Here is a 102,680-nt window from a genome sequence, read left to right as displayed (position 1 = left end):
TATGTGCCCAATCGGACACCTCTTACGAGTGCCCTAGCCGCCGCCATTTTGGTTCAGTGACGCGTCCAATCGCCGCGGTGATGATGGGTAATGAAGTTCTAAACAGACTGGACTTGTAGTTCAACTTCAACAGATATCTTCATGTGGATCATGTATGCGCAGCATTAACGCAATTTTAGGTACAATTTAGAAAGTTATTAAATTTAAGTTGCAATCAGTTTTAATAGTTATTAAGGATCTCTTTTTATACCCTGCATTCTGAGTTGGGGTTTAAATAAAAGCAGACTAAATCCCAACCCAGTTATGATTCTCCAGACCGCATGCGATCTGCCAGGGCGCTGTTTTATCACGAGTGCTTGTGTTTCCTCGCTCGCGAAGTGAAACATCATGCCACCCAAGAAAACAACACGAAGCAGCGCCAAATCTATTAAACACAGTAAGTAATCTGCTTAATGTAACGTTAAGGGTTGCATCGTTTTATAGTTTTATGCGAGACAAGTCATCACTTTAAATAATTAATTGCTTCTTGTTTTAGCTGATGCAGACGCCCAACACAATAAGGAGTCTGATGATGTTGCACAACTCAAAACTGGCAAAAGAAAAAGGTCAGCAGCAGTAAAAAATGATGTGGTGAAAAATAAAAATGATGACGCATGCAAAACATCTTACAACCACTGGCTGATGAAGTCTGAACCTGAGAGTCGAATTGAAAATGGAGTGGACGTGAAGGTAAATCTCTCATTATTATTAAGTTAACTCCAACAATAACAATACAACATTACAGAGAACTACAAAAATCTTCATTTTCCTTTGGTAAATCATAATTATGACATTAAAAAGGTCATAATTTGTGATAAAATCTTGACTTTTAACTATGCCCATCTCATAATTTCAACTTTCTATCAAAATTATGATTTAATATCTCATATTTTGTCGTTTGATACCATAATTAGGGCATATGACTTATCTCATTATGACTTAGTATCTCATTTCTACTTTTTATGTCGGTTTTAAACTTGATACTGATCTCATAATACAGCACTCTTTACAATGCCATACATATTGTTGCATTTTTGCATTGTGACCATGATTGTGACATATGATATTGTGAAAAATCATAATTTTTTTCTTATGTGGTGAAAGTGTACAATAATTTAGAAAAAATCAGTAATGAGGGATATTTTAAGTCTTTTTTTGATTGGAAGAGACTTTTTTAAGTGATGTTAATTGGTCAATGTAAACCTAATTAACTCAGATGTGAAGTGGTGCTAGCCTATAACATAACATAAACATAACATAACATCTTGTCAACAACTACAGTTTGGAATTGAGGACCTAAAAGCCCTTCCCAATCAAACGGGATGCTGGGATGGAGTGAGGAATTATCAGGTAGACTGATTTAATATTATGTTTATCAAGAAGCACATGCAAAACAATCACTTAAGCTGAAGACGTTTCCCCTCAGGCACGTAATTTCATGAGAGATATGAAGGTGGGCCAGCAGGCTTTCTTTTACCACAGTAACTGCAAAGAGCCAGGTATCGCTGGCCTCATGAAGGTGAGTCACCACTCCAATGGAAGCTTAACATTTTTACCACATACACAATAACAGTGAGTGAGAACCATTTTATGAATTATTTCTTACAGATCGTAAAGGAGGCTTATGTAGACCATACGCAGTTTGACAAGAAAGATGTTCATTACGACCCCTCCAGCAAAGCAGACAACCCGAAATGGAGTATGGTGTGTCTTTACACAAACCACAAAAAGACATAATATTTCTATTTTTGCCATCAAAACTGACCACTGATTAACTCTGTATAGGTGGATGTTCAGTTTGAAAGGATGGCCAAGCGTTTCATCTCTCTGGCTGAGCTGAAGAAATATCACTTGCAACATAAAGCTAAGGGTGGCCCTCTGAAAGATATGGCCCTCTTCACCAGGGCCAGACTCTCAGTTCAGCCCCTCACTGCAGGTTACTTATATTATATTTAATACACACCAAACCAGCTCATTTATTGTTATGCATAAGTAAAACACTACATATTCTCATTTTCATATAGTGTAGCATTGTTTAAAATGTGATTATAAATGTAAAAATTAACAATATAATAATCTTTTAGCTAAATATAAATTAAATCCACATTATAAAAATATGTATTTCCAGCTGTTCAAATATATGTATTTGTAATAAGTAGCTTTAAAAGAATTGTTAGCTTATAATTAATGTAATTTTGTTTTATTTTCAGAGGAATTTGATTTTGTCCTGAGTTTGGAGGATGAAGATCCAATATGAATATCGTCATGAAAGTGTTTCCTCCCATCTTATGATTTTTTATAGTCAGTTATTCTTTATGTAACCTATTTTGATGTGATCAAATGAGTAAATAAAACATTCCAAGTATTTTGTTATTAAAATATTTGTGCTTTTGCCTCCTTCAGACCACTTCATAATACAGATTTCACTTCAGTTTTGAGTTATCACAGTTTATTTTAATTTTGAAGAAAAAAAAGGGAAATCATCTTGAATGCAGAGGTTAGTAAATTTTATTACAATAGGGTTGATCAAATGAGCCTTTTGCAGAAGTTTTTTTTTTTCACGGTTAATAGTCATACCTTATTACCTGAACAGCTAATATGCCATTAAACACATATTTAGTAATAGAATAACATACACATGTAAGAATAGAAAAGTCACTTTAAAAATGCGTAGCAAACAATCACATAAAGAATTTTCTCTATTCCAGCATTTAAATGCACTGTTGAGAATACTGAAACTGTGCTGCCGTGAAGATAATTGATTCATTTTAATAGGAAATAAACACTTAAGATGACAGATCAAAAGATATTTCGACAATAAAAATATATTTATGAAAAAGACAAAAGGCATTGCCTTGCATAAGTTAGTTGACAAGATGTTCCCTTGTTACACATTTTCTATGGAGGTCTTAATTCATAAAACCCTAAATGACAGAATAATACTGAGCAGAACTCTATGAAAAGTACATGAAGCGCTAGATTTAACACAAAAGATCACAGTAAATCTCATTTTGGGCTCAATTAACAGCACAAAGTATAGAAGCTAGATTTGGACTTTTCAGTGCACTAGACTTGAGAAAAATTTGAGCATAACAAGAGGAATGTATTGAGGCTCACAAATAGAATGAAAACAGTGGCCGACACGTGAAAAGATCGTTTCTGGCATTTCAAAGCGGTTGGTCACTCACTACTGTGTAAAGAAAATGTACGCAGTATTGGAAAGAGAAATAAAAAAATAATTTTGTAATCTATACACATTTAAGTAGTTAGACTGCTTTTTACAAGCTTGATTCTCATTTTTGTTCTCAGCAAACGTCACCTGTCACATTAATTCCTTCAAGACTTATAAAACATTATTTGGACGTAACGAGGTTGAGGGAACGTACATCGTCTTGTTTAGTTATTCTCCTCTTTGGCTAGTGCTGATGCAGTTTCAGTGTATGATCCTTCGAACCTCTGGGCGGCAATGGTGGCCTGTTGGGACATACTTCTCCTCACGATATCTCCTTTCCGCCAGAGTGTGATCTCCTATTGGGAATGAAATCATATTTTACTCATACTTCAAGACGGATGGAAGAAATATGTAATATGTTCCATTATGTAAATCCCAGACCTGTTGTTTGAAGTATCGTCGCTCTTCTTCGTCTATAAGCACTAGGTTCAGGTAGTAACGCACAGAGAACTTCTTGTTGACGTCCCTCATGGTGGGGGTCAACTCGTATCCAGCGAGAAATAAGCGGATGGGGATCGACTCGCCTGGAAAGAATAACGGAGCAAAGCCATAACCTTGTTAAGTGTGTATGAAAATAATACATTTGATAATAGAAGCCACAAAAGATGACTATATATTATCATAATGTAATACAGATCAAGACTTTGGCTTTACCTCTCACCGGTGCCCCGTCCATGATCTCATATTTGGCGATGGTGTCATTTTCGTGGTACACACTGGGTCCTGTTCCAGTGGTTTCCCGTTTTATTATATCGATTTCCATGTGCTTAATCTTTATCCTCACTAGAAGGAAGTAAATCTTTCCCACGATAACATCCCTCAGATGGTACCTAAACAGGACAGATTTGGAAAATGGAACTGGAACATTCACTTTCATATTCAGTGAAAAGATAACTCATTTCTGTACATATTCAATAAATAAAAGACAATGATATTTTGAATAAAAAATGGCCCTTTATGACAATATTTTTTTGCATTGAGACTTATTACAAGCTTTATTTTTTATCCTCTTGTGCTTTTTTTTTTTTTTTTGTGATTTTTGCCTTTTATCGTGACAGGACAGTAGAGCGTTGACAGGAAGCGAGGTGGGAAAGAGATGGGGGATGGGATCGGTAAAGGTCCACGAGCCGGGACTCGAACTCGGGCCGCCCAAGCACAACGGCGCTACATGTCGGCGCGCTGACCACAAGGCCATCGGCGCTGACTCCTCTTGTGCTTTTGACACAAAATTTTAAGCTTTTGTTTTTTTTAGAATTTTTTATTTCATCAGACTGGTACAAAACTTAGTTAAGAGTTTTGGCATGTGCTATGCAAACAAAAAAATCATGGACAAAAAGGTTAATGGTCCTGAAAAAAATTGTCACACTTGTAATGTTCGAAATAATGTATAATGTTCAAAAATGACGCATTGGAAATGAATGGGAGACGAATTGTATCAAGTGGAAACATTTGCTACTGCGCACAAACTAATTCTTACTGAAAGCTCATTTTCTGAGATATCAACCTCAAATTTGGAGCAAAACTTGTTTCGATTTATGGCTTTGGTTTTCTCACAGTTTTAGAGTAAAAAATGTTTTGCAAAATTTATATTTCAGAATTTTGTTGTGCATTTTTCATTATACCGGTAATACATTTTAACTTCTATTACTTTTTTCACTTCAGCAATAATCTGCCATGTGTCTTCTTTAAAAAGAGACCAAACTTAAGTCTGTGCTCCAAAGCATTCAAGATTTGCGACAGTTTAAGTAATTAAATGTTCAGGTCTATGCTCAAAAAGTGATTAACACTTAATAAATGGATCATAAATGTAATTTAGTACCATCAAATCCCCTAAAAATACAAAATATTAAATAATCAAATTATCTAACTAAAATTTTATTGAAATAATTGAATTTGTTTGAAAGCCACACGAGCAGCACCAGAGGGTTAATTACTTGACAAAATATAATAAAAAAAACAAAATATAATTCTATGATGAAGCTCATATATTATTATTTTACAAAATACAAAATCCTATTGTAGATTATATCCTAAAATGTGCTATATATAATATAAAGCATTGTGCAAGCTTGAATTAAATTAATTGAATTAAAATTACATTATATATATATATACACATTTTTAGGGGTTAATTATGTTAATGTTATTCAGCATGGAAACTTACTTGGATTTGTTGTATTCAAACTCAATATGGAGACAATCTTCAATTCCAACTTCCATCTTGATGGAGGAGTTGAGCTCTGGGTATGAGGACAGCGTCTGCACTACAATATCCATCTCTTTACTGATATCATTGAGTCTTCTGCTGATTGTCGCTCGCAGAAAGTATCTAAACAGAACCAAGAAATTCGAGTATATTTTGTTCCTCCAAAAAGGACACTACACACTGTACATATACAATTCATACTATTGTGTTTGTAATATTTCCTCAAATGTTCTTTTTACAGTTTCACTCTAAACACCAGTTTCACCAAAGGGTTTCTGATAGATTAGTAACTTTAGAAAAGAAGCAATTCATAGATTTACCTTAGTTTGACATTCTGGCCAGTGTAAGATTCATAGGGCTTTTCCACATGGGTGAACTCAAAGTCAAAGGTCTGAGACTGTGAAAGCTCACCAGGTCGAGCAAGATCCTTCACTAGTGACACAAACTCATGGTGGTTCCCTCTGTCATAGTACAGCTCTGTGAATCACAGGACATGTTGGCATAATGTATAACACTAGGACTGTTTCTAAACGTCCATTCACAGACCGACAAACTCACCAATCTGCCCGACAAACTCGATTTTGATCCCATAGTGCTCCAGCCTCTTTCCAGGAGTTTTGAGAGTCACGTTAACTTTCCCACTTACAGTCTCGCCGTCATAGAATAGGAAATATTTGTCCTTTTTCCCATCTTCAGTCTTGTGCTCAGCTTTCTTCCTGGTCTCGGCGTCATTCAACACGATGTCGATGTCGGCGCTCTGTCCGAAGCCGAAGAAGCTCATGTCTGATGGACGTTTGCTGTCACTGCTGTTCGATCATAGATCACCTGATTGATTGACAGCTGCGCTCAGCTACAGGTGGCTGTGCGATTCTCTATCGCTTTGATACCTTTTACCAAGTAGCCTTCAAAAACAAGTGCATGCGCTATTTAGTTGTTTAATATTCGCGATTAAATCGAAATATCAATATTTTGAGCTCGAAACCAGACGCATATTTCTGCCTGAGTCGATTATAGTAGCTAAATTCACGCAGGACAAGCAATGAGGAAGGATATTTGGCCATAAAACAACTCCCGCACTTCCCGGATCTTCCGCTAGGTGTAATTTCAAAATAAAAGTTTGGATTTATTTCAGAATAAAAGCTTTTTAATAGCGGTTCTGAGATTGGGAAACAACAAGGATGAGATTAATTAATATAATTTTTTCTTTATTATTAAATAACAATAATAAAAGAGAACTGATTACATGACCACATGAACTGTATACATACATGGTCACTTCCTTTAACTGTACCTGAGAATATTATAATCTAAGCATTATATAATGGATTAAGTATTGATAGTACAATAGTGTGTAGTGGCATAGAGAATTAAACATCTCAGTGATAATGCATCTCTAATAATGTTTTCATTTCACATCACACAAACCACACTTTACAAAATAATTGGACAACAGTTTAACATGTGACATTTTTTCTTATAATACACTGCCAAAAAAAAAAAAAAATCTTAATCAGTATTTCTCTTTTACATTAAAAAAAAATCTAAATATACTTAAAACAATATGAATTTACTGACAAGCAAAACTGTGCAAGACTTGTTTTCCTGAATTCTGTTTATTTTTATTTAGCAATTTGCAACTAATTCTTGGCTTTTTTTATGCATAAACTTGCGATTCATGTTTAAAACAAGAAAAGACATTTTGCCAATGACAAAAAAAAAAAAAAAAAAACATTTTAAAAATACTGGTTAAGAAAATTATTATTATTATTTTTGCAGTGCAACTTTAAATAGTAAGGATATACATTCAACATCTAACCATTGCTGGAATGTCAGATATTTCATTCTATGTTATTTTTTTATAGTAAATTCAAATACAGAATTATTTGGAAACATGTGGCTGAGCATCACCTGGGTTTATTATTGACAGCGTAACTACACCAAATCAGATTCTGTCTGCCCATTGACTGGCACCCAATAGTATGAATAGGTAAACAATTGTATAATACTGTGCTTTAAAAAAAACAACAACAAAAAACAGGTACATTGAAATGTTTTGCCATAAAACACTTTGAATAATTCGCTAAGAGATACTGTCTTTGTTTACATATTGGAATATACAGTATCTGGCACCAATAAGTTCTGAATTTGCATAGGCATATCCATTACATTTGCCTATTCATTAAATTAGACTCTTTTATTAAATTCAGCTGCATCACATATAAAGTACAATGACAGAACCCAGGCTCTCTTTTTCATTTGTTTTTCTATAAACGGTCTGTTTTTGACAGTGGGACATGCCATGAGGAAGACTATATATTGTCATAGTGCGTCAAATTACTTATAAAAAGTGGAAGAAAGATGAAAACAATGAGTTTATTTCTTGTTCATCAAGCTAAGTTCCACTGCTAGTATTTAAAAACAAAGTAAATTTGATGGTCCAATTGCTACATTTGAAAAATCAAAATAAAAGGATAGACAATGTTGATTGCTTCCACATAATCATTTTTATTCATGTGACACGGCCCACAGTCTATCTAACTACTACTCTGAAGAAGTGAACTACAATGTATGCAGATATTATAAATAGATTAAAACAAGAACACAAAAAAAAGTCGTCAAACCTGGACAATATGTCCAAAACGTATAAAACAATTATAAAGTATTGAAGGTCACTTAAACACAGAAATGGCACTCTGAAAAAAACACAAGTGCATAATCTGTATCTAGAGGAATATTTCAAAAATGAAACCAAGTAAATGAATCATCTTTCACAACTAAGTCTACTGACTTTACGGAGATGTTTGGTCAAATCTCAAACTAAAATGCTACAAATGTATAGTTCATGAGCTAAATAACTACTACTAAAACACTAACACATAAAATCCTCTTATCAAAAGTGACCCAGATAAAACAGTCCTGGCATGGCATTGTACACATTTACACTAACAGGGTTCTTCACATAGTCACACGCTATATTTCCAGTGGGAAATCAAATATTTACCTTGAAGACGCATAAATTCTTGCACTGGTATTTTGTGTTGACTACTCTGGGGCAAAAATACAGCAGCACCTGGATGCAATTTAGGCCTTGCTACCATAACAACAAAAAAAAATAATTAGCCTCATTTCAAGTCTGTCACTGACATTCAAAAATTCACAAGTATTTGGAAAGACTCAACGAACTCATCTTTAAGTTCAGTCCTTTTTGAGTCTCTGAAACAATGATTTTTTTACTTGACAAGATGCATGTAGAAGCTATAAATCTGAGCACTGATCAGTTGAAAATGTAATTTTTATATATAAACTGTGGAGTTTTAAGTAAAACTGTGTTCGATTCCTGTTTGTTTAAATCAAAAGGATGGGAGTAAAAATTCCCTGTTTAACACAGTAGTTTTCGTTTTTGTAATAACTTTGGCAAGCCATGAAGCTCAAGTCGCACCTCTGCATAAAATGCACAGTTTGACAGTTCAGAGGTCGGCTCACAAGGTCTTCACAGCTGAAGCGCTCGTCTCCTCATCTTTTATATGACAAAGGAGGACTTGTGGCGGAAATGTCCCTGAGAAACAACAACAGTGATAGGAAAAACAGTGAGCAAACAAAGGATTTGTAGTTAAAATGTGGCACTACATAAATCCAGTCGAATATTTTTTTCCATGTAGAGATTTTACTGAGAGATTATTTTGAGGATTGCACTAATACCACTTTGAGCTTTGCTTCCATTAATAAAAACAAAATATCTGCAGTGAGAGAAACGCTGCAGTGTAATCTGAGAAGATAAACCACCAAATCTTGGATGATATTCCATCCATCCTTGTAAGAACACTGCAAAGTGTTGATTACAGCCTCTAAACATGCACTAATGCATGAAAATGATATCTGTGGTGATTTATTACGTCACAAATCCACAAGGACTCACCTCATCTGGACTGGTGTAGTCCATCCTATTGTCATGTTGGGGTACTTTGTAACTGTGTGAAACAGAGCATTGTAATCTTAGCAAAAGTGTATGAAATGCCAGATCAAATCAGATGACGCATGATCTTTCTAGTGCATTCATTTTGTGGTTATGGGTTTTACTCACTTGGTTTCCCTGTGTTCTTTGCAGGAACATAAGCCACTTTTCTGAATTTGACAGATTCCCACAATGACAAAACAAAATGCTGCCACTCCACCTAACACCTTCAGGAAAATCCCCACAATGTCCACATCATCTAGAAAGAAATTATGTGTTTGAATAGCTCATCCAAAAAAATACTAGCACTATATAACTATTTTTTATACTTATATATTTGGTGTACACTTAATGTTTTTTGGAGCTTGATAGATATAGTCAAAATGAACTGTCAGTGTATGGAAAAGAAATGAGTAGTGAGTTGTGCTATTGTGAATAAATAATTGTACTATTAAAAGCTCAATCACTAGTGCAACTATTGACCAGCATATTTAAAGGGCCACACTTACACACTTCCATGGGCTGTGGACTGCATTTTGACCACCCTGCCTCATTTCTGGCCTGGCAATAATATTCACCCGCATCCTCTTTTTTCACCGACCGGAATTTCTGTGGATCAAACGTAAGTCATATAATTAGCAAAAGCACAGTTAATGTAAAAACAAGTAAAATACAACATAATTGTAAAAAAAATAATAATTGATGATTGGCCATAAAAAAACATCAACAGCATGTTACCCTAAGCCTCTTGTATTTATTGAAAAAATATTTTATTTTTATTATTTTATTTAAAGCCAAAGTTTTTTTCGGTATTACATTACTTTCTCCTACCCCAGTTTGGCGCTTTAAGAAAATCAGCCTGTAAATGACTAACATTCATTTTAAGTTTATTTAAAGGCTCATGCCTTGAGAAATCAAATTTGCCTTGACCTTTTGAAACATAAGAGGTCTTTGTACTGTTAAAACGCCCTGCAAGTTTCATAGCATAAAACGTCCTCCTCATTACAAACAAAGCATTTATTTAATCAAGCTCCAAAAAAGGCTCGTTTGGATATTGTGTGATCTGTAATGTCACACGGGCAAATAATTGGTAACTGGACTATCTGTTTTGAAGGGGAAGTGCTCCAGAAAATGATGCGAAATCAATCATTATATTTGCAATCCCTTTTGGTGGCACAGAGCCTCTGTTTTTGAAAAAGAAAATGATAGCAAAACACTTACCAGCGAACCAGTCTCAGCGTTCATGGTGTATGTAGAATTGTAGAACTTGCTGCTGGTTTTTGGGTCCTCTGGCAGCTCCTCGTTGTTTTTGAACCACTGGTACTGTGACTGCGGAAAGCCTTCGTTCTCAATGCAGTGCAGTTCAGTGCTTGAACCCACCGTAACTGCCTCTGGCACACTACACCTGGGCATCACCGGCTTCACTGCAACACATCCACAGCAAAGCAGCAGCTTTTTTCCATTTTTCATTACTAAAACCCTTTCCCAAAATAAGAAATGGAAGAGACAATGGCTAAAAGTGGCAATGGTAGCAGCAGCAGAACTTTCACTAGAATCACTAACTTTCTGCCATTTTTTCTTGTTTTCTGCAATAATCCAAAAGCCAATGGAAAATCCTATTGGGGTTTTCTCTGGAGGTACCAGGGTTATGCTAACTTTTCGGTTGGCCTACAAATATATCACTGCAGCACCCTATAGTGACATACATCAGTGAAATGGACTATCACAAAAAGGGCAAAAAATGAAAAATGTAGCGTGGGGACTTGAATCGGTTGTTGATTGGATTTTTTAAGATGTGGCCAATGCTATAAAAATGGAGGCAGATGAACATGAGACTGCAGATGTGGAGTTTAAGCGAACTAAATGATTGGAGAAGTCCTTCATATGGCAACTTGGATGTTTTCACCAGAAAAATCCAGTTATTTATTATCTATATTTCACCTCTTGGTCATATTTTTGCACTTATGGTAGCAACTTTAACCCCTTTCGGTTCAAAGGTTCACCTCACATTAAAACAACACACTCTTACTTGATCTGGACAAACTGAGTATCATTAGAAAGATTATAGATTCCAACTTCAATACTTGACCAAAACTAAAATATTTGATAGGGCAACTTTTTGAGCAATGTTGCTGGGCAATTTTTTTGAGGAAAGACACAGGGCCCACGACCGATCTAAATTATCCAGATAGAAATTAATTGTCAATTTTCAATGGGAAAGTGCCCAAGCAACAATCGCTCTGCAAGATTGCCCAGCAACATTGCTCAAAATGTTGCCCTGTGTATCATCACCTTAACATTCATTTCTAAATTTATGTCAGGAGTGCGAAATAATAGATCTGTAATTTTTTATAATTTTGAATAGAATATCAAAACGAATATGAATTTTCTCTCATCTGCTCCGGTTTATTTGTGTTTACATAGATTAGGGTTCTTTTGGTTCTAGGGGCTTTTAGTTATGCAGCACCAAAATGATGGAATTGTTTGATTTGTATTTTACTGATTTGTTATTACGCTGTAAGGGCGACCTTGAATACCTTGAAAGGCGCCTATAAATAAAAGGTATTATTATATTATTATTATGAGGTAAAAAAAACTAAGCATGGATGAATTGTTCACAATAAGAACTATAATATGAATTTAGAAAATAGTTAAGGAGAGTTTTCATTTCATGCCAACTTTAAAGGGGGGGTGAAATGCAATTTCATGCATACTGAGTTTTTTACACTGTTAAAGAGTTGGATTCCCATGCTAAACATGGGAATAAAAAAAAAAAAAAAAAAATTAAATTGTACGTTTGAAGGAGTATTTCTGTACCAAAAATATTCCTTCCGGTTTGTCACAAGTTTCGGAGTATGGGCCTGTGTGACGTCAGATGGGGCGGAATTTCCTTATAAGGGTCGTAAGGGCACTTCTCCCGGAAGGGCGCGCACGCACCCGTAGACCAGAGCGAGAGAGAGTGAAAGCAGTACGCCCATCAAAGCGCTGTGCTCGGCTTTAGGAAAGTCAATGTCACCAAAGAAGTGGGTTTTTGGTTGCCAGGGCAAGACAACCCTGCACAGATTCCCAAAGAACCCAGCGTTAAGGGACCAGTGGATGGAGTTTGTTTTTCCAGAGCATCAACGGAGTTGTGCAAGTGTTCTTGTTTGTTCCCTGCATTTCGACAATGATTGTTTTATAAACAAGGCCCAGTTCGACGCCGGATTTGCAGATCGTCTAATGCTTAAGGATGGAGCAGTCCCAACGATAAAGGTTCACGGTCGTGCGTTGGAACCGGGCGGTGAGTAAAACTGCTTCAAATGTCTGTGTGTTGTTAGCTATCGGCGCGTAAGCACAGCTTTAGCTCCGCCCACACGGCACGTCTCCAGCCGCTCGTTTTTTTCCGGAAAGACTCGGTACAGCCTATCTTTCTTTTATAAATATAATAAAACTAAAAACTTTTTGGAGATATGAAGGATGCAATACTTCTCTATAGGTACTCAAGATTAACATGAGATTGACTGAAACTGAGTGTTTCACCCCCCCTTTAAATAAGGTTTAAGAGAGCTGCAGAATGAAAGCAGCATTCGCATTAAACCTAGTGCTGCATGGCATTAAATTCACTCTCAGCTTTATGTTCCAAACAGCAAGACCGCAATTATAATCTGAGACATTTTTTCTGAATCCAGAGGAATCGTTTTAATCAGCTCAACGGATTCATCTTGCCTTCAAGTCCACTGAAACCTCTTTGTCCAGACAGTCCAATCATTGTTCTTATGTGGCACTTCAATGTAAAATCACTTAGAACTATATCCATGGATTAAAACTCGAATGCTAAACCTGTGAGACTCTATTCCAACAGTACCTCTAACAGCGAGACTGATAAGTATTTCATCAAAGGGCTTCTGGTCGTCGATGGCCGCCACCTCACAGCGATACTGTGCTGTATCTGATCTGCTAGTGTTCAGGATCAGAAGGTTTGCAGGCTCTCTCAGCAAAGCCCTGTGCTCCAAGTCACCTGAGAACATAACGCAGCTTAGTTCAGTTTAACTTAGTTTACAGTAGGGTTAAATACTGTCAACAACTAAATGATGTCATTTTCTGAGAGAAGGAACGTTACCTGAAATTTTATTTTGGAAATACACATAGCTGGGTACACCGTTTTTAATTTTCTTCCATTCAATTCTGGGATTGTTCGTAGAAATGGACTCTATCAAGCAGGTCAATTCAATCGCTTTAAAGAAACAAGATAAATATGATCAATTTATGCACACATTAATGATGTAATCTGATTAAACAGCATCATATGAGACTTACAATCAAATTCATTTGCCCACACAGATTGTTCAGTTGTTCGGAGTATTACAGCAAAAGCTGTACTGTTACCTGCAACAAAAAAAAAAGTCTGTCAATAACTGTCTAAAAAAAAAAAACAGCTGCTAAAAATGTATAATAATCTTACTTATTATGTATTTCAAAGATTGTTGATGTCATAGAAGAAAAAAATCTTCTGAATTTCAACAAAGGGTGACTGACTTTCTGTGGATCATCTTTTCAACTTTTTGTAATGTTTATGGAAATCATAATGGAAGAATAAACTTTGTAAGTGTCTTGGGGAAAATGTACCCAGAGCTGAACAAATTTCTGTTAAAAATACATGGACAGATTTAGAAGAGCCTGTGTGTTTTTTCAGTGTCAATCTGTCCGCACCAACGCAAAAAAAAAGTCAGACAATGTGACATAATGAAAAGGCAAATATGAAACTATTTGGCAAAGCCTGACAGTCCCGATAGACTTTACTCATGAGAAAACAATTTGGGGTTTGGGGCATTTGCTATTTCTAGATGCATTTTCCACTTTCGTATAATCTCATGAAATCCACAGAGTGTATTTACAGTGATCCATATGTGATAATCTGAGGCTTTAGCACCAGATTAAAATCTTGCCATATGGACTTCTACAAAGCATGAGATAGTTACAAAAGCCAAACATCTGTGTTGTTTTATCATCACCTAGACTGTCAGCTCCAGGAATGTACATGCACAAGGGACAGTTCTGAATTCTGCCGCATTTAAAGAGGCACTTTATGGGAGACGAGAGCAAAGAATCATATTGCCACAGCTGGAGGACTTCAAGGTTTCCGGTGACGTCTCCAAGTCTGACTTTCCCATCGCACGATGCATCATGGTCTATTTTTACATCTGCTGTTGACATTTCCCGATCAGACAAGCAACATTATCCACCACTGAGAAGCATGCGTGTTAGCAAGGTCCCTATTTACATCCAACAAAAGAATGTTTATGCATAAATATAAGATTCTTTTTTTCTCAGCCAACAACTTTTAAGACTTGGAAAATCGAATGTCATGTTGGAAGAGTAAGTGTAGGCTATAAAACAAATCTACGCATTTTAAGATTCATTTAGTTTTGTTTTGATTGAATATACAGTATAATGCATATGTTGTGATGTTTGTTTTGTTATCATAATGGGTTAATAAATCAAAATAAATCTATGCAAAATAGTCATAATACATTTCTGCATTTCCATTCTAAACAACATAACAAATGCCCCCTTTATAGTATTTGTGTTAATTATGACGGTTGTTTTAATGGCATATTTTGTGGTTAATTACTCCAGCAAGACAATAGCTGATTGTTGTAGCATTTCATACAGCATAGGCTAACTAACTGACACAAAAGCGACCTAAAAAGAGAAGGGAAAATAAGTGGGAGAGAAGGGGGTGGCGGTGTGATCTTTGACTTAAGACATTCTTTAACACATGACTGTTTACAAAAACTCTTCTCCACAGTTCTGACAGCACTTATTAATCTACAAAGATCCCGTCACTGGACAAAGTGAAATTAGGCTGAAGTTGAGCCTTTTTTTTTTAAAGTAGTTTGGTATTCAGGGCACTTTGGCCAACAGTTGCAGCTTTGAGAATTCAAAGAGAAGATGAATGTAGCTACACCTCTTCACACATCACACATCTTACACAAAGGCACATTGTGCTGAGATGAAAATGAAAAGATCTGTTTGAGTCCCATCTAAAATGTGACCTGGAATACCTCAACAACATGCAAGCTACAGCAAAATAATTCAACAATAAATAATACAACAAAAGAAGTGTGCACTTGCAGTGCACTTCAAATCTCGGTTACAAGTGTCCCTGTAACAGTGTAATATTATACAGGCTAAGTACTACTGAGTAATATTAATTAACTACATATACCTACTATAGAGTTAGGGTTTGGTTTAGGGTTAGTTGCATGCAATTATGCCTAATTTGTAGTTATTACTATAGTAAATACATGTAACGTGTAACAAGGACTATTAAAATAAAGTGTTACCCAAATCTCAAAAGTATATATTTAAAAAACAACTTGCAGATAATATAAATGAAATAAAAGGCCACTTGCTTATAGAGAGGACTGTTTCTTAACACACCTTAGTAAATTTTAAATCATTGTTTTAATAATCTTTTGTCGTGATGTACACTTCGATGACATACTAACATATGTCTAACATACTAAAGCTCATGTAAAGTACTTGTAGTGTTTATTCATTATTATATTTATAATAAATATAATTTAAATGTACTAAAATGCAACTTCACAATTACAAATGTGTAATTAATTACAAATACATTTAAATACATGACATACTATAGGCCTACATGCTTCAATAGAAATTTTAGTTCACCATAAATACTTGTCATTCGGCAGTGCACATAAACCATTTTTCAAAGACAATAAGCAAAATTACATATAAAGATAAAGTCTTAAGTATGTAAAAAAGCACTCTTACATTCAACTAATTGCATATAATATACATTTAAACTATAATACATTTTATTTTAATTGTAAGAACATGCTGTTAAGTATATGAAAACATTTCATTCAGTAAGCACTTCATTGTTTTAAAGTAAGTAATTTCCATAAGAAGTACTCTTTATAAAAGTATACTAAAGTGTACTTCTTTCCCCCTCTAAATTAGGCTATAAACACAAGATAATCACACATGAGAAGCATGCTGAGGAATACAAACTAGAGCTGTCTCAACACCTAGTGCGCTAAAACAGCATTCTTGAACATATGATGCTCATATTTGAACGCGCCCAAAAACGCTGTCAGAGGAGGCAGCTCATTGTGTTTTGAGATATATCCGTTGCATGTAATCACTGCTGGGCGATATCAAACCAATTACTCCAATAGCGAATAAAATAGCCACCATACTAGAAGCCGCGAACTGTGTTTACACTAAAATTGAGCGTGGCGGTAAATGGCTACTAACGGTAGTAAAGCAGCAGCAGCAGCAGCGCGAGATGCCATCACACGGATATACACGAACGCCTATTCAACAACACCTACTCACTAATTTACAAGAATTAAAGAAATATTACTCACACAGACAGGAAAAGAGCACCAAGAAAGGCGTTTGACGCCAGAACGCCATTTTGAGTCGATTATTTAACGTGCAAATTTAGCTAAGCTGTCCAGTCGAAGGGGTGGACAATCTGGAGGATGCTGGCTGCCGCTGATGAGTTTCCATAGCTACAAGGACATCTGAGCGGAAGAGAGAGGAGGGGCTGAGACAGCACGCGTGGACTTCCGGTTGACGATGAACATTGATCATGAAAACATATATGGATTAAACAAGAGAGGGTATTAAACTGTACTTAAGCGTATTTACTCATGTCCCCTATGTAATTTCTTGTATATAATTAGCATTAGGAGCATTTCTCGGAAACTCGGGCTTACACATTCACATTCAATAGATGGGGATTCGGTTGCCAGAGTGAACACAAAACGAATATATTTAGATAAAAATGATCCGTTTTCTCTGAGTTAATGCGTCTAGAATAATTTTTACATTTCAACACCAGATGGCAGTGTTAGAAAGGATAAAGAGAATATAAGGCCCAGTACACGTAAATATCTTTATTTGGGAGTAATGTATTGGGCTGTTTTTACGAAACTGGTCCTTTTGTGACACATACAAACAATTTATTTATTTATTGGTAATACAAAAAAATTATGTCACACAGTACAACTTAACATTGTCTGTTCAAAATATTTAATTACTTATTTATTTATTACATGGAATAAATGCATATATTTTGCCATTTTTGTTTCATATATGGGATGGTGTATTTGAATTAGATTTTTTAACACATTTTTTATAAGAGTAAGACACTGCACCTCTCGTCCAAGTTGCTAAATCTGTTGTTTAAAACGAATGCTTTCTAAAACGAAATTACCAAGTGGTTCATATTTTGTTGTGGTGATTACTGAAGTAAGAATGTATGAGAAGTGTGTGATATTTTAAGCAGGTAAAAAAAAACAAAAAAAAACAACAACAACTTCTCACCTCAAACCTGGTTACACTTTTTCACAAATTATTATTTTTTTGTATTAAATGCTAATTAAATATTTTGGCTAATCACAAGGTAACAATATGTTAAAAATATAACCTTTCCCATTTTTTTTTATTTATACAAAAATGCTAATAGAATCTGCATATTACTGTTGAAGATAGAAATGAATACCGGTACTTATTAAAAATTATATCACCACTTTCATCAGCCTCTTTTAATTAACTGATGATATGTTATTCATGTTATTTAACACACACACACACACACACACACACACACACACACACACACACACACACACACACACACACACACACACACACACACACACACACACACACACTTAACATGGAGAGGACAGATGATATGCAGGTCAAAGGTTATCACCCATGTTGGTTTGTATGTAACATCACACCCTGAAGGGTTTAAATTATGGAGGACCAAACCTGCAGAAATTACTTATGAAAATGAATAAATGAATACATAAATAAATGCATAAATGAATAAATAAATAAATAGATAAAGAAATGTGACAGTAAGTATGGAATGCCAAACCTGACTTAATAAATAAATAAATAAATATGCAAAGAAATGTACAAATAAATGACTATTTATACTTTTATTTTCTTATTTATGTATAATTGTATAATTATAATTATGTATGTATGATTATGTATGTTTATTTTTTCATTTATTTATTTCCACATTTATTTATTTATTTATACATTGATTGCTCTGTATGCTAATGAGGGGGGCGTGTTTTACCTCAGACATAGCAATCGAGCTCAGAGTGGCAGTGCTGACGCTTTGAGGCCACAGTGACACCTTGTGGTGTGACCAAACAATAGGCAAGAGGTTTGTGGACGTGACTTTACAGGTCACACAGGGAATAAATTACTTAGAGATGGGCAATATGGCCAAAATCTTATATCACGGTTTATGCCCTTTAATATCACCCTTTACCATAAAGAGGCCTACTCTTTATTCTTTATTATGTTATAATTTGAATGCATTATCCACTTATTTTAGGCTGGGAGCACACCATGTACAAAAAGGGACTTAGTTTATGTTGTACAATAGAAGCAAACCAAGATAATCAATTATTAAATGGCTCTTTAATTAGGACAATGAACCTTATTAGTCTTTATTAGAGAAAAACATAGGATGTTCATTCATTCATGCCAAATTGCAGGCTTTATTTCATCAGCTACAGGAAGGATTTTATTCTTAAATGAACCCTTTTTGCATTTATCAACATGTTTGTGCCACTGGAGCACAGCCGAAGAGACAGCCTGCAATCACACCCCCTCTCGCCACTGTTACACTGTGTTTGCACACACTGCGACCAAACTGTCCAGCTCTATCAGCGCCTGCTGCGTTTGCTCACTACCGCTTTAGTCCTCTCTAGAGAACAACGGCACCTTTAGAGCTTCATTCATTCTTGGCTTGGTACAGTATGTATTTATTTATTTATTTATTTATGATGCATGATGTGTCTTGAATACCCATTCACATGCATGCTTGTGTGTGCAATGAAATGCCTTCCTGGATGGAATCATCCAACGGTGCACATGAATCTGAAGATCATTTCAACAGCTACTTGATCTACATCATCAGAACATATGTGACCAGGAAACCATGGCAACCATCTCAGGTGCTCTGGCAAGCTGGAAACAAGGCCAGAGGAATGTGTTTCACAAGCCTGCTTTAGTGTTAAATGGTGTTACACCTCGCATCAAAGGCAAACACGTGGAGAAGATACTATAGGGTCATTTAGATAAAGTGTTGAAGAGCTATGTGCTATTTTCTCAACCAGTTGGATAATAAGTCAAGAAAAATTAATTTGAATAGCGCTTTTCACAATACACATTGTTTCAAAGCAGCTTTACAGATACTGTTATTTATGTCTATAATGCCTTAGTGCTTTATCTCAACTGACGTGAGTGATTATCCGGATTTAGATCTAGCTATACTATAGCCTATTTATAGTATTATCTAGCACGTATACATCAATGCCGCAGTGACTTGGACACAGATATGATCATTTAAAAGTAATTAAGAGATTTAAATATTCTTCTGTGTTGTTCTATTAAGGGATTTAAATCATGGCCAATTTTGTTCTAAGAGTAAGCAATTCTCAAAAATGATTAAGGTCTGATGCTCATGACTTGCCAGTAAGGTTTAGACTTTCATTCCAAGTGAGATTAAACGATTCTCAAAAAGCTTTTTTACGACTTGTGTCTTTATGGAAGTGTTGTTGATGTGTTTGATGCTGATGTGTCTGTGTGTGTGTATATGTGTGTATGTCTGCATTTAGGTGGGTGTGGCCTATAGTCACCGGAGATTCTGATTGGTCCTGACTCCTGTTCCACCCCAAGTTCCTGTTGTAAGGACTCCACCAGAGCCCGTCTACGGAGAGCCTGCCCACTCCCTATTAAAGGGATAGTTCACTTTGAAATTAATTTTGGTATGTTTTAGCTTACCTCAAGGGCATCCAAGATGTAGGTGTCTTTGTTTCCGCAGTAGTTTCAATTTTGATATTTTTAGGTCAAACCGTTCTTGTCTGTCAGTCATATAATGCAGGTCGATGGTCACTGTATCAAAACACAAGCACAGAGTCCAAATTAAAACAATTCCCCATCGTCCAAATTAAACAATTCCCCATCGTAAGTACACATTGATGGCCTAAGACACGAAACGAGCGGTTTGTGTGAGAAAACGAACAGTATTTATATCGTTGTTATCTCTTGAAAACAGCACACGTCTAAATGATCTGACGGCGCGGGCGGGTATAGATATATACATAGATGTCGCCTTGGCTACTGCAGTTCATTGGAACGAAACCGTAGCCAAGCGACATCTAGTGTACATATCTATACCCGCCCTATAAACGATATAAATACTGTTCATTTTCTCACATAAACCGCTCGATTCTTGTCTTAGGCCATCAATGTGTACTTACGATGGGGAATTGTTTAATTTGGACGACGGGGAATTGTTTTAATTTGGACTCTGTGCTTGTGTTTTGATACAGTGACCATCGACCTGCATTATATGACTGACAGACAAGAACGGTTTGACCTAAAAATATCCAAATTGAAACTACTGCGGAAAAAAAGACACCTACATCTTGGATGCCCTTGAGGTAAGCTAAAACATACCAAAATTTATTTTCAAAGTGAACTATCCCTTTAAGTCCTATTGTACCGAATTTTGGTTGTAATTCCACCAGAGTTCCACTGGGGGCGATCGCCCATGAGTGCAAAATGAATGGGAGTCTATGGGGCTAGACGGCTAAATTTGTCTCTTTCACCCGATTGCCGTTGAGAAATCTCAGATTTGATTGTAGGTTTTGCAAGTTCAACACGGGTTATAGGTCGAAAGTTGAATGAATGGGTACTTATGTCCTTTCGATTTCTTACAGGTTGAGTTGTTGTTACCCATAACACGCTAGCATTCTGCTAATGAACGCTGATTGGTCAGTGAAGGACTGATTACGACCAGAGATACCGCTTGATGGCATCGTGGCATCCGAAGCGGGACCAGAAACAAACAAAACAAAAACTTGTCAAGCACGTGTATTTACCTGTGTCAGCTGTGTTGTCGATGCCTCGAGAGAAAAGAAAGTGCAGAGCGCGAAATCACCAAAGTGACTGAAGGATTGCCGTAAAGCAGTATCTCTGGTCGTACGATGTGTATGACGTCATTGACACTTTAAAAGACTTTTTAAAGCAAATAAGAGACTCTAAAAAATCTAACACCCAGCAATGTGTAATTTCTTTGTATCTCCTTTCGAATACAATATTCAAATTACTAGACAAAAAATTATATCCTGAGAAAAGTGGATTTTGATGGGTATACTGCCATAGACCTCCATTCATTCTGCACTCGTCCTGTGAGCGCCCTCATATGGAATCAGAGTGGAACTGCAACCATTTCAGAAGCCGGAAGTTTACTGAGAGTGAAACTTCTCGCCTTATTAGACATTTTCTGACTACACCAAACAAGACATGAATGCACATAGAGATCTGGCGAAGAAGAGGAAGGGTGGAGGGTTTTAGAAGAACTTGGAAAGCAACCTGCAAACTGCTACAGCAAACACTGACCAACTTTAAATATTGAGCAACAATCTCATTGGCTACAAATGCAACAGGAACCAATCAGCTTGTGCTGTGTAGTTAATGATGTAATTGTCAGCAGGTTGTATTATGGACCCATCAGCCTGCACCATCTAGAGTTTAATGACAGAACTTGGTATTTTGTCTATTGTGTCCTATAGGAGACTAGTGAAACGGCTTCGCGAACAAGAACAAATGTAGGAAAGGGTTTGATTTGTCCATCGGGAATTGATTGGATGGTTGTGGTTGGCTATTGCAGTGATGTCATGTGAGTGACAGGTTGTTCACGTCAGTAAACACGCCATCAGAGAAAATAAGAAACAATGCTGCAAGTGGGAGGGAAAGTTAGTCTCATTAAAGATTAAAAGGGCACATGAATTTTAAAAAATGAATGCACACATAAATCATTTATGACAAAAAGCCAACTGCAATATTCCATAAAAAAAGGAATTGTCAAATTAGATTTCATGTTGACTTTAAGCGAAAATATAGCCAGTTGTGAAAGAGTCTGATGTGAGTTTAACATCTTCCAAATTTAATTAGCAGTCATTATTGAGAAATTAAGGCTTTAGATGACTTTAGTTTCAATTAGTAATGTATGATTTCAGACAGAATATAGTGATGTCGCTTCTTACTATGGTTTAAAATTACTTACTGTACATTATGGTAAAGATTTTGGTTGAAAAATATTGATATCGTGGTAAAGACTTTGGTCATATCACCAATGCTAGAAAGTCAACACATAAAAAAAACGGTAAAACTATACTATAAGGTCTCATTTGACCACATTAGTTAATGTATTAACTACCAAACTAACAATTAGCAATACAGTCATTTATTGTTTGTTCATGCTAGTTCACAATGCATTAACTAATGATTTTAATAATGTATGAGTAAATGTTGAAATTAACATGCTAGTATTGTTCATTCATAGTTCATGCTAACTGAAGTTAACTAATAATTATTGTTCCTTATTGTATAGTGTTACCAAAAAAACTTCTATTGCAACAAGACTTTATTACTCTTTAGCTCCAGCTTAAGTTTCCAAAATCATATGCCGGATGCTTTAGAGAGGACCTCCTGAGCATGTCTGGACAGTACCACTACCGTAGCTGGCTAATTATGAGACACATCATTACAGGATAAAGTGGATTAGAGATTTAGTCATGGGTATTTTATTTTTATTTTTTAATTACACATAAATACCTCACAAATGGACATTGTGTCTGGCTTTTACATTTGTATCTAATGTATAAAAAATAAGCAATGTAAATAAGCTTCATCTAATGTCATGTCATTAGGCCTCCTCCATCACACTACAATTACGTTAGCCCGTTCACACACCTTCCTGACAGCACATTTCTTATGTTTTATGATGTGTTTGGTTGCTTGGTAACAGTGGATTTTCGCCAAGGCTCAACTTATGGCGCTCTTGATGGATACACAGCAGTTTTCACTTGAGTTCAATCTCTGACATTATTAGTACGAGGCACTCTGATAATTACGTAATAATTTGACAGCATAAAGTCTGCAACATCATAGGTCATGACATGTTATATATATTTGTTGTTGTTGTTGTTGTTGTTGTTGTTGTTGCAGCTACTATGGTGCATTTTGGGACGGTTATCTCCATATGCATTTTTCATAACATTGTTGGTTTGAATGGTTTTTAACTAGATTTCAGTACACAGATGGCTGCTCAGAGTGTTAGGGAATACAGTAAAACCAACCAACAGAATCAGTCTGGCAGTAGCACGACAATGGAGAACCGCCAAAGAGACCAAAGAGATGGTCGGTCAGCAGCTTATCATAAAACTAGGTTGATTGGATGATTTGTTCTGACTGTAAAACGCTGAATAGCAAAAATATCAAATGACTTTTATTTCTGATGTGTTGGAAATATTCTCATAGTCAGTTGCAGGTGGTATTATAGTAAGAGGGACATTCCCATCCTAGAGATCATTTGATTGGACAAATATTTAGACACACCCCTGAGTTCAAGATCAATATTTTTATCTTAATGAGATATAGCCTATCACTTTATTCTATAAAATCTATTTTTGTACATTTAAATAATACATATTATTTGATGTTTTGTTATCTTAAAGCCCCAAAATGTCAGGTGGTGAAAAAGTCTGAACAAATGAACAGACTAAGAAAACTATTTAAAATGGTGTCTTAATAATAATAATAATAATAATAATAATAATAAATATATACTATGGCATCGTTTTAGGTTTGAAACCTTGCTTTCACATTAAATACATTTTATAAATATAGTTTTAAAGCTGTTGATAACTGAAAACATTTTGTCCAGAAATGTGTATATTCTCAAATGTCAGGGTGTCACAAATGCAAACATGCATGCTCTTTTATGAATTGGCAAGGTAATAACAGTAAACTTGATAGTTCAGCATCCAGAGTAGCCCAACTGATCCTTGTGGCAGAGAGAAAAGGTTTGTAGATCTCTCTCAAATACTGGTAAAACGGGCTAATTTCAAGTATGGGTAGGTTTGTACTTTCCATGTCAGGTGTATCAGGAGTATACATACAACTATTTGGTACTGCCTGACATATAAACAGTCAAAAATGAATTTAAACACTTTGAAATGTTATTTAACAACTGAAACTTGCTTAAACACATTGTTCATGACTCAAAAATATGCAAGGCTACTCTATTCTTGCAGATCAGAAGATTACAAAAAATGTCAAGATGAAATATATATCCTTATAAGGTATCACCAAATCACTGTTTTCTGTTTCACTGTGATATCAGAAACAATCCAAAAATACACTGTTGATAGCTTCAGTGATTTCCAGCACGGCATGTGGAATAAATCAAGATGCACTAGTTTAAGACGCAGCATACCAGTGCACTTTCAGCAGCTTAAAAATTCACAGCAAAGTTAATGTAAAACCTTTTAACAGCTACATGTCTGAAATCATGCATATTTGTCTGACAAAACAGCCGTATCATTGCAATTTCATGCCTGAACTGTGAGCATGAAAACACGCTCTCTTGCCACATTAGTGGATACACCATGCACAGTTCACGCTTACTTACACCCACACTTTTAAATGGACAAATGAAGTTGAAGGAAAAATGTCTGTTCTGCTCAGAATCAGTAGCAGGGGCTGTAACAGCAGTAGTTGCCAAGAGTCTTTTCTTGGTATTACTTGGATACCTCACATTCCTATAGAAACTGAGAATGTGGCAAGGGCTCAAGCTTCAACACTAAATACACTAGGGTTAAAATACTAAACCATTTTTTGCTGACATTAAGGACAAAATGACGTTCCCATCATATCTTTTCCAAAAATGGATTGAGGGAGCTTTATGGAACTTGACATATTGACAATGAAACCATGTCATATGACAATATATTAAAGTAATAAATGATAAATGATAAATATAACAAATATATTTATTATATATTTATATTTTTTCACATTCATTAGTAACACTCTATAAATTTTTTTTTATAATAGCAGCTTTTTATGGTTCAAAATATTTACATATTAATTATTTATTTTATTTTATGGGCTATATATATATGTTTGTTTGTTTTTTTTGGGGGGGGGGGGCATTTTCCTAACAATCTGACCTTTAAGTATTATGATACACTCTTTAAAAATGCAACGATGCCAAAGAAGAAAACATGTTTGGTTCCCCAAAGAACCTTTCAGTAAACAGTTCTTAAAGAGATAGTTCACACAAAAATGAAAATTCTGTCATCATATACTCACTCTCAAGTTGTTCCAAACCTGTATGAATGTCTTTCTTCTGCTGAACACAAAAGAAGACATTTTGAAGAATATGGCAACCAAACAGTTTATGGGCACCATTGACTTCCATAGTATGTATATAAAAAAAAAAAAAGCTATGGAAGTAAATAGGGCCCATCAACTGTTTGGCTATCGACATTCTTCAGAATATCTGATTTTGTGCTAGGCAGAAGCAAGAAATTCATACAGCTTTGAAACAACTTAAAGGACAATTTTGGTGAAAAAAGAACCTAGGGGTAATTAACACATGGTTACCGAGTCAATCGTTCTCTGGGATGCGTTTTCATGATAATCGAATGTAAAGAGTTTTATCTCTTAAAACAGATTAGCTTATAACGCTAGTATATGGCCATAGAATAAGTAAAAGTAAATCACTATAGGCTACCACTAACAAGGCTCAAAATAGCCTCACACTAACACGGTAGCATAATGAGGGTCCCTGCATGCAAACCGAAGCATTGAGAACTTGTGTACAGACAGTTTAATAAGAAAATAATTTATAAAGACAGTACATTATGCGTATACAGGCAGGAGCCATCTTGGAAAACAGTCTCGACTAGTCGAGTCCTTTAAGGGTGAGTATTACAGAATTATTATATTTTTTTGGGGTTTATATTTCCCTTTTAAAATAATCAGGTTTTTTTTCTTCTTGTGAATGTTAAGAACATTTTAATAATTTGAAGAACCTTTTTCCACTGCAAAGAACCTTTTGTGTAATGAAAAGGTTCCATGAATGTTAAAGGTTCTTCATGGAACAATCAATGTGTCACGTAGGCTACTGCTCTAAGACAAGAAGGTTGAGGATCCAAATACAGTTTATTTAATAGGGACAATCCAAACACGTAATCCAAAATACAGGCAAGGTCAATCACAGGCATGCAGTCCATACAAACAAAAAGGCAGGGCAAAAGGGTAATCCAGAGACAGGGCAAGAAATCCATAACCAAGAGACATAAGACCAGAAAACCACTCAGAGATGCAGTGTAAACAACTAAACAAGACTTTGCAGGCAATGCATGTGAAAACCAGGCTATTATAGGGTGAGTTAAAGTCCAACTGAAATCAAAATTGACCCAATTTACTTTGTTAGCGCATTACTAGTCTTGTGGTGAAAAATTAATCCGTGCAAATTAATACACAGAAAAAAATAGTTTGCCGTGGTAATCTTTAATCAAAGTCTGGAAAAGTTACTTCCGGTCTGGAATGGCGTTCCTTCTCTGATGATGTAGGTTTGACCATAGATATCATATAAAGGCTAGATGTCTTAAGGCGGAGTCACTTCCGGCATCACCGGCGGCCATCTTACCACAGGGCTCTGTGAATTAGGTGAGTGAGCAGCACGCACACAAATCCTCTTATCTCGCTGAAATCTGGACGGATTTACAAACGGTTTGGTTTCTTACAAACGTTATTAACGTGGCTATAATTCTGAATGCTTAAACATTTTGAACATAATTATTCATATGTATGCAGTATAATAGCTACATCTCTGACGTTTATAACAAACCAAACCGTTTGAAAATCGGTAGAAAATTGAGCAAGTTATGGTTATTTAAAAGTACATGCACCATGTTATGAGTGAGCCAGCACCCTGTGGTAAGATGGCCGCCGTGTGCGGATGTCGAGCTCCATTGGCCAGCAGCGCGGACGAGACATCTAGCCTTTATATGATATCTATGGGTTTGACGGCTTGGGTTGGGAAACGCTTAGCCACTCCCCTCAAACCGTTAGTCTGCTATGAGTGAGAAATGGAGAGGAGGAGCGCTAGAGTAAAACCCTGCCCGTCACAACACTGGAGAAAAGTCGTTTGCAACTTCCGGTTCACGCGGACTTTAAACAAGGTAATGAGACACAGGTGAATGTGATAATGGATGATGGTCTGGGCAAAGGATAATGGCAAATAGTTTGTGGATGTGTGGTGATTTTCCGGGTTGGAGTGCCCTCTGATGGTTATCCCGGGCACTCTCACTGTTGATTGTTACACAATGTCAGTAAAGAACCTTTATTTATAAGAGTGTATGCTATCAAAAATATCAGGCATGTCCAAATCAGGGCTCATACTAATTGGTGTGTGTATCTTTAATATGATCAAGTCACTGAACATCCACTTTTAAGCGATAGAAAACTGATAAAACCTCATTGCAGCACAGTGGATTTTATCATAGGAAAAGCGTCTGCTGGGAAAGCATCACTGTAAGCATTCGGGAAAGGCTGTTTAATTCCTATTTAATTCAAGATGCCCTTGCAGGAATCACGTGAGGGAAGGATTACACACAATGCAATGGACCATTGCATTTTGGCACTTCATCTATAGCATATGAAGCCCAAAAGCAGACAGTTGGACCATGACAGTGCTGTCACTGGACAGACATTCAAACATGTTTAAAGATGTCTGTCACTTAGTTTTTAACCTAATTTGAAGAGCTGTGCAATATTTCCTGTCCTAAAGAGTGGATCGAATGAATTTGGTCACAGTAAAAATAAGGTATATCAATAATTTGTTTTCTCTCAGTGAAAATGCAATGATTAGAAGGTGATGTATCGTGCTTCTAAAGTCAAAAAGTGATTGTAAAGGAATAAGCTATAGGGCGAGAAGTGACACTTTGTTGTTTGGTGCACAAGACAACTCATGATAATGTTGATATGTTTGGTCTTGGCGTAATACATCTATCCTCTTGCTTCTGCATAACAAGAACAGGATTTGCTACTGCTAATACATACATAGAAGCAAGACAAGCTGCTGCTGTACAATATAGCATACATGAATCACCCATAGCAGATCTATACAGGTGGAGCTGGGGAAGGTGGAGGGTTTCTGAAAGCGCGCTGCAACTGCTAACAAAAAATGCTGACCAGTATTTGAAGGCTGAGCAGTGAGCTCATTGGCTACTGATACAGCAGGAACCAATCAGCTGTGGTCTAGATAATGATGTGATTGCAAGCAGATTGAGTTAAGGACCTCTTAGCCTGTGCCATCTCTTTGTATTTGCATGGTTCAAATTATGTACTACTTCTACCGCCATCAGTACTATTCATAACACCATTTCTGATTGAATACCTATATTTTTTTCAGATTGTACACTTGTTTGGACATAAACAACCGTCATCTAAATGGCAACTGACTTTGAAAACAGAGACATTTTCTATTTTAGGATTAAGAATTATCCTTATTTTTAGGTTATGAGAGTCAGGGATGATTGACTTACAAAAACACATGCTATATATATATTTTTTTAATCTAAATAGATATGTTATGATGGATTTTCTAAAAAGTGTTACTTGTTTGTGGCAAATATATATAATAAACCTCAGCAATTAGGAGTGATTAATCTGATGTGTAGTTAAGGCTCACATAGATATGTGTGGTGCCTCCAAGCAGAATGATTGTCAAACACAAGCGCAGAGAGGGCAGTTTATAGTCTGTATTTTCTGGTTCAAAGCATTCATTATACTAGATAATTGCTTTCTCATGGGACAATTTTGTTTCCTTGTGGGCTGAGCAGACTACAAAGGACAACTGTCTCTGAAAATAAAAGTTTACATTCTGTCAACATAAAGTTTTGGTTCAGCTTAAAAATGGTAAGTGGGTTGTTAACTCTCTCCCTGCAGTCAGTGTCCCCTGACAATAGAAAACTTGACATTGGCAAGGACAAGACTGAGATCAAAACTAAATTCTGGGTCCTGATGATTAATGATGTCATGATTTGATGACTGGCATGAATTAGAATTCTAGCATTGTTTGATAATGTTGTCTAAAGACCATAATCATAAAATCATTTTCTCAGCCTGACACAGGAACATCACTACAGAAACTGTTAAAGGGATAGTTCGCCCAAAAATGAAATTTCTGTCATCATTTACTCACCCTGAAGTTGATGGACCCCATTGACTTCCATAGGATGGAGAAAAATATATATATATATACTATGGAAGTCAATGGGGTCCAACTTGCCAACTTGAGGATGATATTTGTATGAACTATCCCTTTAATGTTTCTTTCCATGTCTTAAAGCATTAAAAGCACGAATCTGTCTCTCTCTGTTTTTTTTCTTTTGTGAGACCTATTAGATATGATTGATAAAATATGATCATACATAAAATTAACCTTGCAGGTTATAAAACCACACAATGTAATATTTTTTACATTTCTGTAGTATTTTTTTTTTTAAATAATGAACATTTGTTTCCCCAGCTTTAGCCTTTTTTTAGCTGCTTTTTTGACAACCAAGAAATAACATTTAAACTCTTTCTATGGGTGCATGGTGGGAAAATCAACACATTTTTGTGTTTATCTTAACATTTATTGCACAATATATGAGAAAATTGCACAATCCCTCAAACATAGTTTTGCACAAGCATCATATCAAATGAATAGTAAATAAAAAAGGTCAGATTAAAATAATAAAAAGGTCTGACCTTCTGATGTGGCCAATAAACAACAACAAAATGAAAAATAAATATATTTTTAGAGACTTTCGGGCACTTTTAGTTCACTGTTCGTGAAAGTATAGAGAGAATCTGTGTACAGAAAAATGAATGATGTAAAAATCCAAAATGAGGGTTATTGTAACACATCTAAAGGCTGATGATATTGGTTGCCACACCCTTTGCTTTAGTGTGTGTAATGTTGATGCACCCTTTCCATCAGAATCAAAATGTCACGCCTGAGAGGAAATGTGCATGCACAAGTGAAGTTTGCAGGGGCATTAGAGGCTGAATTTAAAACCACACGGGTCAAAGCTCAATAAACCCCACACGCACTATACAGACTCGTCCATATCCGCATAGACCCACAACAACATACTGTATGTGCCATTCAAAAAGACACACAATAGAGAAGATCCAAAGAGGTGCGGACTTTGGTTTCTGTTAATGCGCATGATACTGCAGCAGTTGTACTACACCAGCACACTCCAACTCACCTTGAATAAGAGCATCTGCCATGCCATTTTACTACCAGGGGGCGGATGATTAACCAATACACGCCCCAGAGCGCCCGGCACTGGCCAATCAGAGTGCAGCGGGGGCGGACCCAATGGCTACATTCCCACACTTGGTTTCACTTTGCACTTCGGAACATCTCCGTCTTCCATAAAGGCGCTGGTGCAGGTGCTCTGTCTCTTCGGGGGAGGATGCCATAGGAAGGACGGGCAGGGGAAAAAATGAAGGAAAAAGCTGAGAGAGGAGAGCACAGGATATGTTAAGCAGGGTATCCGACTGGAAACGGAGGAAATTGAATATGAAAGATTTATTGAAAGGGGCACTTTGAGCTATTATTCCTGGTCGGCAATAGTACTATGATTTGGTATGTGGCCACTTTGATAGCAAGTGTTTTCAGCACCCGAGGAACGGCAGCTCAAGGTGAGTTGAAGTGCAGTATTTTTTATTCTGCATCATTTAAGGAAATGCACATAGGCGTTTGATTTGAACAGATGCGTTAATTGCACCTTTATTTAAGCTTTTATATATCAAGCTATATATTTGATCGGAATAGACTATGTCCGTTTTCTGGGATCGAACCCGTTACTAGTGCCATGCTCTACCAGCTGAGCTACATGTATGACAATTAATAAAAAAAATTAAATCATCAAATATATCCATTCAATTGGGATAAAACTTGCTATTCAACCGCTCATGATTTCTTATAGTATTTGCATCATTTCATATTAGGGCAATGAGCGAGACAATTGAAGGCGTGTAGGTCGCTGTTTCAATCGATTGATGCTCCTATGATTACAAATGCTTTTGTGTGTGCCATAAAGAGCGTTTGTGCATTGATCATCCATGATTTATTGTGAGATTCGAGACGTTAATACACAATATCACAGATGAAATGCGGTTCAGAATTGCAGTTAGTGTTGAAAAGGGGCGTGCAGCACTGAATGGAGACATGCTGCGATTGTCTGGGATACTACAGTCTGTCGTGCCTGTTTACACAGGGATGTATATGCTCAGTTTTTTGTATTATGATAATAAAAGCTCAATCGCATAGACTCAAAACACATATCATATGCGTGTATATTTTGGAAGAAACGATGTCCATGATCTTTTCGTTAGCTTGTACCGCCTTTTTCAATGACATTATAACATTTCTCGTATATATTTCTTATATTTGAAGCCCTTATTTGTTGACGAATGGACTGGCTTAACCTTGCATTCCCATCTTTGGCCAATGGGAGGGGCTATTTCCTCCTTTAATTGAATGGGAAACTGGTGAGCTACAGTGATTGACTAATTAAACATACAGTAATTTAAATTATGAAGTTAAATTTGTAATTGACATTTGCAAAAGCAGGATTAAAATACATTTCTTTAGCCTATCACACAACAGTATTTAAAAAAGAAAAGTCTAAAATATAATGATTTAACTATGTCTTAGAGTCAAATGTATAAAGTATATAATGCATTATTATAATAAAGTATTAAGTAAAGTTATAAAAACCCTTTGGGCAAATATTTATACAGTTCAAAGTGCATTGAATAAAATCGGTTATTAGTTGTTGTGGGTTGCAACATGAAACATAACTGGGAAAACCCCCAGGCCTTGATGCATGTTTGAGAGCTTTCTGTCTGCAGTTTTTCCTGTCTCCCAAATCCAACATTCAGCCATTTTGAAGCTGTCATTTAGAGAGCGTCAAGCACACTGTAATGAGACAATGTTAGCTTACAAGTGGCATGAATTAGGGCTTGAGAAAAGCACAACTCATTGCTTTGAGTTTCTCTGATTGACAAAATTATACTGCTGCCCAAACATAGGCCTGATCTATACAAGTCTGTCGTTTGCTTCAAGACAAAACAAAAAAATCAGTTTCATATTTGAGACTGAGTCACAAAAAGTCAAAGACAAAGGTTTATTTGAGGGAGTGAGAAACTCATTCGAGACTCATGAGATGTTGGAAGAGATTATGTGCTTCAACAAAAGCTTAGGCAGTCAAGGAAGAAACGATCTAATCAGACCAATGAAGTTCTTGAGGTTCCTGTGAGGAAATGTAATGGCAAATGTTATAGTATCATCAATTTTGGTTATCTGAACAATGAAAGAAATACAGTACTGTAGTACTAAACTAGATACTAGATACTATACTGAAAGTAATATATTCAGCCTAGGGATCCTAAAATATTTCTGTGAGTAATTTAAACATCTTTAGAACCTTTAGAAGAGTGTTAAACCATAAAAAAAAGGTAATTATATTTTTAAAGTGCCCCTATTATGCTATTTTGAAGGTTCATAGTTTTGTTTTGGGGTTTTCCTACAATAGGTTTATATGCATCCAAGGTAAAAAAAAAACACTTTAATTTTCTCATAATATACATTGTACATCACCTCATTACTCAAAGAGTCTGAAAATCGGTAGTTCAAAGATTCAGCCTCTCTAAACCCCTCCTTCCCGCAATCCTACTCTGCTCTGATTGGTCATATGGCCCAGTCTGTTGTGATTGGTCTACCGCTTACGGCGTATGTCAGAAGCAAAACACCTATTACCATATCTGGATTTCAGCTCCGGAAGCTTCCACAGCACTTGATACACAGTGTGTGATACGAATAATGGCGTCGGTTTTTCTGTATCAATTCCAGCGTGAATCCTTATCCTTTTGAAATGCCCGAAAAGTGCCATGCAAAGTGGATTCTTAGTGCTGAAAACAGCATCTTCTCAACATTTTGACAACACGAACCAAACTCTTCCAGGCCTCAGCTACAAGTGTTTGAGGGCGGGTTAAATTAGACATTGTTCGCGGGCAGCCAAAGAAGACCATATACTGACATTAGGTAGACTGATCTGCCGGTGATTTGATTTCACCCTGAGCTAGGCTGGAAACCTGTACATTTATCTATCCTGCTTCCTTTACAAATTTGCGGGAAGCAATCACAAACTGGCTTATCCACCTGGCGCGCTATTGGCGGGTTTAATCCAATCCAATTCCAGAGCCGTTACAGCTCTGTCCAATTCCTTTTATTCCTTTTCAACGATGCCTAATGGCTTCTTTTTAGCAAACAAATCGCTCTAGTGGGTGTAAATACCACTAACTTTCATGTTTTTATTTTTTGCACAACCTGCAAAAATCGCTCGATTCCATTGCTGCTTCTACAAACCGCTGACCAACACGTTTGGTTACACATTTCTTGCCTGGAGTTTTCGCGTCGCTCTGCAAAGTACGTCACCCGGATCGTTGGTCTGATTGGTTGAAGGACCATCCAATTGCGTACAGAGTCATTTGAACTATGCCCGTTGATCACGCCTCTTGTGCAGTAGAAAATACATAGCAGACTCCCCAGACCAACGTTCAATCTTAAAATATTGAGCTTGGTCTGGTGATAGCCAGGCATTAGGCAAATTTGTTAGATTGTTACGTATGTAACAGAAAGTGAGACTGGAATATCTGACGACTCATTTCAGCAGTTCAGAATCGATTCCTTCTTTTAGGAGACAATAACTTTATTTGTTAAGCACTCTGATCTTTAAGCTTTAGCAGAGCTTTTACATTCACAAACAGCTATATTACACACTGCATTAAAGGTAATATTCGAAAAAGCATAATATCAGATAAATGTCCATTTATGGTCATATAATGGTAAAAAAAAAGCCAACTCATACCATTCAGCTGGATTCTCAACTCAGTTTGAACAGTTTATCAGAAAAGAGGAGAAATGGTGGTGAACAAAGAGTATGTTTTCCCCACCAAGCATCATCCTCTGCACTGAAGCCACAGAGAATTACAATAAGCAGGGCCAGCGACAGTCTCCGTCTTAATAAAGCTGTGAAGAGCAGCTCTTGGCACAGTTTGCAGATTGTCGGTAATGGACACCTCTGGCAAAGCTCCCTTCCCCCTTACCTTGCCAAGCAGTATTTGTCTGACCTGCAGCCTTCTGACCGTTGAGTGCAACCACTTGTCCCAGTTCAGGGAGAATGAAAACTGACGACTTACTGAGATCCGCCTACTGTGTATCAGTGATTCTAGGGAGCATAACATGGCCTGGAATGGCTCAAGAGGATGGATGGTGACATCTTTATTTTTATTTAGTATAATATATATAATATACTTCTTTTTTTTCAAATGAGTTACTAACTCATAAATATCATTACGTTTTTAGGGAGTCACAATACATGACATTTTACAACCTAAAACTAACCTTGCTGTATCACAAAAAAAATTCAAATTATCATATTATATTATATTATATTATATTATATTATATTATATTATATTATATTATATTATATTATATTATTATATTATATTATATTATATTATATTATATTATATTATATTATATTATATTATCCTATATTTTTAAGAGACTTATTGACCTTGACAGTCATGAGGGTCTGCAGCAGGGGTCCTCTATGACAGTGGTTCTCAATCCTGGTCCTGGGGACCCACAACTCTGCACATTTTATAAGTCTCCTTTATCTGACACACCCAGTTCAGTTCAGAGCTCTTTCCTAACGAGATGATGATCTGAATCAGGTGTGTTAAATGAGGGAGATATACAAACTGTGCAGAGCTGTGGGTCCCCAGGACCAGGATTGAGAACCACTGCTCTATGACATAATTTCCTCTTTTAAGGCCGTTCATATATATACAGTATATATATACAGTATATATATATATATATATATATATATATATATATATATATATATATATATATATATATATATATATATATATATATATGCAACCGATGACTAAACATTTTTTTTAGTTGCAGATGTTTTTTACAATGTTGAAAAAGCAGTGAGATATCTATAGGCGTCCACTCTCAGCCTGTACGGGTCAATCAGTAAAGGCACAGTGCTGCTGTCAGCCCTTGTGAGATGTAGTGGTGTTTTAGGCCGAGCTGAGACAGTAGCTCCTGCTAAAGTTGGGCACACTGCCACGGCGCTGCCTACATCCTCTCCCAGTTTCACCTTACAGTCTGTACAGTCTGTCTCCTTCCAGTCCTCCATCAGTTGGGGCTCCGTCGGTACGGCTCGTGCCCTTTCCCTCACCGCCATGAAATATTCAACAGTCCGCTCAGACATCCTGGACTTCACAATGCACTACATTAGAAGAGCCCTTTGTACTCGACTGCGCACTGCTATGGAGAATCTCCTCATTAAAATGAGCTCTCATATGCTGATGCATTAGCTAGCTATTTGTTGCACTCTGTAGCGATATGCATTGGGCTAATTTTCCACCACATATCTCTTCGAATTGTTCCTTTGAAATATTACTCTGATGGCTTTGTGTTTAGGAGATAGCAAGCACAAAAATCTCTGTTCCTCCCTCAGGGACACTTTACTATCTTCGGCTCTCCCTTTCCCTCAGGCTAGCTACTTTAGAGCGGAGAACTCCACAGTGGAGGTGCTGTATTGTGCGCCGAATCGGCCGGCTTCATTATTCATCATATTTTAGATGACGTCTTATTAAGATACCTCTCGCATTGTGCCGTGTGATGGGTGTGTCGTCATGCTTTCTGATCTTATCGTACCTCAGTGTAATGTGGAAAAAGATGCTGATGCTTTGCTTTTGTTTTCCTCAAGATTTCCTGCTGAGAATGTGCATTTCTTCCTCTGCTGTCATCAGTTTTAAGCGTAACTGTAATCAAATGCCATTTCAACATTCCAGGCATCTTCACGTCTGGTGCGGTAAACTGTAAATCCTTAAACTCTGTGTACCTTCCTCTGCCTGCGTTCCTCTTGTATTTGAGCTCTTTATTAGCTTTATTGATTTACTGAGATTGTATGTCTAAATGAAGATGGCCTGGTGGCTTCGGGTACAGTTTTAGGGAATTTAGGCCTAGTTAAAGGAACTGTTACTTGGGCAGTTATTGCGTTACATATCTTGCGTGTGCTATTTAATAATTTAATTTAATATTCATTTTAAAAAATGTTATCAGGGCAAGTGCCTGGGCCAGTAGGAAAAAATATTACTGTTGAGCGAATCCCTTTATCAAATTGTACCTACTCAAGCATTGTTATTCATGGTGATCAAAGTATTTCTAAACCAGTACCTTGTTGGAGATCTTTACAATACGTTGCCATCAACTCCATGTTAAGGCTAGAAACAGATTGGTAAGTTCAGAGACACCATCCTCCAGATGGGCCACGGCGATGAGTTTGCGATGCGCTCCGTCAGATAGACACCTACGACCCTGTTACAGTGATGGCGGCTTGTGTTTCCATTGAGCAAAGCGGCCATCTGGTGTCCCAGAGGTCTCTTATTTCATCTGCTAACTTTTTCTTTTGTGCTAGAGTCATGGAGAGGGCACTATTACTTTTATCATGCAATACTGAGTCTATTTGCTTCAGTTCAACCATAACTTTACCTCAAAATTCTCTTGACTATTTAACATTCCCCTAATGTTTAGAGTTCACCTGATTCACAAATATGAGCCGCATTGCATTGCATTAATAGAGAGTTAGGCTGAATCCCAATTCTCTGTCTTACCCCTTCCCCTTAGATTTGCACGTTCACGTGAGAGTAAGGGCTATCCCAATTCTCATTTTGATCTAGGGGTAGGGCTAAGGGGAAGGGGTAGATACCCCTTAAAACCTTAAAAAATAATTTTCGCGAGCTTACTTGAAACCAAGGGGTACCCAGAATGCACTGCGCAACCGGCAACAATGGTGGGCATATCATCAAGAGAGTCCCATAATTGTTAGTATTTTCGGCTTAAATGATTGATTGAAAAATTATGACAGTCTTGTTTTGTGCTCTACACAGTCGTGTACATATATATTTGCAACCATGTTGTTAATTGAAATGTTTTTAAACGTTTTTAAAAATCGCTAGTCTGCTACGCTAGGCTATGCTAACGATACATTGCTGGTTTGCACAATTAGTCCCACATTTCTCCGACTAGTCTTGAATGGACTCCATGCATGTCTACAGTTTTAACTAAAACTATAAGCAGTTAACTTCCTTTTTACGTATGTGCCAGCTTTGCAGGTCATGCATTCAGCTTCAAACGGATCCCGACTGATACGAAAACACAGGAATTTAAGCAACGCTAAAACGCACATAAACCGATCACTTGTTTAGCGTTCATGTACGTTAAACACTACATTCAGATTCACCGATTTGAATGAATTCAGTCCGATTGAAACAACACCTTGTGCATGTAAACATAATGAATAGCGACGGCAGAAAGCAAAAGACAGAATTGGGATTCAGCCTTAGTCTTCATTTTGCTGCTATAACAGCTTCCACACATGTGAAAAGGCTTTCCAGTAGATGCTGGAAGAACATGGATCCAAGAATTTGCTCTTTTTCAAACCCAAGAGCATCAGTGAGGTCAGTTAGAAAATATATGTCCACCACACTCACTTGCACTGACGTTTTTCACCCAGGTCACTCATCCTCACGACATGTGTTGCTTTCTTTGGCCAGCTCTGACACATTGCTCTCTGAGAAGTGACCTTCATCATGTATAGGCTGGCATTCAATTACAGATTTGTCAGTGGCCTGTGCAGCCGAGTGGGTTAGTGTCCTTGAGATCCCACCTCTGCACTGTTCTACATTCGATTGCCTATTCATGATGTGTCCCAATGTCCCTGTTGGCAGGGAGACTAACGCTGCCTCTTGGCGCACAGATTACGCTTGATCCCAGGGATGGACGGTTTTGCTGCTGATGTGCCGAGTAATTGCTATCATATAGTATTAGTTTATGCCATTAGTGAGCACGATGTAATCTGTACAACTGCATCTAATTATGATGAATATAAACAAATGTACTCATCTGCTTCCAGCATTTTGGCATTAGTTTATTCATCCTGATAATGGATAATTCCATCCAGAGCCGGATTAACGCAAAGGCAAACTAGGCACGTGCCTAGGGCCCGATTGGCGGGATGGGGCCCAGACAGAGGGACAAAAAAAAAAAATAATAATATAATGTAAAAATATCCTATCTACAATTTATTTCAATATTTATTAATTAACTAAAAATAGTGACGATGTTTATCTTCACCATAGACTGTTACATTACTGCAGTTAAACCAATTAATGTGTCCGTTACAAAGCGGGTGCCGGCTTCTGAAAGTATGTGTAACGAACGCATCCATCAGGTGCTGCGAGGCAAAAGCCTAAGCACACAAAGAAGCACAGCTCAAAATGCAGGTGTGTGAGTTGTCGTCATCTATTTTGGAGTGATTGCAATGTATTCTAAATATAAACTTGTCCTGTAGATCAGCGTCATTTCTGTAAAAATCATTCACCGCTTTATTACGAGTTTAAAAGAGCGCGAGCGTCATTAACGTGCCCAGACGCGACGCTTTGAATTTGCGCGTACAATGAATGAATAACATCGCGTCGGGAGCTGACTAGTAAAAAAGCTACAAAATTAAAAGACAAGGCGTCTGTATTCTAAGTTAAAAAGCCAACACACTACAACATTTTTAAATGTTTCAAATAAAGGATCTCATGGGTCTATCTTCTAAATTCTGCTGATGATTAGATTATACCCTGACATTACGCCAATAATATCAGTTTATACATTTTCTTCTGCTCAGTAGCGATCGTGTCTTTCTCTTCCACTTGATTTGTGTATAGCATATTTAAAGTAGCAATGCGATATAAAAGCACTTATGCTCATTTACTGAAGTGGGATTCTGGAACTGTGAATAAATTGAATAAAACAGCAAAATAACAACAACAACAATAACATCTTCATTAAACAAAAAAGAGATTACCTTAGATAAAGTTTGATTAATATGTACATACAGTAGGCTACCGGTAAAAGTCTGGACCCATTACTATTTTTAATGTTTTTTGAAAGAAGTTTATTATAATGCTCTACAAGCCTGCATTTATTTGATCAAAAATACAGAAAAAAAAACAGGAATATTCAGCAAGGATGTGTTAAATATATAAAAAATGATAGTGAAGACTTTTTTAAAACAACTTTTTAATAATCAAAAATCCTGAAAAAAAGTATCACAGATTATAAAATAAATATTAAGCACCCTTTCTAACATTTGATAATAAATCAGAATGATCACTTGACACTAAATTCAGCTTCGCATCACAGAAATATAAAGTATAGTAAAATAGAAAACCATTATTTAAAATTTTAATAATATTTCACTATATTATTTTTCTGTATTTTTGATCAAATAAATCCAGGCTTGATGAGCATAAGAGACTTCTTTCAAAAACATTAAAAATAGTAATGTGTCCAAACTTATGTACTGTGTAAGTAAAAATATACTGCTTTTAAAATTAAATGTTGTATAAATAAAAAGGTTAGGAATCATATTTGTTTCAAGTGTTTTTTTTATTGGGGGTGGGGGGCCTCCAACATGAATTTTGCCTAGGGCCTCCTAATGTCTAGAACCGGCTCTGATTCCATCTGCTGGTGAAAAGGGTTTTAAGTTCAGGATTGTCTGAGCTTTAGTTACCATTCAGCTTGCTGTTTGTGTCTTAGAAAGAGAGGGATTCACACTGCTGAGAGCTCCCCTTTGAGTCGACTCATTCATGGATTTTAGAGGTTTATATAGGTCGGTTTACAGTCTGATTCTGTAATGTTTGATATCAATGTTTTGTGTGGAACCAGCATTGAGTGAATGAGATCAGATGCTTTAATTAGCTGTGACAAATTCATAATGAATGGCATTTCTTAAAGGGTTAGTTTACCCCAAAATTTCTGGCATTAATTACTCACCCTCATGTCGTTCCTGATTTTGGCCACGATTTGGCCGTCTGAGACAAATTTTGAGAATCCTAAAAGATTCCTCAGATCCTAGGCAAAAATCCAAAGTCTTTGTTAGTTTGACATGTTCCCCGACAGCCAATTAATGACCATTGCGATCAAATTTTACCTTCAACGAAATTTTTGCTTGTAGTGTGGCTTCTCCTATGACAATCATCAAATCAAAAACCAATAGGAGTTGACGCCAACTTGAAGACCTAATTAGTGAGACAACAACAAACTACCACTTGCTCCACACACATCGTCTTTGTATTTTTCCCCCAGATTTCTTTTCAAAAGAAGCCATGATCAAAATTAACGTTAGAGATTAATTTGTTTGCTAGCCTCCATTTCTATCCCGAATGTACTGTAAATGCAGCTCGCATCACTGAACGTATCATGGATGAATGATGCGTGCATCCATTTTTAATGCGTCTTGACTGCTGTACTTGACATTAATGACAGCTGAGATCTCACAGTGTGACATGGCTTACAGCGGAGATCATGTTCATACAGCCTGACAAGCAACAATCGTAAAGGACTGTTATAAATCGTATGGTGTACACCGGGCTTAAAGGTGTGGTTAATTATGATTTAACTTTTCTAACTTTAGTTAGTGTGTAATGTTGCTGTTTGAGCATAAACAACATCTGCAAAGTTACAATGCTCAAAGTTCAAAGCCAAGGGAGATATTTGCTTTTAAAGAAATCGTTTTTTAAGGACTACAACAAACGGCTGGTAGGGACTACACGACATTCCTCCGGGTTAGTGACATCACAAACCCTAAAATATACATAAACCTCCGGGAACACACAAGCAACAAAGGGGGTTAGGCAGTGTTGAGAAGAGGAATAGTTGTTGTAGTAGAGCACATTTGGGAGTCTGCTCAAGCTGTCGCATCCGTCTTTTCATGCAATACAGTACGTAACACAAATGCAATAGCATGTCACTCAGTAGGCATCTTACAACAGTTCCCACACTAGCGATTTATAGATTATCATGACAGAATATGCTAATCAAAGACTTGAAGATAGTTAACTCCACATCAGCTACATAAATTCATCAACTAGCCTAACCATTCAAAAATATCCTGTTGCATTATACATGTTGTCACTTCTTCTTGAGTCTCTCCATCATTGTCCGACTTCGGTTTGAACATAGAAGGCAGAACAGTTTCTGACATTTTAGTGCTTGTCTGCGTGAGGTAATCAGAGCTGCTAACACACACAAGCTGTTGAAGCTCCGCCCTCTGTGCCGGGAGCAGCAGCTCATTTGCATTTAAAGGGGGACACACACAAAACGATGCATTTTTGCTCACCCTCAGAAAGGGACAATTTTAACATGCTATAAAAATGATCTATGGGGTATTTTGAGCTAAAACTTTACATACACACTCTTGGGACATCAGAGACTTATTTTACATCTTGTGATAAGGGGCATTATACCACCCATTTAAGAATTTCCCATAAGACTGACAACACGCATTCATAAGAGCACCACGATGCATGCGTGTTGTGTTGACGTGAGAGCAGATGTTGTTGCGTGAATGCGCTTTGGAGATTAATATTTTGTAAATAAAGTGGTAAATTATATCTTTTGCACAAACAAAGCACTCACGTCACTTCATAAAATTTAAGTTAAACCACTGGAGTCACATGGATTACTTAAATTATGTCTTTACTACCTTTCTAGGCTTTGAAAGTGGTAGCTGCATAGGCTGTCAATCGAGGGACAGAAAGCTCTCATATTTTATTAAAATGATCTTCATTTGTGTTTCGAAGATAAACAAATGCCTTAGGGTTTTGGAACGACATGAGGGTGAGTAATTAATGACGTAATTTTTATTTTGGGGTGACTAACCCTTTAAAGGGATAGTTCACGGGAATTTGTTTTATATCTGTCATCACTTAATCACCCTTAATCAGTTGGTCCATATCTGTTTGTCTTTTTTTTCTTTCCGAGAAACATATTTTGGAGGATATTTTGAAGAATGTTTGTAATCAAACAGTTTTGATTACCATTGACTTCCTTGGTATGACAAAAAATAAATAAATAATAATTTTAAAAAAAGATAAAGACAAAAAGATTTTTTTCTCTCAAAATGTCTTCTTTTATGAATATTTATTCAAAAACAAATCAGCGATGCTCAAGATATAAGACAGGATATGTTGCCTATAGAAACAGACATGCACTAAATGCACAAATTTCTCATTTTGAATCTTTGAAATCAGGATAATTTTTTATCCCTGTAAATATTTGATGTAATTAGACTGTATTCTGTACAAATGTTGCGTTTTCCAACAATGAATAATTTACCAGGGACTAGTAATTGCCTCATTTGAATAGGGATCCTTAGAGGGATGCTGCTGGAGTTTCGTCCTTGATTTCCTGGTAAGACTATTATAAGCATAGGCTGCTAAAGCATTTTGTTTGGTTCCATATTTAAAAATTAATTTATATATATATATATATATATATATATATATAGTTTTGTAGTAATTTATTTTATTTTCTTCTGTAAAGGTTCTCTGAAACATAACAGTTGAGTTTAGAGCTCAACCACTCATATACAATACATATATCTGCCCCATTCGGATCACCAAGGACCCATATAATGCAGTGTAAATGTGTGGTGTGAGTGATGGGTGTGTTTATATGCGCTGAAAGGGTCATGTGTCTTTGTTGTGCCTTTGGGAGTGAAAGCAGACACAAGTGGATTAAGGGGAGAGTGGTCACATGAGTTGAGCTGATATAGGGTCCAGCACCTTTAATCCTAATGTTTCCTGCTTGCCATGCAGTCATTTGCAGGCTGTTTTAAGCCCTTCTTTGAGCTACATAACTGGAGATTTCTTAACAAACCATAGCCTATAATGTGTAATTCATAGAAGTAGGGTGTAAAAATTGCTATGACATTCGACATTTATTGGGGTTAGGGATGTTTTAGTAAATCATGCAAACATAATCTTGAAACCTGCATTTTGAGTACGGTTTGATTCATTGTAATACAACTAATTATTATTTTCAAAATCTTGCTAAATTTTCCATTCATTCCATGTTCACACACACACACAAACACACACACACACACACACACACACACACACACACACACACACACACACCAACATCTCACACCGAGATGATAACCTGTGACATTCTATGTCCTTGGACTTGAAAATACTCATTTCTATGGCAACACTACAGGTATCAACACCAAAATGAATCTGCAGTGGTGGTACAGCGATCACGTGGTACAAGTCGGAGCTCTCGGAAAATGTAGTTGTTCTCGGAAAATTACCTCAGAATTAATTACGAGTTCTACGAGGACATAAACGCTTTTTACAAGTCAGAATCTCATAATTACGGTATTCCCGACATGGCGTGAAGGCACCAAAACTCTCTTTGATTAATGCAGCCATTTCAGTTGCGTAGCCTTTATTCGAAACATGAAACGACAAACGCTCCAGTCCAAATACACAACGAAACAGCGTAAACTGCGTAGCGCGGGCCAATTATTAGAATGGACTAATCAATCAAGGTCAAGCTGAGAGCTCAATGCAGGTGCGTTTACTCGCGACGCGGATGTGAATTATTTGTTAAATACTATATATTACCATTGTTATTGGTTTCTGTCCTTACATTTTTAATCTCCCCAACTGGTGCTATCAAATTATCTGTAGAATACAAATGTTAGACTGGTGCCCCGCAGTGATAAATATTTAGAACACTAAAAATAAAAGTTCTGATTCAAAGGATCCAGTGTTAATTATGTGAGATTGGAATGTGCAATATACAACTCTTGATCTTGCAACATATTACAGTATACAGTCTGACTGGGCAGAAGTGTTACACGATGACAATTAGGCCATTCTAACAAGGCTAAACATGGGACTCCCTGACCCAAATTTATGGCTTGCTGAAATGCTCTTTGTGAACCTGCTCTGGGCTGGTCATGTGCAGATTGTAGCGAGTTTATGGGTATGTATGCACCCTGTTGGTCTCTCATTAAAGCTAAGCTGCTCTCTTTGTGGTGATTTGCAGTCTTCGGCACTCACAATAGAGCGGATTCCAGGGCCCAGGTCCGTGACTGGAGGGTCCAGCTCTACTTTAGGAGTAATTTGATTAAATCTGCACTGTTTCAGTCCGAAAGCTGTGTGAGCTAAACCATACAAAGTGGATTAACTCTTCCACTGGATAAAGCTGATTTAACTGGTAAATAAAATTACTGCTGCATATGAGTTTGGTTGAAAATCGAGAATTATTATTATTTTTTTAAATACTTGAAATTAGTGATTTAACAACATTTATTTACATATACAGTTTTGGAACATCTGTATTTTTTTGCAAATGCGCTGCTATTTTTGATTGAATACTGAATCTATGCTTTTACAGAAGACTGGACAATATGAAATAATACAAAGTTAATTGGGCAGCATATCTTTATTTGCATACCCTTGCTGTTCGTATGGTATGCAGTAACCAATGTACGCACAAGTGTAGTCTGATTCATGAATGAACAACTGACAAATCAATCTCATGAGCTATTGGTTTGAATTGTTTTAATGTTTTGCTCAGTTCGATACAGTCAACAATGCATCATGCTGGAGGTGTGGTTTATTGTAGGGTATAACAGTTGGTTTTGTTAACCACACATTTTTAAGGGTGAAATGAAGAGTTATTTCTATGTCTTCAGATCTACGCTACTGTTCAAAAGTTTGGGGTGTGTTTGAAAGATGTCTCTTATGCTCAACAAGGCTGTTTGAACAAAATACAGTAAAACAGCTGTTTTGTGAAATATAAAAAAACTTCATATTTTAAATATATTTTAAAATGTAATTTATTCATGAATTTTCTGCATCATTTCTCGAGTCTTCAGTGTCACATGATCCTTCAGAAATCATTCTAATATAATGATTTGCTGCTTAATGTCTTGCAGCTCAGTGAGTAAGTGAAGAACTGATCGCACTTGCACTACCATTCAAGATTTTTGGAGTCAATAAGATTTTATTTAAAGTTAATAATACTTTTATTCAGCAAGGATGCATTACATTGATCTCAAGTGACCGTAAAGACATGTACAACATTACAAAAGATTTCTATTTCATATAAATGCTTTTGAATTTTATATAAAAGAAGTAAATGTATTACGGTTTCCACATAGATATTAAATAGCACAACTGTTTTCAACACTGATTTTAAGAAGAAATGTTTCTTAATTAAGTCAGGTTAAACTTTAAATGAAGGCGAGAAGTGTGAGAGCAAAATTGGTTGCAGACTGGTTATTCAGTATGTAGTTAAAGCATGTTCTGAAAGTCAGAGAGCTGTGTTTTTGTAAGCTACTTCTTCTTAAATTTTACTGTTACTGAATCACTTAGTTTTCCATGCAGTGTCTCCATGGTGGAGAATGCACCGTCAGCAGGTCCTTTGATCCCGGAGGTGATTTTCTCCTTCATTGAGGCGCTGAAGCCATGCTAACTCTGATAGAGGAGAGAGTGCTCAATGGCTGTGGTGGAGCTAGCTGAAGAAAATCCATTCCCCCGATATATTTTCTGCTGAGGCAGGTACAATGACCTTTACCATTCCAATAGGTCACCCATGGGCATGTGACGTGCTTGTGCATTGATTGCTAAAACTCTGGCCCCTCTATTGTAAAACCCATCCAAGTGTGAATTAGCTGAGATCAATGAGGTACGTGGATAAGCCTCTTGTCATCTCATTATGTGCTTGGCCGTTCCTTTTAACTAATAATTACCTGAGAACTTTCACCAGCATTTGGGAAGCTATCCAAGTCTTCACAATTTGTTGCTTTATAGGACAATGAGCTGTTTGACACCTCACTTTGGGTATAGTTTTTAGGGACAAATGTACTTACTGTGCTGAATAAATGTGTGTGTTTTTTGTGTCCAGGTGCCTACGGAGTGAGAGAGGAGCCCCAGTTTGTGACGGCCCGTGCAGGAGAGAGCGTTGTTTTGGGATGTGACGTGAGCCACCCCCTAAACGGCCAGCAGACTCCCTATGTGGTGGAGTGGTTCAAATTCGGTGTGCCTATTCCCTTCTTCATCAACTTCCGTTTCTATCCTCCTCATGTGGACCCTGAATACGCCGGTAAGCACCAGCATTTTTGTAAAGTCCAGTGTTTAATCCTGGTTAATTACTATGTACACAATTAATTCTGTCATCTGAGTGTAGAAAGTACATACTGTGCTTCCAATAGTAAATTATACTCTAAGTGTTGTTATTGGTAACGAAAAAATAGTTTTCGACAAGGCTGAAATAAAATAAAATAAAATGTAAATATTATTAACCTAAACTTTAAAAATGAAAATTAGGTGGCTGAATTTAAATGTAATGTAAATGTATGTAAATGGTGCCTTGGCAACTAACTGAAATAAAAAAATGTTCAAGTTCTACAATTACTAAAGGTAAAACAGAAATAAAAATAAATATTGTGTGTATATATATATATATACATATACATATATATATATATATATATATATATATATATATATATATTACGTGGTTGTATTATCCTATTTCCTGCGTTTTTCTTGCCTGTTGAATTTACTGGATTAAAGACAGTTTTTGCTGATTTCCTTCGTCTTTGTGCGCTTTGTACAGCCACCTGTGACAAATATTATATACATAAAGTTAAAGTAACACTGGTCTGAGACAACTTGTGAAAATATTTCTGTTGTGCAGTAATAATAATAAAAAAATCCAGTACAAATTATATAATCAGCATCACAATTTGAATGAAAAGATTGAAGAATTAAGATCAATTTCTGGTTATTTTCAGATTTTCCATGTGGTTTCAGACTTTTGGACATCCAATACAGCCAGTAATTTCAATTTAAAAGTACATTTAAGGTGCACCGGCATCAAAACCACCATGAACCAGTATAAACCAGCCTGAACCAGGATGCAGAAGGGATAGTATGTGAATTGTGACTCTATGTGATTATACTAGATTTACGTTTGGTTTGATTAAATATACCTGCTCGTGATGGCTTTAAAAGAAGGTGTTAACTGAAAACAAACCATTAAAAGTTCCAGTCACACCTCAAGTGAAGCCAAAATAGTTGAATCTGATCTAATGTGCTGATTTTGTGTGAGGCTGAGTAAAAGCACAGTTTTTCTATGTTTACTACTTAACGTGAAAACGAGCCTTTTGTCCGACCCAGAGAAAAAGAAAGTGTGAGCAGCACTTGACATGGATTGCGAGAAGCTTTAGTAATGGCTGCCTGCTAGCATGGCACTCATTCACTTTCAAGGTGCATTACAGAACCTTAATTACAGCAGATCTGATGCTGGCCTTCTGGGTGAAAAATCACCTTTTGTCAGCACTTCTCAAAGCACACATTCTCCATGACACTGGGCACAGAGCTGCATGAGACATTTCTGAAAAAGCTCTTTGACCAGAGCAGAAGTGTCAAATGTATTCCCTTTCATTACTCAGGTAGACGTATAGATACTAGGGTTTAAAAAGACTTCTGTAGAAGTTGAAGTATCAACTCAAGCTTTTTACTCAAGTAAAAGTGCTGGTTTCAAAACTACTTAAAGTATAAAAGTAAAAGTAATGTAAGGGAAAAAATTAAGGACAAAAGCTTAGGCGGCGCCACAGGGGCTTATAGTGCACTACCCCACCTCCTCAAAAAAACATTTTTCTAAAGGCCATAATGACTATAATGTTATATTAAAATGCTAATGTTGAAAAATTTGGGATGCACTAGCCTACCTGTTTCAGCCGCATATATGCCCATTGAAAATGAATGTATTTTAGTACAATGCAAATACATTAAAGAACCATATATGTGTACTACTGAGCATTAACGTGTTTCATGGAGCGAAAGAGTTTGATGCTTTTTGCACCATTACGCCGGTTTTACACTGCACGCGTTAGCAGAGCGGAGGCAGCGCAGAAGCAGTGCGTATGGTGAGCAGCACACGCCCGTTTTGCTTTCACACTGGCAGCGTTTGTCGCGCACAGCTGAACTGCGGCTTGTGGTCAACTAAGTTTTTTGAATAAATAAATATTGATAGGTAATTGATACCTGAATTATATTCATTATTATATATGATCTGCATATTTATTACATATTAGCACTCATCTCCATGAAAAGCGGTCTGCAAAAGAGAAAAACTTTACGAAATCATTTAGATTGTTGAAATATCTAATACAAACATTACCCATCATAAACATCTTAAAGATAATTCATAAATGTCTGTATTAACAAACAGCAAAGTTCTTAGGCTAATAGAGACGTAGCCTATTGTAAATGAGCAAATTCTCAAAAAAAAGTAAAAAATTCAACAAAATCATGCACATCATAGATGCGTATACTGTATGTATCCTTGCTGGAGTGTGACGTGATTGTGTCATGTGCAGGTGCGATGGATCGCGTACAAACCAATAGGGTGTCGGAATGGTATGTGTTTATACTTCTCATCCAACCACAATCAAATTCACACTTTTTTTTTTTTTTTTAACGATGACAAGCCAGAATGAAAACAAGCCGAAATGAAATAGGAGTTACGAGGCTATTTTTAAAATGTAAGGAGTAGAAAGTACATATAATTGCGTTCAAATGTAAGGAGTTGATGTAAAAAGTCGGCTGAAAAAGAGTTACTCCAGTATAGATCAGGCACGGTGCCAGGATTCCAGTTTTGGATGGGCCAGACCAATTGTGGGTGGGCCTTAAATTAAAAACGTTATCAAATCACTGTTTAACCTAATAAAAATGACTGACTAATATACTGTAATATTATCTGTGCTTACATAATAGAGATTTTTAATAGCTTGATGCTCTTTAAATATTTTGTTGCATTGTAAAACGTTTCGGTGCATAGGACGGACCTCTCCGCAATCGCTCTCCTTGGTTCTGACCAAAGAAGAGCGCTTTGGAATCTCCATTACACGCCAGCGCATCTTTCTATAGACCTAAGGCCTAAAGACTGTGAAAGTCTAATATTTTCCCAATACATAGTTTAGCTCTGCTCGTATAACATGAGGCCGAATATTTCACAATTCTGTTTAATTGTTTTAAGTTTTCAATAATACAGATCAACAACACTGCCCGGCAGTTTCAATCAAATCCGGTCATAAGTGGCAATAGACCTGTTGGACGATTTCATACAACATTAATTTCTTTCGATTTCATTAACAACAGACTGAGCTAGGCTTATTATACAGAGAAGATGCATTAAAATGTAGCCTATAGGCTACTACGAGATAATAACTAATACAATAGGCTACCGCCAATGCACGGTCATCCACGAAAATTAACAGCCCTTTAACGCAAATCGGATCAAGCATCACAATATCAACAAAGTTTGCTGCATTGCAAAAAAAAAAAAAAAAGAACACTACAACATTTCAGAAACCATTAATTTATCAGACTAAAAAATACCAACTGGGTAGGCTAAATGACACTCACTCACCTTTGGACCAGAGGCATATTAAAATGTGGTTAAATGACCTGATCAACTTATCACCTTCCATTGTTATTTGCACTCGTTCATGTTGCGTGTCCTCAATCTGGCAACCCACATGAGTGTCGAGTCTGTGGAGGAGGGGGCGGGGGAAACAACCCTCTCCAGTAATTTAAATTTAGACTGCAGTGCCCATTTCAACCGCTGGCTGTCAATAAGTACTTACTGCATCTTTAAAATATATAGATTTAATGTGTTTAATTATTCATTGATCTATATAATGACTGGATTGCTCATTGAGTTCTAAAGTGCCGTTGTCATGACAATTCAGGTCCTTCCGTGAAATCGGGTCTCCCCAAACTGTCAGTTAATGATTATCCTATCCAATTTGAACCAATGGGATTATAGGTTCATAGGTTGTACACTCGTAATTGCGGTGCATTGTGGGATGGAATGAGTGCACTAGTTTCGGACACCACTACAAATGGATACAAATATCACCAGTTCGTACAGCCATTAACACTTTTTCTGACAAGCGGATGAAACAAGTCCTGTTTTCCTGTTTGTTCATGTGACGTTCGGCCTATTAGCTGGTTGAAGTGTGTTTGATCAGGGTTGGAGTTGAACTTTGCAGGAAGGTAAATCTTCAGGATTGGGCAACCCTGTTTTAAACCCTCTCTATATCCCTCTCTTTGAATGAGAAGTCAAAGCTCAAAAGGATGCCCAGAAAGACCTAACTTGTAATTCAAATCTTTATATTACAATTTCTCATAAATCCTTCCCACCCATAAAATAAATAATTGATTTTTGTAAGGGAGAGGAAGGGGGAAGTGAATTAACTATCCTTCCACTATTTGGTTGTGGCCTCATTCCATTTTAAATTAGATATGAGATCTAATGTTCAGTTCCACTGTATATCATTGTCTCCTGTGGGTACTATAGAGTCGCCATGGCAGCTCATTTCGTATTGTTCCTCTACGCCACAAGGCTTTAGTCTCACAGTTTGGCTGGACCCGCACACAATTACCACTGAACTCCAAAAGGCTATTACTGTAACTCACAATGCAATTTTCTGCTGCAGAAATTCCCAAACTCTCTCCCTGCTGGCTACTGCCAGAGCTCCGGGTCTGATTCCTCAACCAATTTACCGTATTAGAGTCCTCATTGTCTTGCAGATGGACAATCTATGCAGCAATCATTGCAGCAGTTTAGATGTGATTTACACAGGCTCTCCTAAAGTGATTCTTAGCTAGAGGCAGATTGAATCCATTCAGGACGGGCCTGTTTACGGGCCCCTAAAACGCACTGCACTCATTGCTGGCAAGAGGCCTGCAGGAAGATTTTGGTAATTAAGCGCCTAACAAGTTTGCTTAATGAACACCCCTGTGCGCTCTGAGCATAGAGTGCAATTTATAAAATGGGATCTCCTGAGGTGAGCTCGTATATGTATCTCATATAGATGGTATGCATTGACATCACTTTCCCGCCAGAACGCCCCCTCAGCCTAACAAAACATCCTGCAACATGACTGGCTTTAGTAGGGGAATTTGCTTATATGGGAGTAAAACAAACAATTATCTCCTTAAATTAAAGGCAATTGGACTCGACAGTGTTCCTTACAACTCACCAAAGACTCAGTGGTTCATGGACATTGACATGTGGCCAGGAATAGGGTTTTATGTATCTGATTTTGACGCCGGGGAAAAACATAAAGCAAAGCCTGTGAACGCTTTATCTCTTAAACAACACTATAAATACAATATAGGTAGTTCTGTAACGTGTATGATCATTGTTTTATATATTGTCATATCGCCCAGACCTAAAACTTGTTAGGTATTATAGAAATAACATTATGACTTTCTGTGAAACTTCTAAATCTAAACTTGTTTTATAAGGAAAAAATAGGTTTGTCTTAACTTTTTTACAGTTACATGGAATATAGGATGGTAAATATTTAATTGATGAGTTGTCAACTGTAAACCCGAATTGGCAAAACTCAAAAAATGTAAGGCAATCAGTTGCCCTAAATTTTTTAAGTTAAGAAATTCAAAGTTTAAGTAAGCAGAACTGGCATTTATTTTGTACTTATACATTTTAATTGTTCTTAACTTGAAATGTTTGAGTACACTAATTCATACATTTAACTTAAAACTTACATGTAATCTCAATGTGAACACTTTTATTAGTATAAACTTAGCTAGCTTTAACAAGTTAGTTTTCTAACATACTAATTTGTTAACATGTTAACAATAGTATGTTATAAAATAGCATTTGCTGTATGAGTTCAGTAATATAAAGGTTTTATTTGCTGTCAAATAAACCTGCATGCACCACTTGTCACCATGATGGTAACTATCCTAAAACCAACATTAACAGACATTCTTCTAAATTAGCATAACAAAACATTAACCACTACTAAATCTCCCACTTAACATTAATCTTGCACAAAAAAACCCCATAATATTACACTTAATTTTAGCATTTACTCTCCCTTTTGAGTGCCATCGGCAAAGCATGCTGGGAAATAGACATCTCAGCCGTTTCAGTTAAACTTAAAGGTGGGATCAGTGATTTCAGGCCCAAAAATATTTTTATCACATTCATCTAATCTTTCCTAACGATCCGCTAGCTGCCCGCCCCATAAGCATGCCGTCAAAAAACCACGTCTCTGTAGGCAGCCTAGGCTCTGAGATCTGCACACAAAAACAAATGGTTTAGCCAAACACTCAAAACCAAAACAAATAGTGTTCCAACCAATCACGACTGGGGGAGGGTGTTGTGAGGTTTTGTGCTCGTGCACGGCTGCACGCAAAGTCAGAGCTGAAGAAAAAGCTGGCTCAAAACCTCACAACACCCTCCCCCTGTCTGTGATTGGTTGGAAAACTATTAGTTTTGGTTTTGAGTGTTTGGCTAAACCATTTGTTTTTGTGTGCAGATCTCAGAGCCTAGGCTGCCTACAAAGACGCGTTTTTTTGACGGCATTCACATTTCTCCGTTATTAACGGATCAAACAGCGCTGACGTGGAAACCTGGAAGAAACAGTGTCCACAGATCTGCAACATTCACCATGGATTTACTGTAGTAACACTAACTGCACCCATGGAAGTTTGACAGGAATAGGCTATAATGCCTTCAAGTTACATTACGTCGGTTTTATTTTTACATTATGAATACAGTTGCTGCCCTCAAATGTTAATCTGAAATAAAATAAACCTTTGTTTATAACTACTACAATATTACATTAAATTTTTTCCAAGGAGCTGTTTTGTTTTATATGTTGTTAATTATAGCTCTAGAATTGCTCAAAGTAAAAAAAAAAAAATCATACTTTATGATGTTAGTTTGAATAAAAAAAATGAAATCAAGGAAATTTCTCTGGCATTTCTTTCTTTTTGCTGTATCAAAAACGTACCGAAACGTACCGTGACACAAGTGTATCATATAGAACCGAACCGTGAATTTTGTGAACCGTTACACCCCTAATAAATAAATATATATATATATATATATATATATATATATATATGGGGGGGTTGGGGGGGGGTCACGGATTGTTAAATATGTACATGGGGGGGCCCCAAGGAAGAAGGTTGGGAACCACTGGTAGATGAACGTGATAAAAATATTTTTGGGCCTGAAATCGCTGATACCACCTTTAAGTTTGTCTAAATTAAAAGAAATAATTTCATAAAGCTCAAAACAATGAAACAGTTCAGTTAACTTAAAATATATCAGTTCTGTGAACTTGAAAGAAAAAGAAAGTGCTAAATACTCATAAAAGTTAATTTGACTGAACTAATTAGTTTAATTTAAGTTTGTCCTATTCAAACCAATTAATTATTTTGAGCGTTAGGGTTTACAGTGTAATATATGACCTAGGGTATGATTTTACCCCAAAATTCAACATATCTCCGACACAAAACGGTAACTCCAAATCCATGTTTCTCTGCCTGGATTCCAGTAGTTTCTTTGAATTGCAGTGATCCATTTGCTTCTCTTTCCTGTGGCTTTCAGCAGTCTGTAAAACGATTGCTCTGATTTCTTGTTGAATCTATTTGTACAGTCGATTGCACTGGTTGTTCCCATTTTAGATGTTTTTGTGTGTTTTTGCTGCATTCAAGCCTAAAATCAGCACTGCTACTAAGATTTTTTTTCAGCATCTTTAAAAGAGATTGTCTTAAATTAGGGAGATGAGAGGGTCTGTATTTCTTACCATTGGAGAAAGCGTAGCGGCTAACTTGGATCACATGAGGCACCTCAGCCTATCGTGTAACGGCAGTGACGTCAGTGCATAATATTTATAATTAAATTAATCATTTTGTGCATAATATCAGTGTCATATCACATGCATACATGCAGTTATAATAGTCATTACAATTCAAGTCTTATCATAACTGGTAAAACCTGAAAGCCAAAGAAAAAAAAAACATCTGTATTTTTTACTTTAGACAATATACAATATCACTCAATATTACTATTAAAAACTATGGTAATGCCGTAAATGAGTCCTGCCTGTTGCGACATTACCTTCTCTGCCTTCCCTTATAAAACATAGTTACATAGTAAAATCTACATATCGTTCACAACAAAAGTATTGTTTAGTTTAAAACATGTTGAAGATTAGTGAACAGGCTGTCGATTACTTAAATGATAAGGTGTTTCCTCACAAAATCAGTGTAGTGAAGCCTCCTCTCCATTGACATCCATTCATAAAAAACATCTCTAGCAAGTCTCTCATTTCCTGCGTACCAGCATTAGCATTAGCCGTTACGCTTTTTTGGCTAAAGGTTGCAGGCTTGTCATTAATCCAGTCTTCAGTGTCACATGATCCTTCAGAAATTATTATAATATGCAGATTTGCTGCTCAAGAAACATTTCTTATTATTTTCAATGTTGAAAACAGTTGGGGTGCTTAATATTTTTGTGGAAACCATGTTATATTATTGTTTATGTTTTAGTAATGCTAATACTTTTATTATTGTTAAGATAATGCTAAATTATATTTATTCAGTATAAAAAAATGTATGAAAAGAAACACATTTCTGGTTTAGTGTTAATGAAGGGGTGCATTAATATTGGCTACATGTGCTATGCTAAAAAACTAAAATATAGATAAAAACCAGAGATGGTTGAAATAGCTAAAATTGCTTTAAATGTAGTGGCAGCAGCAGTTATGTGCTCTATTTTCTATTAGGGTTCCCAAATTCCCATATGCGAACACAGATCCATTTGTGAGGATTAAAGTTGACGTATGTGGCCTGAACAACCGTCAGATGAGTCTAGTATAACTATCGAAGAGTTATCTGATCAGTAGTGAAGTGAAGTTTAAGTTGACTTGGATAGAACACTGCATTTACGCATATAGTGGGAAAGATAATGCACTTGAGCCCTTCTAGCAAAGTACACTCAAAAAAATGATTTTAGCTCTTTGTTCAATTTCATTAATTAAAATGAGCATATACAACACAACCCTTCATAGAAATGATTCCAGCTTAATTTCATTAAACGTAATCAATGTAATTTGTAAAAAATTTGGTTTACCAAATTTTTTTTAATTGAGTCAACATGAATATTTTTCGTTCGTCTTAACCGGATGTCACTCAAAAAAAGAATTTTGGCCTCTTGTTAAAATAATTAATTACAATAAGCAAAAGTAACACGATTGTTTAATATTGTCACAACTTAATTTAATTGTGTTCAATCAACCTAATTCATTTGTGTGAAAACTACATGAATCATTGTTGCTGACATCTAACTGGGCAGTGGATCTGTAGTTCCCAGCATGCTTTGCAAGGGACTGCATTAAGAGGGTCAATTTAGGGAAAAAGTGTTATTTTATGTGTTTTTCAGTAAATGGAAAGATGTTGTTAGTTAATGTTAGTGTTTAATGTTCAGTTATGTTAGAAACTTAGAGGACTTTCTGTAATGTTTTTGAATTTTGTGGTTACCATTATGCAGAAGAGTGGCGACTGTGTTTAGGCTGTGGGCTCAGTATTATGCTATATGTGCATTAAACCTCATGTTCAGGCTGTGGGCACTCAGTATACACTGTGTAAACCTCACTTACAGACCTGCACAAGTAATAATTCAATTGAATACTAGTAGTGTCTATCATTAGAAGTGACCATAGAGTCAAATTAACAAAAATTATAATGTTGGTTATTTAAGGCAGGACAAAAACTAAATGTAGTTAACCTGACAAAACTTTATCTAGCAGGAATGACTAAATTAATTTAAATTCATACAACAAGATTACAACAAATTATTTCAAACTATTTCGATTTTGTTGGAAAAGTGTAATTCAATTTCGTGGAAAACCTTTCCTTAATTTAATTAAGTTCGTTCAACAGATTATTTTTTTGAGTGTAAGGCCTTTTATTTGCTGTTACATTCAGTGTGAAGATGCTCCCTAACTTCCGATCCCATCAGTGCTTTATCACTCTACACGAAAATAGCTGTGATTTTGAAGGCCTTATTTTTTTACGGCAAGACCGCAGCCTCCTCTGCCCCGTGCCGTATTGATTTTCTGCTCTGGAAACCTGCTGTCTCCTCTCTCAGGTGCAGCTGTGATCCCAGGGCTATGATATCTACTGCTCAGTACACAGCAGTATGAAGTATGAAGGCCAGCCGGAACGTAAATATGTGAGTCTGAGACACTCAGGCAGTATCGGCCCAGTGAACAGTGCCCTGAACTTTCAAAAACATTAAATCCCAGCTAAAGTCCTCAAATAGGCAAATGAAAGATTGTATCTTCCTATTGGCTAACTCTGGAATGGCTTAGTTCAGTCAGAGAGATGCTTGACTGCCTATATTTCTCTCACTTTCCGTGGCTATTTGTATTGTCAGTGTTGCTAAGCCTCTTAGTACAGAAAGTGTAACACTCAGATGTGAGCTGTGATACTTTGTTCTTTTCTATTTAAAGTACAGTACACTTTTCATTTGATAGTGTAGGAGGGGCTGAAATCAAGCGAATATCGCTTTGCTAGTAATGTTATACATTGCTCCACATGTTGGCTTGCTGCTTATAATAATTTTGTGAATTGCAAAACAGCCATTGGTGAAATCTTGAAAATGCTACATAAGATTGCTATATAATGTGACTTTAAGCTAGCTTTATAACTTTCATAGAGTTACTATTTTTTATATTCAGCTCAATGTTTTTTCTTTTTACATGCTGGGGTGATTAACTGTAATCACAATGGCAGTACTGGGCTTTATTTCATGGAGATAACAAATAATAATCTCCACCAAACAATATTACACAGACAGCTAATTAAAACATAAATTTCCTGTTTCAGCAGTGTGCGGAGAATGCATTGACAGCAGAGTAAGAATCGTTTTAAAAAAGGCAGACCTTGAAATTCATTTAGCTTGTTTGTTAACGTCAGTGCATTTGTTAAATTGTCATTAACTGGTGCCGCTGTCTATTATGTCAGGTTTTTTCAGATGCAACATACTTCACGTTATTTCAAAGTGCGACACATTACAAAAGGCTTTTTCATGCAACGCAAGAATGAATGTCGGTGTAAAATGTTCATAAAACCATTTAACTTTGAATTGAATACAGTAGTTTATGCAAGAATGGTTTTATGAACAGTTTACCTTGCAATTCTCCTCAGGCTTTTTGTTGATGCTGCTTTGTATTTTTTAATTGAAAGTCTTTAGGACTTATTCACAACATGTCAGGGTTATTTTAGTTAAATGAGACTAGAACTAAAACCAATTTTTTTTTAATAATTAATAAAACAATTAAAATAAAAATGTTGTCAAAACTGCATTCATGACAAAGAACTGCAAAGATGCAGATATCATAACAATCTATCAATAAATGCACACACCTTGTCCTCTGTATCTAACATTTGCGCCGCGCCGCTGCGGATTGAAGAACACGCTAAAGTACGCTAAAGTAAGTATTGCACCAGTCTCACTCTGCTCTCCTCTGTTCTTGTGTGCTTTCAGGTAGAACCAGCCTGCATGGCAAAGCGTCTCTGCAGATCGACCAGGTGCGCTCAGAAGACCAGGGCTGGTATGAGTGCAGGGTCCTCATGCTGGAACAACAATATGACACCTTCCACAACGGCAGCTGGGTTCACCTCACAGTCAATGGTGAGACATCTATCTATCTATCTATCTATCTATCTATCTATCTATCTATCTATCTATCTATCTATCTATCTATCTATCTATCTATCTATCTATCTATCTATCTATCTGTCTATCTGTCTGTCTGTCTGTCTGTCTGTCTGTCTGTCTGTCTGTCTGTCTGTAAATAAATCAATAAATCAATAGATAGATAGATACAGTAGATAGATGGACAGACAGACAGACAGACAGATAGACAGATAGATAGATAGATCTCTTTCAGTATGCTCTCTTCCCCTCCTCCTCGCTTTTAATGGATGTCTGATTTTGGGGGTGGAGTAGGACTAATCATGGCTTGATTTCATATTCATCTCTAATATCAGCAGTAAATGAGATCTGTGAGGAGTGGAGGAGGATGTGACTGTCTCTTACCACTCATGACTGCCTGCATGCTGTGAGTAATACGTGTGGTAGACCCAACAAATACTGCCTTTATGCTCAAGCTGGAGAAATGAGCAATGTAATTCCTTGTGATTTCGATCTAGGTCTGTTGCCCTTGTTTCCTTTAGAAAATGTTATTGCCATCTTCCTTGTTAGAGACGACATTTTTTTCTTGTCGTACATTGGACAATAATGGGTCATGATTTGGTTTTTGGTTAGTATGTTACTGTGTCTGTCAAAGTATCACAGTATCAAAATGAGAGTTTTGTGCCATTTAATCCATGTCTGTAATCGTTAAGGTCATCCATATGCTAGTTTATTCATACAAGTTTAAAATGGTCCTTTCTTCCACGAAAATGGATGAGAAATATTGATGACTCATCATGCACTATGCAGATTTTTGTCTAATCAAATTCTCTCCAGAATACTCACAGTATGTCCTGCATCCAATCCCACTTGCAACAGTGAAGTAGCAAATTGTAGTTCATGGCTGTGACGTATCAAAAGCCTTTGGCTATTTACAAATAAAAGGGACTATCAGTCGATATGTCCCTCCAAAACTTCCCGTTTCATTAGGAACACAGGACAAAACCGAGTGTGTTTAAAATAATGTGTTTAAAATAATAAAGGGAAGCTTACACTCAATATTATGAGCCTTTGGGTACTGGCCAGCGTTCAAAAGAAACCCATCGGCCTGCTCTGAAATCTGCATGCCCTGTGTCTAATAAACAGAGCAATATTTCACCAGGCACCACCATAATTTCCATTACACTAATGGAGATGTCTTCCATGGTGCCAAACTATAGAGGAAAATTTGGGGTAGCTCAAGGCTTTAGTCATGTCATGTTCCTCTCTCTCATTCTGTTTGAACATCACATTTTGCCTGATTTATTATTTATGGGCATGGTTCAGCATCGCTGGAAATATATTATCTCCTCCACGATGAGTGTTTGCATTTTATTAGATGATGAATTTAATACGATCCATTAAAACAGTATGTAAACTATCATGATTCACAGCTCAGTAATCATTGCCTGGGGGTCAATATCCAAAAGGCCCTCGGTCGCATATTAATAGTATCACAACTCCGCTGTAGGCTTAAATCAAGTGCTGACATGGCAGATTAATTCCAATACTGGAGCCTTTTGTATTTGGCTACACTGCATACTGATTCTTACTGTACATAATTTTACATGTATGAGCTGCAGTGGCGGAAGGTGTCATTAAAGAACCACTGTCTCTTCACATGTTTGTGAGAAATCGTTAGGGTTTGCCGTGTTGGTATGTTGGTGATAAGCAACTTTGTTGGCCCTTTATAGTGTATTTATTGAATTGCATCCCCAAGTGAGATATGTGTGCGTTCAGTGGACAGCAGCAGAGAGGAAGTGATGAAAGTGTGCAGTCAATGATGTGGTCGTCTAATTGAAGTTGCACATGACGGATTGAGTAAATTCGGTGCATTTGAACTTACATTATTGTTGGCATTTTAGTTTTGATTTGTTTTGTTTGCTAAACTTTTTCATAGACTTTGCATCCCTAACATGTTTTTACTTTGCAAGGAATTTTATACCTGACCAATAAGTAATTTCCTTTAGTACTGTTTGAAGTAAACCAAACAAGTGTATGTACAATGAAAAATAATAGATATAAGAAGATAAGAAGTTACGAGTAGAGTAGTGCTAGATGTTTTCACTATTGCATAGAGTACTACACTGTAAAAAATTTAACCGTGATTTTTACGGTAAAAAAACGGCAGCTGTGGTTGCCAGAACTTTACCGTCAAAAATACAGTAGCAACCCGTTATTGGTTTTACAGACTTAACTTAAAATTTACAGTAATAAACCGTATTTTATTATCTGATATAATTTGAATTTACCGTCCTATTGAAGTATTAATATTTGTTTTGTACCATAATACACTGATAACCACCAATCACAGCAGTGATGAGAGTCACATGATCAATCATAGCTCATCACAAGCAGCTCTTCCACAAGAAAATTAATACTATAGAAGCTGCACAGTGTCATTCACACAAACATTAAACACCATCACGGTAACACACATGGAATTATAAAAATGCAATAAACATTAATTTAACAACATCAAATGTAACATAAAACCCTAATGTACATAACTGATTAGAAAAAACGAAGAAAACTATGAAGAAACATAGTTTTTTCAACAAAAATACATCAAATGTGAAGTGTCACACAGGGAATTGTGGGAATGGCAATTTACGGTTTTTCACTGTAAATTATACAATGAGTTGTTCTTTTTCACTTTCAAAAACTGTAATTTTAACGGTATTTTACAGTAAAATTACATTAAATGTACCATTAGATCTATCACAGTTATTAACCGTATATAGTACGGAAACTTTCTGTTAACCAATTAAGAGTTTTTCACTGTAGCATTTTTACAGTCTTTTACCGTTAAAATTACGATTATTTTTTACAGTGGCTATGAGTACTTCCCTAGTAAAAAATAAATGTACTAAAATGTATTTGAAATACATGTATTTTATGCTAAGTATAATGCATTTAAATATTAAATACTTAATATAAATACCCTACAATTGTACTTTTGGTATACTAAACTGATATACTTAAAGTCTGCTAAATTGGAACAACTTTTATAAATAATTAAAAGTGGAATTATGGAATAATTTTGTACTTAATGCACTATAGTTATCCGGAAGTAGTGCTGAGGTCCAACTATTTTTGTGCAAAAATGGAACTATTGCAAGTATACTTTAGGTACACTTTAAATATCTTTCATTTAAAGACTGATATACTGATCATAATGTCCTTACTAATAGTGATATTAAAACACATTTTAGACTATATATTCAGAAATGTGAATTGTGCAATAAAGAAGTAGGCCTACTCAAAATAAAGTTTAATTATAATGTATCACTAAGTCTCAAGCGATATGCCAGTAAATATGTTAATGCATTTGTAGTATACTTCGTATGAAATAAATACATTTTGGTATAGGTTTTTATCACTAGGGATGTTTGCTGCAGTGATTTGTATCTCAGTTGATTATTCGTTGTGAAATGAAGCAGCACCTGATATGTATTTGTCTGCTGTCAGACATTGAGGTGTCATCCACAGGAACAGTATAATTAGTGCTGTCAGCTCTCTGTAAGTGCAGGCTATTTGTATATTTAACATATGCTTGTGAGGTGAGACTCATGCATATTCCAAACCTCAAACAATGACACCAGCAAGGGTAACTGTCTGCTGCACCTCGCGTCCATGTTAAAAGTCCACAGCCGTTCGCTTGCAGAAATCACTGTGACTTATTTGGAAAGTGCACACAGTGGCCGTTTCTCCATTTCAGAGCTGCGGTGGGAGAGCGAGCGAGCGAGCGGCATAAGCGAAGGGTGTATTATTGCATGCGGGGTGTTTGTTTGTGTATGTGTGTGTTTTTGGCCCAGGGTGAATGAGTTCAGTGTCTGCCTCATCTTTTTTCAGCCGGAGAAATGTCACCTGTGCAGCTGTGACGGGCGGCGCTAGTGCGAACATCTGTGAGGGTTTATTTCATGGCTTCCTATTTCCTCTCTACTGCCGCATCGGCCATTCATGCCCTCCCTCGTTTGCATTCATGGTCAGTTCGCCGGTTCACTCAGTCACGTCCCCTCACACACACTCTCCTGGCTCTGCTTTCCGAAATGTCGATATCAGTGATTGCGGCGTGTAGATGGTGTGTGGTTTTTATATGTCGTCAGGGCATTTTACAATAAGGCACGTATAATAGCCTTTTGGCTAAATGTCTCATGGTTGGATTTGCAAGCAATGCAGCTTTCAATCTAAACGACATAATGCCTGCTTGAAATTCACTACATTTGCTTCGATTGCGGATGTGTGATTGACCTGTAGCCATGGCAGAGTCTTTGACTGAAATTAAAAAGATAGAGGCAGATATTGCTCCTCCCAGTAGATTTAGGCTCTTATGAGATGTAACCATTTTATGACTTTTAATAAGCATGCATTGTCATGCCTTTAAAGATGATCCTCTCAGGAGTAGTCCATTAGCTGACTTTGTTAGTTTGAGATGCAATGCTTCATGTGCATTTATTATGTGGACACTTCAAAGTTTTAAGTGGGACGTAATAAGTAAATAACTCTAAAATCAAGTTTAATAATCACAAACCTTTTGCTTGCTCTCGTGGTTTGGTATGCCTTTTCAACCAAAATGGTGCTCGCCTGATTTGTTGCTGACTGAACGATAACTATAGCTTGTTATAATTTGTTTTATTTATTTATGTTTTAGCATTAAGTGCTTGTAGTGTAAACCAGTGGTTCTCAAACTTTTTTTGGTCGCGCCCCCCTTTAAAACTTAAAGAAAATCGCATAAATCCCAACGTTCTCGTCAGGGCCGTAAAAGACAGAGAAGTGACATTGTATGGGGATGGGAGAAGCCCACCCAAATTAGCTTCGGTTAAACAGGCGTTTAATAATTTTGGTAAATGTGTAAGCTAGATTTATGCCTATTTTTTCACATCTTCATGGACACCACAATGATTTCCCTCATGTGGAATATTTTTCCTTGTAATTACGTATGGTTTGCAAAAATGTGAACTGCTGCATCTGTGTGTAGATGAGAGAAGCAAAGTGTATGCACGTTGTGCACAAGCTACATTATGGCCAAGCGTGCGCCCTTAAAATAGCATCTGAACGTGCCACTGAAAACACGCCACTGACTTTAGACTAGGTTTTTCCTGGTCAGTGGCGGAATTGTTTTCTGGAACTGCAAAATAACACCAGGGAACGTTTGCGCCGGAGCAGGCTTCCTCTTTTCGCTGAACCGCCCCCAGGAGCGCCAGTTCATTCCTTAATTTACCGGCGTGTGTCTGTCGAGGGAAAAGTCCGCTGTGCGTCGGGTGCAAAATAGGAATGATACATGCGTCGGTGTACAAAGTCAATTGTGCTGGGTGCAAGATAGGGCCCAATAATTTTTTTTTGCGCAATTGTAACCGGTCCTACTCGTCCCGCTCTGAGCGGGATTCGAACTGGGGTCTCCGGTGTGGGAGGTGGCCACGTTAACAAGGACTCTAAAGACCACAGCTGCTTGAATGCCTCTTGAGGCCAGGGGAGTGAGGTTTACACATACAGCTCTTACTGGACTTCGTCCGTTACACTCACCCCCCTAAACCTCACTCCCATCCGGGTCACGGCGCCAAATATAACTGGTCCTACTCGAGCGGGATTCGAGCCGGGGTCTCTGGAGTGGGAGGAGGGTGCGCTAACAAGGACGCTGAAGGCCGCAGCCGTTAGCGCTAATCGCTAGCGTGCCTCTTGATGCCAAGGGGGTGAAGTTTACATGCACAGCACTTAATGGCCTACGTCCGTTACACATTGTAGTTATGTTCTGAAAATATAGTTCTGTTTTGCACATAGCTTTGTTTAGCACAAAATTAGTTTTGTTTTGTGCAGCGTAGTTTTTTTCCAGTTACTGTTCATCACTTATTTGTCACATTATTTTTTGGAAAGGACAGCATATTATGATCAATACTTACCATTCAATGTGCAATTAACTAGTTGCATCACAGATATGAACACTTGTTCACACTCATCCTCTGCATAAGCTTATCTTAAAAGTTTGGTAAGAAACACTGGTGTTCATTGGTATTCCGACTGCCCATCTTGTCCAAAAGCGTCTTTGTTGGAGCAGGTGCTGTCTGGCCTCACAAGGGCAGAAAAGCCTGACAGCACTGGTTTCCTGTAGCCGGCGATATTAGCATCCACTTGTGTATGGATCCTGTGTGGACAGTGGCGGTTCTTCCTGCCAGGACGGGTGAGAGGGTGGCCGGCTGCCCGCGTGTACCCAGCAGGTGTCAGCCAGGCAGATGTACCCGCTTAGAGAACAGTAGTGGCTCTGTGGAGACGCTCAGGTCATCACACAGCCACCCTTCATCAGTGTGGCCGTCACACTTGTCTCTCTCAGAACATCCTGCCCAACCCCATAGCTTCTGATACTAAATGCCAATCTAAACCACTATGGTGATGCCTAGCGGTTAAAGATCTGAGCTGTACCCGTTAGCAAGGAAAAATTCACCCAAAATATGAAAGTTTGGTCACACTTTAGATTAGGGTTAAATTCTCACTATTAACAAACTATTAACTACGACTTTTGCCTCAATCAACTCCTAATTACTGCTTATTAATAGTTAGTAAGGTAGTTGTTAAATTTAGGTATTGGGTAGGATTATGGGATGTAGAATAAGGTCATACAGAATAAGGCATTAATATGTCCTTTATAAGTACTAATAAACAGCCAATATCCTAGAAATATGAGTGCTAATAAGCAACTAGTTAATACTGAGAATTGGACGCTAAACAATAAGTGTTACCGAAAGTTCTTTCATCATTTACTCCTTCTCTTGTTGTTTTAACCTTGATGACTTAGAACACAAAAGACTGTCTCAGTGCTTTTTGTCCATACAATGGATGTCAATGGGATCAATGGAGAACTTTGGTATGAATGCTGCAAAAAATCATCTACTTAATTAGCAATTTGTAAATATGATCAGTCTTCTTCTACTCTGTAAAAGATGATTGTGATTTTACGTACTGTAAAAATGCTACGGTAAAAACCTGTAAAAATTTTAACAGTAAGTTTCCTTATTATATACAGTGAATACCTGTAATAGATCTAACTACATTTAATGTACTGTTAAATACTGTTAAATTTGACAGTTTTTGGAAGTTAAAAAGAACAAGTCGTATAATTTACAATGAAAACAAAACGTAAATTGACATTCCCAGAATTCTCTGTGTAACACTTCACATTTGGTATATGTTTTCATTGAAATGGCTGTTTCTTAGTAGTTTTTTCGTAGAAATTTGAGTTAAATCCGTAAAACCTAGAATTTTGCCACCATATTTTTTACGGTAAAACCACAGCTGCCGTTTTTTTTTACCATTTACCATTTTTTTTTTAACAATATATATGGAGGTCAGCATCAATGTGAAACGCATTATAAAGTGAAACATTTAACCTCACTGCTGGATATATACATCAGTGTCCTCAAATAAGCTGCATTACAGGTTCATTGAAGATTTTTGGCAGGGTTTATTTACAAAAGCAAATTAGTTTAGCTTATATATTGCTAATATATCTCAGTATATAAAAACTGTCTTCTCAAATAATTTTATTTAGGTATTATTAATTAGACCGTAATCAGTATTTGAAAGCTAAGCTTGTTTGTTTGCCAGAAGTTAAAGTCCGGAGTAAGAGAAAAATAAATTTGAGGTGTTGGGAGTCTAGTCAGTGAGCTCTGTCCAAACCATCTGTTCGTGCGGAAAGACCTTCAGACAAGTGCCTTTTGAAATATGTCTTCTGTTTATCATTCGCTGTGTGAGCCCAAGATTTCCTGAAAACACACAGTGAGAGAAGTCCAGAAAGTAGGGCAGGTGTGTGATGGAGTTTGCTTGTCCCTTAAAGTACCTTCAAGTGTTTATCAAAGAGATTTCCTAAGAGAGAAACAAAGATGGAAATGGTAACAAGCGAGAAAGAATCTTTGGGTCAATATCAGGGATATGCAAAATGACCGAATTGACGTGGTGGGTTGCCTAAGTGACTAGTTTAAGAGACATTTCTTTAGGATGCATTCACATCAGACAAGTTCAAAAACATCTGGGGTATGTTGGAATGGAACAGAATGCTATTTACAACTCAAAAACACTATGCGATACAGTCAAAGAATATAGTGGAAGTGCTTTCAATTAAAACGCAACGTTTCTGAAAAGTTTTACTGTGAAAACTGCTTGCTATGCTGTCAGCACATTAATTAGCACTGCTGCTAAAAATATCAAAACTAAAATGAGACGCAAGGAAAAATCCAGATAAACTAGTCAATGTCAATAATGGACTAGTTTTGTGCTGGATTAGTCAACCATTGTGATACATCCCTAGGGAATATATATGTATATATATTTTTAGAGATTGGATGAGCAAGATGTTTTGGGCTATAAATTCTTCTCCCTTGTGTTTAGCCTGCAACAGATTGTAGCGTGGATGAAAAAGCTCATGGTAGGCACAGATGGACAGATGTTCAGAGGTATTAATTGCTTGCTTTGTTTGTTTTTCACCAGGTGTTTGCGCTGTTGAAAGCAAAACTGCTATAGACTAACAGTGACCCACATGCAGAGGAAGTTAAGGATTTCATTGCTGAAAGTGCACAACACATAGTCCTAGAGATTGTTTATACCTGTAAGATAGGTGTGATTATGCACAATTATGCTGAAATGTTTTCACTGTGATCAGATGTGTTACGATTGGTGGCAAAACAATGATACAAGCCCATAGACTTTCACTGAAAAAGGGGCCTGAATCACATAACAGAGACTTGGGGTTGGGTGAGTAAACAAACACCTAGCAATCACTAAAGGCCCTTTTACATGAAACGTTCACTTTCACTTGTAGTGGGAATATTTTGTGCAGTCGAGGCGGTGCTCGCGTCGTAACACTTTTAGCTACTACTGCAGATTGCATGAGATGTTGCATTGACGTTCGGGATGATCCTGGTAGTCTCAGCCTCAGACGCCACGCCCACGGACCGTTGGCTGAATGTCTAATGCATATGGCACACTTTTCTGGAAACACTTAAGGAGTTTCGAAGTCGCGATCTGATTGGTTGAATTCTACAGGATGTCCGCGAGACGTGTGTGTCGTGTTCTTTATCGGTCCGCATGGCAACAAATAGCCCTCGTGGAAGAAGAAAGCCGTTGTGTTTACTTACCAGGATCAACTAAACGCTGGATTTTCAAATGTACGTGAAGTACGTGAAGTACGCGGCTCCATTGTTGCAGTAAACTTGCAAAACATTCTTGAATGAATAATTTATTAGATCCATACTGGTCTGTTATTGTAGGGACATCGACATTATATTGCCACGCCCTTAAACATGACGCGGAACAAAGCGAACTGTGATTGGTTGCGTTGCATGTCAGTCAAACGTCCTCTTGGGCGGTCCTTGGCGGTCCTAGAGTCCAGACCTTCTGCCATCAGTCTGAAGGTCTGGCTACGAGAGACTATGATACTGGTACCTAGAGGTTGTTCTCTGTGGCTGAAGAGCTTAACAGAGAGCCTTACAAGTTCTCTATGGGGTCCTGAACACGTGAGAATATTGAATATATAAGAATCTGTACTGAACCTGTCCTTTGTTTCTCTTCCAGCGCCCCCTACGTTCGCGGACACGCCACCGCAGTACGTGGAGGCGAGGGAGGGCGGCAGCATTACTCTGACCTGCACTGCCTATGGAAACCCCAAGCCGGTGGTCACCTGGCTGAGAGAGGGGGATCAGCTGACCAGCAACAAGAAATACATGGTAACTGTGCTCTTGCTTTTCAGTGTTTTTGGCTTGTTTTCCAGTAAAAAATAACTAAAACTAGATTAATTTATTTGAGAAGCAAGAAAGGAATTAATACTTTTATTCAACAAGAAATTCATTAAATTTATCAAAAGTGACTGTAAAGACATTTATAATGTTACAAAAGATTTGTAATCGAAATAAATGCTATGCATTAGAGAACCCTGAAAAAAGTATCACATTTTCCACACAAATATTAAGCACTGTTTTCAACATTGATAATAAGAAATGTTTCTTGAGCACCAGTTGCATAAACTGCTCAGACTAGTCTCACAAGTTAGACATTTTTTTCTTTAAGACTGTTCATCATTTTTTCAAGTTAAATAAAGACGTAGATTGGTCTAAATTGATACCTGAAAAGTAAGACTGATTACACCTAACTAACAGCTAGTTGGTCATACTAGTTCTTAAGACACAGTCTTAACATAATGGCTATGTTTATGCAACTGGCCCCAGATCAGGATTTTTGAATGATTTCTGAAGGATCATGTGACTGAAGACTGGAGTAATGAGACTGAAAATTTTGAAATAAATTACATTTTAAAATATTTTAAAAAAATTGTAATAATATTACTGTTTTTATTGTAGTTTGATCAAATAAATGGTGGTGAGCATAAGAAACGTCTTACACAAATCATATATAACCGCACATTTGAGAATGGAATCTTGAAAATATGGTGAAGTTAATGCAGAAACCAAGAAAATTAAAAATGAGATAGATTATATTATATTATATTATATTGTTTTATAGATTAAGTAGATTTATCTTGTTTTAAATTTGTTTAGATGGTCAAAACTCATTGTGTGTGAACAATTTATCAGATGATGATGATGTAGCATTTCATTTTGGTTAGCTGCTGCCTTGATAAATTAGAACATTGACAATGTACTTTTGTCTCCAAATATAGCCAGTGTGAATTTAGTCTAGCCGTTAATTTGATCTGCAGTGAATCGTGCCGTCTCATTTTTCTTTTGGAAATGGAAGCGTGAATCATCACAAGCTATTTGTAAGAAAAGGCTCTGTCAGTCAGGGCCCGCGTCGAGGGTCTGACAGTTGAAGAGCACACGCCTGCAGTGGGAATGGAGAAAAACTGACAAGCGTGTTTCCAACTTACACTGCATGCAGGATGCAGGGGAGGAGGCGGCGCAGGATTTGACAGAACAGGCAGTCAGTCTGGCTCCAGTAGGCATTGCCTCTCAGCACATCTGAGGAGATATCCCTGAGGAAACAGACAAATAAAAGACAAGAGAGACAGTGTAGCTGCTTCTGTCTTACATCTGAATGTTCGCTTTCATCTGTTCTAGACTACAGCCACCTGCACCGCATTCGTCTTGTTCCGCATTTCCCAGCGTTTTTTTCGGTCACAGCTAGCATTTACACGAGGCGTGTTTGAATGCCATTTGCCGTATTCTGCCTGCCACTCTTACTCACCGGCGACTGATGAACAGGAAGTGATGGCTGGCTGCTGTTTTTCTTTCATGGCCGCTCTTAGCAAGGTTATTCTCCAACCCAGTGGCATCGCTTCACAGCACTGTGGAGCGTATTCCCAAAAGGTCACGTTTGTGATGTCTTATAAGCTGTTTGGCGGGTGAGGCGTGAACTCCCACATTTGGACACTTTAGCACGGCTTTGCATTATATAACAATATACCAAACACAGTGGTATTTTTTATTATAGCTGCAAACTTTAAATAAAACATGCAAAATATTTGTATCTATTTATTGAATTTAACCATTAACTAAATTACATTTTTTTATTATCAAATTACTTTTAAAGACTATCATGTCTTTAGCAGAATGAATTTATACAATTAAAATATTATTGTGTTATAAACAAAATTTGAATTTAACATTTTGTTACATAATGCTTTTTATTTATATTCAAATTATTATAAATTAGCATGTCTTTGCATGATATAATAAAATATCAAATTGAGTGGCATTTATTATAGCAGCAAACCTTTCATACAAAACATAAAAAAGATTAATGAATTATTGTTTATTAATATTAAACAAATTAATGTTATATTTAAATGACTATTAATTATGTATTTTGCATTATATATATACAGTGCTATGCATAAGTTTAGACACCCATGCTAAAGTTGACTAAAAAGAGGAATAAAAAATCATCTTTTGGAAATTGAACTTAATGCCTTAATTAAAAAAAATAGGACAAATCCAACCTTTAAGGACACCAATATTCTTTGTGAATGAATAATGTATCGTAAATAAATAAATGTTCTTCCTTAAAATACAGGGTGCATAAGTCTGGACACCCCTATGTTAAATTCCCATAGAGGCAGGCAGATTTTTGTTTTTAAAGGCCAGTTACTTCATGGATCCAGGATTCTATGCATCCTGATAAAGTTCCCTTGGCCTTTGGAATTAAAATAGCCCCACATCATCACATAGCCTTCACCATACCTAGAGATTGGCATGGAGTACTTTCCATAAGATCATCTCTCAATGCAAATCAAAGCAGCTATTAGTCTAACTGAAATAAAACCATGCCAATCTCTAGGTATGGTGAAGGCTATGTGATGATGTGGGGCTATTTTAATTCCAAAGGCCAAGGGAACTTTATCAGGATGCATAGTATCCTAGATCCATGAAGTAACTGGCCTTTAAAAATTAAAGTCTGCCTGCCTCTATGGGAATTTAACATAGGGGCGTCCAGACTTATGCACCCTGTATTTTAAGGAAGAACATTTATTTATTTATGATACATTATTCATTCACAAAGAAAATTGGTGTCCTTAAAGGTTGGATTTTTCCTAATTTTTTTAATTAAGGCATTAAGTTCAATTTCCAAAAGATGATTTTTTATTTCTCTTTTTAGTCAACTTTAGCATGGGTGTCTAAACTTATGCATAGCACTGTATATATATATATATATATATATATATATATATATATATATATATATATATATATATATATGTAAATAGCATAATAAAATTGCATGTAATTACAATTATTGTTTTAACATAAATGTATTACAGCATTAGAATGTCTTTGCATTATAAAACAAAATTTCAAAGTGGCATTTTTTTAATGTAGCACCAGCTACTTTTTTATTTCATTTTTATTTGAATGAAAAAATTATAAAAAGTACCTCTGAGAAAAGAGCCGTATGTGCTTAATCCCGAAACTCCACGTAAACAATCCCACTTGACTTTTATGTCAGTGAATGTAAATGCTGGCAGCAGCCTTAGCAATTCTCTGTCACATTTAGTAAATTGCCCCATATGCTGTGATTAATCTCGATTCGGCTGCAATTAGATTGTATCAAATCTATATTTAATTATTTCTTCTGTGAGGAGAAAGCACTCTGCTTCAGCTTCTTGGCTCTTACTTTTAAAAGCTGTTCCCACTGCTAACCAGCCACAGTCCCAGACATTTACTCAAAAGAAGTGTGTCGTGACCTCACCTTTAAGAACAGTGGTGAGGAGGCCGGTGGTCCTCCATTCTTTTCCCCGCTTCCATGGCTAGAAGTTAGAGAAATGGAGGAATGTGATGAAGGAACACACACACACACTAAAGAGCAAGAGGCACAGATGTCTTGTCTCGATGCACAGAGCTTGTTTCTCACCCTGCCCTCCTCCACAGCAGCGTGTTTAAATTAGATCTCTCTGCACACACACAGTGTTTGAGAGAGTTTATTACCTCCTCTCGTCTGGGTCATCAAGTGTGATGTGTCTGTCAGCGACAGGATTGTGATGGAACAGGCCGGGAGGATTGTGTCAACCGTCCAGCAGGACTTGACACACCTTGGGATATTGTGTGGGAGGAACAATAAGGCCAGTCTCTTCTGGCTAAAGCAATTGACGTGCAGGGAATAAGACGCGACCCACTCCTTTTCTAAAACGTCCTGTCAGGAACCCACGCAATAATTCATGTCACCCGTGTGCTGTTCGGGAAGACGCAACTGCACTCTCAGGCTCAGATGGGGAAACTGAGATATTTTAATTGGTTTGTTACAAAAAGCGCACAAGCAAAAGAATGCATAATCTCTTTTTACACTTCAACGTGGCTTGAAATATGTTTAAACTGCAACATTAATGCAACAAGGCCTTGAATTTAGTGTAAATAGTCTGATATTAACATTCATTTAAAATGTAATTAAAATATCAATTGAAGCTCTATTTTATACATGTTTATACATTTACAAGTTTTAACAATTTTATTGCTATACATTTTAGTAGAAATAAATTAATGCAGAAGTAAAAGTATAATAAATGTCATGTGGTTAGTTTTTTAAATTTTTATTTATTTTTTATTGTTAAAAAAAATGCTGTCAATTTCCTATCGGCCTTTAGAAAGCACAAAATGTTTATTGTTAAAATGCTAAATTTTGATTAAATATGTATTATCTAAAAAGTATAATATTATTATATTAATATTATATTATAATATTAGTTTTAAACTATATTATAAATGTGATTTTGACAATTTATTAACTCTTTACAGTAAGGTCTTTATAAACATTAGTTAATGTATTAACTAACATTAACATTAACAAAGATACTATAACAAATGTATTGCTCGATATTAGTTTGTTAATCAAAAATACAGTCATTTATTGTTTGTTCATATTAGTTCACAGTGCATTAACTAAGGTTAACAAATACAACTTTTGATTTTAATAATGTAGTAGTAAATGTTGAAATTAACATTATTGTAAAGAGTTATGAATACTTTTTTGTATTAAATGAAAATTGAATATGATGTGTATATTATATTATATTATATTATATTATATTGTATTTATAATTATATTATATAATATGTTATATTTGTGTTTTGAACCCATGTTTTTGCTTGTAATCTCTCTGTAGGTGACTGACGGCAGTCTGACAGTGCAGGCCATCATGCGGGAGGACCGGGGGGCCTACAGCTGCCGTGCCCACAGTGACCAGGGGGAGGCGCTACACACAACCCGCCTGCTGGTGCAAGGTGAGGTCTGCAGTATCTGTGGTGCAACACATATCCATTCACTTTCCTTCTCCAGAAATTAGATACATATACAATAAACAGGCGCATCTAATACACAAAAAGGAAATTTCCGGTACTGATAGTCGGGAGAAGCCAGAAAACGTCCTTCACGGTCAATGTTTGTCATCTTACTTGCTACTGTGGTCATCCCGTCCCGTCAATACTAGCTGCAAAGATGCGAATCCCTCTGTGCTCCCTGGTTAATTAGTCTCTTTTAGTGAATCTGCGTATGGACACATCAGTGTTGTCAAAGTCTGGCCTTTACGTCTCGTCACTCTAAGCACATCTGCCGCAGTCAATACGTTCAGCCCGCTCCATCTGCATAGATCACTTCCTGTCACTCAGCTCCTAATGGAGCCTTCCAGTAGAAGCTGTTTACAGCCCTGCTCAGAGCGATGGAGTTGATATACTGTGGGTTTACGGTTACCACTTGTGCCTTGTATACACACCTTCAGAGTGGCTTGTTTATTTATTTGCCTGTAGTTCACACAAGGATTTTATATATCTTCATCATAACTGCAGGTATTCCTTACTTCCTTTCTGATTTTCGATGCTGGTGGTCAGACTAGTTTGTGCTGGGCTTGTGCTGGTCTAGTTGGTGATCCATAAGAAAGGAAAATGGAGTGGAGATCACTTTAATATCTCGGATATTTACAGTAAGACCCTCTGTCTTCGATCAAGACCCCCAGATCAAGCGCACGTGAAAGGATCATTTTTACAGCACGAAATAAACATTAATGAACATCAGAAGGTATGTTGAAGGATACAGTACAATTTACCGAAATCCTTATCATGTCTCATGTAATTGCAGTGTTTCAACCACAGTAAGACTTCAATAAAACAGCTTGTAAAAAATGTCATGTAATGTTACATTTTCCTCAGAAAAGCCATTCAAGCTTTTCGCATTTTCGAGGAGCATTTCGCTAAATATATTATGCTCTATATTACAAATTCATTATATATTTTACTGTTCTTCAATATTTAATGTATGTTTGAATAAATTCATCACGTTTTATGACAGCCACCATTTAAATGTTTATATTTCAAACAACGAATTGGAGTAGAAACCGAACAACTTTATTATTATAAAAACTTCCTAGTGTGTAATTTAACTTTTTGTATACAAATCAGTTAATTTAAACCTTAATACAGTAATGTAGTACCAACTGACTTCCTGTAAAGTCTACAGCATTATTTGAGAGATTTTCTTTCCTTGAGAAAATTTGCCATGTACTGTACTTGATATATATACTAATGAATCAGTATCAAATCAAATTGAAAATCGAATTGAATTGAAATCGAAATCGAATCGTGAAATTTGTGTCAGTTCCGATCCCTAGTAAACTATAGTTATGACATACACCAGGCAAAAATTCACAAAAAGTGGAAATTGAGATACTAAGTAATAAATATGAGATAGAAATTATGAGATACTATGGGCCAGATTTACTAACAGCTTGCGCCAGCCCAAACCCTCTTTTGGCGTTAAAAATTATTGTCAGGATTTCAGTGGTGGAAGAAGTACTGAGTATGGCTTCGCTTCAGAAGGCCTTTATTAACCCCCCGAAGACGTGTGGAGCACTTTTATGATGGATAGATGCCTTTTTATGATGGATACAGGGGCGTAGTTTGTGGGGGGGTTGGGGGGGAGATAACCCCCCTAATATTTAAATCGATGCATTACAACCCCCCCAATATTTATACCATGATCACATGAAAAATATGCAGACCCAAACTTCAACCCCCCCAATGTTCAAACCAAATCTACGCCCTTGGATGGATAGATGCACTTTTATGGACTTCAAAACAGAAACAGCCTTTCACTGCCATTATAAAGCTTGGAAGAGTCAGGATATTTTTTAAGATAACTCTGATTGTATTCGTCTGAAAGCAGAATGTCATATACACCTAGGATGACTTGAGGGTAAATCATGGGCTAATTTTCATTTTTGGGTTAAGTCTTAATAAAATAAATAATAATGTCAAAAGTCATAATTATGGCAAAAATGTTGAAATTTTGACTTAAAACATTGAAGTTGACAAAAAGTTTTTAATTCTTTAGAAAGACTTTAAGAATAATCATCATTCACTTTGAGTCAGCACCTGGTACTGGTACCACAGTCTCCCCCATATGGCCTTAGCATTAGTACAGAATGATGAAGTGGTTCAGTTTATTATCCGTCGACCGTGTACAGTTTGACAGCAAACATGAGCAAGCTGCCTGTCATTGGCTTTGTGGCTTTCACTGCAGTCAGATTTATGGCAGTGGAGCATGGCTGTGAATACAGAGCAGCACGCTAACACATCCTTCGCTGGGAAACAGAGAATTTAGAGGACACGTGTGATCATAGAGCACCAGGACATGTACAGGATATCTGGAGCTTCTTATCCATACTCTCTACATTTCCTGCTAATGGCTAGCTGATTTATAATAAATATTATATTATATATAATAAATCTAAATCATTTTTAATGCATGGTTTTCAAACTTTTTGTTTCCAAGGAGCCCAAAATAATTTCTCAAAAATTAGTGACGTCTATGTAATTTCATGTATAAAGACACATTTATGTAGCCTGGTTAAAACCAGACAATTCTCAGTAGTAACTGAGTTATGGTCTGGCAAAGCTTCATTAATAACTCATTTCCAAAGGGGCGTCACCAACGGACGTCGCTCAAATGGCTCTGGGCGCAACTGGATAGACCTAAAACCAATCAGAGCGACCGTCATCGTGTAATCCATATGCTACGTCCCAATTCGCCTAAGTTACACTACGCCATAAAAGTATGTACTCTTTTTGTGAAGAAAAGGTATTTACTTTTGAATGTGTAGCAAAAAAGTAGGCAAGCTTTGGGACATACTACTTCGTCATCTTTATCGGACGGATCTGTCGCGTGCATCCTGTCACGTAAACTGCCCTGTCAATCATCTTGTCACAGTTAAAATCCTCTATTAAATCTAATTTAATTTCCTACCGTTTCGGAGAGAAATGTAGCAGCACGTTCATCTGCCAGTGGGTCTTTCATGGAGACTGTCCTCATGTGTTTGCAATTTGAATATAATAACGCATTTAAAAGTTGGTGCGCTTTCACCAACGGACGTTGCTCAAATGCCTCTGGGCGCAATTGGATAGACCTAAAACCAATCAGAGCGATCGTCATTGTGTAAAGCCCGCCTCAACATTTCTGATTGGTTTTCGCGATTTCGACGAATTAGAAATGGGCTTGAATGAGCTCTTTGCCAGACTACTTGCAGAGCAAATCTAAATTTGCCGGAAGTTGTCTGGGTTTTCCCAGGCTAACATTTATGCTGTGTGTGAAAAATATTAAGCTTGAAATGATAAAGAAGTTGTTTCCAAAATAATTGGCTTTGGTCACAGTATTAATGGCGAAGCTAATTATTCAAAAATGAACTATAGAATATATTCTTTGCATTACATTGACATCTTTTCTGCGTATTATTAAAGTAATGAGATCTATAAATCTTTTTTTTGTTAATATTTAAAACAAGGCTTTCAAAAGAATAAAATAATCCTGATTAATCTCATGACTTTAAACCAGCTTTTAAACGAATTTAAGAAATATCTTGTTAACTTTAATATCCCTAAAACACATCCCAGTTTGAAAATCCGTTTTAATGCATTTTTATTTGGACATTGAGTTTGTTAAAATACATTAGACTTATTTTGTGATCTTTTGCTGTGAGATTGTCAGGATACAGACCAGGAGACAGAGGTAAGTGAATCAAACACAGCTTTATTTACAGATGATCAGAGTGCGAGGTGAGTATTCACTCAATTTAAGTGCAGAAGTCGTGAAGGAAACTCGTTGTGGGGTGAAAAGCAGGTAAGCACTTTCACTTTGGATAAGTTGACGTCAAGCAATCTCAGTTCAGTAATCTTTGTCTCTTCTCTTTCAGATGCAGATCGGCAATCAAACAAACTCAGTTGAAACACTGGAAACTCAAAGGAACACAGGATCTCAGGCAGCATGGACTCAGACAGGATTTCTGAAGACAGCACAACAATGACATAAAGGTGAGTGTTTCAGGTAAGTATACATTACAGCTTGAAGTCTGGATGTGTCAGAGGAAACGGAGACAACGGATTATGGTCTGTTCCTGTTGGAGGCTTGACCCAGACTGAAATCACAGGGAATGTTTTATGCGTTGACTGATGAGGTTAATGATTGGGAACAGGTGCGGGTGATTAATGATCCTGAGAGTGAGTGCAGGTGTGCTAGAGGGAATCTTGGGTAATGTAGTGCAGAAACCAACGGTAACCGTGACAGTACCCCCCCCTCTCCGAAGGCGCGTCCTCGCGCCGTATAACATCCAAAGGGGTGGGAGGGTGGGCATCCTAGATTCCAGGACGGTCCAGGCAGAGCAGGCTGGTCAGGGGACCAGGGCGGAGCAGGCTGTGGGCGTGGCCAGGGCGGAGCTGTCGGACCCTCGGGTGTCCAGGGCGGAGCTGTCCCTTCGGGTGGCCATGGCGGTGAGGACCCTTCGGGTGGCCATGGCGGTGAGGACCCTTCGGGTGGCCATGGTGGTGAGGACCCTTCGGGTGGCCATGGTGGTGAGGACCCTTCGGGTGGCCATGGTGGTGAGGACCCTTCGGGTGGCCATGGTGGTGAGGACCCTTCGGGTGGCCATGGTGGTGATATTTTTTCAGGTTGCCATGGTGACACTGGGAACCTTGTCGTAAAGACCTCCGCGGTCCCCCTAGCAGGTATACTGCGCCCCCCCAAAATTTTAATGGAGAACTTGTCAGGTTTTGATACATGGCTAGATGAGGCAGGGGGAGAAAGCAGCTCTAGGCTGGATAGGACCAGCGACGAAGGCAGCTCGGGGCTGTGCAGGATCAGCGGCGAAGAGGGCTTTAAGCTGGGTGAGACCAGCGGCGAAGGAAGAGCTTTTGGGAAGACTGGCACTGGCTCTTGCTCGTAGGCTGGCTCTGGCTCTGGCTCTTGCTTGAAGACTGGCTCTTGCTCCGGAACTGGACTCGGAACTGGACTCGGAACTGGACTCGGAACTGGACTCGGAACTGGACTCGGAACTGGACTCGGAACTGGACTCGGAACTGGACTCGGAACTGGACTCGGAACTGGACTCGGAACTGGACTCGGAACTGGACTCGGCTCATCTGGGCCGACAACTGGCTCTGGCTCTTGCTCGAGGACTGGCTCTGGCTCTTGCTCGAGGACTGGCTCAGGCTCTTGCTCGTAGGCTGGCTCTGGCTCTTGCTTGAAGACTGGCTCTTGCTCCGGAACTGGACTCGGAACTGGACTCGGCTCATCTGGGCCGACAACTGGCTCTGGCTCTTGCTCGAGGACTGGCTCTGGCTCTTGCTCGAGGACTGGCTCTGGCTCTTGCTCGAGGACTGGCTCTGGCTCTTGCTCGAGGACTGGCTCTGGCTCTTGCTCGAGGACTGGCTCTGGCTCTGGCTCTTGCTCGAGGACTGGCTCTGGCTCTTGCTCGAGGACTGGACTCGGAACTGGACTCGGAACTTCTGGGCCGACGACTGGCTCTGGGGGCATGACGCTCTCAGTCTCGGCGGGCATGGCGCTCTCAGTCTCGGCGGGCATGACGCTCTCAGTCTCGGCGGGCATGACGCTCTCAGTCTCGGCGGGCATGACGCTCTCAGTCGCAGGCTCGGCTGGACTGGCGTGAAGTGCAGGCTCGGCTGGACTGGCGTGAAGTGCAGGCTCGGCTGGACTGGCGTGAAGTGCAGGCTCGGCTGGACTGGCGTGAAGTGCAGGCTCGGCTGGACTGGCGGGAAGTGCAGGCTCCGCTAGGCAGACGATGTGCTCAGATTTAGCTGGGCAGATAACAGGCTCTGGTTCGGCTGGGCTGATGAGAGGAGGGAGATCAGAGAAGTCATCATCCCTGGAGATAAGTTTGATTGAACTGATGAGATGAGGATAGGACTGGATGTGAAGATCTGGTTGAACACGTAGATGTTGGCTCTGGAGAAAGTGTCCGGCCCCATATCGCCCACATCCTCCTCTGTGACCTCCACGGATCCCCCTGAACACAGCTTGGCGGGTTCCCACAAAAGCCTGCTTATCCTTCTGGTTGAACATAGTGTATTTCATGGGGTTCACGGAAGCACGGTCTGCGGGCTGTGTAGGATCCATAACGGTATGAGGTCAAGCCTTCTGTCAGGATACAGACCAGGAGACAGAGGTAAGTGAATCAAACACAGCTTTATTTACAGATGATCAGAGTGCGAGGTGAGTATTCACTCAATTTAAGTGCAGAAGTCGTGAAGGAAACTCGTTGTGGGGTGAAAAGCAGGTAAGCACTTTCACTTTGGATAAGTTGACGTCAAGCAATCTCAGTTCAGTAATCTTTGTCTCTTCTCTTTCAGATGCAGATCGGCAATCAAACAAACTCAGTTGAAACACTGGAAACTCAAAGGAACACAGGATCTCAGGCAGCATGGACTCAGACAGGATTTCTGAAGACAGCACAACAATGACATAAAGGTGAGTGTTTCAGGTAAGTATACATTACAGCTTGAAGTCTGGATGTGTCAGAGGAAACGGAGACAACGGATTATGGTCTGTTCCTGTTGGAGGCTTGACCCAGACTGAAATCACAGGGAATGTTTTATGCGTTGACTGATGAGGTTAATGATTGGGAACAGGTGCGGGTGATTAATGATCCTGAGAGTGAGTGCAGGTGTGCTAGAGGGAATCTTGGGTAATGTAGTGCAGAAACCAACGGTAACCGTGACAGAGATGTTGTAATAAGAATGATCAGAAAAATAATAATTTCAGTTATTTACGTGAACGTTGTCACTGTGAGTCATTTTATTATGTGTTAAATTACACAAGGGAACTTTGGAGTTTGATTAATGAGGGAACCCGCGATGAATTAAACAAAATATAAAGCAAAATGACATGGAACACAAGAGTGAAGTAGTCATTAGATGCCATGTTCATTACAGCAGCATCTCGGGGAATAGATTCATAAGCAGAAGTTATTGTTCCTCCACATGCGCAACGACTTTAACGACAGAAATTGTTGAACCAATGTGGTTCAAACGGCCGAGGTGCAACCATGCTAGTTTCTCCAATGAGGCATCGTACTATGATTGTTAATCAGCGAGATACATTGTTGTACAGGAAACGCACCCCTGAGAAAGTACATAAACGTCGAAACGAAATATAATATTTGATCATCTGACATATTTGAGAGCTAGATCGTCTGCCCTACCTGGAATTAAGAGCTTTATCTGGAGTGATTTAGAAGGGAATCGTCTGCTCTTGTCTAAGCACCAGTGAGTCAGATGGAGACACATATGAACTGTGCCGAGCCAAAATTGCCTTGGCCATGGGCTGTTTTGTTTAGTAAACTAGCAATATTGTTTTTACAAAAAGCAATATTCTCATGAAGCCTCCGGAGAGGCACTCTAGTTAAAACCTGCTTCAATAACACGAGCATGAGCAACGGCGGGGATATTTTTAGACGCTTTCAAGTGATGCCTTTCGCGATTTCATTAATAAGCAAAGCTACGCTACTGTCAATAATCCCCTTAGATGCAGTGTCATTTACCGCACATTAAGGACACATCCAGGGAGCTGAGCGTAGTCTACACATTAAAATTAGAAGATATTTCACAGTTAGTCATAGGTTTGTTTGTGCTAAAAGCAATGTTCACGCTGTACCTTTCTGCAGAGCACTCACAAATCTCACAGCGGTCCGAGTGTCACGACAGTATTCCTGCCTACCCACACGTCTAATTAAGAGCCTATTGGCAATTTCGGTGACAGCCTCATGTGGGAAGGATAATACTCTCTGTGGGAAGGTCTGACAGTAGGATCTTTGCTGTCTTTATTAGACAGGTTTATGTACAGATAAACACGGAGGAGAATTAGGATAATTGGAAGGAATACCACATCTGTGGCATGTGGTCGATTAACACAGACAATAATTCCGGTCCCTTGGTTTATTTAAACAAACACAAAATGTGTTTGGAGTAAACACGCTAAGAAAAAGAAAGTTAGCGGGCAAAAAGCTAGCACCTCTAATTTTGTTTTGAATGTGCACTCAAATAGCATGTTAGCGGTGAGTTTACTCTTATTTAGACAACTTGTTTCTCTGGTTTGTGAATATTCTAAAGAAAAATAAAATAAGATACTAGTGTAGCAGTTTTGGGTTTTGCTTCACGGCTTTTACTTGGTTATACCTATTCATAGTTAGTCCTATTCTTCTGTTTGGTCCTGTCACTGGTTCATTGGTGTGTTAATTAGTCTTGTGTTGCATTTGGTTGTTCTCGATTAGTCTTATTATCTTTGTTTGGCAAGATTCTCATAATTGCAACTATATTTTGTAATTGCAACTTTTTGTATCTTACAAATGTGTCTGTTTCAATTGAGACTTGCGACTTTCTCATAATTTTGATTTGAACCCTGTTGGCGATTTGATTTCGCCCTGCAGCTCAGGATTGAAACCTGTACATTTATCTATCCTGCTTCCATTACAAATTTGCGGGAACCAATCACAAACTGGCTTATCCACCTGGCGCGCTATTGGCGGGTTTAATCCAATCCAATTCCTTTTAACCTCTCGACGATGCTCAATGGCTTCTTTTTAGCAAACAAATCGCTCGAGTGGGTGTAAATACCACTAACTTTCATGTTTTTTTTGCACAACTTGCAAAAATCGCTCGATTCCATTGCTGCTTCGGCAAACCGCTGATCAACACGTTTGGTTTTCGCGTCGCTCTGCAAAGTACGTCACCCGGATCGTTGGTCTGATTGGTTGAAGGACCATCCAATTGCGTACAGAGTCATTTGAACTATGCCCGTTGATCACGACTCTTGTGCAGTAGAAAATACATAGCAGACTCCCCAGACCAATGTTCAATCTTAAAAGATTGAGCTTGGTCTGGTGATAGCCAGACTAAATTTTGATTTTATATCTCACAAGTGCAATTTTGTTTCTTTTAGTTGCAACTTTATAGCTCACAATTGGTTCTTCCCTGTTTGTCTGTCTATAACCCCTGTCACTGTTTGCCTCCACCAGGTCCTCCATACATCGTGTCACCACCTGAGAACATCACTGTTAACATTTCCCAGAATGCCCAATTTACGTGCCAAGCAGAGGCGTATCCTGGCAACCTGACCTACACTTGGTTCTGGGAGGAAGACAACGTCTACTTCAAGAAGTAAAGTTATGATCGAGTTCACTTCTGTGCCAAGTCTCAGAGTCTTGAAATACAGAAACCTTTGTGTGTGTCTGCCACATTCATATGGATTTAGATTAGAGCCACATATATTTTTAGACCCAGAATCCCTGAATCTCAAGCCCTCTACAGCTGCATTAAGGCAAATTCTAGCGCAATGACACGGAGGCGCACACAGCAGGTTTTTATGCCGGGATGGGAACATCTTGTGACACTGTGCTTGTGTCATCACATGCCTAAAAAAACATGCTGATCATCTGAAGCCGAGCCAGGAGCTGTTCTGACTCCCCCAAGCGTGGCCGTATTGAACCTCTCTACGCAGGGCTGTAGTCTGTTCCTCTCTGTGGAAACAGGCCAGAATAGTGTGAGGGGCGGACGGATGTTCACGGGAACATTCAACATACTGTAGCACTCTGTGTAAAAACCATTCTATTTGCTCAGAAGCATTTTTTCTGATGGCATACACATCTATAAAGAAAGAGTCTTCAGTGGGCCCGAAGCAATACTGCAGGGGGTCTGCCAAATATTATTTGATCTCATTAAAAAAAAATTGTGCGTGGAAAAAAAGTTTGTTAAAGATAAAATGTAATGTAAAATCAACCAAAGCTAGTTAGGTTAAGAAGCTAAAATTCAGCTGAATGCCAGTTAGTTAGAATTGTTTAATGTATTAAATGCTGTTTCTGCCTTAGAGTAAAAAATAAAAAGGTTATCTTATATTTATATCTCAAAAATGTCTTTATATTTCTTAATTGTGACATATCTCACAAATGTGTCTGTCTCATAATTGCAAATTAATGTCTCACAAATATATGCAGTTCCCATAATTGCAACTACATTATGGAATTATTTCTTACAAATGTGTTTATTTCTCATAATTGCGATGTTATATCTCACAGTAGTGTCTTTCTCATAACTGTGACTTCATATCTCACAATTGCGGCTTTTTATCAAAATGTTCGTTATTTTGACTTTAACAAATTTGGCTTGTAGTTTTCACAAAAAGTAGGTATACGTTTTTTTTACTTTCTCAGAATCATCTTCTGTATTATGTGCTCTAGCCAAAAACAGGCTTCCATAATAATGAGACATCATATCAGCTTCAATTCTTCTCTGTGTACAAATGCTTTTAATGATATTTTTTCAAACAGATCATTTCTCTTCTCTTCCCTTCAGTGATCTGAAGCTCCGTGTGCGCATCTTTATTGATGGAACCCTCATTATCTACAGAGTGAAGCCGGAGGATGCTGGGAAATACACCTGCAGCCCTAGCAACAGCCTGGGTATATCCCCCTCTGCTTCAGCTTACCTGACCGTGCAATGTGAGTTTCACCTCCAACCTCTTAAACAGCCTGCAGCACCAGGCCTGCGTTTGAAATCTCAGTCAATGTCTTGTGTGCCTTTGAGGTGTTTTATGTAATTGGTGTCTGTCACGTAGAGGGACAGAGCTATTTACACCCTTTGAGATGCCGTGGTGGCTGCCAGGCATCTGAGATGTTCTAGTTGTCGCCTCTCTCTGGAGGGTTTGAGAGTTTGTTTCCATCTGCACCAGGACTCTTGAGGAAGTGGCGGATAAGCCCAGAGTCTGAGCTGCTGCTTTGTGTCTGTCTGTCTGTCTGTCTGTCTGTCTCTACAGGGTGGGCCATTTATATGGATACACAGTAATAACATGGGAATGGTTGGTGATATTAAAGTCCTGTTTGTCCGACTTCTAAATGGCCACCATGGTCACCACCCATCTTGAGGAGTTTGCCCCCTCACATATACTAATGTGCCACAAACAGGACTTTAATATCACTAACCATTCCCATGTTATTACGGTGTATCCATATAAATGGCCCACCCTGTATATTGTTCTCTCTCTTGGTTGGATAAGACAGATTGGAAGAGCCTTACTTCCTGTGGTCATCATAAAAAAAATTGGAATCATCACAGTTATACATGACAGCCAACAGTTCTCACTTCATTATTATAAAACAAATAGTTCCAACTCTGAAATCTGATTGGATGAGGCATGTTGTGACGGCACATCATGGTGCGTTCAAGCCATGTCAGAAAGATTGTATTTACGAGTTGAATGCACATGATAGCCACCACCAATTCAAACATACCACTCAGAAGTGCGGGATTTTCTTTGAGCCTCAATCTTTATGAGTTGTCAGTGAGAAAAATGGTGGAATACCACAATACTTATAGGTATTTAACAGTGACATTGTCAGGCTTTTTTTTAATTTACAATAAAATAAGCTAATTATATTTTCCTTGCGTTAGTCCCGCTAATTTGCAGGGTTCGCTTCATCGAAATTACCTGCACACACACATTGGATTTGGCACAGGTTTTTACACCGGATGCCGTTCCTGACGCAACCTAGATACTAGAGTACTGGGACACACTCACACACTCCTACTGCCAATTTGGCTAGTCTAATACACCTAACCTGCATGTCTTTGAACTGTGTGGGGGAAACCAGCGCACCCGGAGGAAGCCAACGCTGACACAAGGAGAACATGCAAACTCCATACAGAAAGGACTCCTGGCTCAGCTGGGGCTTGAAAATAAGATAATTGCCTGCACAAAATATGATAGCATTGTAATATAACAATATAATAAATAACTATAAAATTTACATTGACTTCTTAATTTAGTTAAAACATAAAAAAGCTAAACATACCTAATGCACATTCTTTGTTTCTTTTTCTAGTAGTATAGAGTTGAAAACCTTATACCTTAATATATATATGTATACCTTAAATAAGGTTATTATATTATATTATGTATTGTATTGTAATATATCATATTATCAATCAGCAACCCTTTTATGTAGATTCTGTATCTCTCCAATAAAAATATCTAAAGTCAATATTGATTGTTACAATGGGAAGAAAATGCAATGTGCAGAGAAAATGCGTATTGTCTTGAATGTGAACTTTCTGGGAGGAAAGGGTGTATAAATATGAAACATTTCTTTTTTTTCTCTCAATTTACCACCCTGTATATCACCATGACCCACTCTATTATCACAGCAGAAAAGAGGTCAGGGCAGGCGTGACAAGGGGGCCTTAATGAATTAACCGAGGGGAAATATAGCACAACAGTTCGAAGAGAGAAGAGATTAGTGGTGGAAAAGCACATTATATTGTGTCATATGCAGAGCAGTGGCTGACTGTCTCATTAGCAGCCCGCTTCTCAGTGCCGCTGGGGTTGTGCTACATCAGTCAGCGACACCCCAGGGCTGCCGCAGGTGAGAGAACTTCACAGGAAGGGCTTTAAATAACACTTACATGTTCTGATACGACACATCACTTACACTGTGAACACTGCAGTGAAGATTTGAGATTTTATATCTATAACTAGTATGAATCATATTGTGATGGCTGTTTTAACTAGATTTGTAGTAAAATTTTGGATTTATTTCAAAAAAACTTAGGACCACATTTAGCATTAAGCAAATATTCTTGGGCGAAATCCAGTCATTTCAATAAGAATCCACACTATCAAGTTGCTCAACTGGATTGACCAACAGAAAGGTGCTTGGTTTGAAAATGACTTCTGTTTGAGTGGTGCATCATTCATCGGCACACTATTGACAATAGACAGTGGACCTTTTTTGGCTGCGAAAAATTTGCAGAATTTGCTTATGTGACTGCACCTTTATATAGAGACAAGACTCACAATCCAGGGAAATCTCAGTGGATAAAAATTCCAAGTCCTTCCCTAAATTTTTTTTCTCATTACGCAAGTAAATTGATTTGCGATTGCCATTTCATGTTGGCTTTCAAATTTTCCATTTTTTTTTCAAATGTTTTTTAATCTGCTGTACCATAACTAACATTTTCACTATATCTTCCCGGCAGACCCTGCCCGTGTTGTGAACATGCCACCTGTCATATACGCCCCAAGAAAGTTGCCGGGAATCATTCGGTGCCCAGTGGATGCCAACCCTCCAGTTATTTCAGTCCGATGGGAGAAAGATGGCTACCCACTCAGAATCGAGAAGGTCTGTAATGGGTAGACTTCTGATGTCTGAAATGTCGAGACTCTTGACTGTTTGACAACACTTCAGATCACTGATTGTCCTCCTCTGCTCCTCTCACAGTATCCTGGATGGAGCCAAATGGCAGATGGAAGCATTCGGGTGGCAGAGGTCACTGAAGACTCCCTTGGCACCTACACCTGTGTGCCTTACAATGTCCTAGGTACCATGGGACAGTCCCCTCCGGCCACTCTGGTGCTAAAGGTGAGTCAGTGCATCTTAATTAAAGGGGTCATAACGGGAGGAATCACTTTTTCCTTGAAGGTTTGTGTGTTGAACATCATCATGTGACCCCAGGACCCCCCTTACTTCAACGTGAGGCCCGGGGGGGAGTACCGTCAGGAGGCGGGGAGAGAGCTGGTCATCCCCTGCGCTGCTTCTGGAGACCCTGAGATTCCAACCATCGTATGGAGAAAGGTACCATGACCCACCAGGACACTGAGTAGCCTGTAATATATATATATCCCCCTTGCCATGGATAGACACTCATAAACACTTTATTATTTCTGTGCTCTGTCAAGGTCGGGAAGCCCAGCAGAAGTAAACATAACATCTTATCAAGTGGTAGCTTGCAATTCATGTCTCTGAGCAAAGAGGATCATGGAGAGTGGGAATGTGTTGCCACCAACGTAGTAACAAGCATCACTGCCAGCACACGCCTTTTTGTAATAGGTAAATGACTCTATCTATCTATCTATGATTTTGAAGTTTTTTTAAGGACACTAAATACGTCACATATGTGATTTGTCATCATTTGCCAGACAGGAAGTGTAGGCTAGGACATTGAGATTCCCAGCCAAGCTGCACAAGTGAGTCATTACAGTAGGGGGGCAGTGTAGCTCGTGTAGGCTCTAACTCAGCTGTCACGTCTGTGAGTTCGCCCTCGGATAACAAGTGATGTGTCAGCAGGCACACAACCCCACACACACTTTATTTGTTTGGTGATGGACTGGTGTCATGACAGTCTAAAGATTATGCTTAATGAGGGAGCAATTAACAGATTCTCCGCAGCTGCTAGGTGCCGATAAGAGATGTGATGGAACTCCAGAATCCATTCTCCTCTTCAGAGTCTTCATCGTCTTCAGTGCCCGGCGCTCTGCTGCTATTATCAGCCTGGGTCAGTCTGTGCTTGGAGTTTGTTTATTGTCCGGTCAGAAAACATAAGTGAGAGTAGGCACAGGTCAGACAAATGGATCTCCTGTTTTTCAGTTCCTCAGGAATCTCTCTAGCTGTGTCTGACAAAGCTGAATCCATGTTGGAAAGTAGTTGTTTTGGGACAAACAGCCTGGCTTAGACCTTATGCTTATGCTGTTCTTTTGAACTTTCTATTCATCAAAGAATCGTGAAAAAATGTATCACGGTTTCATCAAAAATATTAAAAGTAATTCTAAAAAAATAAATTATAGACCAACAAATCAGCATATTAAAAAGATTTCTGAAGGATTATGTGACACTGAAGACTGGCCATTATGGCTGCTGAAAATCACTGGAATAATTTACATTTAAAAATAAATATGTTAAAATGTAATAAATTTAAATGCTTATTTTAAGTTGTAGTAATATTTCTCACTGATACTGGTTTTACTGTATATTTGATCAAATAAATGCATAAACTTTTTTCAGAAAACATTCAAAACTTACCGACCCCAAACATTTAAACGGTAGTGTATCATTTTATGTTTTTTTAATTATAACTGAGAGTTTCTGCCTGAAGGTTACCATAAAAGAGAGTAATATTAAAGATAAAACAAGAAGGTGCTTGCCTATACAAAACTGTTGCTGTGTGGTTGCTAAGATGTTTTGGTTGGTTACTTCTTGGCCCAAAGCAAAAGAGCCCAGTCCTAAGTACAATAATTTAGCAAGAAATAGCTCAGCTCAAAAAACTTGATCTGATGTGTCATTTATCCATAACACAAACAGTGAGGGGGAAAAGTAATGTACCAAAGTTGAATACGTTGAAGTTTCGCTATCAAAGATATCAGCTACTCTTACTCTCTACGTAACTACATTTTTAAATAGGTATATGTACTCTTTACTACAATAGATTTGTGATGAGTAATGCAATTACTTGTTACATTTTGCATGGAAGTGATATCGCCATCTACAGGGCATCGAAGGAACTATGTTTTGTGCATATATTTTATTTATCCATTATATTGAAGAGAACTTTTTGAAGGATATTGTTTTACTTATGCCCTTTTGCAATATGGAGGTGTTCAGTTTTATTTCGACACATCAACAGTTTTGAAAATACGTAATTTATTTTCACCTGGCGCGAAGAGTGCATTCAAATTGTTTAATGCACAGCTAGCCGTGGATTATCCCGCTTATACCATGGTCATTTGCCAGCATTGACTATTTAAAGCTGTTATTGATGTTTGCAGTGCAATATTTGACCTGAAGGGTAAAAATAAGTTATTTTCATCAGTTACAGCTCGTTAGATCTAGCATTCTGTCCGCTTTGAATCAGATTTAAAGCAGTCCGTAAGATTACATTTATTTGAATGAATGAATTATAGCATTTATTTTAATTCATTAGAGAGAGAGGGAGAGAGAGAGAGAGAGAGATGTGTGAATTACCAGTGTCTGTATAGCATCTCTCTTTATTAATAATGAAGCTGTGAGTTTAATTACTTCAAAACCAGCGATGTTAGCCCAGTTGCTGAGAAATATAATGTAGCGATTCAGTACCAAAGCTATTTTATTAAAAAAGTTGCGGGCAGCATTGATAACAAGTTTCTGTGCTACTGAATGTTTCTGTGTGTGCATGATCCCAGCATGATCTCTGAGTGACGTATGCGTGTGTGCGCTTCCATGAAAACAGCACATTAATATAGAACTGTGATTAAACTGACTTGGAACTACCTGTGCATTAAACTGTTTTATTGTATACCTTCCATATACCATCTGAGTCGACTATTCAGAAAGACCATAGTATAAGAGTTAAAATTCTTAATTACTGTTAAAATCGTATACTCTTGCCCTTGGTTTCACAGACAAGGCTTACAGTAAGCCTAGTGCCAGTAAGACTAAAATGCATGGTTTAGCTGTTTTAACTGAAAGCAACTTGCTCTGACATATCTCTAAATACTACTTAAATGCCCAAATTGAACTAAGGCCTTATCCTGGCTTAATCTAAGCTCTGTCTGTGAAACCAGGCCTAAGACTTTTACTCAAGTTGTAGTGGAATTGGTGACTTGTAACTTTTAATGGAGTCATTTTCGCTTTAAGGGACTTTTTACTCAAGTATGGTTTTCTGGTACTCTTTACACCTCTGAATTTAAAGGTTGAAATCACTGCTAATTAAAAATGACCCTATTTCAGGCACTAGTCCACATGCGCCAACTAATGTCCACGTGTCAGCATCCACAAGCTCCGCTAACGTTTCCTGGGAACCTGGATATGACGGAGGCTTTGAACAGACGTTCTCGGTCTGGTATGGCCCGGTGTAAGTCATGCCAGAACCCCCACTAAATATAGTTCCTTCCTCACTTTTTCTACATATACTCGTGACTTAGTCTAGTCTATTTTTTCCCATTGTGTTAAAGCACTAATTATGAATTGCAAATGCAATGAATCAGTGGGACAGTTTAAGATCAATTCATTTACATTTCACTGTATTTCAAGAAATACTGTATGTGATACGCAAGACGTTCTTGTTTTTAAACTCATATTTTTAAGGTAACTTGCATTTTTAATGCAACCCTTTGTTATAATCCAATAGGAAGGTGAAGAATGATTTAGGGCCACATGATTGGCTGTCCATACCTGTGCCCGGCTCTCAGACTTGGTTGATGGTCCAGGGGTTGGAGTTAAAGACTGCCTATCAATTCAGTGTGCTGGCCCAGAACAAGCTGGGCACCGGCCCCTTCAGTGAGGTAGTCACTGTGACTACAGGAGGTGGGCGGCACTTCATTACAAACTGTATTGTGTAATGGACCAATGAATGACCCTCCACATGAGATGTACTTACAACCTCCTTTTATCTTTCCCAGGGTATCCCATAAGTACCCCTGAACCACTGGTGCTTCTAACTCCACCACGGTGCCTCACAGCCAACCGGACACAGCAGGGTGTATTGTTGACATGGCTTTCTCCGGCCAATCACTCTTCACCAATTGACCGTTACATCATTGAGTTTCGTCTGGGAGAAAGGTGGGAGGTTCTGGATGACTTGATTCCTGCCACTGAGACTGAGATCATAGCAAGAGACCTCATTCAGGTAACACTTATTGTGTTAATGTCACTACTAATATCCACGTAAATCCCTTTCTTCAAGATTTTTTAATGCAATTAATGGTGCCACCGGGGTTTTGTAGAAAATAGAATAAAATAAATGTATATTTATAGTATGCACTGACATTCAAAAGTTTGGGATCAGTAAGATTTTGTTAATTAATATTTTTACAAAATATTCTAAAAATTACAAAATATGCTGTTTTTTTTAACTTTCTATTCATCAATCTAAAAAAAATGCATCATGGTTTCTACAAAAGTATTAAGCAACACAACTGTTTTCAACATTGATAATAAGAAATCAGCATATTAGAATGATTTCTGAAGGATCATGTGTTAAAGGAATAATGGCAGCTGAAAATTAAGCTTTGACATCACAGGAAAACATATTTCTTTATTTTTTTTAAATATAGTATCTGTGTGTGTTTGTATATACTCTTTAAGTAACCCATCAATAATAGAGGTGGAGTTAAAGTTAAGGTTATTTGCAATTTGAAACCCTACTTCTGTAATGTGAAAATTAATTTAAACATTTTTCATATATAATTTCAAGTTAAAATGAGTGATTTCCATGCGTTTGTGTCAGAGCATGGCAGCTCTGTGATTATTGAGAGAGCTGCAGTGAGGTATGAGGCGCCACGTAGGATTTAAATCAAACTTCGCTTATCAATACATACATAACACACGTGCATATACACCTATAAATTACTCGCATATACATGTATACTATTGGATGTTCAAAATACATATATGAAATACATGTGCACACTAATATGAAATCCATACCAATACATATTATGTTAGTAATGAATGCATATACACTTGTGAATAACTTGCATATACATATAAACTTGACGCACGCATACACCTATAAATACTCGCATATACATATAAACTTCCATGCATATACACCTATAAACACTCGCACATACATATAAACTTCCATGCACATACACCTATAAACACTCGCACATACATATAAACGTCCATGCATATACACCTATAAACACTCGCACATACATATAAACTTCCATGCATATACACCTATAAACACTCGCACATACATATAAACTTCCATGCATATACACCTATAAATACTCGCATATACATATAAACTTCCATGCATATAAACATATAAACACTCGCATATACATATAAACTTCCATGCATATACACCTATAAACACTCGCACATACATATAAACTTCCATGCATATACACCTATAAACACTCGCACATACATATAAACTTCCATGCATATACACCTATAAACACTCGCACATACATATAAACTTCCATGCATATACACCTATAAACACTCGCATATACATATAAACTTCCATGCACATACACCTATAAACACTCGCACATACATATAAACTTCCATGCATATACACCTATAAACACTCGCACATACATATAAACTTCCATGCATATACACCTATAAACACTCGCACATACATATAAACTTCAATGCATATACACCTATAAACACTCGCACATACATATAAACTTCCATGCACATACACCTATAAACACTCGCACATACATATAAACTTCAATGCATATACACCTATAAACACTCGCACATACATATAAACTTCAATGCATATACACCTATAAACACTCGCATATACATATAAACTTCCATGCATATACACCTATAAACACTCGCACATACATATAAACTTCCATGCATATACACCTATAAACACTCGCATATACATATAAACTCGATGCGCGCATACACATCCATAAAACACTCGCGCATACATATAAAATAAAACGTGGATGCATGCTTTGTGTAGGCTATATATGCGAGTGATTTCATATGTGGATGTGCGTGAACTTTTCAGTGTAAAAGGAAGTCATTTGTGCGTACACGGAATTAACCTGCCTTTTTGATAGTTTGTTTTCCAATTTGAAATGAAATAAGCATAAACGAGAAAACGGCCTTTATTCGATTTTTTCGTAAAAAAAAAAAAAAAAAAGCCTAAAGCCTCTTACGTTGTTGATTTATATTCCAAACAAGAATTCGACAGCTCGCAATGTTTTTCTTACAAAAACCTCATCATTTTGCAGGACAATTGTCTACTACAGTATACAACACAGATTGAAGGGTGCCAATAATTCTGTGGTGAAATACAACATGCTTTAAGAAAAGTTTATTTCCATCACACTGTAAAGTGTTTTTAGATATTATAGATTACATATACCAAAGATTTTACATATAAACTGGGTCAGCATACTGTTAATTACAGTTAGAGTACCATGGGAAGTAGGGGTGCTGATGTGACCCCTGGAGTGGAGCCCATATAAAGAAATATGGTTGGGGATAAAAGTTCACACAAACAAAACCAAAAAACTGTGGTGTTTAGCCTATAGGCATACATATTACGTGTGTTTGTTTTTATTTATGCAGTATTATAAAATACCCATATTATAACAAATAAATATATTTTGGAAATTGCCCTTTAAAACGAAAGCTCAGTTTGTGGTTCACAATTACTTGATTAAAAACAACAAAAACAATAAAACAAAGACAAAGTCACTTAGATTAAACACTTTTTTATTGATTTTTTTGTTAACAGAAGTTATATCTAGCACCTTTAATTGCCTTCGCCGTCCTGTCAATCATCTGTCTCATTCTCGCGGGTCGCGGATATGATTACAGTTTCAGTAAAACTGTATTTCACCATCATCGGTACCCACCCTCAGCAATCGCATTACAGTATTTGCAATCACCATCCCGTTTCAAAACGGAGCGTCTAAAAGAAAAGTTCTGACTGCTGCCTGAACATTGGTCAGTGAGCCTCTCCCGCTCGGCGCTGTCAAGCGCAGCTTCACCACACAGATTTAACTCCGCACAGCTAAATAAAACAGGCTGGTGGCAGACTAATAATTAATATCTCTGATGTAAAGATTTCTGTGAAACGCGTAAAGTTGCACAGAAGAAAGCCCAATAGGACCTGCCCTGTACAGTTTAAGAATCTGTAGCCATAGTAGAGGACTCTTATTTTGTAGAACAGACCCGAGCAACAACTGATGACGTCACATGCTCAGACTTGCTTGACCAATCGGCAGAAGGGGGCGTGTCAGGCCGCCCACATGTGGAAAACTAATTTTGAAGTAATTTGTTCGTTTTTTGCCTGAGAACTAAAAAAATGAAAAATCAAGCCGAAATCTCATTTTTTTCGTTTTTTTTTTTTTTAACGAAAAAACGAATAAAGGGGCCGTTTTCTCGTTTATGCTTATTTCATTTCAAATTGGAAAACAAACTATCAAAATGACACAAATGACTTTTACACTGAAATGCCTTCCGGTTACACTGAAATGCCTTCCTTTTACACTGAAATGCCTTCCTTTTACACTGAAATGCCTTCCGGTTACACTGAAATGCCTTCCGTTTGCACTGAAAAGTTCACGCACATACACATATGAAATCACTCGCATATACATATATACACAAAGCACACATCCACGTTATGTATGCGCGAGTGTTTTATGGATGTGTATGCGCGCATCGAGTTTATATGTATGTGCAAGTGTTTATAGGTGTATATGCATGGAAGTTTATATGTATATGCGAGTGTTTATAGGTGTATATGCATGGAAGTTTATATGTATGTGCGAGTGTTTATAGGTGTATATGCATGGAAGTTTATATGTATGTGCGAGTGTTTATAGGTGTATATGCATGGAAGTTTATATGTATGTGCGAGTGTTTATAGGTGTATATGCATGGAAGTTTATATGTATATGCGAGTGTTTATATGTTTATATGCATGGAAGTTTATATGTATATGCGAGTATTTATAGGTGTATATGCATGGAAGTTTATATGTATGTGCGAGTGTTTATAGGTGTATATGCATGGAAGTTTATATGTATGTGCGAGTGTTTATAGGTGTATATGCATGGAAGTTTATATGTATGTGCGAGTGTTTATAGGTGTATATGCATGGAAGTTTATATGTATATGCGAGTGTTTATATGTTTATATGCATGGAAGTTTATATGTATATGCGAGTATTTATAGGTGTATGCGTGCGTCAAGTTTATATGTATATGCAAGTTATTCACAAGTGTATATGCATTCATGACTAACATAATATGTATTGGTATGGATTTCATATTAGTGTGCACGTGTATTTCATATATGTATTTTGAACATCCAATAGTATACATGTATATGCGAGTAATTTATAGGTGTATGTGCACGTGTGTTATGTATGTATTGATAAGCGAAGTTTGATTTAAATCCTACGTGGCGCCTCATAGTGAGGGATTGCATTTCAGCTGAAAAGCTCAAAGGATGTCATTTTAATTCAGTCTGACATACAGTGGAGTCTGCTACAAATGTTCTTGTTACAAATCTGTTGGTAGATCTGACACTTCAACCTGTTGGCCTCACAGGATTTGTGACCCACTGACCTGTTTCTCTGTCTCCCAGGACTCTTGGTATGAATTCCGAGCGCTAGCAGTAATGGATGATCTTGTCAGTGAGAGCAGTAATGTGGTGGGAGTGTCAAGTACAGGTGAGAATAAGGGGCACCAATTCATTGCTTTAGCCACCTTGAGCTTAACTGCCCCCTGCTGCTCATTGTAGTTAGTGCCCTACTGTATTCCTTTTCTTCATCTTTTTTTTTTTTTGCTGTGTAGATGCAATACAGAGTAATCATGCACCTATTTTTTTGGAGGGGGCAACAATGGCAGTCCTGGCTCATTTAAGATATGAACAAAAAACACTTTTTATCAAAGCTGATGTAAAGCTAAAATTGCTTACAGATTGAGCTCATACATTTTAATAGATCACCATGCATTTTCATTGAAATTAAAAAGCTGAAATTTTCCATTTAGATTTGATTTCTGCCACAGTGTTTTAGATTAACTCAATAAACGTAATTATTAAAGATACTGATTTGTTTTTGGAAGTTGCATTCAAAATGGGTTAAAAAATTTGAAAGCTGCGCGCCCCCTCGATCTAAATAGGCAATCTGATAGGCTGCAGTTATGTTAACACTATGCTATAGTTTGCTTTGTAATGCACACTAACTGAATCACAGTCAACAATCACATTAACCTGCTTTGTGAATACATGCTTGCTGCATTCATCCATCCTAATTTCATGTTTCGGAGTCTGTCTCCTCTCTCAGACCCCTTCCCTCCCACAGAGATCTCTGACGAGGGGCTGGCCAGGCCAGTGGTGGCCGGCATCGTGGCCACCATTTGTTTCTTGGCGGCTGCCATCCTCTTCAGCACGCTTGCTGCGTGTTTCGTCAACAAACAGCATCGTCGCAAGCTCAAACGCAAGCGAGGTGAGTCCTTCAAAACTCCAAGACACTGTCTCTCTGTTGCATTCCTGGTTTAAAGCCGAAATGTATAATTTCTGCACTACTGTTGTTGCGTATAACAAATTTATTGGATTTGGGATTTTTTGTGTGGAATTTTTACATTTTACCAGCTTCAGCATTGCAGTGGTTGAGATAAAGACATGAAGCATATTGTCATGCTGATGTGGCATTGTGTGATTTGTCCTTAGATCCTCCACTATCGATTACGCACACAAGGAAAAGCATTGAATCTCCGTAAGTATCAGTGCATGGTAACATCCATTATACTTTGCTCTTCTGCAAATCTGTTGACTACCAGGCACATGGCTTGAGAGAGAGAAAGAGAGAGAGAGCATGTACAGTTTGGGAAATCAAACAGCTGACCCTAGCAGCTGCTGTGTTAACGTGAGGGATGCATGGAGGAGGATTTGAGTGGTCACTCAAGTGGCTGCTATAAATGCATCTGTGCTTACCCCTGCTTTTCAGCAGTGAGATGCATTGATTTACCATTACAAACAATCTTCTCAAGCTTTTTCTTTTTCTTTTTTTTGCCGTCCAGTCAGGTTGTGATAGAACCTTTCAATAGTGCAAGAACAAATTTATGAACATGATGCTTACCCCCCAGCTTCTCTGAATCGATCAGTGCAGGCATGGCAGCATGTCACTCTTACATTTAACTAGAGATAAAGGAAGGCGAACATTAAAGGTAGCACCTCCAACCCAGTTGAAACTGGGATTCACGCTCTTATCTGATTCCATTGTGGTCTTAATAGAGCTGCAGTCTCATGCTCCCATCCCACCCATTTCCACATAGCAGTGTGGAACCATAGTCTGGTTGACGGCCGACTCTGCCCCGTCTCTGTTGTGTTTTTGTCACCGCAGGCCTCCTCTTACCCCCTTGCCTGGCATTGAGCCCTACTGGGAAGAGCCAGACAGGAGCAGCTACAGGCCCCCATCTACCAGCCCTCAGTGAGTGCTTGCACCTGTATCTCTCTCTGCAGCAGGCGCTAACATGCGCCTGTCTGCCGTAGCTGCATGTTTTCAGTTAGTGGTGCAGAGCTAAAATGCTTCTGTGGGGGAATAGACAACTTCAGCCCACAGCTGCTCCTAATTTTGACACTTGTTTGACCGTTTAAAGTCAGGAAGATGGATTATTATTGAAGAGTTGGGTGAAGATATAGTTTAGCTGATATTTTGTTGGCCCACTGGTGCCTGTATAAATGTATGTGTTTCTGTGTCCTGTCCCCATTCTGTTGTTCTCCATTATGTCTCATCCTGACATCGTCTTTCAGTTTTATTAGACAAGATGGCCAATAAATAAAGGTCAATGTTTAATGTAATCACTATTATGAAAACAGCTGCATGGATAAAGGCTAATTTCTGTTTTTTTCATTTAGAATGTGTAATATCATGCCATTTCCTTTTGATTATATTCCACATGTCTAAATATGGAGTGGTTCTTGTTTTTATAGTGCTGATTTTAAGTTCTGGTATTCCACAGGGCTCGGCCCTAAGCCCCATGTCTTTTTTGATTGATAGGCTGTCCTCTGGGAAGATCAGTCCTGAGAGCATTGCTTCCTCCCGGCCCCCATCTCTGGCCAGCGTGGGTGGCCACAGTCTATACGTTAAGAAGTTGCCAAGCCCCAGGAAAGAGAAAGAGCTTTCCCTATATAAGAAAACCAAGAGAGCAATAACCAGTAAGAAGTACAGCGTGTCCAAGCACGAGTCTGAGGTTACCACGCCCATCGAGCTGATCAGCCGTGGACCCGATGGAAGATTCATCATGGACCCCAGTGGCATCGACACGTCCCTCAAGCCCAGACGCATTGAGGGTTTTCCCTTTGTGGAGGAATCAGACTTGTATCCTGAGTTCCGCCAATCAGATGAGGAGAACGATGACCCAGGGCCCCTACCCCCAGTCATGGCCACCCTCAGGCCCCAGATATCCCCTGTGTCCTCCAGCCAGGAGTCCTACATGCAGCCCCCAGCCTACAGCCCCCGGTTCCAGAGACCCATGGAAGGTATGAGCATCTCGGAGGGTAGTCGGCTTCAGGCCACAGGGCAGAGCCGGGTCTCCCATTTTCACAGGGTCTTCCCTCCAGGCCCCTTCTATGGCTATCTAGGTAGTGGTGCTGAGGTGGAGCTTCACCCTCCGTTTTACATGCCTGATGTTAGTCCACGTAGCTCTGCCATGTCCTCCTCACCTTCATACCCCCCCGAGGGGCCGTTTCGCCATCCCACCATCCCAGAGGAGAGGGAGGAGCTGAGGATCCATCAGTACGGTGCCTCCGGCCACGCCCTCCCACTGGTGCATAGCCCTCCCTCCTCTCGCTCAACCGAGATCTGGCAGCCTCCTGACTTCCCCTTTCTGGGTCAGGAGGGTCCCCGTCTCACTCTTCCACCACGCCATTCCTCATATCTCCACCGGGACCTCCCCGAGCCCCCGCCATACCCCTCCCATAGTCGCACTCTTAGCACCACCTCTCAGCTCCCTTCAAGCTCTGCTTTCCTCCAGCTGGAGGCCCCTAGAGCCCAACTGAGCAGATCTCCCGGCAGGTTCCCGCCTCAGGGCCCTTCAGCCAAGCATATAACTATGCAACAGGCCCAGACTCTGGGGCAGTTGAGACACACTGCCCACGGTATGGGCGTACCAGTGTTGCCTTACTTAGGCGCCACGGCTCGCATGGGGAGCCCAAGCACACTGCACAGTGAGAGCTCGGACGGCTGGAGGTCCGAGGCCCAGCCTTGGCTGAGCCCCAGGGCAGCACGAAGGATGGATCTCGGCCTGCAGCAGGTGGTCCTGCAGCCGTCTCGACTCTCCCCACTGACCCAGACCCCTCCCAGCTCACACGCCGGCTCTCCAGACATTCTCGTCCGCCCTCCTCCCCGTCCCAGCATCCTGCGGTCTTCCCGCTCTCAAGAGATGCCCGAGAGTGCCCGTCACCCTGCCAGTGTCTCCTTTTCCCGAAGGTCTCTCTCCTCTTCCCCTGCCACTTCACCTACCCAAAGCCAGAGTGGCCAGCGGCCCAGCCTCAGCTATCGTGCCCACATGGCCTTTGCCACAGCCGCGGCCAGCTACCCCTCCCAGTCCCCTTCACCCCCCACGGAGAGCAGTGATGCTTTCGGCCAGATGCCATCTCAGAGAAGGACAGATGAGGAGATGCTCCCCTCAGAACCCTCTCCAGGGTAGGTGAACCGTACCATTGGAGGCTCCAAAATGACAAAGGAGTTTGTTATTCATCATCTGTGCCGCAAAAGCAAAGCTACCATGCTTTTGCGTTTTTTGATAAAAATATTTTTACATGTACATCTTACTATAAACTATTTACATATGCACAAATGTCCATGTCCTCCAGTATAACTCCGTATTGGGTTCACAGGATAAATTTCCATTCATTTTTTATTTTCTTCAAGTCCTATTCTCCTTTAACCTTTTAAACAGTGTAATCTTGATACAAGAAATTATTGTAGTGTTTAACATTTCTCATGGTTAAGGATTTTCTAGTGCATCCATGATGATCCCATGGCTCTTCCTTCTTTGTCCTCTTTTGTGGGCTGATCACATCACTCACCCTCTCCAACTCATTTCCTTCCATTTCTCTCACTTCCTCTAACTCAGGGCTTTGACCATCACGGTGGCCTTCTTAGGCGGCCTTTGTTGCCAGGGATGAGTGTGCTCTCATCTCTTGCAACACTCATCCTCATAATAGAGTAGAGACGGCGCTTTTCTCTGGAGACACTGGTAGTCTTACCCTCTCTGTTTTTGATTGATCTCAGCTATCTGGGCAGCATTGTTGTGACCAGGTCCTCTACACCACAATAGGTAAGGGTCGAATCCATGTCTGAAAGGGGAGGGGTTTGCAGGCGGGGATCTTAAATCATTCTCATTTAAAGGGGAATGACTTTTTTAGAAGATTTTTTTCATTACATGATAACAATTATACACATCTTTTTTTGGTAAATATCCTGAAAATTTGTATTGCTGGTATATAAACAATTCCATTTTGTTTAGCCTTTTTCAGCACTGCTTTTCAAAGCATCTCTGTGATCATTACATTTTTTTTTTCTCCAGGAAATGTTGCACTTGCGCCCTTTGAGAGGCACACTTGGATATTCCCCTTTAAAAATTTGTTTCCATGTACAAAAATATCATGCATGCCTTTTCTAAATACTCTCTCTCGATGCCGAATCAGTAACAGCAGTTCTCAAACTAAAATTTCTTATCACATTTTGTCGTCCTAGTGGTTTGGTTCCTTTCTTTTATGTGACTGTTCTTTACTGGCCATTCTCCCCTCCCTGCCATCTCTTCTCCTGTCAGCATGGTGAAGCCACTGTACAGTGTATTCATGGTAACCAGAGTGTGTTTGATGTGGCGAACTTTAGTGCTCAGTCATGTCTACCTCCCCCTCTATTAATCACTTTCACTTTCTCTTTCCACAGCCTCAGCAGCAGGGGAGACTGTCTGTAAACGCTTTGTGTTTCTGTGCCTTGTGAACCCATGAGTTGTTGCCTGACTCTTCAGTATGGACGTTTGAGTGTCATGAATCTCTGCCATGATAGAGGAATGGCATGTGCGATAAAAGACAACACTTTACGGGAAATGTGACCCCTGTGGTCAGTTTAATAGGAAACCAGTGAGCTTACTGGGAAACAGGAGATTTTGGCTAATTGTAATTTGATTGGACAGTGCTGGCAGCATGGCAGCAGTGTACAACATGAGGTAAAAGGTTTATTCATGTTAATTTAGGTGTATTCTGTAGTAAATGAGCGGGGGAAGGGAAATGCTAAATTCAACTCACCAGACTAACTGAACTAATACAATGTGCTTTTAATTTGCAGATACCCATCTAATGAAGAAGAGTTTTTGTTTTTCAAAAAATAAATGTGATTTGATATTTAATATTTATGCTGATGACCAATGAAAAGTGGCAAAAAAGTCCAATGATAAACAGTATTTTCAAAATAATATCTAACAAGGCTTTTCTTGCAATTCGCCAAAAGTTGATCAGTTGCTAAATTGCACAGTACATGATGTTGATGAATGGTACTTTTGTCATGAAGGCTTTAACAGCGCATTTGGCATTGGGCAGCCAAAGGCTAAATCTCAGTTTGATCAGGCGTAGTTCGTCAAAGCGTATAGTGCACCCTGGTGGCGGTGTGAAGTAATGCATAATTGTGTTTGTCTCTCACAGGGAGCATTTAGGTGCAGTGAGAGTCCCTGCAGGGTCTGAGAGCTTTGAAGCACTGATATATTATTGTATTAATAAAGCCAAGAAATCATCAGCCAACAAGAACAACAACTCCAGATTCAAGAAAAGGACAGGTCAGTTTCACCCGTACATTACATACTGGGAGAAATGGACATGTTATCAGCCCTGACACCTTAACATCGTGGCAGCGAGGTTTGCATGCACAGGCAACTCTCACATTTTCTTCTGAAAATGTAAAAATCTTTTCTGTTGCTGTGTCTCATCTGCTCTGCTGTCTTCAGATGTGTCCACCTCTCAGACCCAGCAGCCGCATGCATCTCAGGCCTCTGAGCAAAGAGAACATCTCAGCTCTCCCTCAAAGAAAAAGTGGAAAAGTACACTTAGAAAGTCCCCCTGTCTCCATCTGTCCTCTCTGCTGCGCTGGCTTCACCCCAGAGAAGACAGAAAATCCCTGCTGGCCAGTATGGACCCTGCCCCCTCAAACTATGGTTCTCTGCTCTGAGATCCCCCCCTCCCCCCATCCCCCCCCCCAAAAAAAAAAAAAAACTCACTAAAACTTATCCTGTGGGGCGGATCGTCTTCTTGTCCATTATCAAAAATGTATAATGGACAAGCTCTCAGTACTGTTTTGTAATCAGTCTAATCTAGATACAATTTATTATGTTCTTCGGTTGGCACAATATACTACACATATCTGTATTTTCTGTAAATTTACACTAAGGAAAAACATACAGGGGTGCTCTTTTAGAAGAAACAGAAAACTGGGACAGGACAAAAGCTTTTCTTTTGATAATAAAAAGAAAAAAAATAGCATTCCATTACATGCTAGGAAAAATCTTGCTGGTCATAACGTCGTCAGAACTGTGTATATTGTGAAGGATAGAGAGTTAAATGCTCTGTACAAATATGTCTCTCAAGACGTGATAGTTACTACAGGGTTTCTTTTCTTCCTTCTACAAAATATACCTCAAAAGAGAGAAAAATAAAGAAAAGGAATGAATAATCTGGAACATATTTCAGCACTTCTACCATATTTTGTGCAAGCTAGCGTATTTCATTTTGGATGACATGTTGTCTGTTTGTGGCAAAGCTTGACAGAACATGAGGGAATAATGTAAACCCAGAAATTTATTTTCTTTTAATTGGTTTATAACATATTAAACATAAAATATAAAGCACAGAATATCATTGAAATTGTAAGCTTGAAAAGAATGGCTGCAGTACTAGACTTGTCCTGCAATATTTAAACAGATACTCACACTTTTTTATTCCGCGCAAAGGCAGGTGAAACTGAAAACATGCTTTCTTAATTATTTTTGGAATAATTTACATTATTTTTGAAAAAATAAATAAATAAATTGGACAGCTTTAAGGCACTTTTTATCTGTGGTTGGAGGTAGATTAATAATAGCCCCCTTCTAAAAAAATATTCAGGTACACGTTCAATTTTAGAAATATGCTTTTTGACATGTTCAGATGACATAAGTGGAAATGTAATATTTAAACTAAAGTACAATTACTTGGGCCTTGTCTTGCACAAATGTAGTTAGAAGTGGTGAAATGCATTATTAATCTTTCCGTCACTTCCTTGAAGCAAATAATTTGTTATATGTTGCTTTGGACACAGTACAAAAAAAGGAAGTACAGTAGATATTGTGCAGACTAATGAAGACATCAATATAAAATAGAAAAGTGAAATAGTCCTTACTCAAAAAAAAAAAAAAAGAAGATGTTCTTGGGTTACTTTCTACCTACAAAAGTGAACCTTCAAAAGTAGCTTGACTCTTTTTGAAAACAATTTCAGTAATTGTATTGTAATCTTTACTATTTGTCATCCATCACGACTCATCTGATGACATAGCAATGTTTGTTATTTGAATTAATGATGAGTTTAGAAGGATGTTTATTGTCTCTAGAGTTCACTAACAGCTGCTGATTTGCTACCTACAGTACAGTGAAAGCTAATTGAGCATATGCTAGTTTAGTTTA

General features: G+C 38.0%; 6 protein-coding genes across 8 annotated transcripts in view; 2 read left to right on the top strand and 4 right to left on the bottom strand.

Annotated features, from left to right (window-relative positions):
* acad8 (acyl-CoA dehydrogenase family, member 8) overlaps positions 1 to 318 on the bottom strand; it is a 5,688-nt gene extending 5,370 nt beyond the window's left edge. The window contains exon 1 of the mRNA XM_081371172.1: positions 1 to 318. This exon is cut by the window's left edge and continues 71 nt beyond it. Coding sequence (XP_081227298.1) covers positions 1 to 47 — 47 coding nt within the window. The 5' untranslated portion in view covers positions 48 to 318.
* lim2.3 (lens intrinsic membrane protein 2.3) overlaps positions 1 to 18,132 on the bottom strand; it is a gene marked incomplete at both ends in the record, with an annotated part of 157,370 nt that extends 139,238 nt beyond the window's left edge. The window contains one exon of the mRNA XM_081371719.1: positions 18,074 to 18,132. Coding sequence (XP_081227845.1) covers positions 18,074 to 18,132 — 59 coding nt within the window. The remainder of the gene's footprint in view (positions 1 to 18,073) is intronic.
* Positions 72 to 2,445, top strand: thyn1 (thymocyte nuclear protein 1). Of its 3 annotated transcripts, none has more exons than XM_081371174.1 (8): positions 72 to 179; positions 316 to 436; positions 536 to 729; positions 1,321 to 1,389; positions 1,466 to 1,558; positions 1,648 to 1,743; positions 1,825 to 1,975; positions 2,250 to 2,445. In XM_081371174.1, the coding sequence occupies exons 2-8, from the start codon at positions 388 to 390 to the stop codon at positions 2,294 to 2,296; spliced, it is 699 nt and encodes a 232-aa protein (XP_081227300.1). In that variant the 5' UTR covers positions 72 to 179; positions 316 to 387; the 3' UTR covers positions 2,297 to 2,445. The 3 variants fall into 3 exon arrangements, with proteins under 3 accessions (XP_081227300.1, XP_081227302.1, XP_081227301.1); XM_081371176.1 differs by having other exon boundaries at positions 75 to 179; positions 1,837 to 1,975; positions 2,250 to 2,412; XM_081371175.1 differs by having other exon boundaries at positions 108 to 436; positions 1,837 to 1,975; positions 2,250 to 2,412.
* On the bottom strand, positions 2,525 to 6,577 carry vps26b (VPS26, retromer complex component B). The gene is made up of 6 exons (XM_081371173.1): positions 6,036 to 6,577; positions 5,798 to 5,954; positions 5,436 to 5,600; positions 3,926 to 4,101; positions 3,653 to 3,795; positions 2,525 to 3,567 (listed from the first exon to the last, which is right to left on the bottom strand). The coding sequence occupies exons 1-6, from the start codon at positions 6,256 to 6,258 to the stop codon at positions 3,436 to 3,438; spliced, it is 996 nt and encodes a 331-aa protein (XP_081227299.1). The 5' UTR covers positions 6,259 to 6,577; the 3' UTR covers positions 2,525 to 3,435.
* jam3a (junctional adhesion molecule 3a) lies at positions 7,079 to 16,979 on the bottom strand. The gene is made up of 9 exons (XM_081369915.1): positions 16,812 to 16,979; positions 13,726 to 13,794; positions 13,529 to 13,642; positions 13,274 to 13,426; positions 10,651 to 10,853; positions 9,939 to 10,038; positions 9,559 to 9,688; positions 9,394 to 9,445; positions 7,079 to 9,033 (listed from the first exon to the last, which is right to left on the bottom strand). The coding sequence occupies exons 1-9, from the start codon at positions 16,858 to 16,860 to the stop codon at positions 8,998 to 9,000; spliced, it is 906 nt and encodes a 301-aa protein (XP_081226041.1). The 5' UTR covers positions 16,861 to 16,979; the 3' UTR covers positions 7,079 to 8,997.
* Positions 18,133 to 30,754: 12,622 nt separating the features above from the next.
* igsf9ba (immunoglobulin superfamily, member 9Ba) lies at positions 30,755 to 102,401 on the top strand. Its single transcript, XM_081370727.1, has 21 exons — positions 30,755 to 31,047; positions 46,268 to 46,465; positions 57,752 to 57,898; positions 67,502 to 67,653; positions 72,537 to 72,654; positions 81,723 to 81,864; positions 83,056 to 83,201; positions 85,735 to 85,877; positions 85,977 to 86,117; positions 86,211 to 86,330; positions 86,435 to 86,585; positions 89,238 to 89,361; positions 89,638 to 89,813; positions 89,909 to 90,135; positions 94,602 to 94,686; positions 95,305 to 95,466; positions 95,691 to 95,736; positions 96,364 to 96,450; positions 97,021 to 98,667; positions 100,674 to 100,804; positions 100,973 to 102,401. The coding sequence occupies exons 1-21, from the start codon at positions 30,984 to 30,986 to the stop codon at positions 101,191 to 101,193; spliced, it is 4,428 nt and encodes a 1,475-aa protein (XP_081226853.1). The 5' UTR covers positions 30,755 to 30,983; the 3' UTR covers positions 101,194 to 102,401.
* The last annotated feature ends 279 nt before the right edge of the window (positions 102,402 to 102,680 follow it).

This window comes from Scardinius erythrophthalmus (genome assembly GCF_964197995.2).
Source record: "Scardinius erythrophthalmus genome assembly, chromosome: 7".
Lineage (NCBI taxonomy): Eukaryota > Metazoa > Chordata > Actinopteri > Cypriniformes > Leuciscidae > Scardinius > Scardinius erythrophthalmus.
Note: the sequence above shows the minus strand (reverse complement) of the source record. Positions and strands in the feature narration are given on the sequence as shown.

Excerpts from the sequence above, each read along its gene's own strand:
- thyn1 (XM_081371174.1), top strand. The coding sequence starts at position 388 with ATGCCACCCAAGAAAACAACACGAAGCAGCGCCAAATCTATTAAACAC. Across the intron at positions 1,390-1,465 it reads ATGGAGTGAGGAATTATCAG|GCACGTAATTTCATGAGAGA; the intron begins GTAGACTGATTT and ends GTTTCCCCTCAG. Across the intron at positions 1,976-2,249 it reads AGTTCAGCCCCTCACTGCAG|AGGAATTTGATTTTGTCCTG; the intron begins GTTACTTATATT and ends TTTTATTTTCAG.
- vps26b (XM_081371173.1), bottom strand. The coding sequence starts at position 6,258 with ATGAGCTTCTTCGGCTTCGGACAGAGCGCCGACATCGACATCGTGTTG. Across the intron at positions 5,955-6,035 it reads CGAGTTTGTCGGGCAGATTG|AGCTGTACTATGACAGAGGG; the intron begins GTGAGTTTGTCG and ends TGTGATTCACAG. Across the intron at positions 3,796-3,925 it reads GGACGGGGCACCGGTGAGAG|GCGAGTCGATCCCCATCCGC; the intron begins GTAAAGCCAAAG and ends TATTCTTTCCAG.
- igsf9ba (XM_081370727.1), top strand. The coding sequence starts at position 30,984 with ATGATTTGGTATGTGGCCACTTTGATAGCAAGTGTTTTCAGCACCCGA. Across the intron at positions 46,466-57,751 it reads TGTGGACCCTGAATACGCCG|GTAGAACCAGCCTGCATGGC; the intron begins GTAAGCACCAGC and ends GTGTGCTTTCAG. Across the intron at positions 57,899-67,501 it reads GGTTCACCTCACAGTCAATG|CGCCCCCTACGTTCGCGGAC; the intron begins GTGAGACATCTA and ends TTTCTCTTCCAG.
- jam3a (XM_081369915.1), bottom strand. The coding sequence starts at position 16,860 with ATGGCGTTCTGGCGTCAAACGCCTTTCTTGGTGCTCTTTTCCTGTCTG. Across the intron at positions 13,643-13,725 it reads GTGGGCAAATGAATTTGATT|CGATTGAATTGACCTGCTTG; the intron begins GTAAGTCTCATA and ends GTTTCTTTAAAG. Across the intron at positions 9,034-9,393 it reads ACTACACCAGTCCAGATGAG|GGACATTTCCGCCACAAGTC; the intron begins GTGAGTCCTTGT and ends GTTGTTTCTCAG.